Source organism: Pholcus phalangioides, unplaced genomic scaffold (genome assembly GCF_987345545.1).
Source record: "Pholcus phalangioides strain wild (caught in Gottingen) unplaced genomic scaffold, Ppha-v1.0 ptg000009l_1, whole genome shotgun sequence".
Taxonomy (NCBI): domain Eukaryota; kingdom Metazoa; phylum Arthropoda; class Arachnida; order Araneae; family Pholcidae; genus Pholcus; species Pholcus phalangioides.
The window spans coordinates 17,904,126-18,043,437 of record NW_028301602.1 but is presented as its reverse complement, the minus strand read 5'-3'; the positions used below and the strand labels follow the sequence as shown (position 1 = coordinate 18,043,437).

Genomic DNA, 139,312 nt, shown 5'->3' with positions numbered 1-139,312 from the left:
CGGTATTGTTTTCAACTACAGTAAACTTCAATGTGCTGCCCTCTCTACCAACTACATAATCTCTGATTTCACACAACAAACTACTAAACAGGGTGGATAGATGGCAGCAGGGGCTTCATAAGAAAAAATGTTATCTTCTAAAAGAATTATTTTGATGAGAATAATTATATATATATATATATATATATAATATTCTCACCCAGCTGTGCAAATTTTTACACATTTGATATAAAATCCCGCAGTATCTTTTAATCTTACTCATAAAGAAGTCAATCATTAGGAAGTGGGAGTACCAGACGTCCTTCTACGTTGCGGAAAATTTTCGTCCTTTTGTCCTCCTTTTCATGTTTCCGGAATTATTTTTCGGCGAAAATTCTTTTCCCTTCATTCATGTGGGTGTTTTTTTTTCCACACATATTCACTAGGGTTACCATATTCGAAACTAAGAAAAGAGGATGCCTTTAGTGACGTCACTTTCCCCAATTCTCACAACAGATGGCACTACTGTTCCGCCTCATAAAACCGGCCACAACAATTTTTCATGGATAAAACAGAAGAGCAAAAGAAAAACGGAATTTCGACGGCTATTGGTGAATGGGAAAAAACCACAAAAAACACTGATGTTAATGAAGATATATGTTTCAAAGTGGAAGAGCGGATTCTAAGAACAAAAAATAGTTCCTGAAACCTGAAAAAAAAGATACGCAGGAGGACGCATGAAATGACATCAGAAAGGAGTACCCTAGTAAATGCCCAACGAGGTGGAAACCTCGTTACCCTAGTATTTACAAATAGCCGTCGAAATTCCCAGAATTTTTTTATTTTTGCTTAATCCGAGTAGTGGCGCCATTTTCTTGGAAAAGCGACGTTACGAATGGTGCGCGTGTAGACAACACTAACCAGGGACGCAACTAGGGGGAACAGGCGGGTCTCGTGCCCCAGGCGCTGGACCCGAGGGGCGCAAATTTCATTCTGAAACCTCTCCTTCAACATTACAAGGGGTGCGTCAAAATGCCCGCTTGCCCTGGGTGATTAAGCATCTAGTTGCGGCCCTGACACTAATTGCAGCAAAAGCTAGTGTTCCTAGTCTGCTCTAGCTGATGTGTCCTTTCTCAGTTTTCGAATCTCGTAAACCTATTGTGAAGTCTCTAATCCAGTTTGCATTTCCCAAACTGGTGAAATGTGGCCCTGCATTATCTTGTGGGAGCCACGGGTGAAAAGCGTGAATAAATAACACTTTTTGCAACATTTCAGCTGAAAGTTTAACTGCAGACAGAATCAGAGGCGTATTTACGGGGAGGGGGAGATTTGAGGAATTATTTGTCAAGAAAATTAATGTGGAAGAAGGATAACAAAATTTGAAAAGCCCACAGGCGGTAAAATTATAAATCCACTTCTGCCTGTCAGTGAATTACTTAGAGAAAACACAGGAGTCGTGAGTGACCTAGAGACAGGTCAGTGAGCTACAAATGAGTGACCTAGAGAGAAAGGAATCAGAAGGGTTGAATGACCTAATTAAGTGGCCCGTGACACGTACAGGGCCATCTTAAGAGCATCATGGGCCCCCGGGCCAAGTGGTTTTTCTGAGGCCCTACCTGATAAATTCTAGTAAATTTCAATCATATTTTTGTGAGGCCCCAGGTTGGCCCATACGTTAAGACGGCACTGGACACGTATCAAAAACTGCACGCAGACATCGCTTGCATGAGGCCCCTTTGTACTCGATGCCCGGTGGGTCCATGCGTTAAGACGACACTGACGCGGGTCACTTATATCTAAAAATGTTCCACTGGCCGCTTGAGGATTATCCGTCACTTAATTTACCTATATTAATGACTTCACTCTAGGATTGGGGGAATTTTAACTTCATTTTTCGCCTCTATTGCCATCCAAAATATTAAAAATTTTTGAGTGGCCAGTAATAATTCTGCCGGATTTTATATTTGTGTAGAAAATCGGTAGCAATTTCTGCAAAATTTTTTGAAGACGTTATCTTGGACCCTTTCCTTGTTATAGAAGCAGGAATCACGTGGGCTATAGACCAGGGCGGCAAATTTGAGGTACGAGCGGTCCAAAAAAATTAGAATGGGAGAAGGGCAACAAAATTTATGTAGCTCATAGGCAGTACAAGCATAAATCCGCCTCTGACGAGGGCCTCAAGCATGGGCGGAGGCATCAAAAGTGGAGTGGGCAGATCTAATTTATGAGTATGGATTGACATCATCATCGTGCCCCCCCCCCGACTTCCAAGTCCATCTCCACCTATGTAAAACTTCATAAAAACCGGGAAAACCGAAATAAAAACGCTTTCAGGGTTAGCATCGTTAGGTCGTGGGAAATTTCTTTAAGACAAAAACTCACAAGCAGCTGATAGGTGGCGCTGACGTGCACAAATCAAAGAAAAGATACGCAAATAACGAAGAGAATGCCTCCAAATCGTTTATTACAGCAGTACCCCACACCACCTTCGGGGATAACACATTGCAGGCAAGTCACAAATCCACATACACGGTTTATAACGGCGAACTGGTTGTGTATTAGGCAAAGATTAAGAGGCTTTGGTATTAGGGGAGCGCAGGTTATTTTCACCGAAGTCGCTCATACCAGCGCCACCTACCGGCTGTTTTCCCGTTTTAAAATATTCGTGTCAACCATTTTTTAGTTTTTATTCATTTTCAAAGTTCCCAATTTTTTTGCCCACCCTGTACATATAAATTAATTGATAAACAAATCCACGTGTAAAAGAATGTTTCAGCCATCTAAATCCATAAAGCCCCGTAAATGATATAAAATTGAAACATCTTGACTAAAAATTTTCTACATCAGTGAAAAATTTTTTTCTTTATTTTGTGCTTACATACAAACTGCAGTCACATGCAAAACTCAGGAGTGCTGCATCATTTAAGCATCCATGAAAAAACAAAACAAAAAAACAGCACCTCAGAATACAAAACTAACTCGGATCTTAAAACAGAATCATGCTAAAGATATACTTTCAAGGAGAAAAAACCTCATTCTTCCAACATCGACACCAAGAAAAACGCGACTTTTTAAATATACATGTATACCAAATATATCATTCACAACTTTCTCGATTAAAATTCACACTTGCATAAATCAATTTTCTTTAAAAAAAAACTAAATTCATCTGACTGCATACAAAAAACAGGAACTTTTCTACATTTTTTTCTTATGGATATATATGTGAATGTTCCGAATTACAAAGAACAGGGAAAAGAATCGTAGTAAATAGGCCGATACATTCCACAAGCACTCCTGGATGAATTACATCAAATAGGTTAATACTTTATCAAGATCTTACGGTAGAAAAACAAGTTAGGACATTTCTTGAGAGGGAAAATCAAAAAAAGTCAATTTTTGAAGAAAAAAAAAGCAGTGATAGAGTATAGCACGGCATAGTCAGGCTTTTGAAAATTTTCATCTCCGGCCGTTTCTTGTTTGCCAACTTGGATGTGTCTAGCCTATTTCCCCTTTCGAAAAGCATCTTCTATGGCCTCTTGACTTGCCTCTTCGAAATCACAGGCCTGAACATACTTGTACACGCCAACCAGTGCCTTTTTCAATGCATCGTAACTACTTGAATACAACATCTTCTGTTTGATCTTCGAACTTTCTGGGCACCTGTTGATCGAATGAGGAAAAAGGTTAATTTTTATCAAAAAAAAAATGTCTAACATTTCTGTCTGAAAATTACCAACAGTGACACCCCCTCATTAATTTCTTTGGTAAGACTATTTAAATTACTATTTGAAAATAAAAAAATCGGTACTTTCTTGTAAAAATGGCAAAAAAAGTCCGCCTCAGTAATGTCAATACTAATAGTTAAACTTCAAATTTAGAAATTTTTTTGTCAGACAAGCAAAAATTTTGAACAAATTTTGACTTGATAAACGAGCCACATCTCGCGGTGCAAGTAATACATATAACAAAGCCTCCTACATTAGAATGATTCACGGAAAATTCGCCAGGAGTTCATCAGTGAATGATCTAGTGATCGGGCAAGTGGGTGAATATGTGAGCAAGCGAATGACCAATAGTTGGGGGAATGAGGTGGCAAAAAAGTTTGCCGCTTTTTTTAAAATTAAGATTGCTCATTAATTTTAAAAAATTTTAGTTAACCACTAAGGATTCATATTTTCATATCACCTACCTGCTTTTTTTCCCACAGGTTTACAGATGGTCCAGCTAAAATTTGTTTATGAAGTGGAAAAGCCAACAAGTGGTTTAAACCAAACTTTTTTAAAATGGTGAATTTCTGCCATGAATACTTTTCCAGCAAAAGCAGACCAAGAACCGAAATTTGCGTTGGAAAAAAATAATTCCCATAACCTTTCCCAAATAAGTAGCTCTATGCCCCAAAGCAGAATGTTTTGCAATGTTCTGCAACAAGCCCTCAGCTGACTGAAAATGTTCTGCGGTAAAAATTCGCATGTACATAATAGCGTTTTTCTACACTATTCTTAAAATTCTTCCAGATTGTTCTGCAACAGCACTGGTTGTTCTGCGACGTACGTCGCACATTTTGGTACATTCTGCTTTGGAGGCCCTATGAAGAATCTGTCAACAAGCCTATAGCGAAAGGGGGAAATAAAGACTTTATTGGGTTTCTCCTTGAAATGCTAGGGAGATCTTCGACATAACAAGAGTGAACATTGGTTATATCATATACGTTGAAGGGAATTTCAGATTTGAATGACAATTTTCAAAAGAGTGCACTCACAAAAGTGATTTTAGCAGAGTTTGGTGACGCATTATCAGGAGTTCAAATAACATTAGAACCCCATAGACGACAATTGGGGTTTCCAAAAGTGACTCACCAAGTGGCACCAAGGTATGAAAAAAAATCATGTTTTTAGAATCTGATTTTTTTATTAAAATTAACAGACTGCTTATTAATTAAAACAAATGTGAGCATATATTGAACACTGCTTTTTTCTCCTAATCACTCAAATTAATTTCAGCATAGATGAATAAACTAACTGCAATCAAATATACACCAAAAATGTTTATGTAACATGAAAGTTCGAGTCCAAATTAACCTTATGGATTAACATTTCTCCTGTACAGATAAATGCTTTTACTCTAGTGAGAGCCCCCCCCCCCACCCCACTATTAAAGTGAATACAACTCAGTAGCACATTTATGGTGCCAATTTCTCAATTCCCTCTATGTACAACCAAAGGGCCATTCAGCATCAACTAAATAAACAAATTCTATAGACGAGGTTGTTACTTATACAATTAGTGGATGTGTTTCCACCTTGCATGATGTTGCTTAAAATAGTTTACATATTTTTACTCGTTTAAGAGTTTTGGTGAAAAACAAATTCTATTGACAAGATTGCTTCTTGTGCAATTGAAAGATGCATTTATTATTATGATGGGTTCCCAACTAATATGATGGTTAATAATTTACACATTTTCTATTTCAGACTTAATGAGTTTTTGGTAAAACAAACAAGCAAACTGTAAATTTAAATACGAAAACTAAAGTCTTAAGCTTAACAATATTTATGTTGCCCTAGTGTCACATTGTAAATACTTAGTGCAGTGATACAAGTTTAGCTCCCTATATTTTTCTGCAATTTTTTCCGTGCACAAAATAGACCAGCTGTTTCTCTACATTGTATCTAGGGATTAAGTTTCAGTGTATACCCCAGTACCCCAAAGATCTATATTCATTTTGACCACAAACTTTACCACATATCAATAACACGCACACCATACCATGTTACTTTCACTTCAATATCATTAAAGTTACGTAAAGGAAAAACAAAATTAAATTTTGATTTGAATCAGTTTTTTTTAAATCAAGTGATTTAAATGATTTAATTGGTGTACCCAAGTCAAAATACACCAATCTGGTGTCAGAAATGTGTCATATGGTTTTAATATGCAAGAGTACTGAAATTTGTTATATACACTTGTTACGACTGCATGCTTCATTAAAAATAGTTATCCACATTTTCAAAAGAGGAAAATAAGGTTTTCATGAAAGGAACTCTGACTTAAGGATCTGTCAAGTTTCAATATTAACTCTACCAATGGTTGGCATTCGGAAAAAGCAATATATTCATAGAACAATCTCAGAGAATTTGAAACAAAGAATTCAGTGTGGAAAACACCACAGAACATCTCCCGTCAGCCAAGGGCTTGTTACAGAACTATGCAAAACAGTGGGGGCCCAACTAACTGAAATTTAAGTCCATTTTCTAGACCCTGCATAAAATTATGGATCCAGACATGTCAAGATTGACCTGAAGCCTCTCAGTTGTGATGAATATTGAGCTTTGTCATGGGGGAGGGACAACATTATTATAGTCCAATAAAAAAACTCAAATATATATGTATATATATTTAAAAAAATTTCAATTGAGTGCATTTAAATACAGCATCTCATAGGGCCTGGAACCTAGGGGCTTAGGCCCCATGAGGCCCCCCCCCCTCTTCCCAAGCAACTTTATGAGGTTGAAGTTTCTTATTCATGAAGATCCAATGTAATCCCACTTTGCATACACCCTTATGGGTCATATATATAGACCATTCTCTCCCTATCAGAGCACCTATGACAAAACATTCTCTCCGTAACAAGTGCTGCAGGCTCAATACTTGCATTATCAGTGCAAGTAAACAGACCAGTCATTTGGGGGGTCAGGGCACCCTAGTTTTAGAAAATACACTAGAAATGGTATATACATACATGCATTGAGTAAATGTTCTCCTTCCAGGAAAAAGTTGAAATGATGGTCCTGCAAGTAAACCAGAGTCCAGAACCCAACAAAAAGATACTTTTAGCCCAGCACGGGGTAATTTCAATGTGAAAACAATTTTTTCACACGTTTGGCAGGGCTGAGAACTCGAGGCAGAAAAATTCAAAGGATGACAGTTTTAAGTGGAAACAAAAAGCACAAAATTTTAAGTCGCATGAGCAACAAAAATCTTATTTAGGGCTTGCATTTGGGCATTGGGTAGCAAAACACGTGGATCCAATACTGCCTTTACCAGACGTGGAGGACCAATGATGGGCCTTTCCCGAGAGGACTGATTCCACATATATTCCTTATACTTTTCAGATTTTTCGAAGTCTGATACTGCCTTTCCAATGGTTTTACCTAAGCAGTTAGGGGCAATATCATTCTCTACAATTAAAAAAAGAAACAGCCAAACCTACTCCTATCTCAGCAAACCCAAAAAGTTAAATGGTCTATGTCCATTCAGAAGTCTAATATTTTTGAAAGGGAATAGACAGCCCTAACTCAAAAATCACTACAAAATGTACATACTACATAGTATTCCTGGAAAAGCATTTAGTTCTTGGAAAAAAACAAAAAGACTATCAAGAAGGAAATTATCCGCCTTACCTCAAATTATCCAGAAACTCACTTTTCGGGCTCTACTGTATAATCAAATCTGACATACCGTATATACCCGTGTATAAGCTGACCCCCCCGCCCTTCAGGACCACCAAAATCGCAATAAATTGAAAACCCGTGTAGAAGCCGACCCCAAAAAATCCATGCATTTCAGAGAAAAAAAATTCTTATATTTTCATGCAAAATTAATAGTTTACGGAAATTTACAATAGAAAACGATAAACTTTTTAATCTGTTTCTTCCGAGTCTCCAAGCTCATGGTAATCCATCAGATCATCACAGGGGGATGCGACATCTTCGTTTTCATCTTCAGTTCCGCACATCCCATTGCTAATGCAACACTTTTTGAAGGATCGGATGATAATTTCGGTGGAAACAGAATTCCACGCCTCATGTACCCATTGGCACACTAGGCCAATGTCGGGTTTCTTCAAGGCACCACTTTTTGTAGTTTCTTTATCATCGGAACATCCATTCGATCCACAAATTCCTCAAATAGCCTTTGACTTATTCATACTCCCATAAGGCTTTACAATCGACATTAGCCCACCCGGTATCAAAGCCAATGATGTTTTCGATTTCTTTGCCTCATCTTTGACATTATAGGGGTTTGAACATATTCCATGCCAATAATGCCGGTTTCTCGAACACTGCTACAAAAATGACTACATCAAAAACTGACCCGAGTATAAGTCGACCCCCCTACTTGAACGAATTTTTCCACAAAAAAACTCTGCTTATACACGAGTATATATGGTACATCAAATACCTGTCACGTGTATCAAAGATATAACAAAGAGCATGAAGCCACTGCAAGCATAGGCATGCGCAGAATTTTCTTGAGGGGGGGTTGATATTTTCCTCTTATGAGAAGGTGTGTGTGCGCGTGTGTGTGTTACATTTTCCTGCAAACAATCTTGGCACGGGGGGGGGGGGGGATTGGGGGTGTTAAAACCAGGGTTTAAGTTATGGTCAATTTTTCGCAAAATGCAAAAGAAAATCTTAAAATGGAAAAGTAGTAGCCACTTTAACAAAACTGCATACAGGAGGTAAGAAACGAGTAGATATCCAACCATCAATCATTAGCATTATAGCATTTTGCTAAAGCTTTTCCCCTCATTTTTTACATAACTTACACCCTGGTTAGAACCCCAAAAAACCCCCTTGCGTACGCCAATGACTGCAAGTTTTCTGCCATGCACCAAATAAACATCCAGCTCTGTATAGGTATCCTCTGCTTTTATCGAAAACTTGACTATTTATAAAAACACTGAGAAATGGAATTTAGGTGCCAAACCCCCCCCCCCCCCAGATACAATTTGCTCAAAATAATATATGCATTGACTTTTCTGGGACTTGAAAACATGCTTGCAGACACATGCCGATACAATTTGATAATTTTGTGCAATCTTCAGACTTCAATTCAGTCATCATACATAAAACAATTACATGCCAACGGCAACTTTTTAGTACCCATAATGAATTGGCACCTGGGATTTGTCAAGCCGTGAAATAGGCAAATAAAAATAAAAACAAACAGTTGGACACAAAAAGTACATGAGTAGGTGTGACATCTATGTGAAAAATACCACTACAAATGTAAAGAAATATTTTGAAGTTGTAATACCAGAGTAACGAGACTACCATGCAAATTTACTACAAACCAGTCATGTAGAAGTGTTTCAACCTTTTGCAGCCCATGCCCTCTCTCATCTCTCCATCCAAGAGAACCTTTCTACTTATTGAATTTAAACTAAATTTGTAATGTACAAGAAATCCTAGACACAGATCCAGAAGGTGGATGATCATTCATCTCGAGAACCGAATAGAAAATATGGGACGATCCAACAAACCTATAAATTGACCCTCTCTCGACCCATCCTGGATCCTCCCCACCCTCAGCTAGAGTTCAGTGAGTGCCTTTCTGTAGGGGTTTTTATACGTGGTCATCTCAACACCATAAGTATCGCGGCAAGGTTATTCTCTACTGTCTCTATACTTAGCTGGAAATAACAGCTTACATATTTGCATAATTACTTGCATTCAAAAATTACATCATTAGATTTCGTGTGGGTCCCAATATGCAGCCCGAGACATGGGCAAAGATGACCCTGGTTTTATGGACAGCTCTGCTGGATTCTGAAAATAATCAAAATTTATACCATATTTGATCTTGAAAGCACTATGTTTTCACCGTTCTCTATGGCCTGCTTTGCCTCTTATCATAGCTCTCATTTCATCAGAGATCCTCCCATATGGCCCTTAGAATATTCTAGGAGCAGGGGTAACCATATAACCCCAGGTTGAGAACCCATTAACAAATTCCAACATGATCAAAAAAGAGGAATCGCAATACAGTCATCTAAAGGGAGCCGTAGAAGCACACATTGGGGGCAGCTTGCATACTGCAGAACAGACAACAGATAAAACAGTGTTTCCTAACCTTTTCAGCTCATGGCCCCCTATGGATCACATTTTTTTCTCGTGGCCTCCGTCATCCAAGAGGGAGATACTTCCTATTTTTTTTTATTATGAATGAAACTTAAATGAATCAGATCAATCTCTGGAATCCTGGCTAGGCACGAATTCAAATGGTGGATTATCTTTCCCAGGAGTCAAACTATATGGTAAAAAATGGTCTGAGTAAAATACCGGACGATCCAACAAATCTGCACGATAAATCGACCCTCCCAACATATCAACCGTTGCTCTGGCGGCCCTCCATACTTAGCTGGAAATAATACGTATGAAATTACCAGATCCCATATAGTGCAGTCCCCTCCCTCCATTATAGACATGAAGACTCGAGTCATGCCCACATAGACCCAAGGGTTAAGATGTCTCTGGTTCTATAGACGGATCTGATGGATTCTGAAAGTAGTAATGTTTTTCAACTATGTTTCACTTTTAAAGCTTTTCTCGTCACAGCTCTCTATGACTCCCTTCACCACCTATCATGGATCACCTTTCTTCTGATTTTCTCTCGTGGCCCCCCTAGAATATCCCAGGACCGCAAGGGGGCCATATGGCCCCAAGTTGAGAACCACTGAGATAGAACATTGATCTCTTTCAGTTTCATTAGACAATCATTTAAGCTGGACAAAATCACAAAGAAAATCTAAGCACCACAAAAAATATACCCAAAGGAAGGGGATCCAAAATCATGTTTTTTTTTGGCTTTTTCAGAGCTAAGTGACCCTCTTTCATGTTGGTGATCTCAACTTGCAATTTAGTAACTACGAAAAGAAAATTTTAGGCACCAATATCAATTTTTTTAAGCCATGAAGACCTAGGATTTGTCCAGCCCTTAAGGACATGCTCTGCAAACGCTACTTATCAATTTGCTGTGTCTTTATCCACAAGCCCACCCAGGGACTTCACATAAATGAAAACTGGTTGAAATATTGCAGCTGGAATCTCGGAAAACCCACTTGGCCGTCTATATGGTAAAACCTGCAATTTCTCTAACACTCTCCTGTTCCAATTGTTATTGATCATTGTGTCATCTTTCTATCTCCTGATAGTGTAAATTGCTGTTGTTTGAAAAATGAAAGGAATCTCATTCAGCAAACACCTAATCCGAAATTTAAAAACCAAAGCAAAAAGATTAAATTTTCAATTTTTTGCTGAAAATAAAACAATTAAATTGGAAGACCTTACTTACAAAGGTCTCGATGAGTTCAAGAAATTATACTGAAAACAATACAGATAAATTAGAATCGAGAATTCTTACCATGTCATGAGCACCAGCCTATCAACAGACATGGAAGACTTCTCCTGTCCGCCGCTCTCAACGGGAATGTTTGCTGGGAAATCGAACACGCAATATCTACATTCAGTCTTGTATTTCTGCAGTTGTTCCAGGAAGTCGTTGTAAGTAGCATCACGGGGACCGGTCACCTCCACGTCTATGACCTTTTCATCTTTGATGTGGTAGATTATGTATCTGTACTTCTTGTCTTTCTTGACTTCCTCGTACACAGTCTTTGCCGCTGTCGACACAGTCACACCTGAAGACTGCAATTAGGAGACAAACATTAACAGGAAAAATAGAATCCTTCTCAATGATATTTGGTGAAAATTTAAAAAAACAATTATTATTCTCAAATAAACAATCATTCGAATTCGTCACACAATTGAAAGTAGACCACCCACGAAACATATACACACCCGATAAAATACATCGCTAAATTTATACAGAATTGAAATAATTTCAGAGGCAAATATGTTTGTTATGACATTGAGAAATATTCAAGTGATTGTACAGTGTTTACAATTTAACGAATTTTCTCAGCTTAAAACTGAATGCGTATAATAGGTTATTTTAATTTTACCTATAAAGTAGGTTATTTACTTTGCGAAACAAATAACAGTGAAGAATAATGTTTCGTTATAGTCTCCCCCCTTTTACTACGTGTATTTTTTATTGTGACGTAATTCACAATGAAAATAGATAAAATAGATCAAAATCACAAAAGCAGTATAACCTGTCGCCTTGGACACTTTCTTATATTTGGACAATTTCAAATGCAACCAGTCAAAAAAAAAAAATCCTATACAAACCTCGTAAATGAGCCACTTAGGGTATGCTGATTTAAATCACAATGAGTTTTGTTTTTCCCTTTACACAACTTCAATGATATTGAAGTAAAAGTAACCTGGCGTGATAGGCATTTTATTGATACATGGTAAAGTTTGTGATTAAAAGAAATATAGATCTTTAGGGTAAATACAGACTTTAACTTAATGCCTAGATACAAATGCAGAAAGAAAGCAGTTCTATTTCTAGATTTTGTGCATGGAAGAAATTTCAGCAAAATATGGGGAGAAACTTAGATATTACTGCACTATATTCCGTGCATTGCAATGTGGCACTAGGGTTTGCATGATTAAAAAACCGGACTAATTTTCTGTATAAAGCCTTGCTGTAATTGATGATTCAAAGTAATAGACATTGTACCAACATAGATATCATTGGGCTTTCGACTTGTACTTTTTGTATTAAAATTGAGTTCGCTCATTTTTTCACCAAAACTCATTAAATCTTTGAGTAAAAATATGTAAACTATTTTAAGCAACATCCTGCAAGTTGGAAACACATCCACTAATTGTACAAGTAACAATCTCATCTATAGAATTTGTTTTTTAGTAGATGCTGAATGGCCCTTTGGTTATACATCGAGTGAACTGTGATGCCTGCACCATATGTATAATAACGAGTTGCTGACAGGCATTCGCTTTAATAATGGATGGATAGAAGCGCTTTTCTCTACAAGAAAAATGTTGATCCAATGAAATTAATTAATCCATGAACTTAGAGGCTCAACGATCTTTCATGTTACATAAACAGAATTTTTGTTTGTATTTTTTGCTTAGAGTTTGTAGTTTATTCATTAATGCTTAGTTAAATTTGAGCAATTAAGAGAAAAGTTAGGGATATAAAAACATTCATTCTTAATGACTAACAAGATTTGTTTTTGTTAATAAGCACAGTCAGTTAAATTTTAATTTAAAAAAATCTGATTTAAGAATTTTAAAAAGTCATGCTTTTTCTTTTCCCTGGTGCACTCCACTAGGTCACTTTTGGAAATCCCTATTGGAGTTCTAATGTTTTATTAAACTCCTGAAAATACATCACCCAACTCAGCTAAAGCAGTCTTTCGAAAATTACCATTCAAAATCTGAAACTTTCTGTGCATTATAAAGTTACATCCGACATCAACCCAGGCCTGTCAAAGGATGACTTACTGCCTGCTATCCCCAAGGGGGTGGGTTGAAGAGTAAAAAGACTTCCATCACACTCTGGAGCCTCAGACACATGCGTAGGCAACGCCCCTCCAAGTATCTCATTCCCCAGACCATTCCATCAGAGTAACCCAGTGGGTCTCTGCTCACCTCTCGGCTGGACCACGGTCTCCCAGAACTGTTTATTGAATTTTGTACAATATAAGTGATATGATCAACGTTCACTTTTGCTACGTCAAAGATCTACCTGGCATTTCAAGCCAGAAGCTGAAAAACCTCCTATTCCCCCTACTACAGGCTTGTTGATTCTTTCAACATTTGGCTACTACTTATTTGGGAGTGGTTCAGTGGGAATTTTTTTTCCCCCATATAAATTATGGTTCTTGGTCAGCTTTTGCTGAAAAAAAGTAAGAGCACGGTAATGTCAATTCATATACGTATATACATTAGCTCAGTCGAGTCCATTTTTGATGCGGGGGGGGGGGGAGAAAGAATGTCTGCCCCCCCCCCCCCGTCCATGATTTGACAGACGAATTCAGAACAACAATTATTTTTCCTCAAATAAACGCCATGCAAATTTGCCACACACACACAACTGAAAATAGACCAACCAGGTAACAGATGTACACCTTTATGAGTAAACGAAAGCATGACTTCCGCAAGGGTGGGACTCCAGCCAAAGATGATTCTTATAATTTTTTCTGGGGGAAACGTCAAATACCCTAGCCCTTTAGGGCCCTGCTGGAAAGACCAAACTTTGGTCAAAGTTGACCAAAAAGAAAACAATGTATGGTGACTTTGGGCAAAGTAATGGAAACTGAATTACGACATAAAATTAAAAGTGATTTCAACCATCAGTGGAACAAAACCATGCTTTTTAAAAAGGACTTTCCTTAAGCATTAATTTTATATCAAGTAAAATAAAATTAAACTGCTATTACACTAAAAATATATACTTTAATGCTTTCAAATTTCTTCATTGTAAAATATTATTCGAAATTAAATGTATATTTTGTGGTTATTTTCTAAAACCTACTAAAAAAAGTTAATGCTTGTAAGTGTAGTTAGGTCTTTTAATGATGCCGTCAAATATGTCTTTGCAACTGTATAACTTGGACAATTTTGATGGAACCGTAGCGTCCAACTTAGACAAGTTTTACTGTATAGCATATTTAGTTTTTGATTTTTTTTCACCAAGTGGTATTTGAAACGAGGCTGGGACAAATGTCCAGTCATAACCAATGACGTAAACATACGTCAGTGGCAACTGCAGCACCAATCCAAGTAACTGAAAATAAAACATGAGCAACTGGTCAGGCTCTACGACTGGGATTATACAGCAAAACCCCTTTTAACAGACACCCCTCAAATGCGGTCATCATCCCCTCTTTTACAGCGAAAATAATTTTCCTCTCATATAATAAAAGCATGCAGTTTGAACCAGCGATTAATGGTCACTTTTTTTTAGTCTCACCGCTGACCATAAAGGAGGTTTCACTGTATTAAAATTACTTTACAAACAATTTTTACCACAGTAAAGGTTTGAAATCATAATGGGACCATATATGTTCCCATAAATAGTCAAAGGGATTAACAGCCATAGTATTATCCCCTGTTTTGACAATGTTTTTCTTCAGCAAGAAAGACATCCGAAAACACGACTTTCATTCTTGGCAACTTCTGATCATACTTTTAGCAGTTTTTCTTGAAAGAAAATTGACAAAAGGGATTATACTATAGCTGTTCTGAAAAGTACATCAGTCCAAGAGAGATCGTTAAATAAGAAATTTATATAGGTGCCATTTAGGAATTTTCACTATAAAATATTTTGAAACTTAAATTCACCGTTACCGATTGATTCCTCTCGTATTAAAACCCATTTGAGAGGAAAAAAAATAACCAAGCACTGAAGCATCAATTGAAAAGTGGAAGAGCACCCTCCCAAGCTGGTCAGGATATTCCAAAAACCGGGGATTTTCAGGCTCATGATACTGCAGCATGACGAAAGCAAGTAATATATACTGTAACCTATATATATAAACATAACAGACCCTGTAGTATATCAATTATTTATGTAATTATTGTAACAGTAATGGCTCATTAAATAAAATTCAGAGGGGAATGCCAAATTATATTGCATCTTATGATAAATGGGTTTTTCCCCCAACCCTATAATCTAAATAGCATTGAATACAGATTTATGAATGTATTTCTCTTTAGAGTAGGACTGGCCAACAGCTGGTATGTGACCCGTGAAGTGATATTTTACGGTCCACAATGTAAACGTAGTGAAAAAATTAAATTTGTGATAATTATTTTAACTATCTGTTAATCAAGACATCTTGTTGGAACCAACTGCTTACACACTTTTTATTTCTAAAGATGAAATTAATTTAACCAGTTCAATTATAAGCGGCTTATACACCAAAGTTACACCACTGATGCAGCCCGTGACGTTATAGCTGATCATTATGTTGACCCTCTCCGAACAGAAATAAATTGGCCACCCAAGATAACATGGCACAATTCAATAACACTATTAGAATTGTTTGCAAATTTGTACAGTTTTAAGGTTAGTTTTTGGTGGTTTTTTTCAGGTTGCGCAAAATCAGACCAACCCAGAGTCCAAGAGATAGCCTATCCTTACATAAGCGGTAGATATAGATGTCATTACCAGTGTTTAAGCTGGATAAAAAATTCCTTTCGCAAAAAAGCAAAAATTGGGGAAAATACTTCAGCAAAATGCTACAATGCAATGTAATGCTTGATGGTTGGATGTCTTACTCATTTCGTACCTCCTGTAAGCATTTTTGCGAAAGTGGCTACTTCTTTCGCGTTTTTCGCAAAATGCGACCTTAGCTTAAACCCTGGTCATTACATAGGATTTCCACTACACAACATTTTGAAACTTGAATGATCGATTCCTCTGGTAATTAAAAACTCATTTTCATCAGGGAAAAAAAGATAACTGGAACATTAATTCAAAAGTGGAAGAGCACCCCAAATGGTGCTAATCAACGCTTCAAAACTTAATTTGTAACACCAACTTGAAAGTTAAAGAATAATTTCTCAGGAGAGGTGGGGGAGAATAATGAATCAACTCACTCACCGGCCCAGGCATGACTAGACAATCACGACTTAAAACACAATCACCAATTCACCAAACGAAACTGAACCATAATCTCTTCAAACTCGTCAACTAATAACAGTCATATCTCGGAAACCACAACCAAATCGCTCGGGGATATAAAACAAAAATTCAAATTATATTCATCAAACCGAAAAAAAAAAAACTGCTCGCGGACCCGATCGAGACGATCTCGAGCCTTTTAAAAAACTGATCCAAAAATAATAAAAAAAATTAAACGTTAAGAAATGGCTTTCTTATAAAACACTAAGAAATGAGTTCGGAGCCCTTAAAACAACAAGGGAAAGGGCTTCAATTTCACACACAAGAGAAAAAGACCCATTTCTTTCTTCTCCAACCATTGACTCGGAGCCAAAGGATCTCCCAAAAACAGTATTTCCTCCCCTCACCCTCCATTTTCTATAATTAGAGCCACGAGTTTCAAAAATAAAGACCCGAGAAACACACAAACCTCCCCTTCATGAAGTACAAAAAAAAACCTTTATTTATATATTATTACTTTTATTTTCTATTATTCCCTAACTTTAAAACGGTGTTTCGTTGGCATGCAATAACATTAAATAAAAATAATAAACTAAAACATGTTAGGCTTAGGAAAAAACCCAAGAGAATGGTCGCCGGTAGGAAACGCCGTTTAAATTGTCATCTCGGCGATACAATTCTTTAGTTTAGTCATAGATGGAGCTTCTCGTTTTTAATTATGGAAATCAATTAATTAAGGCACTTACCATGATAAATAATTGAGAGTTGTGTTATATATATAATAAAACGTAAAAATATAATTTTTCTTTATAATTTTCAACGGTTTTTCTTGCTTCACCGGCTTCCAATGTCAGACTGTGGTGGGAGGAGGCGGACAGCGAGAGAAGGGAGAAAGAAAAAAAAATGCCCCGAAATGACAACCGATACGCTATTGGTTCTCCCCTTTTCAAGCGGGTCAGGTCCGAATAGCCAATGGCAGGGCCTGATCGAATCGTCTATATTAGGTTTCGAGTTTTCAATTGATTTTACTAATTTCGGGTTGGTGAAATTTAATGATTTTTATTTCTGATTGGATATGATAGGAATTTGAAAAAAAATTGATGACGATATATTGGCTGAAATATGATTTTATTTTATTTTTTTCCTTTTATCGATTGGAGGACATGATTTTCGATACTTGGAATGAGTCATCCATTGTATGTGTGTGTTGAAGGTTTTTTTTTTTTTTTTTTTTTTCTCCCCGAGGGGGCGTTTCTTTTCTTTCTTTCTTTTCAAAAGTTGATTGATTTCTTATCTTTTCTCTGGGCTTTCCGCGATTACTCTTCTAAAAAATACTTTAAATGGCATCCGATATTTATTATCTCATTTGCGACAGTTGTTGCTGACGCGCGATTACCTTGTTTGGAGTGATTCTTGATGTTGATGCAATAGCGTAGGACAGTGTTTCTTAACCTTTTTCAGCTCATGCCCCCCCCCCTATGGATCACATTTTTTTCTTGTGGCCCCCTGTCCTATCCAGGGTCCCCTCTACTTTCATCCAAGAGTGAGGTACTTTATAGTTTTTATTATGAATGAAATTTTAATAAATCAGATCAATCTCGGGAATCCTCGCTAGGCACGGATTCAAATAGTGGACTATCGTGTCTCCCAGGAGTCAAATTATGGTAAAAAAACGGTCTATGCAAAATATGGGATGATCCAACGAACCTGCATGATAAATCGACCCTTTTAACACATCAACCGTTGCTCTGGCGGGCGGCCCTCCATACTTAGCTGGAAGTAACAGCTTACACATTAAAATAATAGTACCAGATCCCATATAGTGCAGTCCTCCTCCCTCCATTATAGACATGAAGTCCCGGGTCATGCCCGCATAGACCCAAGGGTTAAGATGCCCCTGGTTCTATGGACGGATCTGATGGATTCTCAAAGTAGTAAAATTTTTCAACCATGTTTCACTTTTAAAGCTTTTCTCTTCACAGCTCTCTATGACTTCCTTCACCTATTTGTGGATCACCTTTCTTCTGATTTTCTCCCGTGGCCCCCCTAGAATATCCCAGGCCCCAGGTTGAGAACCACTGGCGTAGGAAACAAGTTTTTTTTTTTAAGCACGGGCCCGAACACCCATCCAAAATTGATTCGGAGCTGCGGTTCTCAAATACTTTTAGTCGTAGATCCCCTGAAATCTTGGTGTTAGCCATGGACCCCTTTCCCCGAAATCGCTGTCTGCTATGGACAGTGTGCCGTCTCAACGCATGGACCTACCCAGACAAGGGCGTAGCCAGGGGGGGGGGACTTCGGGGTCTGGTCCCCCCCCCCCCGAAATGTGAGAAAATGACCGAAAAAAGGGAAAAAGATGGCCAAATCCATTGTTCTGTCACTTTGGTCCCCCCCCCGAACGAAATTTCTGGCTACGCCCCTGTACCCAGATATGGCCACACCATCTATAACCAGGGCCGTCTTAAGAGCATCATGGGCCCCCGGGCCAAGTGATTTTTCTGAGGCCTTACCTGGAACATTCTCGAGAAATTAAACTGTTTCTCGATTTTCTGAGGGCAAAGGGCCGTGCCCGAGTGGGCCCCATGCGTTTAAGCGGCACTGTCCATCACACATGCTCTAGATAGATGGTGTTAGCATGGCCCAGAGGCCTCAAGTGCTGATGGGGGCGTCGTGATAATGAGATCACGTTATGACTTTTGAGATTAATAAGCGCGTAATTGGCAAGCAATTATTTCTAGCCACGTAGAAATAATTGCGGGGCCCCAGAAAAATAAATTTGCCCTGGGGCGCCCAAGATGCTGTCAAGACGGTCCTGCCTCCCCCCCCCCCCCCATTTATAGAAGTTAAAACTACAGCCAGGGAGAATGTCTCCGAACAATGGAGAGCGTCACTCGCTTTACGCGATTAATTGGTTCCGTAAATTAGTCGCATAATGTCGTGCAGCCACCAAGATGTACGGGAGTTCATAATAGCGACCTGTGACGGAGAAACGTATCGTTTTGTTCTACACCGACATACTGGAGAAGCGAGGCGAAAAAGAGAAAGAGGCTACTAAACGAAGTGCAGGAATTTTAACAAACATGTTTATTTTCACCTCGATCTACTGATTTTCGCTATCTGCTGATTGGTCTGTTTCTCCCTTTTTTTTTTCTGCGGAGGGATCATCATCTTCACACTCTTACATTTCAGAACCCCCCCCCCCCCACTCCGGCCTCTTCCTCTATTACTTATGTGCGGACATCTCTTCCCCCCCCATCCCTATGCATTTTTTCTTCCAAGTCGCAATTCTTGTGTGTGTGTGTAGCTCATAACCCTCTCGTTCCATTATGATGAAGCTTAGAAGATTAAATCGCGTAAAGTGAGTTGAATTTAAAGGCGCGTATACACTAGCGCGCAGATCATGCAATGAAAGCATTCGCAATTGGTTGTTCAGTAATTTGTTTGCGAACTATTCTTGCGCTGTTTTCACTGGACCCACCTGGAATCGGTTTTTTCAGCGAACACAAAGGAAGTTTGTGTACCCACGAGCGGATTGGAACCGCTGCAGGGGGTCGTGCGTTGCAAGATCTGCGCACTAGTGTATACGCGCCTTAACATGGGGGAAAGATAGGGATTAATTTTGTTCAGAAGCAATTAAAAAAAATTGAACCTACCAGCAAAGGGAACCTTTTTCGTAACGAATAATTATTCAAACTTATATGAATTTAAATCTCGAGAATGTAGGCAACATGCAAATGAATTAAATATTTGCTTTTTCTGTCTCCACTATCTTCTGATTGATTCTTGTGAGTGTAGATGATTTCTCTACAGAAGAGTCTGGTATCATAGACTGTGATAATTTTTTGATGAAACGGTCGAGATTCAGCCGCAATCGCGAAGTGGGTTAACACGAATTTGCGAATGTTAACACATTGTCAGTGTGTTACCAAACGTTGTTCATCAGTAAGATCTGGGGAGTTGTATCTGGGCATTTCTCTTATATTTGTGTCTCAGTCGTGACCCCACGTACTAGAGCAGGGCCCCCTAGGATACTACTAAACCAGACATACAACTTCTAACTAATTGGTACATGTTGGAATGTGTGTGTACGTGTTGAGAATCTAACGTGAAGTTTGTTTCTGCGTAATGTTTGTTGTGTTTAGTGCTGCCATCTGCTATAAATTTTTCTAACCATGCGTGTAGTGCATAGTTTCCCAACCTTTCTTGTCCCATCGCCCCCTTCTTCAGAAATTTTTTTCTCCCACCGCAATCCAACCCATAGGAGTTAGTAGCAGCCCCATGGGCAATAGATATGAAACAAAAACACAGAATAAGAGGTCAAACTCAATGAAAAGATTCTTCGGGCAGTAGGCAGTCGTCTTCACTAGCTAGACATCAAGATAAAAGAGAAAGAGAACGAAGCGGAAAGAGTGAGGCGACAAACTCAAATTTTTCAAACCATTTAAGTATTTAAAAACCCACACAGGGTGCCAGCTCTTACAAGAAGAGTGAAACTTTTTAAAAATCTGCACAAAACGCTATGGCTTCACGCACGCACGCTAAGCAGGTGGCGATGAGAGATGAAGGGGGTATGGGCCGCTATCACAGCGGCGATTGGGACCCCGGCCCACCAAATATGGTCATGGTCAACCCATAGGATCCTATGCTATACCAGCAGCTTCTGCCACCCCCTTGGAACATTCCATCGCCCCCCCCCAGGGGACGTTAACGCCCACGTTGGGAATCACTGGTGTAGTGTAATGATTGAATAATATACCGATGTAGGCCTGTTGCTCTCTTCGGCGAGACTTTTTAACGGGGAGCCTTGTGCGCCCCAGATGCCACTCTCACGGCAGGGCCGTCTTAAGAGCATCATGCCCCCCCCCCGGGCCAAGTGTTTTTTCTGAGGCCCTACCTGGTAAATTCTACAAAATTTTTTACCAGATCTCATTTTTGTGAGGTCCTTTGCTCTTGGGGGCCTGGGTGGGTCCATGCGTTAAGACGGCACTTTCTCACGGGCCTCCTTATGGTGAATTCATAGCGTAAAAAAACAAAAAAATGAGAATCGTCCTGGGCCCTATGAGCCCCACCCTTGTGGGAGCCGTGGTCTCAGCTTACACCATCGAATCCAACGTATTTCGTCGTCAAACGATTTAATTACGTTATAAATGTATCTTGAACTTGCAAGCACATTTTCAGGATCAAACTCCAAGCCGAATTTCGCAGGTTGGAATTCCCAAACATCAACTTTTATAAATTACGAAACTGCGTAAAGCGAGGGATACCTGTGCTGTGGGACTGGCCTGAACCAAAACAACGTTTCATACTACTACTACTAAACCCAGACATGTACCTCGTCCATATTCCTTTGCGGAACCTCTAACGAATTGGTGCATGTGGGAATGTACGTATAGTGAAACCTGATGTGAAGTTTGTTTCTGTGTAATACTTGTTATGTGTAGTGCTGCCATCTTCCACCAGTTTTTTCTAACTATGAGTGAAGTGTGATGATTGAATAATTAATCGTTGTAGGCCTGTTGCTCTCTGTGGCGAGACTTTTTAATGGGGAGATCGGCTCGCATTTGCGACTCGAAGTTGGGAACCACAGGAAACCAACTTCAGCCGACCACCACTGCGGTGACGGTGGGGTTCGAACCCGGATCGTCGCGACGCGAGTCCGTCATTATGATCACTCAACCGCCGCTGCTATCGAGAGTATCGGGGCATGGAAGCCCCAGTAAAATGTTAGTCACCCCCAATTGGGGACCACTAATATACAGCATTCTGGGGCCCCTCACAAGGGTAGGGCTGCTGACAGGACTACAGCTCTAATGCCCGGGACGACTCCCGTAATTAGTTTCGTTTTTTCACGCTGCAAATTAGCTATAGATGGGCCCCCGTCAAAAGTCTGACAGGAGAGTCCACTAGGTACCAGCCTGGTGGGGGGGGGGGGCACCTGCAACTGTGGTGGTCAAGTGGTCATGGTAACGGACTCGCATCGCGAGGAACCGGGTGCTCGAACTCAAAGACACCACAGTCGGTGGTTTTCTGTGGTTCCCAACTTCGAGATGCGAATGTGAGCTGATTAAAAGTCTCGACAGAGAGCAAGAATTGTACAAATATCTAATCATTAGACTTCACTCACAATTCGAAATGTAGAAAAATCAGATACAACACTAGATGCGAAACTCAGTTACCACACTTTGTTCCAGACTCTGGAAAGGAGCTGAGCTGGAAGAGCAGTGACAGACAGTCCTGTCGTTCATTCATTCAGCCTAGGGGGCCATGTACCGCATACCTGCTCAACCCATGGCCGGCGGTATAGATGTGGCCCTCGGAGTCATCTGCATCTCTCGCAGCACATTTACAGATCACTTAAGTAACTTAAGGCACTGTTCCAGATCATATGAGCTGCCCGCAACGAATTTACAGATCACTTTAGTAACCCACAGCCGGGCCGTCTTAAAAGCATCATGGGGGGGGGGGCCCTGAGCCAAGTTGTTTTTCTGAGACCCTACCAGATAAATTCTAAAAATTTTTAACTAGATCTGGTTTTCGTGGCCTTTTTACTCTTGAGGTGCCCGGGTGGGCCCATGCATTGAGACGACACTGCCCACAGCTCCGTTACAGAACACTCTACCAGCTCGCGGCACGTTTAAAATTCACTTAAGTGGCCCGGACACTCCAAAAGGTTGGACCCCCCTCGATACATATAAAGAGCAATGTTTCTCAACCCGGGTCGTATGGCCCCCTTGCGGACCGGGGATGTTCTAAAGGGGCAGCAGAGAGTTATGGAAAGAATTCAGGTAAAGAATTGGTTTTTTTTCTTTTTTTTGAAGCTAAATATATGTTTGGGTAACTACACTCGCATTCAAGCAGAGCTTGAGCTTCACGTCCTCAGGCAGGGCCAACGACAGGCATGAGGCTACGAGGCGACCGCCTAAGGGCGGCATTTTTTATAACAGATTTATTATGACGGCGCTTTCACTCCCGGAAATTTTTACGCATCGAAATAATTTTTGAAGGGGAAGTGCGAGTGGATAATTAAAAAGCGCAACTTTACCAAAAAAAACATATTTTCAGACGGATTTGTTACGATATGTGCTATCATTCATTCGAGGGTGCATATGCGCGATTGGATTGGAGTTTGTTTTTTATTGGTGCAATGACCATCAAGGTCATCAATGACTGACAGCACAAGAACAGTATAATGATCGTGGAAATCGAACGATTTAAATTGAGGATGAAATCGATTATGAATTTTATCGGATTTATTAAAATAACGATGGTGGCGGTCCGGCCCAGTATCAAATCAACACCGTTTTTCCAAATTTTTTTTTAGGATTCTTCGCTAATGTGTGGAAGAAGCCGTAAGCACATTCCCGCCAAAAAAAGTTTTTTTTCATAAAATGTTTTTTAATTGCAAAAAAAAAAATTTTTCTACACAAAAGATGCGCATTTCAATGGGGGTTTTCCATTGCAATTTGAATTTTAAAAATCAATTAACAAATAACGGAATCAAATAGGGGTTTTTGTTCCACACCAAATACTATTTATGAGTGCAAATGTTGCTGCGATCAGTGTATTTTTTTTTTCGGTGTGTACACGTGTTGCTGCGATCAGTGTATTCTTATGTTCAGGGCCGCAACTATATGCTTGATCACCCGGGGCAAGCCAATACCTTCTAAAGCAGAAGGTGTTGGGCAAGCGCGCATTTTGACGCCCCCCCCCCCCTAATGTTCAAGGAGAGGCTTCAGAATGAAATTTGTGCCCCCCTCGGGTCTAGCGCCCAGGACCAGCCTGCACCACCCTAGTTGCGGCCCTACTTATGTTCACAAAATAATTAATAAAAACAAATCAATTTGTTTTTAATCTTATTTCACAGTATCCCTTTTTTTTCAGATGAGCTTGGAAAATACCGGCTGTAATTGAGTTATACATATATGATTTTTTTACAAGGCGGGCAACGTCGCCGGGTATCCGCTAGTCAACTATAATGTCACATGGTCTTCTACGTTTGCCCACTGATGATCAATTTATTTTTATCACCTTTGTCCTCTGGTAAAGCCAAGGCTGGCTCAATACGTTCCATGGGAAAATAGTGTGCCCCCCCCCGCCCGAAGTGTGAGAAAATGACCGGAAAAAGATGGCCAAATCTATTGTTCTATCACTTTGGTCTCCCCCCGAACGAAATTTCTGGCTACGGGCCTGTTGTGGCCGCTCCACCATTAGCAATAATCATCAAATTCTGGTAGAGTACCTTCCAGCTTCCTTCCCGATTTTCCAGTTATTCTGGCTGCAAATTGGTCGGAGAACGCCAACAGTCGTAATTTGAAGTGCTCTGGAAAAACCGGTTGTGTTTTTTTGTCATGGCAAATATTCGACAAAAAATGTTGGACCAGCCTATGCCGCTGCTTCTCCTTTGCATCAGGAAAAGGCAAATATTGGTAGCAAAAATATTTTCGAATGACTTGGGCCAGCCTTGTGTGACACGAGTGTAGTCCTGGTTTTACTTCTTTTAAAAACGAAAATAAGATGCTTTTAACGATCCATCAAGAGCTCTTATTTGTTTCAATTTTACTCCACACCCAAGTTCCTTCAGAAGTAATAGTCACGTTACGCTCGCCAATACGCATCACAGGGCCGTAACTAGACTGGGGCAACCGGGGCACTGCCCCTGAACACCACAAGTTTACATTTGTTTTGCATAATAACCCTTTCAAGCATCGAAATTCAATTTCACTCCTCCCTATTTCATTGAGGAGTGAAAATATTCCTTCAAATTTTAGGTAACTTTTTACTTACAAAAGCAGATAAAAAAATAAAACCACCCCCTAAAAGTTTAGAGTAATTTCACTCTTCGAAATTATATTTTCGGATAACACTTATCACGTACCACCAGGGCCATCAAGCCAGATATACTTTTCGGCAGGGGACTAAACCAACACCCACTAGAAATTCTCTAGTAGGTGTTGACTAAACTAAAAGCGAAGCTGGATTCCTATCTCTCTATATTACTTTTTTTTTTATATTTCCGGGGGAACGGAGCTTCTAAACAATCCTTGTTCTCAGTGCCGTCTTAACGCATGGGCCCCTCAACTTACCTCAAGAGTAGAAGAGCCTGACGACAATGAGACCTAGTTGAAATTTTCTAGAATTTACCAGGTAGGGCCTCAGAAAAACCATTTGGTCCTGGGGCCCATGATGCGCTTAAGAGACGGCCCTGTTCGTTCTTCTATATATAAGTTTTTAATTAAATATATACTGTACATATTTTCTTCAATCTCTCCAACTTAATTTACATTTCATCGCGAAATAAGTGTAGATCGCTTCCTGTTGAATTCATAGGTGGTTCCTCGCGTAATGGTTTCGCCGACCGACCAAACACACAACAGTTATTTTTAGAAAGCGACCCTCCGCCGCTAACTCACAGAATAATTGGACTGTTTTTCCCACTCGGAAGCCAAGAAAGAAGAGAATTTTTTTAGACACACACACTTTCATACCAACTGCCTAATCGCAACTTCAGTATTGTGCCGTTTATTGAAAGTCTTTATGGGACAGTCGCTGATATAAGTTCTTTGCGTTTCCACAAATGATAGTTGACATCAAGAAGGGTCTAAGCAGAGTCGCCCATAAGGGTGTACGACGGGTTTACGGTAATAATGTTTTAATAAAAATTCTGAATTTTCATCAATTCTTGAATTATTTTTCATTTATTCTGAATTTTCATTAGTTTTCAGACAATTTCTTTTATTAGGTTCTAATTTTAATTGGTTTTGGAATTAATGTATTTCCTTCAATTTAAAATTTTCTTCAACTCGAAATTTTCATTAATTTTTTGTGTTAACTTATATATTTAATTTCACCTATATTTTTTTGTATGGACATTTTTCAGTATTCCTGCGTATTTAGTAATGCACGAACTACTTTTGGATGCAGATTCCCCTCTTCCACAGAATATTATTCCGCATGTCTCTCACTCGAGATGGCAAAGCACGAAACATCGAATGAGGCAACACCCTGTATAAGCTTATCTATAGGTTGCTGTTTGAGAGCGCTATTATATACGAAAAAGACCCTACGTTCACCCACCATTCTCACGAGATCCCATGAATTCTTTTGAGGCTATGACGTCGCTAAATCATTGGAGCTGTCGCCAAACTTAAGTTTGTTGCCAATTTGGCAAGATTTACAAAGAAACGCGTTGATGACTACAGGCGAAAATGAGGTAATAAGGGATATATAAATAAGTACTACTCAAAAAATCACCAACGTTATTATGCCTTATTCGTATAAGCAAATACAAGGAATTTTTTAGTATTTCCTGATATTTGCCTTATTCGTTGGTAATTTTTTTGAGTATTATTAGGCAGTCATCTACTCTTCCATAAATAAGTACTATATACAGTAGTATAGTTTAGTTGCGAAAATAGTAATATTTAATTTAAGTACTATTTTCGCAACAATATACTTTAACTAGCTATATTACCCGGCGTTGCCCGGGTTGTCTTGAATGAGGCTTTTTTGATCACGTGATATCTCCCTCTTTTTTTGAGGGACATACAAACTGTGTCCAAATTAACCAATATGGCAACTTCCCGCGCGACTCTGAAATAAACAAATCTAGATTTAAAGAAACGTAGAAGTGAACATTTTTTTCCTTTTTTAAAGGGCGCTAGGTAGTTAGTTCGATTCCTCCCCCCTCCCTTTTTGAACTTCAAGTTATCCATCTGCCTGTTTAAGCTTTCAAAAATGCTTAGTTAATGCTGTGGAATTTCTTCGATGCACTTTATGGGCCCATAATTAATTTTAAAACAACCTATAAACTATATGAAGAAATATAATATTGAAACATTAATTTTCATGCTTGAGAAGGTATAAATGGAAAGTTAAAATCAATGTTATTGCATGAATATCCAACTCAAAAGAACGTCCGGCTAATTACTTCGTATTTAATTTTCTGGGCTTTAGCTGATTGACGGACTGATTTGCTTCGTATATTTCAGCTGACCTGATGTGTGTATAGGTATTTTTTTTTTTATTTCTTTTTCTCTTTTTTTATGTTGAAAGATCAAATGATTGTCGGACTCATGTGTGATATGTGAATGTGTATCTACAGTGTGATAATTACAATGTAAAATATAATACTTAAGTGAAGAAATTATTATAAACCCCAGGGACACTAAATTGCTGTTCGCGAGTTGTTAATGGTTGCTCCCTGGGCCAAGATGTAAAGTTGATTTTTTTTTTTTTGTGGAGAAAATAAATGCTCCCTTCGGGGAACCCCGTATGGCGAACTATGTTTGCCGGGCCGGGGGGTAGTATCTCTAAGCGAACTCAATATTTCAAAAATTGAGAATTCAATACACTTTTTTTTAAATTATTGATGTAGTTGAAAGCCCCACTAAATTTCCGCATTTCTACAGTAAAATCGGCAGTTTTAACACTAATTTCTATGAGGATCACCCTTTTCCTGACCCTCAAAGCGATGCTGGTGATGATTATGACGTCTATTCGAAAAGCCTCATTACTGGGAGAATTGAAAATGTGGCAAACCATTATAAAGGCATAAATATTATACATATATTGACAGCGTTGAAGAAGTGGCAAGCCATTGTAAAGGCACAAACACGTCTGAAACGCATTGCTAGGGAACCACGGTAACGTAATGTAAACGTTCGGAAAACCATTGTTGCCCGACAGTGTTTTGCCCATTTGGGGCACTTGCCCTGCTCTGACGAAATTTTAAAGTAGCCTATCGTTCAAGTCGGGTCCCATTTGGTATATATGCAAAATTTGGTGACGATCGATCTAAAATTGTAGATTTGTATAGAGAACATACATATACACACACACACACACACAGAAAATCAATTTTATATATATAGATTGGAGGCCACCGCGTCTGGTAAGGGCAACTCAGGAGCACGACTTCCATTATTAGATACTGAATTATAAAATTTATTTCTAGCGAGAACTCAGACTTCTGAACAGCTGACCGATCCTTGAGCTGAATGAAGTGATTTTCGTCGGTTTCGTGAGAACTAGGCCATTCTACCAAAGTTGAAAAATGTGCCAAAGAGAAGAGAGTGTGTATATAGAAAAAGTGATAAATCCAAAAAAAATCGTAGCGTACATTTTTAATGCCTTCCGAAGCAGTCAGTTGCTAGATTGCTCACTGTGCAGTTGACATGTCATCCGTACGTGTCTTGAAGGATGTGATTTGACAAAAGTTGGACGGCTGTTAAGAAATTCTTGGACTTTTATTGAATACTAAAATCGAAGATTTGTCTACATCTTCCACACCTTCTGATGATGCTACCCACCAGCGTTGGCGCGAAACGTTAAAACATTGCAAACTAAGGCCTGCCCCGAAACTTGCTTTCGGTTGACGACGGCCGCGAAAACGCTACCAATCATATACCGAATATCCATCAATTGGATTGAGCCTCATCAAAACACGATTTCATTTTTTATCAGGATATTTATTCCAGGAGAATTTTCCAAACCAAACTTTAATTGATTTTCAATAATTGTTTTTTTTTTCACTTATTAATTACAACTAACTTGGTATATATTGTAGCATACAGTGATACCTCGGCTTACAATTTTTTTTCGAGTAACGAAGATTTTTATATATGACATGAATGTCGCTCTCCACTTGTTAATACAAGATATACAGAAGACTGGATGTTGTGAAGATATTTATTATTTGAGATGTTAATTTTTTAAGGAAGGAAAAAACTCGTATCTGCCTCTACCGGGAGTCGAACCCGGGTCCCTCGATTACCGGACGAGTGCTCTGGCCACTAAGCTACAGAGGAGATAGAGATTTTCCTTCGCTAGAGCGTATATATGCCGAACGGAACCGTGCAATGGACGGTGAAACCGATCAGCTAATAGCTCATGGACGACGAAGATTTTTATACTTCGGCTAACGAACATTTTTGTTGATATGGATGCACGTGCTAATGTGAAACAGCCACGTTGTGAGCTGAATTATCGCGCCAATCGTCATCAGAATCGCTGTCAAACGAACCCGATTAACTCACGTCCTCCTCGGAATCTTTTCTAAATGTACTTCGACTTCTCTTTCTGTGAAAGCGTTTAAATCATTTCATGTAAAATTATTCAGCTAATAAGAGAAAAAAAAGAGCTATGTTTTCAGAGCAAGACTGAGCATCAAACCGAACAGTCAGGACATTCCAGACATAGGCGGAGATAGACTTGAAAGTCTAGGGGGCCACGATGATGTCAATTCTTATATACAGTCGACTCCACCTTTGAAGCTGGGGGCATGCCCTCCCGTATCTCCGCCCATGATTCTAGGAGCTTATCTTTTACATTTGCTAATGTATTAGCTAATGTATAATACATTAGCTGAAACATTGCTAACATTGCTGAAACATTTGCTAAATGTATCAGACACAGAAATGAGCTGACCAAATTACAAATGGATGGGAACACCTGCGAACTCGAATACGTTATGTCAATCCCAGCTTTGGTAGACAAAAGCTGGGGTTGGCTATGCGTGTACGTACATTAGTGTAAAATAAAAAGATCAAAATCTCTTATGTTCCGGTAGATTCTCATCCAATTTTGAAGCTGTGCATTGTAGCCTCCAGTGAGTGTGTGTTTTTTTATAGCGTTCCTCAATCTTCTAAAAACTAGTCTTTAAATTTTGGGCAGAACCTAGAACAAATCACACGATTTTTCATAAAAACCTATGGCAAATCACATTCTGGCTTACGCAGGGCCCGATATCTGCATGGGCACCATGGGCTCCATGTTTTAAGGGGACCCCCAAATTTAAAATAGTATAATCAGTAATAGACTTTACACAGCCTACATACTGTTCATATAAGTGTTTCCCTTCGTGGATGCTATCAGTGATTGATAATCTTGGGTATATGAACTCTTAAAAGCTTTATATAGCTTAAAGCTTTATATTCTCTTTCTGAGGACATATTTAATCCGAGAAAACAATTTAAAAAACTTCAATATATATATACAAAGCTGCTGACGAAAAAAACTTGTGTTTACCGCACGGCTGTTAATGGAATACAATAACGATTATACAGGAATTTCGGCAACCCAGGTCATGCCCCTGATAAATGATTGCCGATAAACGCTACATAAACAAAGTCACGTCTTTGCCAGTTGCTTAAATGCAGTGACCAAGACTTTTTTTTACGGCTGTGTTCTATGGGTGTTTTCCCTAACGGCGACGGCAGTCATTGACGTCACAACGTGAAAGCTCGCGTAAAATCTCATTTTCTGCCAAAATCCAGAGCGCGGGAGGAAGGATGAAAAATCCGGACTCTCCCGCCTGAATCAGGAGAGTTGGCAGGTCTGCTAGAGATTTAAAAGACATTTCCTAATGTCCAATCTTTTTGTTCCACACATCGCACGCGGGCCCCCCCCCCCTTCAGAATTTTTTTTTTCTCTTATCGGCCCCAACTCAACCATACCCATAGGATCCTATGTTGTACCTGTAGCTTCTATTGCCCCCTGGATAATTCCATCATCCAGCAAGGGATGATATTACGACTTAGGGAAACACTGTTATAGAGAAAGATCATTCTTATTAAAAACGATAAATTCATCAGTTCATTCAACTCTTTTACAAGAAAAACTGTCATCTTTAGCTTTATTGCAGTGTTTCTCAAAGTGGGTGATGGAAAGGTCCAAGAGACGATAGAAACTATTGGTATATCGTAGGAATCTATGAGTTCGCTTAAGTTGGAGGGCAATGAAACACAAAAATCTCTCTTAAGTGGGGGGGGGGGGCGATGGGAAAAAAAGTTTGGGACACTATGCACGTATATTGAAGCTGAGATAAAATATATATATTGATGACATTACTAATGGATTTTACTCATGACAGTGTGAAAAAAAGTTCATTTTAAGATACTTCATGGAGAGAATTTTACATTAAATTTCTCATTTAAAATACTGTATAAAAAAAATTTTTTTTTTAAATGTGTTTACAAACAACATGTACTGTATATGCTGACGTACTAAACCTCTTTGACCACAGTCGGGATCCCAACCTCGTACCTTTTTTGCATAGGCTCCCCATCAAGTCAAAGTCAGGCCCTAGGCTTACGAATATGACTTTGGAATGAATCATCTTCCTTAGCCGAGGTATCACTGTATTTGATTACAATATTCTGATTGATGTATTTAAAATATAGGTAAATTCATGCATTTAAATTTAGGTAAATTCATGTATTTATATATAGGTAAATTCATGTATTTAAATATAGGTAAATTCATGTATTTAAATATAGCTCTAAATTCATGCACAGAAATTTGTTTCACGTTTTCTATTTCTTTGACATATCTCATGTATTTTGGTCTTCGTCGAATAAATCCATCAGGCAGGGCCGCAACTAGACTTTAATCAGCTGAACAAGTATACATCTCGCAACACCTTCACCCTCCAGGTCTGAAGTCCCTAGCTGTAGCCTTACTACGAGGTTCAATAAATAACTAAATGTAACAAAAACAAAAATTATGTAGAAACATATAACAATACAGGGGGGGGGGGGATCAGACCAAAAATAAACAGAACAACAAAACGCAATGTTACCATTCGTTTATTTACAGGACAGTCACAGCAAAACTTATCGTTTTCGTGACTTAATTACGGTAGACGTAAATGAGCACTTTTTTCCTTTTCATGCAAAAAAAAAAATCCATTTGTTTTTTGTATTCTTGGTCAAATTAAAAATTCAAAAAAAACCTAAAAGTATACAAAAAAAATCTTTTCGATCCTAATCGGGATACATAAACACACAAGACTTGTGTGATGCATTTACAAACACTTGCAAATCTGTCAAAATCACTGTCTAATACGGGATAAAGAAGAAAAATAACTAAAAAAACTGACCAATCAGGGTTAGCAAGGGTATAGTGACGAGGGGCATTAGTATTAGAAAAAAATTGCTAATATTCATTTGAACGAAGTAAGAAATACAGAAGAAAAACAAATCTAGATTAAATTGGAACCACATGCCTAACACATGATCACTTTTTTTGTTTCTTCTCCTTTTTCCCCTAACAACAATCATGTTGACGGAAAATGTGAATGGTAGAAAACTATATGATATAACAAGAGCGAAAAAAAGCGGCTCTTTCTATTTAAAAAAAAAACTTTTAAAACTAACACAAAATATATACATGAATGCTATTAAAAAAACCCTATGAAACTAATTCAAGGAACTTTCAAGGCCGTACAGAAGGGGGGGGGGGGAAATCAAAAAATATCCATTTACACGCACACTTATCCATTTCTTTCTCTATTTCTATTTTAAAACTTACATAAGCTGATAAACTATTAAGAAAGATCAATATAAGTATCTGAAATGTTGAAGGGGAAGATGAAAAACTTCTCTTCAAACAAACGCAAGAGGAAGAGGACATGAAAAATGAGATATACATACTGTGTACATCCAGAACATCGAGTACTTAAAACAGGTATAGAAGATGGGCAAATGACCAAATAGAATTCACATATAATGTTCAATATAGAATTAATCATTTCAATACGAGTAATCAATATTGTTAATCTCTGATACATATTCTGTTTCATCACAAGAAAAACCCCAAGTTATTATTACTGATCATTCGGACTGATTAATGTTAACAAAGGTAGAAAATTTTTAAGAAAAAAAATTCAACATCGCAGTATACTTTATGCATCAGTTATACATGTACGGAACATACATTATAATATAAAGCTGAAATAAGTGCTAATAACAGTGAATCAGGTGATTTTGTTCGATTTGAGGAACTTAAAGTCTTCATAAAAATGGTTGCAACACTAAATGAGCTATACGTACATACTCATGAATATATTACTTTTGCTGGTCTGAATGTGTCTTCTAATGTTTTTTTCATAACTTTTCATATTTTACTCAATATTTTTTATTTGCCACCAGTTTTTTTTAAACACCATATGAAAATTCTCACCTGATTGGCTGTGACTAATTACATTCTTTTTTTTTTTTGTGCACCCGAAAGAAAAAAAAAGTTATACTTTTATAAGATTGATCTCTATACTGAGAACCACACAAGAGGACGCAAGGGGGAGAGGGCAAAGGGAATAATGCCCTCTCCCCACTAAAAAGTGTATAGGTGGCATAGATGAGAAGACAGAGGTGAACTATTCCATTCCTGTTCAATACACACATCCCCTCATTAGAACCTGTACCTGCTTATGCTAGGATAAAGCATCATTAAACAAGATGCTATATTGGGGAACATAAGCAAAAAAATAAGCTGAATGAGTTAATGGACAAGTGTAATACTTTCTTTCCCTTTATTTCTCACTATAGTCTCAATTATCACACACACTTTCATAAATGTATGGCAATGGACCAAAGATGCTTTTTGTACATTCGAATCCAAAGTGACAGCACTTCACATTCTCCTAAATGTTCCAATGATTCTGAATAATTCATCAAAACCTTGATGACTGTACCAACAATCTTATCATGGACTCGAGAAAAAAAGTCTCTCCCTTTTCCGTAGCCATATTTTATAGTAAAGTTTATTAAAAAATCTTTAGATAACTCACACTGTATCCTGATTGGATTCATAAGACAGATTAAATAAATTATTTGAAGTGAAATACGAATATTTTCATCAAAATGATGTCTACAGCAGAAAGTTTCTAAATCTCTTTCGGCCTACTAACTCCATCAGCATCTTCTGGACAATGCGACCTCATTCAGGTGAACTCATAGCTACCTCCCTGTATATTGTACCCATAGCTATTGCTGCTCCTTCTCGATCATTCTAGTGTGCTTCATAAAGGAGTGATATCGACCAATGAGAAACCGTGGTCCCAAATGCAAGCTGCCATCACACATTTCAACACAACAAATTTATACAAATGGAACCAAAATTTAACAAGACTGACAGAACTCACACAACTTTATGAAATTTCAAATATCCATTAACTTCAAAGTTTGACAAAAACTTGAAGGCTCATGTTATACAGACTTGTGAGTTATGAGCAAAAATGACACATTTTTTTTCAACTTTAAAAAAAAAGGCATGAAAATGAAAAGTAATTTTCAAGAACGATTAAACAAATTTTTGTAGTTCAAAATCTGATAACAATTCTTTCCATGAAATATAAATGCCTATATGTCTAGGCAACCTAGATATATAGTTTTGGTTCATGCCACTCTGGCGTCAGTAAGAAAAAGAATCTCTTCTCTGTAAAATATTACAGAATATCTTTCTACTGATATTCAAAAGAAGCATTTAGCATTGATATAATTGCTAAGTGATTTACTTAGTGATTATATCACAACTTTACTAATACTTGGTAGAATGAATCCAGAAAAATGAAAGTATTTGATGGGGAAGGAAAAAACTATTCAAACGTAATCCCATTATTGTTTACAGCAGCGCTGCAAAACAGTGAGAACATGATACTATTAAATATTTGATAATAAATTAGCTCATTTTTGCAAAAATAAAAGGGTTATTTAATTACAAAAAACTTTAATTTCTTATATTTCATTGAAACAAGGATGATATGAAAAAAAAAAACAATAACCTTGCAACATCTGTAGAACCGTTTTTACATAGAAAACCACAATTCAGAGCAGCAAAAGAAATCACTAGATCTCAGATGTCTGTAAGTCAGGTCCATATATACCTCTACAAAATAATAATTACTTAATAACCAAGACAATAACAACAACATTGAGACGATGCTATGCTTTTATCAAATTTTCAATGCTGTTGAGTCATAACAAATTCATGAAATTAAAAAAAGAAAAGAATATCAAACATCAGCGCTAAGTGATTATTTTTCATATGCATGTTAATTCAACGTCTATGTCAAGCATAATAGAGAATTATGAAAAACTGAATGATTACTGCTAAACCTATAAAATATAGTTCAGTATAACATGTTAAAATGTCACGAAGGGATTTAATCAAGTTTGAAAGTCACAATTCATTTGAAATGCATTGAAATTATAACTTATGCAAGATGATGGGAACATTAAGAAATCAAACCATATTTTTTTAAAAGAAAGTAGGCACAAAAGGAAATGTTCACAAAAAAAGCATTAAAAAAAAAAAATTGATCAGAATTAAATTATCATAAAAATCTGTATTTCCGATAACTAATTTTTTAAGCATAGATCACCTGGCACTGCATACTAGTACAAATTTTGTGGAATGGTTAGAGACAAAATGTGAAAAATAAAACAAACAAGAGAGACAATTTACAACTAAGTTGCAGAATAATTTTTTTTTTAAATTTACGAAGGGTCGGATATTATTCTTAAATTCACCTCTCTCTCTCTCTCTCTCTCTATACTCTAGAATTCAATTGTTTTCATAGAAAGTAGGAATCGGGATCAACTGTGCTCATCAATTTTCATCATAAAAAGAATGAAATGAGAGTACACCATGCAAATAAATCAGAGAAATAAAAATACAAGGCATTAATGTGTGTGAAAACTTATGTTTGAACTTTATCCTGAGATATTTTTCTGTAATTTTTAAGAACTGCTAAACCTTTTTTTTTTTTGAAGTCACAAACACTTGAAAATAATCAAAGTTTTTTTAGAAGAAAGAATCTGAACTTCTGAAATTTAGTAAAAATAAATGTTGCTCGCAAAAAAATGTATCTAAAAGTAAATATTGGTAAAACTTTTTTTTTGTAGAAAATTTCAAAAGACTGTTTTTGAAAGAAGAAAAAAAAAAAAGAAAAACTCAAACAAATTACATCTCGTACTTAAGAATGCACACGTTTGTACAACTGCTCTATGTGCAAGTGCAATAATTCCACAGTGAGTGCCAACACTGTACATCATTATTGTGTATGACAATATTGCATGATCCCTTGAGCCCCTTTTCGGCAGCATATTTAACATGGGGGGGACATAATAAAAAAAAGACAGTTTCATTTTCAAACAGCGAGGTCTGATGTTGGAAAAAAAAATGTGGTACTATGGTCTGGAAAAACTTGTAAACATTAAATTTTTTTTTTACATTTGTCAAACTCATTTACAGTATAAAAAATACACAACAAGAAATTTAAACTCTCCTCAAATAATGCTTTGTTGATGATATATATTCCCCCCGTCCGGCTTGATGTATTATATTATTTATTCCCCCTGGCTGGTTCTTACAAAAAAATTAAGATTTGCAAACAAGCTTTAAAAAAAAAACGGTAGGGTACTATCTCCTTGTTAAATATAAATATATAGTCCTTCCAAAGGCTAATAGTAAATTTGCTATGATGGCAAATGCAGCATATACCTAAACTTACCCTGAAAATTTCTCTTATTTTGCCCCTCCCACAAAATTCACAATACTCTGAATTTTGTTAAACAATTATATATATATATGGACCAAACTGTACAATATTAGTACCTCTGGGTAACTGGTTAATAATAATAATAATACAAATACTTCATCGTAATACAATTAATAATCTGACATATTGAATGAGCCAACATGCATTTTGGGGGGGAGGGGAATCGGTTGGTTTTGTTTTTGCTGCCTACAAAGTTTTTTTCCTCTTCTTTTTTTTATGTTGACACAAAAATTTCGCATGGACTAAATTTTCTCCGAAGAACAAGAAAACTGTTCCACTTTTCATCAGAAGAGCAGACAATTTATCCCCAGATTTATTACTTTTGGTCCATCTGTGGGAACGAGGGCAAGTAACATCCACTAGATTTTTTTTCTCGTTATATATATTGTTTTACCATTTTGTTTTCTTAATGCAAGCAAATACATCTTCACATTATATGTATAATATTCATGGAAAAGGCAACGCTAGGGAGAAGACTGTTTCGCCGTGGAATTAGGTTTAGCCTTATGGTTGAGAGCAAGCTGAGACAGTTTTTTCCATAGTTCGTCACGTTCTTTCTCTTTCTTCTTCTCCCTGATAAAAAAAAAACATATATCAAAACTCTGAACAAATTTATGAGAAGATACTCCATAAAGTCAAGTGTTTTGTTGCATATATAAGAAAAACCATATGCATAAAATACATTAAAAAAAAACAATGATCTCTCTCTCTCTCTCTGCTGATTTCACTGACCAAATATAACAACATAGGTGCCAATTCAGACTTGAAAAATGTATAGTTTATCCCATGGTGACACATTTCGCATCAAAGAAAACCTGTCAAACAAATAAAAGGGAAAACCCAGGGAATTTTTTGAAATTGCAATGCATGACCATATATAAATCCTGTTTTTAAGGGACACATTTTTCCCTATCCTGATTTTTTAGCAATGATTACCCATTTTGCTTGCTTTAATCATTATAATTGGTGACAATTACAGATTTTTCTTACTTGAAATCCTGATTCCCCATATTTTTCCTGAGATAACAGGGTCAGCCTAAAATCACAAGGACTGGAAGAGTATTTTCTTTAGGGGTTTTCCGTTCAAACAAAGCTCAATTTGAGAACTTTCAGGGATTTTTCTATGAAGATACAGAAAAATCAGAAGAATTAGATTTCTGACCGGACAATTTTAATTAGGCTGAAAAATCTGAAGCATTGGCACCTATGCAAATGGTATGGAAATCCATACTTCAGAAGGGCGATCAACACCTGTATGACAGAATTCATGCATGCTTGCATTAAATTTTATGGATCTACAGAGGTTAGTAATGCGAAGAAAATTAACATTTTAAATAGCTCTGCACGACGAACACAGTATTATTAATAATGTTGCACAATTTATAAAAAATAAATATATCATATAAACAGCTACATCAGGGTTCCTACAACTTTTAACTGAAAAATTTCCCTGACTTCCACTGACCATGAAATAATCAAAAATTCATAAAACATCAAATTGGTATAGCATCAACTCTCCTAAAAGTTGCACGCTACTCAATAATACGTATTTAAAGAAAAAAGCAGCTTAACTAGATTTATATTTGATTAGGACAACAAATCAAATCTCTTTTATCCAAAACAATGAATGAGTACTCTTGAACATGCAACCGTTTAATTTTCAGATGAAATTTTTTTTGATTACCACATAAGCCAGCATGCTGCAAAATTAGATTTACATATTCTGACCAACTGTTAAATATCTAGACTAAGAATCGCCGCTGTGGCGATCGAGTGGTCACAGTGACGGACTTGCATCACAAGGACCTGGGTTTGAATCCCACCGTCGCAACAGTGGTGGTTGGCCGAAGTTGGTTTTCTATGGTTCCCAACTTCGAAGCATGAATGCAAGCTGATCTTCCCTTTAAAGTCTAGCCACAGAGAGCTACATGCCTACAATGGTGCGTGCAATTATTAAATCGCTGCACTTCACTCATAGTTTGGAAAAGTTGATGGCAGATGACAGCACTAAAACAGGCATTACACAGAAACAAACTTTGTATTAGGTTAACAACACACGTAAGCACATTTTTCAGCACAGGCCAGGTCTTCTTTGACCACCTACTTACATCTCTTCGTTGAGACGGAGTGGTGCGGTATGATCTGGTTAGGAGGAGGACGACACCTCCTTTTATACCAAGAACCGATTGAAGTGACCTGTTTGAGCCTTGTTTGTTTCTCTGCATCTTACAGCCATATCTATTTTATTAATTTTATACAGATAGGTTGAGCTTCACCTGTTCTTTTTTTTCTATGACGATCTTGATTTCATATTCATTCTCATAGCCATACTATAGCTTCAAAATTAGAAACTCTTTAACACAATTTGATGAGTTAAATTGAGATATACATAGAATTGCAAAGTATTTTTTTTATTCCTTGATCAAGTTTGCAAGTTTGAATTGAACAGCCATTTTTCAATATGCAAAAACTGTTGGGAAATATTCTAAAATGGAAAAATTTTTGATAAAAATTTTAGTATTACAATGTCTACTTATTATGGTTGACTACACAGGTACACTGACGATTTATACCAATGTTGTATTAATCTAGACCAATCAGAGTAAATGCTAGTAGTAAATTTTTTCTTCAGCACATTAATTTTATAGCACATTTAATTTGAGTGGTTTAAATTCTTCAGCAATAGCTCAAGTCAGAATCAAGCCCTAATTTTGACTTGAAGGGGAAAAAATTCTCTGGTTTGTCAACAAATATATGTTGCTGAAATTTAAAGCCCCAAATCAGGGCGGATCTTGTCAAATACCCCACTTACCCATGCCAAAATCAGGTTCAGCTTAACACTTTAAGAACTTTTGTTGTTTTAGTTGGCAAATGAACTTCCTCAGTGTCACTTTCCTCACTTGAGCTATTCTTTTTTTGATACACAAGGTTTTTTATGGTCACATTTGAACACATGGCAATGCTGTTACCAAAAGCTCTTTCCTTAAAAAGAGCCGTAAAAATCACCTGTCCCTCTCATTCAAACAATTCCATAGTGATAAGTTAATCAAAATCAGGTACAAGTAAATGAGGGTTTAATAACATAGTCTACGAAAGCTGGACAGGACCAAAGAAAAACGATGACTTAAGTGGTGTGACTATTTATTACGGTGGCGAATACCAAGATTTTACTGCATATCCTTTTTCTTTTCAACCAGTTTTTTTTACAATCTCTTAAATGGACGAAGGTAGTTCAAAAAGTAAGATAACAAGCTTTCTGAGAGAAAAAATTTATTCACGAATTCAAAGAGATACAAACTGTAGTAAGGAACTGGTACATATTACATCTCCTGATAATCACAATGGTTGTCAAAGCATTTGTTCCATCGGCACACACATATCGAAACTGGCATAGAAGAAAACAGTATTAAGGTTGTGGAGCCAGCAAACTAGTCAAGATGGCTTGCTGAACTTTGGCAGCAACAACAAATTGTTGTACAACAATAGGACACTTGTTGAGAGCAGTCCTGGTCATTTCCGGCAAACTGCCTTGCGTAACCGATCTATCGCGGCACAATAACTAACAGTAATCACGGTCGTTCTATGGATGAGGAAATCAACCAGCAGCAACACCCTGGCAGTCCCACAGATTATGGCCATAACTTTATTCGCGTATGGTGCTGCTTTGAACTTCTTATAAAGTGGAGACGAGGGATGCTTCCATGACATTCATGCTTGCTTCATCTCAGGTGTCATGCGATGAACCCATGTTTCATGCCCTGTAACAATACGATGTAGGAATGGAACACCCACAAAATAAAACCACATTAAATGCCGGAGAGACAACCCTATTCATGTGGTTTTATGCTCATTGGTGAGTTACCAAGATACCCAGGAAGAACACGTCTTCTGATAACCCAATTGTTCATGCAAAATATTGTGTACACTGTCAATGGGGATGTTGAGTTCTTGTGCAATCTCGATCAGATGAATGCAATGATCAACTTGAATGAAAGCTTCGGCATAGCACACATTGTCATCTGTGGTGGACGTGCCTGGCCTCCACAATCTTTGCTCATCTTGCACATCTGTTCTGCCTTTATTGAATTCTGTACAACCAAAACCACGAGACATTACACTGACACCGTACACTTCCACCAGTTTCTGAATTTCAGCTGTGAATGTTGAATTTAGTTTAGATGCGAAAACCTTATCACACTTTTTACTCTAAAGGCCGGCCACATTTCCATCAATGCTTCCATCTTCTGAGACTTCAGCATGCTATCTCACAACTAGCTACATCTACCAGTGATCAAAATAATCACTGACAATTTAAGTAGATGATTTCAAATTAATTAAAAATTAACAATTAGTCAGCATGACAGGATGCTCTGATATTGTGGACATTCAGTGAGCCAATTGATGTGATTTTAACCCTTTAAGCGGCAATCAGAAAACATTAAACTCTTCAAAATACCATATATTGTTTTAATGAAGTAGGCATTCGGCATTCTTCCGATTTTCAGCAGGTGCGAACTAAGGGGTATTAGGGAAAACCTTTTTATTGAGAAATCATTTTTAGTATGGTCATCAAAGTATCTAAGCATGAAAATGTTAAAATAAGAGGTATTTATGAAAACGAGATATCTTTTCATTGCCTCTTAAAGGGTTAATGAATCATTATACAAGAATTAATATTTGGCCGATTGCCATCTAATGTAATTTTGATGATTTACTTTTTATGTAAATTTATGTAAATATTTTCATTTTCTGTCAGTGTAGTTGGAGAGAGAGAGAGAGATTTTCATACCTACAGACCAGTAAAAATACAGTGAAACCTTCTTATACCAATACTCGATATAAATGATTAAAAAAAATACCTAACATAATTTTTATAGATTTTTGAAACCACCCCACAGCGATATTTTTTTTACATCTCACTCAAAAACACCTCTACCTTCAATATATTTTTAAATACCTCGCTAATTTTTGTTCTTTCAAGGGTTTTCCAGTGCATGTATTGTGCAATAGCGGGAACCCCCTGAAAGTGCTAATAAAGTCAAAGCGATTGCTATTTTCTGGTAAGAAACAAAAGTGAAGTGCAGTAAATGCCTTTAAAGGGTGAAACACCCAACTAAATTTCATCAATTAAATATACCTTTAGACAGCCAATAAATACTCTCAAGCGTATTTTATGGTGATACCAATTTAGAAGAGATGTCAACAGCAGCATAAATCTGATGGTCGGTGATGATGCTGAATCTCAATATAATGATAATCCCTCTACAACGATACTTTCTTCATCTCCAGAATATTGTTATATTAGTTCACTGTAGTTGAAAATAGGATATATAATTCATAGACCACCTGACAGTTGAGATAAATAAAAACTAATATGAAGATGGTATTTCAGTTATTACATCTAAAATTATGATGCGGATACATGAATCACGACAAATGTTTTGTGGACTGATGGTTTGAAGACATTGGTGTGGCCAGTTCTGGTCATTTGTTCTATCGTTGATTGAAAAATAAATGATGTCACTAATTACAGTGAGAACTATAAAAATGGAAATCCATGCCCATACGAATCAATTCAAAAAGTTGACAGGACATAAATATGGTACTTTTTACAGCAAGAAATGTGAATTATGTGGGAGGAGCTTGTAGGCCTGTACATAATGAATGTGACAATGATGAGCTTGGCATTTCTACGCCAGAACTGAAAATTGAGAACGAAATGAAAAAGAAAGTAATAAAACTGATGAGAAGAAGGAAAAGGTCAGACAGATTATAAACAGATTAAAACCATACAACTTGACAGTCTGCATCAACAGCAATGTTTCAAAGAAATGTCCAAAAAATTTGCCAAACTACGCCTGAGCAGCTTTCCCGTAAAGATAACATAGGAATATGAAAGTAGTTCTAACAAAACTGCAAATACAGTACAGTTAACTTAAAATATTTTACCACCAACGTGCAGTCGCTTAAAAAAAATTTTCTTTTTCCTCATTCAAGGCAAGATGAATCTTTTTTTTTTTTAATTCACCCATTGTTAAGGTTTAGAATAGAGCTGTTCCAGTATGGAATATGATCATTTTCAGAAAATGCACATACCATAGATCCTTTGAGAAAGTCTTTTGACCAAAGAACTGTGAATCTGATCAACTGAAAAAAAACTGCCAAAGAACTCAGTTATCTCTATTTTCTATTATTTCATTTGCCTCCACTATAGGAAGTTTACTACACAATTAGTGCCACACTATAGCAATTACTATGGCCAATGAGAACTTTAAGAATGGAGTATAGAAATGTTTATCAACAAAGGAGAAAGATAGATATCCTGACTTTCCTACAGTCTACAGATTAATGACGACAATGTATGGGTGGGTAATAAATCTGGTGCAAAAAAAAAATTGATAACAAATGAAAATCCTGATAATTCTTAGGTTTTCCCCCATACGTCCAGTATGTAATTGACAACAGTGATAATTTCTGACAACCCAGATTTCTAATTGAATTTTATTATTATATGCGATTCTAAAATACAAGATTCTACTGTATCTACTGTATTATCTACAGTATTTTATGGACAGCTTTTTTCAGCCACTTTGTTGAACATTTTGCCTGTTGTCACCTTTGTATTATAAACTATTTTGACCTTTTTGGGTATTTTATTCCCTCTGTTAATCAAAATTTGCCAAAAACACAATTTCAAAGTAGATTAAAGTTTACTTCCTATTTTTACCACTAGAAACAACTTCTTTTTGTTACTGTTACGAATGAATATGCTAAATGGGTTCAAAAGTGCATATTCCATTAATGGAACATTGATGTTTCAACAGATCAGGATTTGGGCAATATCTGATATATAGCAGGCTACTTCAGTATTTCATTAGAATATTTGTCAGCAATCACCATGTGCAAAGGAGTGAATCCTGGGTAAGACAAGATTCCAGACAAATGAATGTACTAATTGGAGTGCCGTTATTACTGAGTGCATTTTTTTTTTCTTCCACCATTATTGAAAATGAATTCTCTTTAGAACAGCAGACTAGTTAGTCAAAATGAGATGCTTCATCATCTCAGAACATAAAACTATCTCAGATATCTAAGGTGGTCTTATGTTCAGCTGTATGCAAGATTTCTATACATCATGCATAAAAAATACCTCACATTAGAAAAAATTAATGGACAGATTTAGAAACTGTCAGATTCTGAGTTAAATGACGTAAATATATGCTAATTACCTGCTGATGAACTTTGGAACATCATGGATATTGTCGAATATTAATTAGGAACAATTCCAGCTGATGCATATGGAATGGTGGATATACTTTGCAATAATGAAGAATGAGGTGTTATAAACTCCTGAAGCTTATTGTTCAAAAGATGAAGGGCAGATCATGATTATTCAAAGATAATCACCAGTCCGATTGTTCTTTATATGATATATGTTAGCTGGAATGATAATTTTGTAACGTAACAGTTGCATCAAAGAGTTACAATCATGAACCGTTGGCTTCCATGAAAAAGATAAAGGCAAAACTAAAATACCACAGCCTCAAATAGTCAACAAAAAAAATAAAATAAAATGGAGGTGCTGGACAAACTTCTCAAAAGTTATAAACACAATGTAGAAGCAAAAAGTGGTGGTGGAGCTTGTTCAGCATTGCTTTGAGCATGGCAGTTACACCATGTTGGATAATACATACAGAATTACGAGAAACCGGTTGTATCTCACATTTGGAATTTTGAGGAAAAGTGACAAGTCTTCTACAAATGAAGGAGGAGAGGTAGAACATTCACCCAAGTGTCCATGCAGTCACCTGAAAAAAGAAGTCAGATAATCTGATGGACATTAATTATATTGTGTCTTAGATGCAAAGATGGTGTGTGTTGTTGAAAAAACACTAAATGTAAATGTTACCAATGTGGCAAAGGGACCCATAAAAAAATATAATTTGTCCTATCATAGACATTATGAATTTGTAATATAAAAGGGAAAATTACATATTATAAACAATATTTTAGGAATAATCATCATATGATCACATGGATAATATTGGTTTTCATATTCAAATCTTTTTCCCAGCATTACAAACATTCCATTTGTAAACCTTAAAAACAAAGGGAATTTTTTCTTCCTTCAAATTTTTAAATTAATCCATGGACAGGTATGTGCAAAGAACCAGAGTGCCAAATTTTAAGAGGATAAGTAGCTCAGTTCATAGTTTGGCAATGAAATGGTTAGTACAGGATTATAAAACGTTTTGGTAAATCTTAACTCATCTGGTGTTGTTCTGGATTGGAAATTAGAAATTCGGAAATGGGTGCAATATTTTATGTTTTGGGTTTGCTTCTCTTTGCGACGAGATGTTTTTAAATGAGAGCTAGTCGGGCATTAGCATCTCAAAGTTGAAAAATTTAACTTATTGTGCTGATCAACAGAGGGAATCAAACCCACACTTTTGCTAGGTGAAGCAGTCTGGGTCATGACAAAAAGCCATTTCTATGCCTGCATGATCGCATAGTGGCTGATAGAAGATAACATGAATGCAAAACATGATAACACCTGCAATATGTGGTTGACTTCTACTGCGATAAAAGAATATTAATTTCACAAAAAAAAAAAGAAAAAAGAAAGGAAAAGCTTCAAAACTAACTTTTGTCTCTCAGATTTATACGATGCTGTCAGTTCATCAAACAATTTGGAGTTCATCTCCATGAAAGTTTTAAGGACATTGTACACAAGAGCAACAATTGTTTGGTTCCAATGCTCTTTAGAAATACGGTAAAGGGCAGGAAACATGATAGGCATTATGACTTGGTTGTTCTCTTCTATCAAGCTTAGGATGTATTCATTATTCCAGAAATACAGTGCTCTCTCTGCCACCTACATTAAAAAATATATATATATATATTACAGTTAATGAAGTGCAATGGAATTTAAATGTTTGAAAAAAAAAATTCAAAAAATACAAACATTAATAAAACCATTTATTTAACACAATCAACTGATATAGTGACAGACTTACGATTTTTTTAATAACAAATGGGTACTTGCACAAATACATCAAATTTTAGTTGAAAAGTAAACAGCTTACCTGAAAATGCGGACTGGATACACATCTGGAAATTTGTTTAAATAAAGGCTCTTGTATCTTTACAAATTGCGATAGTTCTATCACATCTAAGATTTCTTCGATTTCCCCTAGAAACATGACCTATGAAGAAAGATATATGATGCAATTCATCAATCCCCCATGTATAAAAAAAAAAAAAAAATCACAATTCAAATCAATGTTGAGTGTTTTTACATAAAACAAAGTCATTTCATTTTTTTTTTGAGATATAGTTGCAGTGGTTCCCAAACTTTTTTCTTTGTTGTGCTTTTTTATGTTTCAATATTTTTTCCCTGCATCCCGAATCAGAACATAGATGTAACAGTTATAGTGCAGCTGCATTGAAAAGTAACAATCAGGGATTCGAATTACCAAACAGTTCACGAGTAATATAAGAAATGTAATTGAATTGGATATAATACAGTGAGATTCATTTACTGTTAAAATTGTTTAAAAAAACAAAACATATACAGTAATCTCTCACTATTTTCGCCTGAATTTACTTAGAAAAGATTAACAAACATACCATAGTAACAAATGCTGTTGCACTGTAACAACTTCAAATATGTGTCTCATCTAGACTTGATGGAAGGATTGCAAAATCTCCATAGGTCACAACGTGTTTATTTTTTTGCTTTTTTGTTTTCTGTCTGATTGTGTGTATTTGAAATATATATATATATAAAATTAGTAAATAACTTTGTGGGAAATGTAGAAGTGCCCTCAATAACTTGTGCATTATTTGGGTTGGGAACCACTGATGTACTGATCAAATTATGAATTGGGTAGTATTAATATAGAAAGACTGAGACCTCTTTTTGGCTGCATGTTTTAGGCCAAATTTTCAACAGGCCTTTGATGACCTGAAAAAGAAATTTCATAATTAACATAATGTTTCAGACAATTACTGTCCGATTAAAAAAAAACAAAAAACAAAAAAACGGTGATTCACAAAATCAAACATTTTTTATGTTGAAAATGTGTTATGTTATTAACATTATTTATCAAATTAATTTCATATATTACATTAATATTCAAATGAGCATCTGATTTTAATGTAATGATTAGGGTGACCATACATTCTGTATTTCCCAGGATAGTCCCCACTTTTTTGCAAAAAGGTCCTGGTTTTTAATCTGAGTTTTCTTGACTTCGCCATTTTAATCAAAATCATTGATACAGGTAATTTTAATAACTTTATAACAGGGATGGCCAACCCGCAGCACTGGCACACCATGGTATCAGTAGAGGCATGACAACGCTTTTCAAAAATTAAAGAAATTCTATTCTATTTTACTAGAGATGTAAAATTCTTAAGAATAATCTTTAGGAGAATATTCTCTGGAAGGACTACGATTATAAATAAGTTGAGAATATTCTTATTATTCCTAATGAGAATATTCTGTTATTTATACTATAGTTATATATAATATCCTGGAGAATATTGTCTGGAAGGACTACTTTTTATAAATTATTGGGAATATTCTTATCAAAAATAAGAATTATTCTCAAGTTATTTAAAATATAGTCCTTCTAGAGAATATTCCCCAGTTATTTTTAATAGTAATCTTTCCAGAGAGTATTCTCAAGAGTATTTGTAATAATATGTATTATAATAAATAATCTTTATAAATACCTTGAACAATTTTTATTTTTGATAAGAATATTCCCCAGTTATTTATAATAGTAATCTTTCCAGAGAGTATTTGTAATATAATATGTATTATAATAAATAATCTTTATAAATATCTTGAACAATTTTTATTTTTGATAAGAATATTCTCTAGTAATTTATAATAGTCGTCCCCCAAGAGAATATTCTCTGTCCCTGTCTCTCTTTTTCCCACCAAGAAGACTGGGAATACTGAAGGTTGTAGCCCACAATATACAAATACAACGCCACAACAGACAAAATGCCCAACGAGGTGGCTGATAAAAAGATGCCCATAAAAATATGGATGTCATATTTCAAAAACACATCAACCCAATTAAAAATGCAATTAACACAAATTATAAACAATATATACACATGATAAAATATTATACAATGCCCATAAAGAATACTTATGGTTGTCTTATTCTAAGAATGGATAGTTTCTCGATTTACCCCAACATGTTTATTGTATTTCTTTTTAAACGTGTCAATTGTGTTACAATTTACTACCTCTGGGGGTAAGCTATTCCATTTATTAACAACCCTATTACAGAAAAATTCCCTGCGACACCATAACCTTGCATTGTCCCTCACCAATTGATATTGGTGTCCCCTTGTAAAAGCAGTCGATTGGCGGTGTACTAAAAGTTCATGGTCCATCCTATCCATCCCATTGAAAATTTTGAACACTTCGATCATATCTCCTCGACACCTGCGTTCATCCAATGTAAACATATTCAAAAAATGAAGTCTCTCTTCATAACTCAAGCCCTGTATGCCAATAAGGACACGCATAGCTCTTCTCTGCACCCCTTCAACCAAGTCTATGTCCCTCTGTAGGTATGGTCTCCAAAACCTTACAGCATACTCCAGTCCAGGACGAACTAAGCCTCGAAAAAGCGGAAGAATGACTTTAGAAGAACGCGAAGAGACCTTTTTGAAAATGAGACCAAGCATTCTATTCGCTTTTTTGACCACCGCTGAACAATGTTCAGAAGACTTAAGTCACTCGTCAATGAGAATTCCCAAGTCGGTGACCCTAGTTGCATCCGGGATAGTGACACCATTCAACTCGTAAGAGAACCGTGGGTTGTTCGAACCAAAATGAGCGACCATGCACTTATCTACGCTAAACATCATGCTCCATTCATTGGCCCATGCTGCAATCCTGTTTAAGTTGGTCTGGAGCAACTCCCTGTCGCTTTCATTCCCGATTACCCCCATTAGCTTCACATCATCTGCGAATTTGCTAGTAATCCCATCGATACCCTGATCGAGTTTGTCAATAAAAAGTGAAAAAAGTATGGGGCCAAGGACACTTCCCTGAGGAACTCCACTTGTGACGTCTGTCCAACCAGAGAATTCCCCGTTCACCATAACTCGTTGCGACCTATCTCTTAACCACGATTCTATCCAATTCAGCAAGTTGCCCCCAATCCCAATCTCGTGTAAACGCTTTAAGAGTTCACCCTATTGGACCAGATCGAATGCCTTCTGGAAATCAAGGTAAACAACGTCAACATTTTTGCTATAACCCAAAGCCTTAGTCACGTAATCATAGAAGCAAAGGAGGTTAGTTACACATGACTTTTCCAATCTCTCCGGACGATACCCTCAGCAACACTACTCCTGTATATCTGTGCGACTGTCCCCAACAATTCATTAGCACCTTCCCCGAGAACCCTGGGATAGATATCATCTGGCCCTGGTGCTTTGCTTGCACATACATTTCTTAGAAGATTTAGGACCTCCACGTCTTCTACTTGAATATCGTTGAGGGTTTTATTACCCCATGCAACACCTGTATCGAATATCATTATCTCCATTAAAAACCGACGTGAAAAAGTCATTGAAAGCACTACACATGCCTACATTGCTCTCTACCCTAGAGCCTCCTATCAAGAGGGGGCCAACTGTCCCCTTACATCCATTATTGACGTATCGAAAAAATGATTTTGGGTCAGAGCCAATGTTATCTGCCAACCTAGATTCAACTTCCTTTTTACTATCCCTTATCGCTTTCTTCAACAGTCTTCTTTTATCAGTAAACAATGATAGGTCACCTTGTCCACTTTTATACTCTCTGAATGCTCTTTTCTTTTCAAGATAAAGGTTCCGCACGCTATCCGTGAAACATAGAGGGTGTGATGTACAAACACGCTTTTTTCGAACAAAGGGTATGACGTCGTGCAATATCAGTTTAGAAGCAAGAAAATGAAACCAACATGGCTGAATTGCACAACTTATAGAATTACAAGTGATACAAAATTTATGCGTGTGTATGTTGAAGAAAATTATTTGTATATCTTCTTAGAATGATGATGATTATATAAGGATAGCTGCCTTTGTCATCAACTTTGGTTTAATTTTTTTTTTTGAACTTTTTTTTTTTTTTGAAAATTTATGATTTTAAAATAATTTTCTAAGGTTTTAATCTTAAGCCTTTTAAAACCTTCATAACCGAACTTCTAAAACCTCTTATCATGATCAAGAGAATATTGTGAAAATATTCTCGAACTAAAAGTTGTCATTATGAGGTGATTATGCCAAAATGATTTTGTTTTAAATGTTTCAGGCAATGAAAAAACTGATTTATATTTCAGAATGTAAACAAAATTAGTAAAAAAATTCATTATTTAAAAGAAAAATGAATATTCTCGATTATTAAGAGCATCTTTTAGATCATTTGACTCTAATATTAACAAATGAACAGAACTATAGACATGAAATTGATTTTTGGGCTAACAGCAGTTGTGGTGGTCGAGTGGTCATAGTGACGGACTCACATCGTGGGGATCCGGGTTCGATCCCCACCGTCACCACCGTGGTGGTCGGCTGAAGTTGGTTTTCTGTGGTGCCCAACTTTGAGGCGCAAATGCGAGCCGATCTCCCCGTTAAAAAGTCTCGCCACACAGAGCAACAGTCCTACAAACAGTACAAATTATTCAGTCACTAAACATCTCTCACTTCACTTCTGAGATATAGATGGCAGCACTGAAAAATCATACACAACACTAGATACGCACTCAGACTGTTAAGTACACCCACACTTACACTTTCAGTACAACTCACTAGGTAGTAAATTGCCTATGGCGATAGACACAAGTTGTGCTCGGTTTGAAAAAAATATATATATATTTGGCATGTTGGAGCGAGATTCGAACATAGACAAATATTTCTTATCTAAAAAATAATTAAAATCATATAATGGTATGAATCGTACAAATAGAGGAAAAAACAAACCTGTTCAGTAAGAGTGGCATCCTTTTCCAGGAACTGGACAACACAATAGGCCAACTGTATGAAGATTCAATATAAAACTTAGATTATTGTCCAGATATATGTAGTAACATGAAATGACATGCAATACAACTGTGTTTTGAGTGAAAATATGATGACTCCTCTCCTCCAAAAAAAAGGTAAAAACAATTAAATTATATTACATTTAAATTAATTTTACACGTCACATTTCAAATTCACAAACTGAGTAATTTTCACCTTTAGCAATAGTCTCCAAAACAAAAAGAAATTAGTAAATTGCTTACATTCTCATTATTTCAAAATCTCAAATATTCACAAGGATTCATTCACTTTGAATTGCAGTTGCTATGAAAAATGTTTTTATCTCAAATGTTGTGAACAAAACAGAACAACCACCACCAGGCTCTGTCACTTACACGATTTTAGCTCATTGCCCCAAACAACGAGTTGTGCCGGAGAAAGTTCTGAGTTACAAGAAGAAAATAATAATAATTGGGGTTCCTATCATGGAATCTAAATTACCCCTAGTCATGTATGTGCATTCAAATCGGTTGCAAAAAAAGAAACATTTGTGAGGTTAGACATATAATGAAGAGGAAAACTGAAGAGAAATGAACAGAAAAATAAATTAAATTTAACTGACTTTCAAGTTTCACACAAGGAAAAATCCCCAAAGCATAATAAAATTGTATTTACAAAATAGCACTCATTAATATTTTTTTTCAGAAATAAAATACAGTGAAGTCTACACAGACATGTCAATGACACGCTATACCGTGGCAAATACCCAAAATTTAGATCACGCGTCCTCCAGGACACGTTCTTTCCTAGTTCCAAGAAGAAGAAAAACAAAGAAAGAAAAACCTCCAACTTTTTTTTACTGTCTATTATGATCGCACAACCTTGAGAAAGTGGTTTTACTACTTTGTGTACTATACTGTATTGTATTGATCAGTACACGCAGGTTGTTGAATAAGATGAGGGATATCTAGTTGCTTCCCTGAATGAGGGGCTGTGTACAGAATTTTCAAAGTTCAGAGTTTTTATTCCCCTGCAGATTTTCTCCCCTCCGGTTACATACCAAAAATTACGGTACTTTCATGGCTATTTGCCGGCATTCAAAGACAGCATCTGTATGGCTTAAATTCACCTTGTTCCTAAAAGATTGTGAATGCACATTTTTTTAAAAAATATCAAGGGATTTGAAACACCTGTTTAAATTGTAAAAAACTTTGAGATCATTCAGAAAAAAAAAAAAAAAGAATATGTAAAAACTCTACTTTAAATATCCACAGTTTTGCCACCTAGCTGCTATGTGGTGGTGACCGTTTCGCAGTGCACGCAATCACGGTTGTGTATGCAGATTCGGCTTTTGAAGGGGGCACAAGGATCTAATTCTTCACAGAAAGTTTGGGCCACTAACACTCAAAAAGAATTATATATATATATATATTTTCCAATATTTTAATTTTCTACAAAAATATTTTTAATTTTTGATCTTCTTGGCAGAGGGGGCATGGGGCCCTCCATATCCCCTTCCCAGCTTTTGCCTTTCGTGAAAATCCAGGTTTGGAACCTGTGATTGCGCAGTGGTAATTGGCTAAAAATACATATTTTCTAAGGTTTCTAATTTTGAGTGGGCTATTCCTTTGAAAAAAAACTCTGGTTGCCACAGCGATCACGCAGACCTACAACACAAATATACACACATTAAATTTCAAATTCATGCATTACCAATTTGGAGAATAGATGCAGGGCAGCAACTGGGAGGGGGGAAAGCAGGCAGGTCTAGTGCTCCAGGTTCTGGACTGAAGGGGGCGCTAAATCCACCCTTTATAACTGCTTCTTCAGTTTTATTCATTCCCAGTGTAATGTTCTATTACATTACACGTTTATTATTTTATAATTACAATACACATTAATGTTCTATTACATTACACGGGGTGCCAAAATGCCTGCTTGCCCCCCCCCCCCCCCGTTTGAGAAAGTATCTAGATAGATGGCATCACCTACTGAACACAAAACACTCCAAATGCTGGGCACAAACACACATAAGCACACTGTCAAGTTTCACCAACACAAATCGGACATAGCTCCCCATATTCAGGTGTGAAAATATGTGGCAGTTAAATGGCAATAGATCAGAATGGTGGACCGTCAGGGAGGGAAAATAAAATCATTCTACCAATAAATTGCTTCGCAAGGATTTATATGAATAGGGAATCAGAAGACGAGTGTCTGAGAGAGAGTACTGAGAGAGGAGAGAGAGAGAGAGAGAATCTCGTTTGCTTTCAAATTTAATCAAAAGATATTATTGAAAGAACCAAGATTTTTTTAATGAACTGGAAAATCAATCAGAAGGGAATTTATAGAGTGATTAATTAGTAAATACATAAATGTCTGCCTCTAACTTTCAATTACAGTGGATCCTGCTTATAAAGTTTCCAAAAAAAAAGCTGTCATAAAAAATGTTGTGAGCAAGAAAACACTCTAAACGGGAAATCTTAATGAGAATTACTTAGAGTTGAGACCGTGAAAATAAGTTGCACTAAAACGTTCTAAATGGGAACGTTTTAAGCAGGATTGACCATATATTTGTTTTTGATTCATTACATCTGTTAAATTCTCAGTGTTGATTGGCTTCTTTGCAAGAATTTCTTACTAGTAGACAATGAAAGTAAATGAACCTTTGGATACATGTTTTGGAAATTAATTATTTATTTGACTCACAGAGATACCTCCTCCTCAGAACATGGCCTGCTCTGACTCAACGAAGAGATATAAGCAGGTGATCAAATGCCTGGAGCATGCTGGAAAAAATTCATAGAGATACAAGTGAATTATTAGGGGTGAGGACCATACTTTTTTAAGATAATTTTTTTTTTGAGAGGGACCCACTTTCACTCAAAAAGACCCAGATTTTTCAAATAACCTGGGTCTTGGGACCAGGTGAATTAGAGTACTGCAGCATCTCTGCTCTACATAATGATTTTCATGGGAGCAGACAGAATAATTGTTACAGATAGAATCTAATTTAAATGTTTATATTATAGAGAAAATCTTACGCAGGTCAAAGAATAATATAAATACAAGATTATCATTATAGATGATAACGTTGTATAGAAGTTTTGCTATATTTCTCAATAAATCATCACAAATTTTTGTGTGTGTGAGTGGAATTAAATGTAAGATACTGAAACAAAATTTTACCTGCGCATGATAAAGTCCGAGTGACTTAGGGGTGTGAAGTGGAATGAGAACTTTGACCAGAAACTGTTTGTGTTCAGCTTTCAGTGGAAGAGCAAACCCATTTATAATGCTGTACCAAAAAATAACGAAATTAATGAATATAAAACAATCTTCAAAAGACATATAAACTACATTTAGCTACAACATCTAGCTATTACAACTTGATGTTCACTTGTTGAAAATAAAAACTTGTGATGATTACCTTAGAATAAATTGTTCGTAAATTCTAACAGAGAAATAAATTCTATTTATGTAAAATTAATTTCAATCAATCTCTTGCTTAAAAATCTTTCAATAGGAATATTGATTTCAAAATTATTGATTCTGTGGCAATTAAAATATACTTGTGTATACAATCTGTAGCAGGAATCCAAATTGGCTTCTATACGTATGAAAAAAATAAAATAATACCCGGTTACAGAAATGTTATATATAGCCATTTAAGATATCTCTACACAACTAAGATTATTATAAAAAAGTTGTTTATGACAAATGATGGTTTGCAACATCCAAATAAATTAATAGACTTGAAAAAAAAGAAACAGTATGGTAGAAACTCTCTCATTCCAGATAAAAGTGGGAAGGTGGGGCAGGGGAGTTCAAACCCATTTCAATAGGAAAACTATTAGACATTAGTAAAGTTAGACTAGGGCTTCGAACTTAATCAAGGTTTGGGAAAAAAACAAAAAACAATGTTCCCCTTATTCATTTAAAAATATAACTTTTTATAAATATACCAAAATGAATTCCCAAATTACTTCTTGCACTGTTTCTTTGATCTCTGAACCCCTATACACCTTCTTAGTTTACATGTATTTTTGAATATTCCCATGTGAAAAATTAATTTGGTTGTTCCAAACACTATAATATAAATTACAAACAGGATACCATCAAAACAAAGTTTTGATTCTTCGCAAAAAATTATGAACATGTAAAGCATACTGGTTTTCGCTTTTGCAATAGGTGTAAAAATAACAGTTAAACAATATATATATATTAGATGAGTAACTAGTACTTGCCTGCCAAGAATTTCTAATAACTCCCCGATTCCATTGAAATGTTCTGTTTCATATATGAACCTGAATATAAAACAGGGGGAACTGAATGTAAAAAACTTATGTATATATACACATGTAAGAAAACTTTATACATAATCAACAACGTTTATGAATTAACATAATATAAATCATGATTAGGGCTAGGATTCTTATGACCTAAAAACTGACAGCATGATCCATAAAAAATTCATTTATACACAAAAAACTAAAAATATGCTTTTATAAGTAGGCTGAGCATATTTCCTTGAGAAAAATACAAGAAATTACAAGAAATCGGCAATCAAAAAGGATGCAAAAGGTACACAAATAAAATTTCCATTAGTTGCTAATATCGCTATAAAATCGGCAATCATTGCCAAAAACGATGTAAGTAAAATTGTCAATTATACAGGGCTCCCATTCAAAAAATCAGAGTAGGACGAAGGAAGATACCCCCCCCCCCCAGATAACATAATCATAGCATAATAAAAAATAAAAAAAAATTTTTGAAACATTTTAAAATTAACCCCGCCCCCCTCTCCTTTTATAGCACTATTTCAGTATCCTATAAGGTTGACTCGAGCCAAAGCAAAGTGAAAGAAATGACTTGGTTACAAAAACCATTTTCGGCTGAAACAGTGCACTAGCAACCACAAATAAATCTTTTCTGTCTCTCTTCACAATATATAAATCTTTTTTTTTTTTTTTGGGGGGGGGGGGGAGGGTCTTCCACAGTCCAGTCTGTCAACAAAATGCACATAGCAAATTATTAAGGCACAAGTTTTTTAAGAATGATGCTCTTTCTAGACCACTTCCAAAAGCACAGTGCAAAATGTGTAAATTACAAGGTAGACAAGATGGTTGTACTGCATTGTCCATCCCTTTTTTAAAAGGATTTGTTTAAATTTTAGTGTTCAATGCCAGTGTAACCATTTTGGAGAAATGAAGCACTTTCATTTCTAGCTCTTTGCTGAGCATTGTAAATATTGTTTGTGCTCCTGCATACCCTAAAAATACAGAAGACAATTGAATGTTATTGGGTATCATGAGAGTCACAAAACCTAGAATAGGCCTATGTACCCAATTGCTTTGTTATGCAAACTGTTATACAAAATGTGCACCATAATTTTGAATGATTACTGCTAGTTACTGTCCAAGATCATGAGGTAGTAAACACAAAATTATTATTTTTTCAACCAGGCAGAAGTTTTTAATCATTACTCTACTTGTTGAGCCCTCAAACTAAGCAAATGAAAAATTAATAAACCACCAAATGGTCCACACATACACACCCCCCAAATAAATATAAAACTATATAATTTCTGCTTTCTCAGAATCATTAATTGCAGTCCACTACATTTGCATTATTTAGCATTATGTTGGCGATTCCTTCCTCCATTAAAATAAATTACACAAATTTTGTTGATAGGTTTTGGTTAGGAAAAATAAGACAAAAACTAGAAAGAATAGGACAAAAGTAGGACATGACAGTAGGATGAGTGGGAGCCCTGAATTATTGCTAAAATCACCAATCGTGGGAAATGAAGCTAGGGAACAGACAGCTTGGAGAAAAAAATCCCTCTTTATTGATTGAAATGTGCAAAATAATGCTCTGCGAAATTTGGCCATTTATACCCCAAGATCAAGTTATCACAAGATATATAGAACCATAACCTCATTCCAAAGGGCATAGCAAACATTAAAACTCAAAATGCAGTGAAAAGCCTATATATAATTATAAGCATTTTCCATAGTGTAAATTAGGGTTGGTCCAATTAATCTATTAATTTTTAACCACAGTTAAAAATTTCAATCGAGTTGATTTGATCAATCATTCAAATTTTATTAAAGTTTATAATTTAAGTCTCATTAAAGCAAGTTCTTATTCTGATTTAGGAATGTGAAGGTAATATGTGTAGTTTGTGAATTGTGCTAAAATGAATATGACTATAAATATTCTGACATATTTACAATGTTTAGAGAGTTGTATTCCCCCCACAAAATACATTTTAAATCACTAAAGGTTTGCTTTAGTTTTTTTTTTCTTGCCAATGGTTATTTATAAGAAGCATTAGGCAATTTTTGCTGGTAAATTAATAATATTTTTTGTAGGGAATCAGTAAATTCAGCATCCAATTCTCCATACTTTTCTCGATCAAATATGGTCACCTAATTATAATGAAATAACTTTATATACTATATTTGAACAGCATCTGATTACATTTTTAGTTAGCCAGATCTTGAAAACGTTAAACTCGGTTGTAACAACAAAATTTCACAGAATCTTACCTTCAATGTCGTTATAACCAAGTTTGACTGTATATTGTGGCTCAGAATTAGGGCTGGTCAAATTATATGAGTCAGTTAATTGATCAATTGTTAATTGCAGTTAAAAATTTAAGTTGTTAGTGGACTCGATCAATCTGATTAAAAATTTTCAATTGAAATTATTATTTAAAGTTTGTAATTTAAGTTTCATAATCAAGTTCTTAGTTTAATTTATTTATATGCCCGAGTGGCGTGGTGGTAAAATGCTCGTCTATAACTGTGAAAGTTGCCATCACAGTCCCGGGTTTGAACCCAAGGTAGGGGATATATAAGGCATTTTCCCTAACACTTGAGGCAACCACCGATAGACAGCGCCTTCATTTTCAACCCATCTCATTAATGGCAGTAAATTGCAATATAGTGATATGGTGAGAGTTGGTATTTGGTGAAGTAGTTTGATTTATTTGAGAAAACCGATCGTATGTCTGAAATTATATTCCTAGAGATATTTCAGATAAATGATCATATTTAATAATACTTGAATCAATGTTTTGGTCAAATTTTTTGACATGGGGGCAATACAAGTGGATTCAATGAAAACTAGTGATGATTTCATTTTTAAATTCAGTGAGATAAAAATTTTAGAAGACAAGACAAAAACTTGTTCCCACCGTAAACAGCAGTTTTCACAATTCAAACAGCAGCATCCTCTCCCCCCAGCACCATTTCAGAGCAGTTTTGAAAACAATTGACTAACCTGAAATGACTGAACTAGCCCGCAATATGATCCAGCAGTATCAAAATCACAGACTTTTATAGCCATGGTTGAAAAACATCAGACTTAAGGCCATTAATTAAAGACTTAAGGCCATTACTATTCATCTAATCAAAATATAGAAGGTAAAGACCACTTTCTGTTTTGCCCAATAATTAGATGTAAAACATAAAAATTACCATCGTTTGATTAAAAACTTTTAGGGGAAAAAAATTCTCATAATAAACAGAGTATGCAAATTACCTAAGGAATATGTTATTAATCTGTTTCCTAATGAAAGCTCGCAACCCCAGAAATTTCCCATATATCCTGTGCAGAACAGTTTTTAAAAACTCCCGCTCTCTCGGGTCTTCACTATCAAACAGTTCTAGCAGCTGTAAATGAAAATTAAAAAGAATATACATTATAATGCATATAATATTTAGATACACTAATTGCGCATGATATATAAACAAATGACAAATATTTTAAATGATAGAAAAAGCATCAACTATGATTTCCATCTGGCATCCAGTTTGAAAAACACACAGTACAGTAGACTCTCGATAATCTGACTATGCGTGACTCTGGCCTGTCCAGTAATCCGGTGTTTTCATGTCAGTTCTCTCTCAGGACATTTTACAGAAAATACATATGTGTATTACATGTTGCGTGAATACAAGGACAAGATAGAAACATGAAGACAAATGAAAAAAAAAAAAGCAGCATAGCCGTTATGTGCATGTGTGGCCTCAAGGGACTATTATACTATATGCCCCTATAAAGATCTTATTTATGTGGGGATGTTGGCTCCTTGTAGATGTAGAGAAATGAAAAATATCACCATAAGCCTCTGCATGTGTCTGCTGCTTAGGGGAAAAACAATACAAACAATATGCTGTATCGTAACCCGCCCCCCTATCACGTCTATACAGTTCAGTATTTGCTTTGATTTGATTCTCAGTCTCTTTCACTTGTGACAGTGTCTTGTGTACATTTTTTACTCCGTTGTTTCTCTTGAGTGTGCAATGTCACTGCGGTCAAAATGAAAGCATAAAACATTAACTCTCTGTGGTCTGATGTGTATCCGATTACAGACAGTCTATTGCATTTCAAAAAAGTATATATACACATACGCAGCTACATTTTACAACTTTCAAAATATCACATAAAAGTAAAAAAAAAAAAAAAAGATTAATTTGAATGGTAGTTCTCGGAAAAATTATGCTGGGCTTCCAAAAAACTTAGCTTCTGCCTAAATTTTTTTCCAATTTGTCAAGCCCTGGTAACAGGTAATCACAAGATGCAAATGAGGCGCAATCTTATGCCTCCAATTGACAAACCACACGTTTCTACGAACTAAATTTCTGGTTCCAATCCCCAAAGCAGATGATGTTGAAAACTGTGACGTATAGAGCAGAACAATCAGTGCTGCTATCAGAACAACTTTTAAGAAAATTGTAGAAAACATTATTATGGAAGTTTTAACAGCAGAACATTTCCAGTCAGCTGAGAACTTGTTGCAGAACAATGCAAAGCATTCTACTTTGGGGGTTCCAAACAATATACCATTTTATTAAAAGTCTTTCCCATTCACAAACAAGTAATGCATCATAAAGTGGCCGGCATCACCTCAAAGGCAGAGCTGGAATGGGCCAACAAATATGGAATTGGTTACAGTACAATAGATAGAATGTTAGGAGCAGGACACTAAAACATATTGAAGAATGTTATTTCACCTTGCCCCCCAAAGCAGAATGTTTTGCATTATTCTGTTGCGAGCTTTCAGCTAAGTGGAAATGTTCTGTGGTGAAAATCCCCATATAATATTGGTTCTCTAAACTTTTCTCAAAATTCTTCCAGATTGTTCCGCAGTAGCATCGATTGTTCTACAATGTACATCACATATTTCAGCATTTTCTGCTTTAGGGTACCTTGCAATAGCTCAACATGCCAGCCACGGTTGGCAAGTTTTGACAGTTTACACTTTCAAGTCAAAAATCTCCAATATTGCTTTCCAATATAAAAATTCTCATAAAAAATATTGATTATGTGTAATGTTTAGAGTCCCTATATTATACAAGGAATAAATACTTATATATGTGTATGATATAAATCATCAATCATCTGCTGTAATCGTTTCATAACAGCTAGGTGTTTAAAAAGTTCTTTTATGCTATACATGTAATGTTGATTTCTGTTATTATTAAATTATATTGATCAGGGTATGAAAAAATCATGATTTTTTAAAATTTAAATCAGAACTGCAAATAAAGGAATACCAAATTTCTGTGTTTATGTAACATGAAAGGTCGTTGAGCCCCCAATTATCCTCATGGATTAACAATTTTCTTGTAGAAAGTGCTTTTATTCATGACTATTCAACCTATGACAAAACATTCTTCCAGATACAAGTTTGCAAGCTCGACCATGCACTACACAAATGAACCCAGGTCTAGACCCGATGCGTAGAACCATTTAGAAACATGTTTTTAGCCCGTAGGGCGGTTAAAATGCCCTTTAATTTGGCAGTGCTGATTGTATATAATGCTCAAGAAACTCATAACTTATTCATAGTGCAAGCATACGAATGCTTACTTTTGCACTATGATATGGCATATTTACTAGCATTTATAATGCAATGGTTTTCCATTTGAAGCTGTATCTGAAAGTGTAAAACAATGCTTTGGGTATCAAGTCCTGCCAGCTGTTTCGATTTAAAATACTCTTTAAAACTCTGGATTCATACAACCTGAGCTAAGAAATTTTTAGATGGCAATAAATGAGTTAAATTGGTGGATTGACAGATGCTGCATGAGAATTTTTACTATGGAATAAAATTTTGGCGGATAAGAAAAATTTAAATATCAAATAGATATTCTATACTAAGTAATTATACAATTCAAAATATAAAATATTTTGAATATATACTTACTTTTAATCTACATAAAAGTAAGTTTTGTTATTTAACATATCTATCAAGTTAAAAAAGTATTTGACTATATCGACAATAAGTTTTTGACTGTTTTAATACTAAGTTAGCTTCCGAGGTCAAAAACCTAATCCTGATCTCCTTATACTCTGCACGAGGTTTCCGTCCTCGCTGAGCCCGCCTTAGGACACCTGCGTTACCCTTTGACAGATATACCGCCTCAGTTAAACTCCCCACCTGAATCTGTCCTCAGAGCGGGTCGCACGACGTGGCCCCACTCAGGAATCGGTGCTAGAAGTCTGGTGGCCTAAGCCACCAAGTCAGAAAAGAAACTATGAGAGTGGCGGTATTTTACAGTCGTGGCATACCACTCCCGCCTATGCTACACCTCTTGCCTCTGATTTTCTATCACACATATTTGAAATAAACAGCTCTATATTTAGAATATAAATTGTTCAGGTAAAATGGACCATAAAATCATAAAATATCTGTTCTAGACTCTTTGTTCTAGAAATATATATATATATATATATATATATATATATATATTTTTTTTTTTTGTATCAATTATTGTCATAAATTGGTGTTTAAAAATAAAGCATTGTAATGTGCAAAAAAAAAGTAAATTTCTCATCATGTTATATACCAATGCATTCAAAATATTATAAAAAAAAACATTCAAGTAGGTTGTTTTTAATGGTTTTTGACAGTTTAAACCAGTTTTTCATGCTTGTCAAAAACTGGTTGACGACATAAAAAATCCAACCCTAACGCCAGCATATATATATATATATATATATATCAATTCTAATTATATTCCACCAATCATCTGGCCATGCCATTAATTAGCCAGATGACTGGTTACAGAAATATTAAATGCAGACCATATTACAATAAAACGGCACATATATTATAATTATATGATATGTAATGAACAATTTGAACATGAAAAATGACATACCTGCAATACAAATTTCTGGTCAATAACTTTTTTGCCAATTACTGGCTGGAAATCTGGACTTTCCAAAAACCTCAGGAAAAACTCGTAGACCAGCTGAATTAAAAATATAAATTATTTTTAATTTATTCTCATCATCCACTTACACTCACAATGCTTCACGAATAAATAAAAATGAATTGTTTCTTTTAATGAAACAATAGAAATCACAGCAGTTTGTATGTCTTTAGTAAGTATCCAGGTTTCTAAAGGAAAGCACGCTTCACTTTTATATCTTACCATTAAATGTGATAAATCTGGTGATTATGCATGATAACCGGCAATTTATCACATTCACTGTAGCAGATATTATATACAGCTAATAGATGTAATGCCTGACTGAAACGGAAGTTTTTCAAGTGGGGAAGTTTCACGAATTTAGACAAATTTTATTAAGAAACTTCAAACAGTACTTCAAATTTTAGTAAAATACCTGCAAGTGTGGCCATGAGGCTTCAAGCGTTGGATCGTCTTCTTCTGGGTCGAAATCTGGGTTCTCACTAGGTGGCAGTGTGCGAAATAGATTGCAAGCTATCTGTTAAATAGTAAAAGGAAAAAAACTAGAATTAAAAATTGGTCTTGGCTATAACAAGCGATACAGAATTTCAGGTAAATGTTTATGTTATAGAAGTAAGCCCGGTTTCGCAAAAAAAATTGCAATATATATACAGTAAAACCTCACTACACTGATACTCAATATAATATGATAAATCCCTCTATAATATAATACTTTTTCAAATCTTGTTTGAAGATGTCTATACGTCTTGATATAATGATACAATTCTTCTGCAATGATATTTTTTCTTGGTCCACAGAGTATCATTATATCAAGGTTTCACTGTATTAAACATCCAAAATAATCAGTGCTTGGCACTACATCTTAAAAATTCAACAATCAATATATATAGCTGTATTTTAGTTTTGTAGAAAATTAGCGCGAAGGGGGTATTTTCAACTGCATTTCAAACTTAAGAAAGTTTCAAATTATCAGAATTTAAATAAAACTGTAAATCGGGGAACTTTGAGACAGCAGATTATTTTTGTTTTTGAATATCCAGCTAATTGCCATGCGTTTTATCAGTTCGCTGCTACTGAGAAAACGCATGGCAATGACTGGAAATTGGATGTGGCGCCTCAGTTTCAGAGTTACCCCATTTACAGAATGCATCTCATTCACAAGTGTGCAGCAAACAAAAATTTTAGGAATCTGTTGTATGCAATCAACTCATGAAGTAAGAAGACTCTTTGCATATCAATAACTCAAAATGCAAGGAATTTCAATTCCCATCAATGCTTTTTTCACTTATCATGCCATAAAGTTTCAAAGACAACATAGCTCAACAGTCATCTAACACAGTGTTTCTTTGCCCATGACCCTTTCGGACCATATTTTCTTCTTGTAACATCCCGTCTTATCCAGAATCTCCTACCCTCCCTCATCTAGGAGTGAGGCTCTTTCTACTTATTGAATTGAATTTAGTGAATTTAGTGTTAAATTTAGTAAAGTTAAATTTATAATGAACAAAACTTTTATAAACAAGATTGATCTTTGGAACCCTGGGCCCGACATAGATACAGAGAAGGGGATGATCTTCCTTTTTAAGAGCTGAATTAGAAGGTAAAAATAGATCTCTGTAAAATATCGGGTGATACAATGCATCTCCACGAGGGACAATAAATGGTCCATCATGACATATCATCCTGGGCTCAAGTTCAAAGAGTTTCCTCCTTGTAAGGGAATTGTATAGCATTGCTATGCACGGCCGTCTCAACATCATTTGAAGGAGGAAGGTGATGGAACAAAAGGTATGGGAGATTATGGTATATAGCCTGTAATGAATGGCTGTAAACACATATTAGCTTAATTAATTTCTCACAATCGACTGCACTTTGATTATTAGATGATAATTGCCAGTAATGCATCAAGTACAAGAATGACAGAACTTTTTGACGAGTTGAAAAAAATAAACTTTTTGAAATCATGCAAACATATGACTGAGGAATGTTCTGATCTCTAAAGCAGAATGTTTTGTAATGAGGAAAAAATAGTTGAGAAAACACTGCATTCTTTTTCCTTACTTTCTTAAAATTCTTCCAGAAATTGTTCTGCAGTGCCACTGATTGTTTTGAAGAGTATGTCACCGTTTTTAGAAACAAAATAAAAGAAATTTGGAAACATAATTTTGAAACAAAAATATGGGGTGAGGTTTCACACACAGAAGATTTTAGGCACCAATATCAATCTTTTAGTCACCATTAAACCTGCTGCCTGGGATTTATCAAGCCCCGAGCTCTTTGTTGAGCATTGTAAATATTGTTTATGCCTCTGCACATGCCTTAAAAATACAGAAGACAATTGAATGCTATGGGGTAACACCAGAGTCATACAATATTATTTTTTTCAACCAGGCAAAAGTCTTTAATCGCTACTCTCCGGCTGGGATTACAATGTGAAAGTTTTGTAAAAGTGCTTTTATAAAACTTGAAAATACACATAATAAACTGATCGGTTGCATTGGCACGAATGTAACCAATCAGCTTATTCACTGTTTTTTTCAAGTTTTACACAAGCACTTTTACAAAATTTTTATAGTGTAATCCCGGCCCTACTTGTTGAACCCTCAAACTAAGCAAAAGAAAAATTAATAAACCAAATGGTCCACATACATCCCCCCCAAAGAACCTGAAACATGATACAATTTCTACTTTGGCAGAATCATTAATTGCAATCTACTACATTTGTATTATTCTGCATTATATCAATGATTCCCTCCTCAATTAAAATGAATTAAGACAAATTTTGTTGATAGGACTTGGTAGGAAAAGTAAGACAAAAACTAGGGCAAAATCGAGAAAGTAGAACAAAAGTAAGACATTTTATCGAAAAGTAGGAGGAGTGGGACTCTGTATAATGTAATTCTGAAAATGGGCTTGTAAATCAGCGGCAAGGCATAATTAAAAATGAGACAAATATGGAAGAAACACTCAAATTCATCTCACCAGATCTCACAAATGAGCATCTGTTAGTAACATATCAGCAGCACTTATCAGGATCAAAGGAACGATCCCAAACAAATTTGTGACAGATATTCAGAATTCTTTAGCTTTGCTATACAGAGACGGAAAATGCTGCTTGTCAGCTGAATCCCAATTGTTTTCATTCGAAAAGTTATCAGCTCATCATATCAAGCTCTTCAGGAAAGCAAACATCCACACTCACTAGAATCAATCAGATGCTTATAGCTTAATTCATTAAAAAGTTTGAGCAATTACAAACAACAGCCGCACACAGAGAAAACAAGTCAGTGCAGGTACAAAAATAAAAACTAGAGGGAACGTTAGTAGTCACCCCTGCAGATGTCCAGGTTTTTGCCAGTTGATCAACTTAGAGTTTTCCTATATGCTTATGTATCAAAAGCTTTCAAACTGTTAACTGCACTGTCTCCCAAAGCTTAGAAAATCCACACATGAATGCCCCGAGTTCCCTACATGTAGAGGTGTTTCTCCATGTCCTATTTGAGGAGAGTCATTTATAATCCAGAATGTGCACCACTGCTATGTCCTTTTTGAAAATCTAGTCCTTATTTCTCTTATCCTTTTTTTAAAAAAAATACCTCTATAAAATACTCCACTGCAGATACATTAAATATTGGTTAATTGGAACCAATATTTTACAAAAACAAACCAGTCTTTCGAAAAAGAAATTGGAATGAAAAATACAGATTTTCCTATGCATAATTGAAAAATTATCATTGAAATCTTTTATGTCATGTAGGTCTATATTGCAATAATTGATAACACTTTTGTACATCGAACAAAAGTGTTATCAAATATTGCCGCCTGGCAGTCGAGTGGTTAGGGAGCTAACTTCTCACTGTGCAGGTATGGGATCGAATCCCGGTTCGGGCATGAATGTCTACTAACACTAACAAATTCCCTGGACGGATCATGCTGATCCCTTGGGAATACGTGAGGATCACATTATATTACAAGTGTGCTTCTCATGTTGAAGCAAACAAACTTCAGATAGTGTCAAAATTAATTAGAGCTGCAGGGGAATGACTGGGTGCATATTGTCAATAAATATCAAATAGCATAATTGAAGTTTTTCAATACAGACTCGCACTGTATCAAATAAGTACAAGTACAAGTACAAATACAACACCACAACAGGCAAATTGCCCAACGAGGTGGCTGACTTAAGAACATCATGGATCCCCGAGCCCTTTTTTACCCTACCTACTACTGCTACATCACACATGCACCCCGCCCACAACCCCCCACGGAACCCCCAACGAATCGATACATGCGGGAATGTGCGTGTACGTGTAGTGAAACCTGACGTGAAGTTTTGTTGTTTTTCTGTAATGCTTGTTATGTGTAGTGCTGCCATCTGCCACCAGTTTTTCAAACTATGAGTGAAGTGTTATGATTGAATGAGTTTTCGTTGTAGGACTGTTGCTCTCTGTGGCGAGACTTTTTAACGGGGAGATCGGTTCGCATTTGCGCCTTGAAGTTGGGAACCACAGAAAACCAACTTCAGCCGACCACCACTGTGGGGTTCGAACCCGGATCCTCGCATCACGAGTCCGGCACTATAACCACTCGACCACCACAGCGGCACCACTCGACCACCACAGCGGTGACCAAATTATTTTTTGAAAATTTAAGATTTCATTCCAAATAGTTCTAAGGCCCAAACTGATTTCCAAAATCTCTGGCAAAAGTTTACATTTTAAACTGCTTCTTGGCTCCTACTTTTAGTACCTTAAAAAACCAGGGTTGGCAAGTTTTTGCCATAGTGGAAAAAACTGCCCCTGCAAAAATTGTTTTTGCCATATTTTTGCCAATGGCAAAAATTAAAATACTTCAAAATTTAAACTTTTACTTTCATGAAGCAAGTTCTGAGAATCTTAACTTACTACACAAAGGTGAAATATTTAAAACTATTCTTTTTTAACCTCTGGAATCACTGCTGTTTTCCAATTAGACAAAAGGGTTGCAGATATGAATGAATAAAAAACATTTTTGCCAAGCAAATTGCTTGTAAAGAAGTTCTTAATAAAGCACATCTTTTCTTAATGAAATCGAACATGAATTGATATGAGCTGTATTACAAAAGTTAGAGTGTAGAAAATTTTTCATTTCATTAGTTTTGATAAGGGTCAGTGAAGTTAGTGCCATAAAGTTGCAATCCAAAGTATTAGATAGGTAATATTAAATAGATCACTATTATTAACTAAGCTCACAGTATTTTAATTTTCAACTTTTATGTTGAGATTTTTTGCAGATTTTTTTTTTTTTTTGGCATCTCTTAAATTAAAAGCAAACATTACAATAGCATACTATTTTAACGTTACACGATATAAGGACTATTTCCAAGAATTATAAAAAGAAATGGCCAAATATGAGAAATTTGCAATTTGGCTATATGCAAGGCACTAAAGCTATTAGAGTCAAGATAAACGTAAAAGAGTAACACAATTATAGACCTTGTATTCTGGTTTTTGTAATACAGTAGAACCTCTCTTTTGCAGTCACCGGCGGGACAAAAAAATTTGTCCGTAAAAGAGAGGGTGACCGTTAATCAGGGGTTTGTGAAATGCATAATTTATTACATGAGGGGAAATTATTATTTGGCTGTAAAAGAGGTGTGATTGCACCTGAGGGGTGTCTATTAAGAGAGGGTTTACTGTAATATAATCTTTGCCCTCTACTGCTCAAGCTGATAATCACAACCACAAAAATTTAAATTTGCCACTTCATATAAAACTGTTCAATACAAACTTTGAATATTTGAATATGTTTACACACTAAAAGACATCGGAGAATGAAAAGCAAAACTTCTACAGGTATGATATCTGTTGACTCCTGATTGTATCATTCTTGGGTATATCAAGTCCTACAATATCAGATTTTGAAACATGTTATTAATCATCCCTCGGGTTTGAACCCGGGACCACGACAGAAATCTTCACAATGGTAGATGAGCATCTCACCCCCACGCCACTCGGGTGCAGGTTTATGATACTTTAAGACCAGTCAGCCCAGGCTCTGTCCCTTAGGGGATATAAGCCATTTACTCTAAAAGGTTGGGCAAGGTTTATGATACTAGAGCATAAGGAAAATATGTCATATATGCTGTAGCCTACATAAATATAATAGACCTAGCAATCTATAGAAATTATTTATGTAATTATTATATCAGTGGTATATATATATATATAACCCCTATAATCTAAATTACATTAAATACATAAATTTATTAATGTATTTCTCTTTAGATAGATTATGACAATTTAATGACACCATTAGAAAGCATACAGTTTGCGAGTAAGTATTTTAAAGGTGTAAAGTTTGGTGAGTTTTTGAAGGGTTTTTTCTGTAACCCCTATAATCTAAATAGCATTGAATTAATAGATTAATAGATTTATTAATGCTTGTCTCTTCAGATAGAGTATGGCAATTCAATTCAATAACACTATTAGAAAGCAAAATGTCTGCGGGAAAGCAGTTTTAAGGGGTAATGTTTTGTGGGATGTTTCATGGGTTCATGGTTTCTTTCAAGGGTTTTTTCTAACCACTATAATTTAAATTGGGTTGAATGCATAGATTTATTAATGTATATATATTTATATAGTATATGACAATGCAATAACACCATTAGAAAGCATACTATTTGCGAGTAAGTGCAGTTTTAAGGTGTAATTTCTGGTGGGTTTTTCCAGGTATTTCCACCTGGGGTTTTTAATCGAACCCATCCAGGTTTTTCCAAGTTGGGCAAAATCAGACTAATCCTGCCATCCATACAGATATGTTACGCTCTGCAGTTATGGATGATGGTACTGATCCTAATATCCTGTGGCAGAGGTTATGCCACGAGTCACGACTTAGAATTACATTTTAGTCGCTAGCTATATACTTGTTTGTCTTTATGTTAATGCCACCTAGATACGGTCCATTTAAATACAAATGCCACAACAGACAAAATGTCCAACGAGGTGGCTGAAAGAAAGATGCCATGTCAAATACATACCTAAAAGTGTATTTACTGGGATATGCTACATTCTGCAGCTGCAGGCGGGGGGAAGGGGGGTTACTACATTACTGGCTTACTATCATGAGTAATACCTTGTGGTGAAGGGCATATTAAACACTTGATGAAAGGCATGAACCACAAAAAACGTGGAGAATATAAGAATGTCATTTTTGTTGCAAGCTGTATATATTTATAAGATGTTACCCACAGTTTGGCTCGTGTGGATTTGATTATCTGAAAATTGCTTGGTGACTTTTACTTCCAATACAATTTGAATCCTTCTTGACCCCCCCCCCCCCCCACCAGGGTGTTGTATTTTCAGAAATTATGTTCAAATGTTCGTAATACAGTAATAATTTAAGCCGCCGAATGACAATACATTTAATGTCAAAGATAAAAAAGTTATTAAAAAAGTACTTACCATACGAATGATTTCAGGATACACAGGTTCTGTGAGGACACCTTTACCAGCTGTAATGTAATCTACTAATTCATTCAATGTACCCCTTTTAATTTCTTTCCCTTTCAAATCAGAAACTGGGTCCATAAAGTCAAACACAACACTACACTGCCAAAGTTTACGGATAAACAATTCCTCCTGTTCAGATGATGGTACATCTATGTCAAAAGAATGTAAAAAGAAAATGTGATGTGTAGCATACAGTCATAAAACATAAGTAATCATATAAATTATTATAGCTGGAGTATTTAAAAGGGGGAGGTGGGTTCCTTTGTCCCACAGACTCAAATTTTTGTATTATGTATTTGTTTTTTAAACCCTAGAAATTGCTCAGGGTACACTGTCAAAATCATTACTGATTTGTGAAAGCAACCCCCCCCCCACCTGTATTTACAGAAACAAAAAAAATTTTAATTTTCAACACTATTAAAAATTACGGCATCCCTTGAAGGGATGCTTGGCTTTGCAGCCATCCACAATACCTTTATCGAAAAGTACTAGCAGGTTTGAAAGTGATGCCATATAGCAAAGTGGATACCTTGGATTTTGGACATTTTTTTTTTTAAATTTTTGTAAAAAAATACTAGTTTAAAGTACTCTGAAAATTGCATGCTAAAAAATAAGCAATAAAAGAAAAAGAAAAAAAAAAGGAAGAAAATCTGAATTTTAAAAAGAAATGTGATCGTGTATCATCTACGTGATACATGTGCCGTTTAAAAAAAAAATAAACATTTACAAACATTGCACTGAGCAAATAAAATATTTTGTGAAAGTTACAAATGATTAGCTTACACAGGGTGCATAGCAAATGAGGGGAGTATAGCATTTTACTGGCAAACCGTTGATCCTATAAAAGTATACTTCCAATCAGAAAAAGTTTTTCAAATAACATGTAGTACTCAGATATGTCATTTATGTCTCAAGGGATGAAAACCTTTATTAAATTGAAATAAACAAAGTACCTTTTTTTTACAATCCCCCGATTGCCCAAAAACCAGATTAGAAAGTTGTTGCCCTGTCTTCCTTGATGCTAACAAAAAATTCCGTTTCTAAGTGTAATATTCATCGAGATATTCAAATTCGAAGAACAAAGGCAATTTGATTTAAAAACGGCTCTAAATGTGGAAAAACCGTTCTACTCAGCATTTTCTGAAACTTCCTGATTTTTGAATTCAAATATTTTAGTGAATATCACACTTAGAAACTTAAGAATTTTTTTTGTTGGCATCAGGAGACAGGGCAACAACTTTCCAATGGGTTTTGGGGCACACGGGGACTATAAAAAGTTATTTTTTTAAATTTAATAACTATACAACCTATTGTAACATGAATGATATATCTAAGTACCGCAAGTTGTTTGGAAACTTTTTCCAATTTGAAGTATACCTCTAGGATCAACCTTTCGCCAGTAAAATGCCATACCTTGTTTGCTATGCACCTTATATAATACAGGGTTGATTGAAGACATATTTTTCTCATTTACATTCTTGTTGGTCCTCTGAGACACTCGTGAGTTCACTCAGAAGTGAGATTTCAAGCATTATTCTAGAAATTTGAAAAAATGTCTAAAATATCAAGCGCTCACTGACTTTTGGCTACATAATATACACAACATTTTAAATGCACTCAAATCAGCTGGTAATACTCGCCAAATTCAGTTTTTAAAAGTGAATATTGAATATCTTTTGCGCAACATATGAATGTTTGATTTCTTGTCTAATTATAGTCATCTTGATGATACATAACTTATAAGTGCAAATTTTATTGGTACTAAAGATTCTTTAATCATCAAATTACCCCCACATTTCTCAAAATATGTAGGATGTAAAAAGTGAAATATTTGCTATTACAGTTACTTCAAAAAAGAAGGGTTTTATTTAAAAGCAGTATACATATATAATTAAAATGTGATGACAAGATTCCTATCATAAGGATGGAATGAATGACCAGAGGATTATAATCTGAATCGTGCACATTTGCATTGTTCATTCAAAAGTAGTTTCCATAGCGACTTGATGAATGCCAAATAATTTCAAGATTTTTCCCTATACACCTGAACTGCTGACAAAAATCACTACTTTGCAAATAATCTAGTGTCCTTTTGTGAATACACGCAACATCAACTCAATGAATCCAACATTTGAGCTTGGCAATAATTTTTCTTGGAAGGTTATAAAAAATGTCCAATTCAAACATCAAATATTTTCTGGCCAGAAAAAAAAAAAAAGTAAGTAATATTTTAAGGCAGGGACAATGCTGGTTGCGTACAGAGCAAACACAATGGTCATGTGGTCACTATTGTTTTCTTGCATTTAATGTAGTTTCCTGTGGAGAAAAGATAGTCTCTTCTCAAGAATTTAATCAGACATGTCTGCATAACAAGAAAAGACAAAATAAATTTCATCAACCTTTACTTGAGTCACAACTGTATTTTGGAATGAATACATTGTTAATTTAGAAATTTAAAGGCAAAAATAAAAGGATTTCACATATACTAAGTGTAAGAAAAAACCATTAAGAGGCATCAAATGAACTTGAATAGAAACCAAAAAAAAAAAAACAGCAACATAAGTTTAGCTTGTGGTAGAACCTCCCATATATAGAACCAAAAATACTTTTTTTGCATGTGCCTGTTCAAAGGGAAACTAATCATGTCCTACACTGTCTACAGTACAAAACATGATTAGTTTTCACGAATCTAAATTTCTACTGAACAGACCCAGCATTTGATTATTTTATGCACACAAGGGCTAATTAGACTAGGTCAGTGTTTTCAATTTGTGGTCCACAGACTCCTGAATTATCCACGAGAACATTGTAACCATTCCCATTTACTACCATTGTATGAATTTACTCCAATTTTTTATGATATGCGAATTATTGAAAATAATACATTTTATGGGGGGGGGGGGGCAAAATTGACCTTCACTATGGGGAGGAGGGTGATTTCACGGAGCATTGACTTTCCCTACAGGGGTCCATGATATTAAAAGGGTCAGCTACTATATAGCAGAGGCAATTTACTACCATTTTACTTTTTTCAGGGGTGAGAAGTGACCAAGTCCATTTCGGAGCAGCTTTGGAGCAGCAAATTCAGGATTCTGGGCAGTTTTGGAGCAGCAAAATATAGGATTCGGAGCAGATATTTATAAAAATTGGAGCAGCGAAATTAACAAGAATATTTTTGTTAACCCTCACCCCCCCCCCCCTTTTCAAAATAAAACAACTGCAGTGTCTGTTGTTATCAAACATCTTTCATCAGCTTGTTTTTTGTTTTTGGTGTTTCGGGCTTTTGACACCTTGTTTGAAAAAGCGGCTGTCATAAAATTTTTCGCACCAGTCTATTTAAGATGATTTTTGTTTACTGAGGGCACTATTTGCTGTCTGGAACAGCAGCACTTCAAATGGGCTAAAAAATGTCTCCCATCAATTTTTCAATTTTTTTATACTCTGAGGAATTGTTGTAAAATGAGAGAAATTTCGATAGAATCAACACGATGTTTGGCAATTCAGCACTCATTATTTGGCGAGATTGGCGATCTGACACTCGTTATTTGTCGATTTAACACTCGTTATTCGACAGTTTCTAAATTAGCATTCGTAATTCGGCAGACGTGCGCTTTGTTTTTACTGCCGGAATGAAATTTTTTTCACGAAACATCGGGATTGATGACAACCAACTATAGTAATTTCTGCTGCTTCCAGTGAAAAATACGAAAATACACTATTGGAGCAGGATGGCGCAATTGGCGCAGAGTTCCCACCCGTTTTTTAGAAACTCAACTGTCTCATTTCAGATCGCAAGCGATGTTAACCACCTTGTTTGAGGGGGAAAAAACCCTATACACCAAGTAGGTTGAGAAGCTCGAAAAACTAGGCAAAATTAAATTAATCAAGCAACTATTAGGATTTATAGTTATGTTAAAACGAAATCTTTTTTAATCTCGCAAGTACTTTAATTAAAAAAAATTTTATTTATGTGTATCGAATATAAATATTTTTTTGAAGAAAATGAAAGAAAAATTTCTCATGACTAATGTGAATAAATGATAAGATTAGATCTATATATAAAATATTTATACAATCTTTTAATATTGGTTCTATCTCCATCGAAGAAAAACAATGAAAAATAAATAAATAAACCTCCCCACTCTCAACTTCTAGACAGATCTCCAATTTATCGTCCAATCAATTTATTTTCAAAGACCGATTTTCTAATGACTGAATGGTGCAGTGGAATCTACTTCCATTAGAGGCTTACCCTCCTAGCAGGGAAATCTTCCATTTTTGGAAGTGATTTTTTTTCTTCTCATTTTAACTATAACTAGGCAGGAACGATCTACTTTCCCTAATAACCAACCTCTCACCATTACACTAGAGAATGTTTCAGCTTGATGACTCTTTTCCAGAACGTTCTTCTTTGAATCAATCAAATTTTTGAGTCACCTCATTAGTAGCAGAGTAAGAAGTTCTAGCAGCGCAAGCTCACTCATTATTTGACATCTGAAGCCTCTTCTTTTCATAGACTTGGCAGCTCCTTATTGTAAGGGTAAAAAAACTACCTCCCCTCGTAAATTCATCGCACTAAAACCCCTTTTATTCCGAGCCTCAATTCCTTTACAACTTTCCTCATCATCTTATCCCTTGCGAAATTTGAATGGACAATAAATTTATCTAGTTTTTTTATGTTCGTGTTTATCAGTCAAGCCGGAAATTTTCGCACATGAATCAGAAGAGAATTTAGAAATCCCTTGCTATATTACTGGGGCGCAAAACTTCAGACTCGTACGGAGATGAGCTAAGTTTAACATTTTCGGACGTACACAAATGATACATTTTCTCGCAAATGCGTAACAGCTGCTTTGTTCCCACGTTTCAAAAGTGCTTTTTCCGGAACAAAATTAGTTAACAAATGCAAATTGAAAACTATATCTGGATTATAAACTAATCCTGTGAGCAATCTTTAATGAAAATCAATCGGTTCCTCGTTCTTGAAACCATCGTTTAAATCAAACGTTTAGCGAAAGAAGCAGAAGTAATTTCCAGTAATTTGATGTCCCAAGAAGACTATTGTTTTCATGTTAAAACCTTAAACCAGCTATGAAGCAGAAAACCAACAATACAATGTTATACTGAGGAGAGGAAGAAAATACATCTTTCGCTTTTTATTCGAACTTTGGTAGCAGCATGCATTCACTTCCGGCCTTCATGTGAAAGAGTTGGGGAGGGGGGGGGGAAAGAACGGAAAAACAAAAATATTAACTGTTAACTCATTTAAATAAATGCTAAAAGCACGTCTCCTACTATGAGGAACAAAGACAGCGTTGTTCAAGCGATACAAGAGAGCACTTTTTTTCCCTCCTTTTAGTAAACACTCACAAACGCGAACTGCGTGTAAGTGTATACTAAAAATGATTGTAATTCTCAGATTCTGTGCTACAAGACATTATACACTCGCATTCATGAGCAGAGTTTATCGTGTTTACTTGTAGTGAGAAACGATCCCCCCGGGAAGAAAAAAAAAAATTGAACCCCCCCCCCCCCGAGAAAATCCGTAGTATGCCTATGGAAATAATCATACACAAAAATAGGATTTCCGACAATCAACAAAAAAAATTCTCCAAATGCTTGTTAAAAATTTGCCGAAATACGCTAATTTCCAACACAATGCGGAAAAACAGAGATGCCATTGCGCGCTACAACGCATCAAATTCCCGGAATTTCGGAAAAGGACGCATAGAAAGTTTGTTCACGCGTCCTCCGGGACGCGTTCTTCACTAGTTTTAAGGAAAAAAAAAGAGTAGAGAGAAAACCTCCCCAACTCTTTTCCTCCTTTTTACCGTGTATCATGATCGCGAGACCTTGAAAAAGTGGTTTCACTACTTTATACACTGTACTGATATATTGATATACACGCAGGTTGTTGAAGAATAAGATGAGGGATATCTATAGTTGCTTCCCTTAATGAGGGGCCGCGTAATTGTCAAATTTAGGAGTTTTTATTCCCCTGCGGATTTTCTCCCTTCCGGTCACATACTGGAAATTACGGTACTTTCGCGGCTATCTGCCGGCATTCAAAGACAGCGTCTATACAGCGTAAATTCGCCTTGTTCCTACAATATTGCGAATGCGCATTTTTTTTTTTTTTTTTAAATCGTAAAGGATTGGAACGCCCATTCAAATTGTAAAACTTTTCCGAAATCGTGGAAAAAAAACCGAATCTGTAAAAACTCGACCTTGTGGTAGTCACCATTTCGCATCGCGAAAATCACGGGTGTGTACGCAGAATTGGCTTTTGGAGAGGGGACAAGGATCTAATTCTTCACAGAAAGTTTGGGCCAGTAACACTGGAAAACAATTTTACATTAACAGATTGCATAAAATAAATTTTATTTTTTAACTTTTGATCTTCGGGGAGGGGGGAGAGGCCCATTATATAACCCACCCCCAAATTTTGCTTTTGGTGAAAATCCGAGTTTGGAACCCGCGATTGCGCAATGGTAATCGGCCAAAAAAATGTGATTTTCTATTAGGTTTTTAAATTTTGAGTTGGCTATTCCTTTGAAAAACTTCTGGTTGCCCCAGCGATCACACAGACCTACAACACAAATATGTATACATTAAACTTCAAATGCACGCATTACCAGTTTGGAGGATAGATGCAGGGCCGCAACTGGGAGGGTGGAGGGACAGGCGGGTCTAGTGTCCCGGTCTCTGAACTAGAGGGTGGGGGCACAAATTCACCCTTTATAACTTCTACAGTACGTGGGTATGCCAAAATGTGTGCATGCCCCGTTTGAGAAAGTATCTAGTAGGTGGTAGATGGCACCACCTACTGAACACAAAACACGCCAAATGCTGGCCACACACACATAAGCACACTATTAAGTTTCTCCAATACAAATCTGACATAGCTCCCATACTCAGGTGTGAAAATATGTGGCAGTTAAATGGCGACAGATCAGAATGGTGGACCATCAGGAAGAGAAAATAAAATCATTTTACCAGGAAAACCAAAGTATGAATAGGGAATCAGAAGATAGGTGAGAGAAAGAATCGAACTGCCTTTAAATTTGATCAGAAGATATTGAAAGTGCTAAGATTTTTTTAACGAAATGTAAAATCAATCAGAGGGGAATTTATAAATGGATTTATTAGTAAATATATAAATGTGCCCCTCCACCTGTTAATTAAAGTGGATCCAGCTTATAACGTTTTTCAAAAAACCGTCATAAAAATGTTGTAAATAGGAAAACACTTTAAACGGGAAATCTTAATGAGAATTACTTATTGTTAGGACCACGAAAATAAGTTGTACTAAGTGTAAAAACGTTCTAAATGGGAGTAATGTTATAAGCGGGATCAACTGTACATTTGTTTTAGATTTATTACATGTGCGGAATTCCATACGTTAAATTCTCAGTGCTAATGAGCTTCTTTGCAAGCTTTTCCTACTAGTAGACAATGAAAGTAAATGAGCCTTTGGATAGAACATGTTTTTAGAAATGAATTATACTTGATTCAAAGATACCTTCTTTTACCCAAAACATGACCCACCGCTCAGTCTCAACGAAGAAATATAAGCAGATGATCAAAGACCTTGGGCATGATGGAAGAAAATTCATAGAGATACCAGTGAATTATGGGGGAGGGGGGCATAATTTTTTTTTGAGAGGGACCCACTTTCACTGAAAAAGGACCCAGACTTTTCGAATAACCTGGGTCCCGGGACCCAGGTAAATTATAGTACAGTGGCATCTCCGAAAACATCATTATTTTTTCTATTTCATTTAATATATATAATATCTCTCTTTTAATATTTCTCATCAATTTTTTTATTAAACATTTTCATTTGATCACCCATCACCGGTTCCAAACATAATTTCCCATTATTATTAATTTAAAACACACACACACTGGCAATAGATTTATTTTCTTAAAATTCGTAACTATATGTTACTAAAGTAAAACCGACCAAAGAAATAAAGCACTGAAACGCTGCCATAAACACCAGTGGCCGTATATTGCCCTGAGAAAGAACTCTGGCGTTTCATTCAGGCCCAAGGGTAAGAAAAAAAACTATTGTCCCTCACCAGGGGGGGGGGGGGGAAAGAATAGTTGGCGACATACATGAATAGGTATGCGAGAAGGCGATTTTGAAGGGGAAAAAATCGAAATATTGATTTCCCATTTCTGTATAATGGCAGGGGAAGAAAAAAAATTGAAAAAACACATTCACTTTAATCTTCGTGTAAAACTAAATGTGAAGGAATTCCTCTCAATATCAACAGAACACAAGCAAATAGTCATGGTAAGATGGAACATTGAATCTCTATTCTCATCACCTCTAACAAAAAAAATTACTACGAATCTACTACCGAAGCTTAACTTCCAGTGATGTTAAGCTTCGGTAATACATCACCGATTTCAACAAATCACTAGAATTATTTTTTCACGTTCTACCATCAAGGAAATTCCGACGTTTGCGAGACCCGATATAGTTTTCCTAAAAATATTTATATTCACTATTTCAGACAATTCTGACAAAAACATTCGGTAACAATGACATGACCCACCGCATTTTTAATGAAAAAAAATAAATCAGATTCAAGGGACGAGAGTTAATCACATGTACAGTACTTCGAACTGTGAGCGACACTGAATGTTGAAATAAAATTGTTTAACTTAAAATAATTAGTTCACTTTCGAATGACACATCAGATATGACATCTTTGACTTCCTATTCGATTTGGGATAAAATTGATGATTGAACACCGTCATAATGAAAGTGTTGAAATTTGCGTTTCACACACGAGGAACAAAATGTTAGTCTGTTATAAATATTTTAATCAGGAGAATATCGTGTTTTCAGCACGAAATAATCAATGCGTGCTCCACGTTCGGTGATGGAAATTGAGGGAAGAGCATTTTAATGCGAATTGTATTTACAAATGCGACAACACAAATGACATTAAAAAACTCGAGTTTTTCCCCTAATAAACGAAACGAATGAAAAGTGAGTGAAATCGGAAGATATTTTCTGGAAAAGGGGAAAAAAAACGAGCGAAATCACTCAATCTGATGAACATAGTGATTCAAGCGAATCTATGTTTCGGAAGGTTATCGAGATATGATTTTTTAGAGATGGGTCGAGCCCTAGCCTTGCCAAACCGGAGGAGGGGGGGGGGACCAATTAGGCGAAAGCCAAATTTCCCAGGAGTCAAAAATACTTTTATTTCCGAGAAAAACGAGCAAAACATTTTTTTAAAGTTTTTTTCGGGCCTGCACGACCCTTTCCCACGATCGTGGATATTTTTACATAATTCCGATAATTTTGCGTTGTCCTCAGACTATAATTTAGTTATCACACGTAGAAAATTGTCGGCCTTCTTTCAACGCCGATTTTTTATTTTTTAGACAAAACAACAACCTGGTGACTGGGACTTGTCGAGCCCTGGCCGAACCCACTAAGATATAGCGGAAAAAAGCCTTAGTTTGCAAATTCAAATGCGCATGATTTTCGGAGTATGTGAAAAGTTATGGAACATATTTTCAGAAAATTCAAATGAAAAACCGACTTATGATATAGATGAAACTATATATAGATATTCGCAATCTTACACTTATAGAAAAAACACCGCGTGCGTACTCGTAATACTCTAATTGTATTGTGAGCACCGCCTGACAGTCGAGTGATTAGCGTGCTAGTCTTTGTCTGTACAGGTCTGGGTTCAAATCCTGGTTTCGGGGCATGGATATTTATTTGCTAACACTAGTAAATTCTCTGGAGATCTCTTGGAATGCACGAAGATCAGGTTGAACAGGGGATTCACAGTTGTGTGTATCAATATATAAGTCGGTGATTCAGCATCTACGTCATTTCAGATATCAAAAATATCTTTAACAAAAATAGTAAACCACCTCATCACTGCTTCGACACTGAGAGCGTATTTTGATTTATATAACAGTGAAAGAAAACTAGTACTGTATTTTAATTTCCGAACTGTTGAGTATGGATCCTCCAGCTGAACGAAAGAAGTTATTGAGTGCGAGGCGCTTATAAAACCTTCCACGTGACGCCCATGTCACTAAATAGTACATTGAATTTCCTCAATTTTCAAGCACGAAACAATAAATGTTCTTTCCTGTATCCTCGTGTAACTCAGAGGATGCAAAAATGCTGTATCGACACTAGAATCTGCGTGTGTGTGGTGTCACCACAAAAACAAATAAATGATGAAAGATTAACTAAATTAGTTTTTTCCTTTAAACGAACCCCAGCATTTCATTTAGTACAAAATCCCCTCGCTTTAATTTCGTTGAAGAAAAACGGGAGTCCCAGTTGGATTTAACAACTCATGAAAAAAAATGTTTTTGTAAACCCCCTTATGTATGTTTAAGATGAATTTTTCATTTCATCAGTAGGGAAAAATATATAAATCAGCCATGCAGATTTACACTTTTAATCGCGTGATATTAATTTATTCCTCGAGCTAAATCAATTTTAGCTCAAATTCTGAAAACATGATAAAAATCGCTTTCAGAAAACAACGGAAAATCATTAATTCCCCGAGGTAATGGAGTGAACACGAAAGGAGGCAGACTCCCACGTTTGTTAACTAAATACGCTGTAGCATTCGTTCGCTCATAAATAGAAATGACAAGTGACCACTAAACTGAATCACGAATTTGATAATTCTCTTCCTGACAGCCTGCTGGTTATGTTCGATAAGATGACAGTTGACATTGAAAATCTACAAAAAATAAACATTAATATGGGAAATTTAATTTATATGGAGTGAACGCGCGCGTGGGAGGTGATCCGAGTTCATCGAGAACATGCTTCAATTTGAGGGATCAAGTGAAGCGTGTTTAAAGAGCTCGCTAGTAAAACAGACACCCATATCAGATATGTTTCTCTTATTCATGTAGATTGAACAAAAGAAATCGAATTCTATAAAAGTTTTCCTATGAGCTGCTCTCGAGCATAAAACTCATCTGCACATTGCGAAGCCTTCCTGCTCACCATTGTGGAGGAAATCAGGTCATGTGCTCACAATACAGAAAAAAGTTAATTGTCGTGTCAAAAGTAAATTTCGTGTTCGAATGATTCTCACTCTACCACATGGAATATTTACACCTACAACCTTAAATAACCACCCCGTTTCCCAAGTTTGCGATATTTCACATTTGCTTTTTGAAACAATTTTTCAGAAGTTGATTTGCAAAAAAACATCGATGAAAAAAAAAAAATAAATAAAAAAAGGTACAGAGAACTTACCAAAACTAAAATGAAAAGATCTTCAAACTGAGAAAAACATCAGTCATTCAATTTTTTTTTTTTTTATTTTGCACCAAAAAAAATTTACAGAATATTTCTATTTTATAAAGTCGCCAAAAAATTAAGGCAGCTTCTTAAGAGGCATAAACAACAAATGGAACAGACAGGGGGTTTGGCACTAAAGCAATGAGGTCAGTAAATCGCGAAAAGGTGGGAGAGAGTGGATAGGGGGAATAGAGAACGGAGCAGGTCTGTTTCATCAGAGAAAAACCGTAAATCTCGGAACAGCCAACTCGTGGTAGCAGCTAAGTCCGGGTAACCAAAGGCTTTTCAAACCACGTTACTGAAGAGAAATAACAACCTTCCAGAGGCACAACGTGTATCTATTTTTGGGACACAAAACAAAGTTGCTCCCATTTCTTTCTGACAACATGACTTTTTTCTTCTTCTCTATTCAGATTTTGACAAAACGTCGAGATGAGCGAAGGTCGGAAGCCACAAGCCCCTCTCGTGAGCACATCAAGTCTTTTAAACTCGGTGAAAGACCTCTAGGTGTGAGAAAAGTGGGAGCTCACAAACTTATTTCCATTTTTTTTTCTTTTTCATCTGTGCTTCGTTCTTTTTTTTTTGTGGGACCACCCATGGAGACGTAAAAATATAAGTATCATCTGTCACGGCTTTCTTTTCTTTCTTTCAAACCGAGCACAACTCCGGTCTATCGCCATAGGTAATTCCCTACCGAGTGAGTTGCGCCAGAAGTGTGTGCGTGTACTAACAGTCTCAATGCGACTCTTGTGTTGCGTGTGAATTTTAGTGCTGCCATCTATATGTCAAATTATGAGTGGGGTGAAAAATTGAATATTCGTATAGTTGTAGGTCTGTCACTCTGTTACGTGAATTTAAACTGGGGGGGGGGGGGGTATCAGTTTGCATTCGTGAAGTTGGGAAGTGGGAACCTACTTCAGCCGACCACCACTGTACCGCCTGTGGAAATCGAATCCGGGTCCCCTCGCGTTATGAGTCCATCAGAATGATCAACACCACTAAACACCTTCTATAGCAGAAAGCTTCCGCGCGAAGCTCGTGACGTCACTGAAGTCGATATATTTCACTAATAGTCATTGGATATACTGCAAAAAAAGAAAGATTTCGTATACGCGGCCTTCTATATCCAATACAACAGGTGAAATGGGCGACCTTCAGTGAGTAACGTTCAGACCTTTGCGCGGAGGCTTTCTGCTATAGAAGGTGTATCACAGCACATCGCCATTCATCTGTGGCTGGAACTGAAGAAAATAACCGGAATAAATTTGGTAAAAGAAATTTGTGAAGGAAGGTATCTGCTCGAGGTACCAATGATGACCCTTCTTTAGCTCCGCTATGTAATCACTTTAGAATCATGTTCTGACGTTGTTCTACCACATGGAAGCTTCGCCATAAAGATTAAAATTTATTTTATACGCTAAAATCATTGGAATCTGTCATTCGTTTATAGCTGTGTCTCGCATGCCTAGGGTGGACACTATTGCAAAGGGAAAGCAGTTCATGTTGGCATGCTGCAATCAGGCCCGTCATTTGGGGGGGGGGGGCTTTTCAAAATACATTAAAATGGTATATATACATACATAGAGTACATGTTCTTTGCCCCCCCCCCGGAAAAAGTTGTAATGACGGCCCTGGCTGGAATGGTTACACATGCAAGTACGTACGTCAGAAATTGACATGTCGCATACCGACAAAAATAACCTCACAACTCAAAAAACTTGAAATCGCAGAATAACGAAAATAAACTTCACTTGTTAATTAATACAAAAACTTGTCTACTTGAAACGAAACTTTTACTGCTTAGCGGCCAGTTTTGTAGATACAGGAATGCTAATATTAAATTTTAGAGAAAAAAAATTGTTGTTTTGAATCGCATTAACTCAAATTCTTGAATTTTTACAAGTGTGCGATGTGTTACGGTAAATGTGATAAATCCGATTAGCATCATATCACGATTTACCATTCACCAAAAAAATGTTACATGGGAATTTTCGGTTGATACCTGGCGCTATGTTTAATTGATAACCATACAAAACACGAATGGGTTTCAGATGGACATTATATTTTTTTCTTTGAGCCAAATCCAGAAGGAAAAAAATGCACTCCGGGATGGGAACCCTGAAATGTTTTACTCTCGATATTATGCCGGTGGCGCAATGACGTGAAAAATAATTCAAAATGATTAAAACAAATGAATTGTCATTTTTATGTTACAAAATACTCGATGACTTCGTTCGCATTGAAATTGAAGGAAATAAATTTGTGATAAATTCGTCGTAGAGAAGCTTGAAAACCCGCTTGTAAAAAAAAAATTTAAAAACTGTATCTGGAAACTTTGACCATTCAATCGGAAGTCTCACCTATTTTCCTCGTTATAATGAAAGTTGGATTTTATAAATATTTTTCACGGTCCCCAGTGATTTCGTTATATACGCACTCGACTCCATAATATTCGTTGGGATGCACTTGATAATAATAATAGCATAATAACTTTTTTCAATAATAATTAACGTTCCCTTCTATTTTACACGTGCGTAGATCCCTGTTTTTCCTGTGCGAGCCATGGGAATATACTAAGTACACATCAGAGGTTCTTACTTTTTTTTTTCAACCACTACCTCAAAAATGCAATCAATTTCGCGACCTATGGATCTAATTTCAAATTAAAACTGCTGATTTGATACTCCTTATTGACGATTGCTTTTCGAAATTAGTGAAGCCAGTCCCCCAATAAACCCAGATGGCAACACGTGACAAGCATTCCACAGAAAAAACTTTACGTTAGGTTCACAGCACATACACGCAGATTCCGACATGTACCCATTCGTTAGAGGTGGAATATGAACGAGTTGCAAGTGCGGTTTTTAGAAGTCTAGCGATGTGTGTATTTGTATCCATCTCGAAAGGCAGTGTGACCCAAGTTTGGGTCGTGATGGACAGGTCGAACTCCTCATAGGCAGTAGTGGTGCTTTTTTGGCGATTTTGTATGCGTGGAAACATTTTTACCGTGTGCGCTGCCTCATAAGTGAGTCTAGCTAGACCGACACACTTGCTCAGGTGAATAAAATTCACTCGGTGTTCGCTACGTAAAAAAAAAAAACATTGGTTCGTTTGTTACCGCTGTGCTGAGCCACTCCACCACACCGGTTTGGCGCGGTGATGTGCGTAGTCTGGAACCGGCTTGAAGGGAACATTGCAAATCATCCTCAATGTTAGGATGTTATCTAGGTTGGTATCAATGAGTAAATACAACTACTAAACCTATTCATAGGTTTCAAATCAATCCACAACGTGAAAATATCCACCAGCGCCCAATCAATCAAAAAAAAAATTCAGAAAGTCAGCTACCGATGGCCTACATCCCCTACAGATTTCCAGAGAGGGTGAAAAAATATTGTTGAGAACCCTTTTGGACTGAGAGTAATAAATACGTAGGACATACACGCGAGAATGCGAGAAATAGGAGAGAGCAACCAGGAGAGAAAAGGCACCACCGCCATCATCCCGATTACGTCGACGATGACGCATTCCTGCTGCAGTTACCATAGCAACTAAGTAAACGAGAATAATATAGATTCCTCCCCACTCGATCCTATCACGCCCCCCCCCCCATCTTTTTTTTTCGGGGCCGTTTCTCATCAGGGCAACACGCTGTCGAGAAATCCTGAAAACTGTGGGAAAAAGGTTAAAGCAAGTATAAAAGCTGCCGAAAAATTTCAGGAAAAGCCCCCCGGCAATACAGGTAAAATTTAAGTCAGAAAACAGGTATTCAAATCACAAGTAAAAAACAGCAGATCATTGGCCTCTCTTCCCCTCTCAAGCAGAGCGGAAATGTTCTGAGGCTGGGAATTGATTAAAATTCGTAACTCGTTAATCAAAAAAGTTTAATCGATTAATCAAAAAATTTTAATCGATTAATCAAAAAAATTTAATCGATTAATCAAAAAAATTTAATCGATTTAATCGCATATTTTCAAACTTCATAATAAGTAACTTTTTTCATTAATTGATGTTACAAAAATATTTTTTATTCATCTCTACCACCTATTTGCTAGATGCAAATATTAGAATAGATTAAGACTGTCATTACACTACAAAAGTGTAATAAAAGATTTTTACAAAACTTGGAAAAAAACAACAACCAGTAAGTCTATTGTTTACATTCGCTCGAATGCAATGGATACGCTTATTAGTTGCATTTTTCAAGAACTTTTATAGTGCAATCCCGACCTGAGAAATGTAGTTTAGTGACCGATTCCGAGATCGATCTTCATTCGATCATCCCCCCCCCCAGAAACTTCTAAATAGTAATGGGGGGGGGGGGGCCCTGTTGTTTCCCGAGAATGCGAAAAATGTTGTTCACGGTGGAGACAACAAATTTTGGTCTTGTCTTCTGAAACTTCCGTCACACCAAACTTGAAACTGAAAATATCGCCAGTTTCGTTAAATCAACTTGCATTTCCCTTATATCGAAAAATTTAATCAAAACATGGATTAAAATATTTTTATATGATCACTTACTTGAAATGTTATAACCTAGGAATATAATTTAAGACATCTGATCGGTTTCATCAAATCAATCAAAATAAGAACTTGATTATTAGGTTAAATTATGAACTTTCAATAAAAATCTTGATAGGATTGATCGAATCAATTAATAACTAAAATTTTTAAATGCGATTAAGAACTGACCGATTCACCAGCTCGATTAATCGAACCAATCCTAGTTCTAACGCACGACGTATAGATAAACTTGGTTATAAGGACATAGAAAATTCCCCGAAATTTGTCGTTACAACCGAGTTTGACGTTTTCAAGACCTTGCTAACTAGAAATGTAATAATGAGATTGCTGTGCAAATAGCGTACATGGAGTTATTTCATTGATTAGCGTGACCACATCTGACCTCCTCCTAATCCTATCATGGCCCGCCGCTCTGTATTAATAAATAGATATAAACAGGTGGTCGAAGACAGGAAAATGTGCATGTGTATGTTGTAAACCTAACATGAAGTTTGTTCCCTGCTGCCACCTGATATCAATTTTTCAAACTATGAGTGAAGTGTAATGATTGACATATTCGTACTGTTGCGAGCCTGTTGCTCTCTGTGGCGAGACGTTTTAACGGAACGATCGGCTCGCATTCACGCCTCGAAGTTGGGAACCACAGAAAACCAACTTCATCCGACCACTGCTGTGGCGACGGTGGGGTTACCATACTTGACCGAGCAAAATTCGGGAAATTGATATCACAAATACGGGACATCACCAATCCACAAAAATATTGTCAATTGCCGGCGAAATTACCAAAAAATACTGCTTACCATTAATCATTGGCTAGAAGAAAAAAAAAACCAAGTAAAGCACCTCCAGTGCTTTAAAATGTATTTTTATTTTAAGGAGAGAGGGTATAACAAAGCATTGAAATATGTGAGAAGAATATTTTTCATATTCATTATAAAACAATTTACAAATTACGTAAATTAACATCACATTCCTGAATCACGACGTAAGCTTCGTAGGAAAAACCGCACATTTTATGAAAAATAAGTCGTAAAGGTCAAAATTACAACAAAATACGGGAATGTCCCGTACAAGGGTCATATTAATGAGCATCAATAGATCAACAGACAAACATTGCAATAATGCGATGAGCTCTAAGAATTTCTTATGAAGAAGCAAGCCATAAAAACAAAAGAAGGCGACGAAAAATGTGTCGTTATTAGATTGTTTCATTTTCATTGACGTTAAAGCAAGGTTCATAACCATTATTCTCTGTTGGAATCTGTCCAGACCGCTAATTATCGACGTTATAGCCAAGGCATCGTTACATTCGAGTTTGTTATAACCGAGTTTGACTGTACTTTCATCAAGCGATATTGTAGTAGGATAAAACAAAATTTCAAAACCATGTTGGTTGAATAATTTCATTTCTTAAAATAAAACTCGATTTTTTATTTTGATAACCCGGCAGTCACCATGATTAGCCACATGATCACACGTGCATAAAACCTGTCATTTTGGACGGAAAGGACAGTTATTCTTCCTTCTTTTCTCCTCGATGTTTATAATTATTTCAAAAGATGTCCACACAAAATATCTCGATGTCGCCGTTTAATGGAAAAAGGTTTGACTTGGCGATCCGAAAAAGAATGGAGCTCCAATTCTACTCGATTGAAGCATCAAGAACAATAAAAAAACGCGAAATCTCGCTGCTTGCAATACTGAAAGGAGGAAAATATAAAATGAGAGAGAGAAGGAAGGATTCTCTCTCTCAGCATTGTGAGAAATGAAAGCTGTCAAAAATACCGCACTGCTGACTTTTCGACAGTTTCACGAAGTGTCAGACCTGCTCCAGAGTTTTTTGATAAAAAGCGTAAAAATGAAAAAACTAACTATTTCTAAACTAAGACACAGAAAACTTTCAATTTCTTCCTGGTAGATCTGAGGGAAAGTTTATTGACGTGAATGAATCGGTTTCTTCAAGTCAAGATAGAATCAATTCAACTATATCAGAATTTAACATTTCCTTTCGAAGTAATTTCCGTTTTTTTTTTTTAAATCCTTTCCTAATAAAAATACTTTTCATATCAATGCATATGATATGGCTCAATTCTAAAAGTGTATCGAAAGTATATGGAAATACATTATCAATAGCATTTACGGTGTTTCTTAATATGGAATATTCGTCGCCGCACTTGGTACTTTTTTTTTTAAAAAACTTGGGAGCTTGCGATGCTTGCACTGACGTGGAATCTACGCTAATTTTCGTTAAAAAGACACTTTCCAAGAAATCGACTATGCAGATTATAGTAAAAATTTCACCTTTTGGCATCGGTTTAAAGCATTAGGCTATATAATAACAAGCATTCCCAAACAAACATTCATTTGAACAATAACGTGCAAGAAAACTAGTTACTTGTACACCAAATTGTAAAATTTTATCCCGAAAAAGTGAGACTAAAACGCCGATATGACACACAAGTTAAGCAACAAATGTATTTGACACTGGCGTGTAAGCACAGGCAGTGTTTACATCGAGAAATACGGTAATTTTTTTTTACAACAAAAACTACCGTCATAAACGGGATTTTTGCCAATTAGAATATTCTGATTATATATTCTCAATATAATTACCCATTAGAAATAAGAGCATATATTTTACCTCCAAGGTTTTTTTTTTCAAAGAAAACTAATTGCACTTCTTAGTTTGGAACTTTTTCCGCGGCCCCCTTTTATTTTCTTTCAGTAATGTCTCCTCCGACTACACTGACTTCTCTATTTTCTCGATGACCATTCTACCGCATGAATTCAGCTCAAATACAGGTAACTTCCTATCAGTTTAACAGGGCCGGAAGTGGTATAAAATCAAATTTCGCACTAGTGGAAAACCATGTTTGCCCCCTCCCTTCACAAAAACCCCCAGGTACGACTGAATTAGGGCTACACGTATAGGCCCTATATTATATTTATTCAATATTACTACTACTAAACCAGACATGCGACATTTATTCAATGCTTCGTATCTTCGAAGTCTGTACAGATCCACAGAATTTTTCATAACAGGAGCAAACTCGACTTCGGGAAATAATTTCCCCCCACATTAGTTCAAGAACGGAAAACAAGAGATGGCGGAAAGTGCTCCCACGCACCTGAACAATTCAATCAAGAAATCTAGATTCTTGAAATGGAGCACCTTTTAACCGCGGCTATTGAATGTGGACGGAAATCTGATCAAGTCGTTTTGCAAATTCAACTTACAAAATAACCTTTAGCGGCTGGAACTGACACAAGGCTCCTTATCTGCTAGCCTAATTGCCAGTTCACATCAGAGAAAGGAGAGGTAACAAAATTTTAACCTGCACATTATTCCTCATGAAAGTGCTGCCCTGGGGGGCCCGGGACGATTCTAATTTTTTTTCCAAGCTATAAATTCACTACGAAGGGACCCGTGAAAAGTCATCTGGGGGTGCGTCAAAGGCCTCAGCCTAGGGGCCCTACTCCAAGGTGTGGGGGCCATGGTTCCCTCCGATCTTGAATAATTTCTCATTTAACTCTAGAAAACTTGAATGCTATCACTGCTTATACTTAAATTTACTCCAAACACTGTGCAAAATTAAAAAAAAAAAAAAAAACTGCGCTCTTCTTTCATTTTTTATGTGATTATCGCAAATATCACAAATAAAAACTTTTTTCCCTGTAGTTTAACGCCTTTAGCGTACAGTGACGCCCTCTATATGGAAGAAATATATTCGTGCTCTCGCCCTTCTCTGGAGAGACTATTTGAAACAACCCAGAAAACGATTGTTCTTTTTTCCCCTTTACCTCAGCCATAACTTTTTTCATTTTCTCCCTAGCTACGATTTAACAAGTAAAAGAATAGTATTTCACACATAAGGAAAGGGGGGTTCGAATGAATGGAAAAAACCTGTTTCTCTAACCTTTTTCCCTTTCATTTCCTATATTTTAACAATATCACTTTTTGAGATTCATCGCTGTTAGTTCAACTGCGCATTTTCCAAATTTGTAGCCAAAAGCCGTAAAGGTGTTAAAACCTCCTACTTTTAGCAGTCACCTAGACTGCAGGATTTTAGGTTCACCTATCGGGATGATTACCTTATCTTAACTTATGACTCTCTAAACTGTAAATCTACGCGAACCTGGATGGTACCTTGACCTTTCTGACAGAGCGAAATACCGACATCCAATAAACAAATGTAAGAGCAAACATTGTTTCTCCCCATCCAGGAGACGATTTACATCCGGAGCAGCAATTTTCTGATATGAATGAAAAAAATCGAATAATTTATACTACTCCTACATAATTTCATTAGGTTCCACCCTCCTTGCATTTGTGATGTTTTGAAAGCTGATCCGCTAATATTCTCGAACATGATGATGTCTATATATCAGCGCGTATAATTATACGCATTTGTACTACACAAAAACGTGTGACGGGGTACTTCTCGTCCCCAATGGAATTCAGTGCGTCAGACGACTCCGTAAAACAGTATTTTGTTCGCACCCTACACACACACGGCACGTTCACAATAGTTTTTCTTTCTCGTCACAATTCCCAGCGTTAGTCCCGCGTCCGACAGGGAACTGCCGCGATGTTTTACGACCCATTGTTGTGGTCAGTCGGAGCCGAGCGCCATATATCACATCACCATCATCTACATATTTCTAGAGATTCTCTCCCCCCGTGCTTGCGCTTACAAATACAAGATCCACACGACAGTCAAAAGAAAGGAGAGAGTGTGCCTTTATTTTATTTATGCTTCATTCGTAATTTCGCGTTCTTGGAGTGCGATCGAGCACTGGTGTTTCCTGGCGTGGGAAGTGGGGAGATGTGAAGAGGTATTCACTTTGTACGGGTACACCACTTGCGTCTTTGGAAGACGTTTACGCGAATTTTTAGACATTATCTAAATGTGCCTTCCTTTTTGAGATAAAAAGCTGTTTTGCCATCAAAAAAAAAAAAAAACGTTTGGAGTGCGAAGAACTGCACTGCTCGTATTTTTTTTCTCCTTTCTTTAGAAAAATGACTTATAAGTTCAGATTACGACGTTATCAAGCTAACATCACAAAGTTAGCAACGAGAACTTTTCAACAGACAGACTAATTTTTTCATTGGAATTGTCTCGCAATTACCTGAACGGGAGAGTTTAATAGACGGAATTATTTAATTTAGCCTTTTGCTCAAATAATGGATAAGAACGATGCAGTCATTCTCGAGCAGAAACCTGTAGCAAAGATGGCACCACTCTATTATTTCACCTCCCATCAAAAAATAAAAGTTATTCGCAACGGGAATCAATTTCAAATTAATAAAATTTTGTTTCCGAACGAGTGAAACGGCGGCAACGAAAAACTGGAGAAAGAAAGTGATCGGGAAAAGGGTGACACGCTTTCCCAATGTCATTACAGAAACCACGGTTAACACAACAATGGCCCTCGTCCATCAAGACCATCGTCTAACACTTCATCAACCGTCTTTAAACATATCACTAAGTAGTGTTTTCACGAGAGAAATCACACTCGTAAATACTGTACATCTTATACCATTAACTCTTCCTCGAGCATCTTCATCATGACAATGCATCCTGTCACGCGTGGCAAATGTTCTGGCACAGTCGGAGCCGTCCTTGGCAGGGTTGTCAAATTTACTCCCCGGGTAGATACCCGTTTCCCCCTTCTCCGGGCTGGGTTTTTTAGGCTAAAAAACACGGGGTGTTTTGGGGAAAATGGGTTTTTTAGGGGGGGGGGGAAATTGTTTGTTTTCGAAGAAAATGTGTTGCTTTCAGGTTATAGTGACGGACTCGCGATGCGCGGATCCGGGTTCGAACCCCACAGTGGTGGTCGGCTTAAATTGGTTTTCTGTGGTTCCCAACTTCAAGGCGCAAATGAGTGCTGATCTTCCCGTTAAAAAGTCAAAGTCTCGCCACAGAGAGCAACAGTCCTAGAACGATAAATCATTCAATCATAACACTTCACTCATAGTTAGAAAAACTGGTGGCAGGCAGATGGCAGCACTACACATAACAAGCATTACAGAGAAACAAAAAACTTCACGTCAGGTTTCACTACACGTACACGCACATTCCCGCATGTACCGATTCGTTGGGGGTTCCACGGGGGGGGGGGGGGTGTGGGCGGGGTGCATGTAGTAGGTAGGGCTTCCAAAAAATGGCTCGGGGATCCATGATGTTCTTAAGTCAGCCACCTCGTTGGGCAATTTGCCTGCGCTTCAAATGTTTGAAATTTAAACAAATGAATTACTGTACTAGAAGCCACATTCGTCTCACGAAGGAAGCCTTAGTATTATTTTCAAAGCAGATCCTGCGTCTTAGACGAGCCACTCTGGCCAGTTTTTGGTTGAAAGCAACATCGAAAGTTTGCCTTATTCACTACACATCTGCGATCTACCCCCATATTTTTTTTTTATCATCATTAAAGTAACGACTCCGAGAAAGACGCTTTTCCGATTCCATAGCCGTAATGAAACAAGCGATTCTAAAGCAGTGGTTCTCAACCTGGGGCCATATGGCCCCCTTGCGGTCCTGGGATATTCTAGGGGGGGGGGGCACGGGAGATAATCAGAAGAAAGGTGATCCACGACAGGTGGTGAAGGGAGTCAGAGAACTGTGAAGAGAAAAAAGCTTTAAAAGTGAAACATGGGTGAAAAAATATTACTACTTTCAGAATTCATCAGATTCATCCATAGAAATAGGCGTCATCTTAACCCTTGGGTCAATGTGGGCATGACCCGGGTCTTCATGTCTATAATGGAGGGAGGGGGGACTGCACTATATGGAATCTTATACTATGATTTTCATATGTAAGCTGTTACTTCCAGCTAAGTATTTAGGGCAGCCAGAGCAACGGTTGGTGTGTTAGGAGGGTCGATTTATCGTGCATGTTCGTTGGATCGTACCGTATTTTACACAGACAGTTTTTTAACATATAATTGGACTCCTGGGAGAGATGATAATCCGCCATTTGAGTCCGTGCCTAGCCAGGATTCCAGAGATTGATCCAATTTATAAAAATTTCATTCATAATAAAAATATAGAAAGTATCTCAATCTTGGGGGAGGGTAGGAGGGGCCCTGGATAGGACAGGGGGGCCACGAGAAAAAATGTAATCCATAGGGGGCCATGAGCTGAAAAAGGTTAAGAAACACTGTTTTAAAGCACTGGTTCTCACCTTTTGGAAGCTCGAGGTCCGTTAGGATTTTTTTTTTTTGGAGTGGAAGGCCTGGTCATAAATACGATTAGTAATTGGAAATGAACGGGGAAATATGATATGATGAATCACTCACTGCCCGGCGGTTGAGAAATATTGTTCTAAAGGACACGGGACGGTAAGAAACGCTTATAGCAGGGCTTGACAATTGGGAAAAAAATTTAGGCGACACAAGCATTCTTTTTCCTTCAGGAAAACGATCCAAAATAACTTTTTCTTTGACTTTTATTCGGGACATCGGGCCCTCTTTTCATATCAACAGACAAACTTCTGTGAGAAGGATCATTGTAGGGAAGATCTGGAATAAAAACTATTTCTGAAAAAAAAAATAATCTGTCGTTTTTTACTCAAACAGCCTATGGGGGACTCAATTTTTCAAATTTTTTCTTTCCATAGAATGAAAAAAAATCTCTTCATTGTACATTTAAAGCTCATAAACATACGTTGAGACCTGTTTAGTGATAAACTTGTGTGATATACTATATCACAAACATTTAAAACACGATGTGTTTGATTGAATTTGATTACAAAATAGGAACCTGTCTATCTATCAAAACGAATATCTGATGAAAAAAAAGATTCAAAGGAGCAAAAACATTACTGATTTGGCGATTGCTTCGACGGCCAATTTTTCAAATGATAAGAAGGTAATTTAGGTAATGAGGATGACAACCTTTTCTCTCTACCTTGATTCCGCGAATGAAAGGTGTGGTGAAGGTGGGATGGAAAATAATAAACGCGCAAATGCTATGCGTCACGCTCTGCTTAATGTAATAATCTGCTTGCGTTCAAACTAATACGAGTAGAGAAGAAAAATAATCCGAAAGGAGGGCCTCATCACACACACACATATACTCCCATCGTTGGTAAGCAGAAAAGCACAGTGGAATAAAAAATCAACATGGCTCGTTGCTTCACGAGAACGATTCAAAAGTACAAGACTTTTCTATATGACCAGAGGGCGAATTTCATGTTCTGAAACTCAGAAAACATATAAAAAGTGGATCAAACGAAATGTGTCCTCACACAAGCGGTTTTCAATGTGTACTTTGCATCTTTAGGACGTCGGAAGGAGTTTTTCCCACTTGATACAACTGTTATAGCTACAGGCAGGCATCTTCGACCCGTTGCTCTCTGAAGCAACCAGTTCTCGATACTCGTGTTCGATTTCTTGCTCGCGAGCACTTGGTCAACGTTCTGATTAAACACCTTGTACAAATTGCATTAAGGATTGAAATCATCCTGATTTCATATGTATTCGTGTGTCAAACTTGCCGTAAGGGAGGTGTTCTTTTGATGATGTGTGCAGGTAGTGCTCACGACTGGAAAAAGGTTGAAGACACCTCTAGGGATGCGTTGAAACCTACGCTGTTTTTCCCGAAATTCTGTGATAAACGTAATATCATACACCTACAGTATTTGAACATGATATGTATGATTAAATTTTCCTACAAAATATTACCCTGCAATTCACTAGATGAAAATACCAACAACACACTTTTGAATCGTTCTCGTGAAGCAACGAGCCATGTTGATATGAAAAGCAATCTACACAATTTTAATTATACTCATCAGAAGCGTATTCATATCGATTAAATTCAAATTTAAACCTGGGATAGCAAAGCAGTAAAATGACCCGAAACTGATCACAACGAAAAACAAGCGATTTATAAGATCCATACACAGTTATGTGTATTTACATTTTTTAGATACAAATCATTGATTAAACTTGACAAGGTTCACTTCTATGTGCGAATTGAAAAAATTCTATGGTAGTAGAGGAAAGCTATGACAAAACGATCAAATTTAACGTCATTAATCGATCACGGCTGAAATCTAACAAGTAAAGCAGATTCAATTCTTGAATCAATGTCATTTTTTATAAGTGAATGAGCATCAGAAAGGTAAATTTATATCCCATTTAAGGCAACGAGGGGAAAAAAACCAGCGCTAAATACCGTTCACAGTTCAAAACTGGTGTTTAGGTTATCCGTTAATGAGCACTTTTGCGATGTGTTAAAAAAAAACCCGGAAAGGCATTAGCAAACAGGATAACTTACTTCTATCAATCGATTACTTGGAAGGGAAAAAACCTATCACTTGAGGAAGAAATTACAACGGATAGATGCGTCATGGATGATGGAAAAGAGTCAGAAAGTTGATTAATTTAATGTAATTTGCAAGGATTTCTTGGACAGGAGACGAGAAACTTTTCGAAATTCATAACAGTGCAAGCTGGGGGGGATGTAGAGTGATGGCCATTGATTGGGCGGGGGGGTTAATTAATATACTTCGTTGCGTAAGAAATTCTCATTCACTTCACTTGATCATATGAACGTGAGAAATAGAAATGAAAACTTCATGATATCAGTTTAAACTGCAAAATGTGTACAAAAATGGGAAAATTGAAAAAGGTAGATACGTATTTTTTGTGTTCAACTTCGAGAATAAACATTTTACCCTCAAAGGAGAATATGACGAAAATTGCTACGTACGTCGCAGAAATATCAGTGCTGATATCTAGGTAAGAATTTAAAAAAAAGAACTCGTGTGTAGAAAACATCATTTATGAATTTTTACCGCAGATTATTTTCAGTCAGCTGAGATCTTGTTTCAGAACAATGCTTTGGGACATTTTACAAGTAAACATCGTAACTTATTTTAATTTTCGAACATTTCTAGCAAGATAACCGCATGCATCAAAAACGTGACTATAAATTCACAAATATTAAATGCGAGCGTAACTTCCACTGATTAAAGGTTATTTTTTTCGAAGAGGGATGTCAGAGGGCAATATGCCCTTTAACCGCGTGCCCATACCACACGCACTATGTGGACAGGATGACAAGCGATAGTGGCTCGTGAGGATCCACCTGTTGTCGATACAACACATGTCACTCCTCTCAAATCATATATGCAGCAAATCTTTGGCTACAACCGGTTTGCACACTAGTGAAGGAGGACAAACACAAAAGCCTGGTGTGTCACCTGACCAAAAAGAGACCGAGCACGTGTAGCGCGAACCAAATTTAGTAGAATAATTAAATAACGACACGCGACTGGGAAAATTTTGACATTGCAGCAATGTTAAAATGGAGTATTCAAAACGCGTTGCTACAGAAGACTCACAATTCAAAAATGTTTCCACTTACAGCCCGAAGTACTTCGTAACCTATTACAAAGTAGGCAGGCGCATTCAATATCAGCACGGCCATAAAATATTCGGCGATACCAGGCCGCTAACGAAAACGCATTTTGCGTATTTCACGGAGGAAAAAAAAATTGTCGAAAAACTGTATTCATATGCGCGCGTATCTTATCACATACACACCTCCACAGAACACCTACAGTAAAAACTGAATAGGCAATAAAGTTGAAAACAATAGGGAAGTGAAGCGATGTGATTTAATAATTCGTCAACTAATGTCACCACTGGGCTTGTGCACTGCGTAACTTTTCACATAAGACAAACGAAATGGGCCATATACGCATATACAAAAACAAGAATTTTATTCGAAAGAAAAGACACTCCACGCAATGCGACAATTGATGGTAAACAAAGTTTCACGAGAAAAATTACAACAAATATATACCGATGGAGCATTTAATGCACGAGTCAGACAGTATGGAGAAGGAATAAACATGGCTGTGTGAGAGTCAAGGTTATAGGTATTATTTTCGAGCATAGAATACGTCTGCTGATCTCACAGTGGGTTGTTGGAAAGGATCTGTGCATGTTTTACATTAGAACTACGAGAATGCAATCGACTATAATTTTGAAATCTTCACAAAGAGGTTAGTTAACTGCACTGTTTCACGAATCCACTCACATACGACTTGTTAACTAACTCTTTCATGTTAACATTGATCCCATGCTCGAAGGATCACGACCAGATCTTAATATTATACTTATCGATGTAAAGAAAAAAATGTTCCACCCTAGCTTCATTTCAGAATCAATCTCTTTGCTTATATTTGAAGATCCCAATCTCTCAGCCACCACTCACACTCTCAAAGTAGGTAATATCGACCTTTGGGGTACATTATAACAACTACTAAGTCGTACATGCACCTCATATAAACATTCATCTGGAGAATTTGAGTTGTTACATGCCGGAACTTTTGTATTATGAGTACATGTGTAGCCCTAGCGTATCTATGTTATAAGAATTATGCGTATCCTAGTGGTGCTGCCACCCATCTTCCATATTTAGAAGTGAGCAAATGAGATGCCTGAATTTTTGTGTTTATGTGAGTACTGTGTTGAATGTCTGCTTGCTCTCTACGGAGGGACTTTTTCAAATGAGAGACGGGCTCGCATTCGTGCCTCGAAACTGCAGAAAACGAACTTTAGCTGACCACCGCTCTGCCAACGGGGTTTCGAACCTAAATCCTCACGATGCGAGTCCAGTACGATGCCCACATGACCGTACAGAAGCTACTTTTTTTGGTACTGTATATTCAAACTGCGCTGCCCCTTCCTACTCATCATGTGATTGCATGGGCCTTCGATTTTTATCTCTTAACATGCTTCTTTGATTCTTGCTCCCTCCGAATCAATGATTTTTCCTCTGATATGTTTATTAGTTTTGAAATTGTAGCATAATTTTAAGTCAAAGCTTTTTCTATTTCTTCTGCTCAAAATTTTCTTAGAGCTTCCTACTTATAAAAGACGTTATACCCTCTTTTAAGTAAACCCTTAGCTACAGCAGTACATAGATTTCCGCACGGTAATGTCGAAAAACCGTAAATTCTGGATTATTAAATATGCATCAATTCGAAGGTACAGAATCATCTACGTTAATTACAATCGAAAATACGAAAGAATATCGCGATGATCATAATACGTGCCAACTTGGGCTTCCTTTGTTTGCAGATATATTAAGAAATTCTTTCAGCAACGTTATTTCTGATGAATCGCAATGTTTTTACATTGTTGTCACTTATTCGCACTTGCGAAAAAAGTCTCTTCTCCTTCATTAACATATTTTCATCATTAGAATTTCGTGATGATTTCCTCGAGATTAGAACAAAAATCACCACTGAAGGAAACAGTCGTCCGTCATTGTTTCGAAGAAACGACGGCCACAGAAAATCAAGGTTGTACTGTACCTCTATCCGGTAGCTACTTCAGCCTCCTGGTACGTTCTAGCAACCCCCCCCCCCCCGAGGGGTCGATATCGCCCACTTTAAGAGTGTGAGTGGTTGCTGACGGGGTGAGAACTTCAAGTGATGGTCGAAATGATTGATTGCTCCTGAAATGAAGATAGGTTGGTGGTGGAGAAATTGCTTTCCCCCTCTTTCCATAACTTTAAAATCATATAATCAATGGGTCGCCCTTACTCCTTCGTATTTTATGAGCAAGTTTGCTAGAGAGAGGAAAATGTTGTGTGGGTATATCCAGAACTCTTCATGGTTTTCGAAGCACGTGGTAGTATTATCGCCTACTCGCTAGGAGTGGGTCAATAATACCAAAACAGTTGTCGCCCATGCCTCTGGGCTCTCCGCTGATGTTCTCCTTGTACTGGGTAATCGCATTGACACTAGAATAGCCCCAGATGAACAAGAATCTCAAATGCAAACACATGTCTTGATTTGAATTGATTTTCTTAATTTTTTTAATTTCCCCTTCTGATCCTTTAGTTTAGAGAGATATCAACCATAAAATTCAGGAAAAAAAAAATTTTCCTGAATGTTTTCAGGACTTGACCATGTCTACAGAAACATTAAAATTAATATATATGTATATATATATATATTCTTTGAAAATAGCACTTATATTTAAATTTTTAAACTCACCTATCATGTACGAAAAATATTTTTTCCCTAATTAATAAAACCGAGGTTCCCAATTAGAAACATTGGTCATTAAAAGGTTAATTAAACTTCACAGGACATGAACATAACAAATGCACTCCAGACGATTTAGATTTGAAGAAAAATACATTTTATCAGAAGTTTCATCTCATTTTTGGCAAAATATTAGAGAAAATGGCTCAATCTCACCTGTTCAAAATCGGTACATATTAGATTTTCATAGTGTGTTGTTTTAGGGAGAAAACCATCAAGTATAGGTGAGATTTTGGATTTTAATGGCTCAAAAAAATTGAGAAATTTTGAGCAACAAATTTTTCTATATAAAGAAATTCTTACCGAAAATCTAAAGCATTTCATCACTATTTACTCGACTTTGAAAATCACTTCTCTGTAACAAATTTTCTATGTAAGGAATTTTTCAGCGAAACGAAGCTGACTTTGTTATATGGAGAGACTGGACTACTTTTTCTTTTCTTTCCGGAGTTTCAAAGATACGTGCTGAGAACAATTGTAACATATCGAGAGATAGAGAGGGATCGAGACATTTCTACTGAAAATCATTTTTCAATTTTTTTTATTTTTAGAACTCGGTACGTTCACTTCTCACTAAAGTAAATGAGTTTCTTTTAACGCTTCTCTATTCGAGGTTCCCCATCTGACACGCGTTTGTTTTCGTGCGTCTTCCCATGAACCTTTATTGACCAAAATGTTCAGAGATAGAATTCTTTTACTTTACACTTGATTCATATGCTTTTTGTAGTTCATACATGCAATTTTCACCGAAGGCAAATTTAAATAGGAATATTTATTGTGCTTGCTTTCATTAATAATTATTTCCTTTCGTAAAAACTAAAAGAAATTTCTTCGATAAAAAAAAGTCCAAATTACATTCAACTCGGAGGTACGCAACCATTTTATTGTTTCATAACTCAAGTTATTTGACATTGATCCCCCGCCCCTAATTGGAAATTGGAACACATGCGGCCTACCTTATTCGTCACTGAGGTTTGTTTTCGAATATTTCACGATGTACAGAATAAAAGAACGTGTTTTAACTACGAACTTAAAAAATAAAGAATTCTACCACCATAAAATTATTAATGTCAGTTTAACGTTCTACATTCGCCAAGTTTGAATAGTATATTCTTTGTAAATTTCTCCTATTATATATAAACTACTGCGCTTAAAACTACCGATTTCTACTAATGAGTGAAAATTCTTTAAGAGTATATATATATATATGTGATTATCCATATTAGAAACAAGGGGCAATAAAAACTCTGGAAAACTGTATAAACAATCATACACAGATTTTTTTTATATAAAATTGTGTCTATCATTTGTTCGCCCCGATTCAATTTTTTTGGTTATTAATCATCTCCATTCAGCCACAGAAAACCATGGGCCATATGGCTTATTATTGAGAAACACAAAAGCAAATGACTCAAAGTCAAATTTTGCTTGTTACGCGGGAAAGCAGTGTTTTAATAATCTTGCATATGGTATCGCCAATAAGAATTGTCACTGCTTCAGCACCTGAAAAAAAAGTTTATCTTATAACAGATAACCATCAGAGCTATCCTAGAAGCTATAACTTCATTTCTACTCTTCTTCCAACTTTTTATCAGCAACACTGATGTTGCACCAACTCTCAGAAACAAACACGGGACTACAAAGTGCTGATTAATGTTCCGATTGTAGAGGGAGGAAGAAAAGAAAGAACAACCACCATTGGCAACAGAGGTGGAGAAATTAAGGTCCTCGGGATGGAAACGCCGCCAAATTCATTTGGAATGGTTTTCATGTTGTGGCCGCACCCACTAACGTTAGAAATTATTGTTCGAATAACAAATTTCTTAGCACATATTAACTGATACGAGTTTTTCCCATTTCCTAAGCAACAAAAACGAGAGATGAGAGAAATCGCTTTTTCACAAGAATTTTTTTCTTCATAAAATGGAAGAGAAATAAACTTAAGACAACCACAAATATTTTTTATGGGCATTGTATAATATTTTATCATTGTATATATAGTTTTTAGTTTTTATAATTGCATTTTTAATTTGGGTTGTCGTATGTTGAATATTATTTTGTAAAGGAGTCCGTGGAACACAAAAGGTTAAGAACCCCTGCTTTAAAGGCATATCGAAAAGATTAAAAAATTATCAAGTCAAAAATTTTATCTGGGAGAAAATCGTTTTAATTTCTCCAAAAGAATTTGAAATTTCAATATTGTCAGAAAACACTCGAGAGAAGATAATCCGTTGGACATTGTAACGGAGATGAACTACAAATGAGAATTATAATGAAGTCATCATTATGCAAGGAAAAAAAACGAACTCGGCAGAGAAACGCGATTGCCATCGTACGTGCCCGCAGCACAATGCTGCTGCCACTGGGGCGAAGAATATGACCCAAGCAGGCTCTACGTCCCAAAGGGGGGGGGGGGATTCTTGGCCATCGACCAAAAATAGGAAAAAAAAAATACTGCAAGGATTCCAAGCGAGAAGAGAAATAAATATATAGGGGACATATTTTTTCCCGTTCTAACATCCTTTCACTTCACCATCTTCTGGGCTAAGTACCAAACATTTTTCTTCCAACTGTTCTTAACAGCTGATAAGTTAGAAGAAAAAAAAACAGAAGGGTCTGCTAACGCCCAGGAATACCAATATCATTTCATGAAATTGAACCCAAAAGAGTTACGAAGTTCGCTTCCGTAATTTCCTACGTAATAGAAGTTTCCAATCCGGGAGGGAGTAGGAAGTACAAGAGCCAAAGTAACCAACGAAATTCATGATCAACTGCCAAATGATGAAAAAAGCACGCACCTATAATGGGAAATGACCTTCCAAATGTGTTGAGGATATTATTCATTTTGCCTGAAATTTATAAACCTCTACTACAAGGAAAATGAAAAAAAGTGACTCTTAAACAAAATATATAAAAAAAAAATGAAAACCTTCGTTACCTCTGAAATTTGAATCAGATTTACAGCAGAAGTAGCCAATTTTAATTCTGACATGCGACTTCCCCCCCCCCCCTCACTGGAACTAATTTTATCCAAAAGTTACGCTGAGTATCGTATCGTGGCAAAAGATGGTGTTTCCAATTCTCAGCATTCAAGAATTATAATATTGAAACTATCAACAATTAAGATACTTTCAAGTTTTATTGTAATGATGAAATTTAGAGAACAGTAAAAACCCTCTATATTTTATAAGGACTGATTATCACTGATTATTATGCCCCCTCCACAAGAGTGGGGGGCTGACAGGGCTCCAGATGGGGGGGGGCCCGAGACGATTCTTATCATAATTCATTTTTTATACTATAACTTTATTTTTGGGGGGGGGGGTCATCAAAGATCCTTGCCTAAGGCAGGTCTTGACAAATCAAACAAATATTTAGGCATCTGCCGAAAATTATAGGAGCTAAGTGTGGTTTTTGCTCAAGAAAACTGGTCTAAAATAATGTTTTTTCGACTTCTCTGGAACTTATCATGTTAAGAGACACACTGTAATGGAATCAGAAAATTTAGTTTCATCCTCAGACTCCAATTTAGCAATCAGTGTCGATTTTCTAGTCGTCATGCGACTTGGTGCCTGAAATTTGTCTGTGGCTATACTGATTATGGCAAAATGGTTTTAGGGAAAATACTTTTATTAATTCTAAATAAGATTAACGTAGATCCAGAAAGCAGTGTCAAGTGATCTAATCTCGACTGGGAGGAAAAACATTTGAAATGAAAACTGATATTATACAAGAATGTGTTACAACTACCACTACTCAACCATACCATGCACCTCATACGCAGGATTTCTAACAAATCGGTACATGCCAGAATGTATGTTCTGAGTGTATGTGGGGCCCCTGATGTATTTATATTGACATAGTTGTGCTTGTTTGGTGTTCTACCTGGTGCAGCCATCCATCTTCCTTATCTCGAAGTGAAGATTATGAATGCTTGCAATTTCTTGTTATATTTGCATTACAATTACCATGCTGAAGATCTGAATGCTGTCTGCAGAGAGACTTTATCCAATGTTATAATTGTAAAACAAACTGTCTGGGTGAAATCTAGAATGTGTAAATATGGATGAATGAAACATGTTCCTACTATTGCTAATGACTGATTTCATAGACTTCTTCAATGGATCTTCCAGAGCCAACAAAACTTATTTTATCCAATATTTCACTGCCTTTGAAAGAATTACCTATTCTTGCACTCACAAAAGCTGAATATGCCATAGAATGGAACAGCTACAAAACTATGATCATTCAAATGCTATTCGAAGTTTTTCCTTCTCATTCTTACACACAAACACCAAGTTATCCAGCAAAATTATAAGTTTTATGTCTACTCTCGAACATAAAAATTAAGACACATGCGTACAAATATAGGGTTCCCGCTGATCTTTGTTATAATTTGCTTGAAAAAACACAAAAGCTTCATGAGGACATTATTATTCTTTTTTCTGAAATTAATGGCTGTTTTTCTCACTATATGGCCTCAGCAAAGAAAAAATATTCACCGTAATATTACATTCATAAAGGGTGTGACTGCATCCCAAAGCAGAATGTATACCAAAATCAGTGAAATATGCTGCAGAACAATCTTGGAATGAATTTTTTGAAAAAGAGGAAAAGAACTCTTCTGTGTAGAAATTACTATTATGGGAATTTTTACTGCAGAATATTTTCAATCCACTAAAGGCTACCTGCTGTGCAATGCAAGGCATTCGGCTTTGAGGCAACTGTATTTCATGAGAGTTGTCAATTCAAAAATTAATTCTTTCTGATTTCATTAGCATGGATCATACATATGACTGCATGCCTATGTGAAAAAGTTTGTATTATTCAAATGGGTATTTATTATTCAAACTAACTTCCTAGTGCCTAGCGAGAGTATTTTACCACATTTTCAGTTGTCTGTACGAGTGCATTTTTTCTTTGGGGGGGGGGGAGAAATCAAAATAAAATTTCAAATGGAATTTTTTTGTGTTCAAAGTTTATATTTTTCTGGTTTTTAAAACAAGTTGATATACGTACTGTTAATGCATTCGAAAATTTGAGCCCCTGGTTTTCTCGCAAATGTAATTCTTTCAGGAATAATTGTATTTGCTATTTGCATGGTGGTGTTAGCAGTCTCTAGTATATCTTCCTCTTAATATATAGTACTTCTTTCACGTCACTTTTTTGATAGAATAATAGACTATAATCCCATTTCTAAAATTAATTCAGTAAAAAAAGAGCCAATGATAAAAATAAAATAAAGACAGAATTTTGCTAACAGCCACAGTCCACAGTGTCATTTAGCTAATGTGTTTTCATTTCCGTTATGACCAGGGTTGGGGTTTTGGGTGTCTAAAACTGTCCAGATTTGAAAACTTGAAAATTTTCAAGTTTCAAAATGTTATGTAGAAACCTCCATGATACTAACATAAAAAAAAATACTAGCAGAAAAAACTAAATCAAAAATATTTCAAAAAGGTGTCATTTGGTTTTTTTCTAATTGTTTCACCAAATTCATGGTTTTAGGCTGGAAATCTGATAGTAAATTAATATCACTCATATAACTGTTCAAATAAACACTGTTTTCAATTTTTTAGTTTGTTGTAAACGTTATTTCTATTTCACATCTTATTTTTCATGTATGATTATGAAGCAGGTACTGTATTTAGGACAGTGCTTGTCAAAAACCCTGCTGAATCTGTTCAAACATTTATCTTTAAAAAATACAATTATATTGATGGTACCAAATATGCATAGTCACAGTTATAACCATTGCATTATTGTGAGACTAAACAATCATTTTTTATTAGATACCAATATAATGATGTGAATGAACATCAATGGTGGAGTGTTCATTTAATGCAAATTGTTCTACTTTGACTTTTCAAACTTTTTTCTTTAAATTTTCAAGAGAGTGAACTTTCTATTTTACATTCTCAATTTTCAAAAACTAATTATAAATAAAGGAAAATATCCGAAGAAAATGAGGCCAATATGTAGCACCTACACGACTAACACATTTTCACAAACACTAATTACGCCTACATGATAAGACCCAAAATTTTTGTTAAATTTAAATTATTGCTCTTATGAGGCTAGAAGCTATAATATTTCACCGAATAAATTCAAGCTATATTTACAATCCTATCACATGGGGGGAACAGCAATAAGAAAAACACTGGAAGAACGCTTATCAAAAGACTGTCTTTAACACATTGTTTTTTTTATTTTCGTGTCCCCCAAGTTATGCATCAATTCAAAGAATACTTTCAAATTTTGCTATCTTAGAAATCATCTTGGAACAGATAAGGTAGCTAAATTAGTTATGTGCCCCAAAGCAGAATGTGCCAAAATCTGCGACATACGTCGCAGAACAATTTGGAAGAATTTTAAGAAAAAGTGTAAAAAAACACTATTACATGTATGGGGATTTTTACCGCAGAACTTCCAGTGATCCAGCCCACCCAGACTGATATTTGTCAGATTAGCGCAAGAGTCTACTATACAACTCAGTTCATGACAACACTTTGTGTTGAGCAATATCATCAGGAATAGTGAGTAGCAGGTTCAATCAGAAATTAACTACCACAATGTTGATGAGAAAAATAAAGTCATAATAAATAAGTAGGCCAAAAGCATTTTATTAGCCCTAATAGCAGCAATAGGACATGTTCGGCAGAAATGACTTTTATCTTGCATTCTGAAAACCCTTATTTCGCCAATGCTGAGCCCAATTAGCTCTGTACAGAGAGCAGAGAGCTCTTTGATTGCAAGCATGTTTTCCATTCCCCCCCCCCAACCTGTCAGTAGGAGGAGTCTTGCCTGAGTAGTGTGGTGGTAACATGTTCATCTACTATCATGAAGGTTATCATCAGGTCCCAGGTTTGAATTGAGAAAATATAGATAAGCTATTTTCCCTAACGAGCATGAGGCGACTACTAATAGATGGCACCTTCATTTCAAACCCAACTCATTAACAGCAGTAAATTGCATTACAGCAATATGGCCAGAGTCTGTGCGCGATGAAATAGTGGCTAATTATTCAATAGGTGGAGTCAGTTTTTGTTAAAAGTTTGATAATGGAGAGTTTTTTTTCGAACAGCAGGCAAACCTACAACACGATACTAACAAAACATGAAAATTCAAGCATTTACCATCTTCATTTCAGAATATGGGAGACAGGTAGCAGCACTAGCAAGTGCATGAAAACAAATATGTTAGGCCTAGGGCCACACACTCAAAATATAGTCCTGCATGAATTTAAGCACCAAAACCTCCCCCCTCAATAAATTTTATAAGGGGGGCTGAGCTCTCCAATAATTAATGAATACCCAATATAACGAACGCTCAACTCCCCGTCCTGCATACAGGCTTGAGTCCCATATGTACACAGCAACTGAAAAATTTCAGCCCACCCCCCTTCCCTGTATTTCTTCATTTTGACACGTCTGCCTCCATACCGATTTATTAGAAGTTATAGAAATAGAATGTGTACAAGGTGCATATAGGGGATTAAGTGGTAGCATAAATTCCCATAATACATTTTCTACAGAATAATTATTTTCTTAAAATTCTTCCTAAGATTGTTCTGTGATGAGCACTGCAGTTTTCACTATACTCTGTCTTGGGATGTACGACTACTGAACTTGAGTCAGAGAAAAACGCAACTGTTCCAAAAATTATGTCAATGTGTATCATCTAACAATACAGATAGGTCACCGAGTTTAAAAAAAGGGAAGAAAAAAAACATTTTAGTTAAAAAAAAAAAAAAAAATATATATATATATATATATATAAATATATATATATATATAATATATACAGAAGAGGAGATGACTTTGCCTAATAATACTCAAAAAATCTTAAAAGAATAAGGCAAATACCAGGGAACACTAAAAGAAGTGGCAGGAATGACTTGCCACGACATTTGACTTGCACAGACATATAGTTTTTTTCATTCCACTGAGCAACCTAGATTGAAGTTTTGGCACTCAATCCAAGTGGGAAACTCGATCAGCGTGATGCTTTTATCCTCTGAAGATGACATCCATAGCGTGTCGAAATGCATTAGGAATTTTTTAGTATTTCCTGGTATTTGCCTCATTTGCTGATGATTTTTTGAGTATATATATATATATGCTTGGCTCCCAAGAAATTTTAGCTGGCACTTAAAAATATTTTTCAATTTATCAAGCACCACGTTAACACGTCGAAATTGACTAGAGCCCCACACAGTTTGAAACAAGCCTCCAGATGCAATGGATAAAATTTCACAACATTCTTGTCTCATTTTGTTGGTTCGTTTAACCCTAGAATGGTACCTATATGTCTAAGAGACGTAGTTCGTACAGGTATCATTAAGCAGGGTATGAAAAAAAATCATGATTTAAAAAATAAAAATAAAAAAAATTTAAAAATCAAATTTTTTTTAAGAGTGACTGCTTATTAATTAAAAAAAATCTTGCTAATCATTAAGGATGCATATTTTCATATCACTTTCCTGCTTCTTTCACCTAATCTCAAATTTAATTCTGCATTAATGAATAAACTAACAAACGAACTGCAATCAAGAAATATGAATACCAAAAATCTGTGCTTATATAACATGAAAGGTTGTTGAACCCAAATTAACTTCATGGATCAACATTTTTCTTGTAGAGAAAAATGACTTTATTCATGTGAGGGCTCCCCCCGACAAAAGTGAATGCCTGGTGGTAACTCAGTATCACACATACGGTGCAGATTTCTCGATTCTACTGACAAGATTGTTTCTTGAGCAAAAAACTGATGGATGTATTTATTATGATGTGTTTCCAACTAGCATAATGGTTGCTTAATAATTTATACATTTTTATTCTTTCACAGATTCAACAAGTAGGTGAAAAAACAAGCAAACTCGAAATTTTAATACAAAAAGTAAAGAAATTTAAAGCTATAAAAAACAATTTCCTTTTTTTTAATCGAGGAAACCCTAGTGTCACATTGTAATGCATTGAAAATACTTGTTGCAGTTATATCTAAGTTTCTCTATATTTTTCTGCAATTTTTTTCCATGCACAATATCTAGAAATAGAATGGCTTTCTTTCTGCACTGTATCTAGGGATTAAGCTTAAGTCTATATTTACACTAAAGATCTTCTATATTTCTTTTAATCGCGAAATTTACCATGTATCAATAACACACCTACCATACCAGGTTACTTCTTCAATATCATTAAAGTTACGTAAAGGAAAAAAAGAATTCAAATTTTGTGATTTAAATCAATGATTTTTTTTTAATCAAGTGATTTAAAACGGCGTACCCTGCCATTAAGCATATTTTTTTTAGGTACCATTCTCTAGGGTTAAATTTTGGTGCAGAAGTGTTTAACTGCAACTGCACTTGATCTCATGGTGCTTTTGTTTAGTGGGTAAAATCATTCATGAATCATTTCACTGATTTTAATGCACTGAATAAATTAGTTGAACCAGAATTCAACGCCATCATCTCTTTCGCAGTATGTCCAATTTTGCAATCTTTTTTGATGAGAATGAATTGATTGACCCTGAATTCATTATTGATCCATGGCTGGTTTTGAAACAAAGGCTTGATAAATCCCAGAGTAAGGTCTTCGGCATCTAAATGTTTTTATGTATAACTGAATCAAGACTGGGAATTTTAGAAATTATGTGTGTCTGCCAGCATAGAAAGTGGGGGGTCTCCACCTCCTTTGACAAGTCTAGGGATACACCATTTCAGACCATTTGTATCAGAGATAAAAAGCTTGGCTCCTTTGAAATTTGGCTCTCTTGCCAAATTTTTATCATCATCATTTATCAAGCCCCAAATTAACAAAGTCAATACAAAAAAGTCAAAATTAGTCAATTTTTATACACTCAGGCTGAAACAAGCCTCCAGATATAATTGTCATTTTGTTGGTCTCATGATAGGGTCGGCCTGTACTTACTTTTATGATGCTTTTCTAGTGGGTACAATTTCAAATTGAACACGCTGTATAAGCCTACGTAAGCTCCAGTTTAATGCCATGGTGAATTCGTAATATATATATGGCAAACAGCAGTTTGGCAAATAGTTTCTTAATGCCAGAAGCTGATTTGGCACTATTTGCTATGGTTACAGGCAGGATGACAAAAAAGAAAAAAGATTTTATTTAATTTATCAGATAACACATAATAATAGTATGCATAGTTTATGCATAGCTCTCTGTGGTCCATCTTATTTTGTTTCCATCACGTTTTTACCCATTCCAGATAGTCAATACTATCAACACAACTGGCTTCAATAATAAAAAAATTTTAATAACACACAATGCAGAAAATTCTTGGGGAGGGGGGTTATTATGTTAAATGGGTTTTTTGTAAAATCGAAATGGCATTGAATGCATAGATTTGTGAATGTATTTCTCTTTAGATATGACAATAAAATAACACCATTAGAAAACATAATGCTTGCGAGTGAGCGTTTAAGGTGTAGTTTTTTCAACGGGTTAGGCAAAATCAGACCCACCTCTAGCTTCTGCAGAACAATGTGGAAGAATTTTAAGGGAAAATACATAAAACGCTATTTGTGGGGGAATTTTTACCGCAGAACATTTCCAGTCAGCCTAGGGCTCGTTGCAGAACAATGCAAAACATTCTGCTTTGGAGATCTCAACATGTACCAATTCATCAGAAGTTCCACAGAGGAATGTGAACAAGGTGCTTGTGTGGTTCAGTAATAGTGGTAGAACTTCCCATCGGAGCTGCTGCTATAGTGTAGCAGCTGTAATCTAATTTACCTGGGTTTGGGGTCCTCTTTGAGTGAAAGTGGGCCCCTCTTGAAAAAAATTAATGTCTCCCCCATCATTCAATGGTATCCCTGTGAATCAAATAAGTCATTTCTAAAAACCATGTTCAATGCAAAGGTTCATTGGAAAAAATTTTGAATTTACCAGCTTATAACTATAGTCCATTTCAAGTTAACTTTGCAGTGAAGAGGAAGCTACGAGGGAACCTCATCACTCGTTGCTATGGCAACAAAAGCCTTTTAACCAATGTATCGATGCGCGGCCTCGGTAAGGTATGGACGATTTCTAGGGTATCGCACCAAAATGTCGTTGTGGTTGCTATTGATTTTTGGATAATGGTAAAAAATATTTTTTTGTCATTTAAAAATTTCAAATGGAGAAACATCGGTTCAAAACGATATTTTTTCACTATTTTTTCAAAATCATTAAAAAAATTGAACTATTCTGTATAAATGATCATCATAAAACTACGATTTATGGGAACTTTATTTTGCGGCGAAGGAATACACTCTCTACCTTTCTCTCCACTGCAAAGTTAACCTGAAACGGACTATAGGTTCTTTTGCTTTCATTGTCTACTAGCAGAGAACGGATCTCACGGGTACGTGAACCAAATTTTAATGCATTGTTTTCCGAAATTTCGGGTATTAGCGCTAATGTATATGCCTCTGGTATATGCATATGTCATTTAAAGAATTTTATCTTAAAAGAAAAAAATTGTTATTCCTGGATGATTGAGAACGCTACTATGCTGACAGGAGCACGCCTAGGGCTAAAAAGTTTTGGTAAAAAATATAGGATGTCAGAGAAAGATCTTTATTATTTTAAAAATTGATAATAAAAATACAAAAACGTCAAATGAAATGCAGTTTGTGATAAAAGAATGATAATAACAAAAACTGTTAGATGCATTCAATTGCCTGAGGTAGACAGTGCTAGTTGCTCTGCAGTTATAATAAGAAACGAAACTGGCAACTGTGAAAGAGAAAGCAGAATGTGTATGGAAACGAGATCACTAAAAACCTTGCGAAGAAAGTTTCACCTGAAGTGCCATATAAATTCACCAAGTATGCCTTTAATTTATGCATGGACGCAGAAGTTTAAAGACAGGAAACGTTGAGCATGTGAATTTCTCAATTTCTCATCAAGTGTCAATTACAGCGTCGTATAAAAGACCATTACCAACCAGGACCGTCTCATTCACATTCGACTGAAATGTGTCTCTGATTCGCTCAACACGTTCTTCTGATGTCGATGGTGGGCCATAATTTTCCACACGCTCAACATTTCCCGTGTCTTTAAACTTCTGCGTATATGCATAAATTGAAGGCATACTTGGTGGTTTATTTGTTAATTAGACGAAACTTTCTTCGCCCGATTTTCTGTGATTTTGTTTTCACTGACCACAATATACACTGCACGTTCTCCTGCGTGGTTGTAATTTTCATTTCTTATTGCAGCTGCCAAGCAACTATCGCCATCTACCTCAGGCGATTGATACTAAAAAACAGTTTGATTTCTTCATTCTCTTGATGCAAAGTGCATTTCATTTCAACTTTTCGTATTTTTGTTATTAATGTTTAGAATAATGATCTTTCTCAGACATCCTGTATATATATAACTTGTGATTTTTTTTCTAATCAAAATCCCCACTCATCGTTCAAACTGCTCAGTCATTCTAGTGTTAATAAACTCTACCACCGGTATTTTTACAAAATACTGCCCATCTTATCGAATGATGGTGGAACAAATCTCTAGAGGGTGATTCTAAATTCATGGGACAAACTTTGAGAGGAGATATGACACCAAAACAAGCATTTTTGATCACAGAATGTGTAGCTGAATCGCAATACCAAAGGCAGTAGAGGATGTTTTTAGAGAATGCTTAACAGCACTTCGCCAAAAAACAAATATAATATTTACAACAGATTTGCTGTGAACCATTCGAGGGTGCATATGTAACTGCAGAGTGGATTGGAGTTTGTGTTTTATTGGTGCTAGGACCATCAAGGTAACACTACACAGAATAATGATCAAGCAATATAACAGGGGTGGCAATGCATGGCCCTCTGAGCTGTTTGTCATGGCACGCTGACAAGTTTTAGAAAATGGTTGAAAACAACATTGAAAGACGATTAATTCTAATATTAATAAAACAAACTGAGAACTAATGAAACTGATAATGTCTGAAGTGATAAAAAAAAAAAAAACTTCTATAAATCAATGAGAGAAATAATTTTGTAATTTGTGATAGAAATTATTTCACGATTGGTGAATGGTTTAATGAATAATTATTAAAAGAAAATAATTTCAGAATTACTGAGATAAATTAAAGAATCGGAAGAGCTGCAGTATAATCCAGATCACCAAGGCCGACATAATGACACTTGGTTTCCGTATATCTTTCTAGATTAGATCTTTCTATCTTTCCTCTCTAGCTTCTAGAATCATTGATTCCAGGTGGTGCTAGTAGCATAGGCTTTTCAAACGTCGTTCTCCTTTGAGTAATATTTGAAATAGCCCTCATTTTGTTGTCGAACGTGTCACTAGAATTATTTTTACATAAGATTGTATTGTTTCTATACATTCTTATATTTTGTTCCTTCTGCCTCTTTTTTTGTCATGTCTTATGTGTTTAGCATGATCAAGAAATATCAGGACGTTATTTGTAATGACCTTGATTTATAATTTTCCTTTTATGGGCATCTTTTTATCAGCCACCTCGTTCGACATTTTGCCTGTTGTGGCGTTGTATTTAAGTCGCAAATTTGGTGCGTAAAATGCAGCAGCAACATGATATTATTGATCATTATTTGTTGTAATATCGGTTTATTATTTGAAAGAGAGTCCGGGTTTTATTTTTTATATACGGAGAATATTTATTTATACTGTTATTTATAATATTATTGTTGGTTTCCATTTCTATGTTGGTGTTTTTTTCCTCTGCATCAGTTATGGCCTTGGTGACTTTTCGTCTGGCTGTCAAATGTGGTTGGAGCCAAAAAAAAGTTGCCAACAAGGATCTGGATAATATTACAGATGTTCCAGATAATCATTTAAAGTGATTTATAATATTAAAATTATTCATATCAAATTTATCAATTAGATGATTTGAATTTATAATTTGTAATTATGAATTCTATCAGAATTTATAATTATTAAAAAATTCAATTATTTTTGGCAGAATACAACTCAGGACATAATTGGGCACTTCTGTTAAGGTATCACTGTAAATAACGCGAGTAAACCCTTGTGAATCTAGATTCTTCTTATATACCACGGGTTCTCAAACTGCATGCATCAGACAGACTTTTCCAAGGAGATTCTTTGTTGAATTGCTCTGGAGAACCGCTGATAAGCATTGATTAGGTTAAGAGAGTGCGGCAGGTGGGAAAAGTTTGAAAACCCATTATACGCAATTATAAATACCTCAGTATGAGTTGGAGGCCCGCTGGCCACTTGCACAATTTCTATCTAGACCACGGTATCTGAAAGACACCCGTGTTGAAGACTCCTGCAGTAAAATGACGTGTGGTCATTATACTTGCGACACCTGGGTTACACCATGAGAAGGACTACCAGATTACAATGCCCTGCACCCTCAAATGGTTGATACCACACATCCCAGCAAATCAGTCGGAAAAATCTGACATTTGTCTTTGGTGAAGCATCGTCATACTCCCTTTATCGCCTTTGCTCAAAGCCATAGTGAAAGTAGGGGGGTCAGGTTTTGCACCCTAAAAACATGAAAAAAAATGACTGAGAAAAGATATATATAGCAAACTTCATTATTCGACCACTTTGATCCATCTCACCCCTTAAATGGAAGTGGTCTCCCCTCCACACGAAATTTCTGACTACAGGCTTGTCTCTGCTACTGCTGAAAATTTCCGCCACATAATAGGAGGGTGCTACATCACAGTTCAACCGCATATTTCAAGAGCGCAAAAAAAAACCTCCATACCACACTTCAAGTAGCCACTGTTAATGAACACGTGCAAAAGCCAATTCAACAACAAGACCCACGTTAAAATTAAGAGAACATTCCATAAAATGACAGGTGGGTGCTGCCACCAGGTCCAAAAAAAAAATGTGAATAGGCCACTCACCTTTAAGCAGTGGTAGTGCCTGTAACTCGACGTCGTTCGTGGACCTGTACCTCGAAGAACCTTGAGATTTCTTGGGCTTCCTCTTCAGGGATCCTTTCTTGAAAGGGTCTATCTTATCCACAAAAGCGGTCGCTGTCAGATTTGCACCCGGATGAGACGATGTCATGCTTCCTCTAGTATTATATAACCTTTTTTTTTCTTCAATTATTCGTTAATTACCGCCTCCCTTTTATTTTTTCTGTTGAAGATGTTGCCGCCTATCTAGTAACACCAAACTCGGAGGCTTACAAAATATCACCCCGCGAACAGATTGGGCTGCTGTATACGAGACGATAGGCGATGATGATGCCACTTTGATATCCAGGATCAATATGTATGTATTTAATAAAAAAATCCTCCCTCATATAATAATACAACGCGAACAATAAATATATTCCTTGATGGAAGACATTCTCATTGTGGAAGAGACCTCGTAGACTTTCACACAGTCCATAATATTTGGGATTACACCTAGGAATAGAGCAGCAGCAGCATCTTAACACACACACACCCAGATAACGGAAGACGTACAACTAGTGATTGGCAGAGAGAGTGACGACGAAATGTGTTAGGAAGTTCCCTCGCAACTATAATGGTCATCAACGGTCGGAATGTCCATCCACGGCATCAATTCCAATTCATAATCCGTAGCTAATCTTCGAAAAAAAGCATCCAGTATATCGGGCACCTGGATCATAAGCCTAATACATGAGCGAGTTTTAACATCTCCACCAGAGGAAGAGAGGGGTAAGGGGGAGGTGGGAGTCCTTTACACACGATGATAAACACTGAAGCCTTTCAGACGTAATCCAACTTCATAACATATATTAACGGCTAAATATTATTACAGATGTTAACCGATTAATGGGTTATTAAAATAAACACAGGAGGAAGGGGGGAAATTTTTTTTTTCTTTTTTTTTTTATCGTTCGGTTGACTCGACCGATCGCAGCACAAACGCCGACATTTCCAGGCAGAGCCACTGAACCAATGAACGACGAGGTGGGTTGTGTCGCCAATCACCCTAAACAAAAAACCTCCACGAAACTACTACTACGAATTCGATTAAACTGTTGGGCATCGACTTCCAAAGTGTCCATTAGAGGGGCAACAAAATTTTACACTAATGAGTAAAGTGACCATACGTCCCGTATTTCCCGGGACAGTCCCGGTATTTCCTGTTTTTTTGGCAAAAGTGCCCCGGTTTTTCCCGTATTTTACACGAAGCCTACTTGAATTTTTATTCTTTATTGAAGTCAAAGATTGACATTATTTTTCAACTTATAAATTATTTTATGATAATTACAACTATATATGGGAATATTAATCTCTCCCATTTGCCTTGGTGAACGTTTTTTTTTTCGTGGAATACATTTTGATCCACTGCAATTTTCAGTAATGCATCATTTCCCGCCATTGTGATTTTTCCGTAATGTCAGCAATATTTGGCAACTTTGTTTGATTTTGGCATCGTGTTTGCCGATGTCCCGTATTTGGAATCCCAATGTCCCGTATTTCTCTCGAGGAAATATGGTCAGCTTACTAATAAGTACGGATAGAATTTTTATATTCTAAAAAATGATGTATAAAAGAGGCATTTATTTTCTTAAAAAACAGTAAATATGCCCTATAAAACGGAAAATACGTCCTCAAACAACATTAAGTTTAGCAAAATACTATTATAATGAGAAGAGTGTTGATGCAGTCTAAAATATTTTGAACAATTATTTATTGTATGAACAGAAATTCTTCATTTTACTAACAAACCTCTTCGAGCCCAAATTTCCCTCAAAAATTTCCTTTCTGAGCAAGTTTTTACCCTCCAATTCAGACTTAATGTGCTGCCATCTATAGGTGGAAATACCTAGCTAAGTAGTGTATTTGGCTTTAGAAAAGCGCAAAAATAAATAAATGAATGAATAATAAAAACTATCAAAATTTCCCACAAATGTTAAAGCATCCCCCCCCCCATTTACCAATTTTAGCCAATTTCGTTAGGAGTTGTCATCACCGATTCAGATGATTAATCTATTTCAGCCGCAAACCAGATCTGGAGTCGTTGAAGAGATAGTTTTTTAATGCTCTAAAACTTCAATGTCATTTCTGATCGATAAAAGAAATCATGAAATTCAGGTTTTTTCAACCGATCAGCAACGAAGTTCCATTTTTAGTGCATAAAAAATCCTAGCCTGAAGAGCTCTCGTCCGAGGCAGGAAACTGCAAAAACTAGTCTGAGGTGGGATTGGAATAGCGAGGAAAAAATTTACTTTTATCGAAAATCATGAAATATGCAAAATATGCCTTAAAATTTTGAAAATATGCTCTATCACGTAAAAATTGCGAAATATGCAAAAAAAAAGGCATTTAAAAGACATAGAAATCCCAGCCCCACTAATAAAATTTCGAACTGCTTAAAAATTTTCCAAGTTTTTCTGGTATTTCTGATATTGAAATTTTCGCCTGCTTGTTGGCACTAAAAGAATGATTCTTAACTCATTTCTAATTCCGGGGAAGGGGCGAAAGCATGATGATGATGATGATGATTCCAGTTCATTTTGCGCATATATGTTAGATCAGTCGGGCAGCATTTGACGCTACTACTACTACTATTTTGCCGCACACTAACTCATGGGCGATTATATTTCACCTTTGAGTCGACAGATCTAATGCATATATGTATAGATGAATCGACATCATCATCATCATCTTGCCCCCCCCCCCAGCAATAATGACCGTCGCCCCCCCAGACTTCCAAGTCTATCTCCGCCTATGCACTAACTCCGGTTATATATCGCCATACGGCACTTTCTAACCAGTGAGGTTGGATTGGAAATGAAGGCGTCATCTATCGGTGGTCACCCCAGACTCGGAAGGTAAACAATTTGTTTCTGATTTTCTTACCCGGATTCGAACCCGTAAACCTTGACGGTAGCCTTCATGATGAAAGACAAGCGCCCTAGTGGAGCAGCGGTAATCGCCACTAGGGAGCGCCGCATTTCATGCTGCCCCCCCCCCTTCCCGTATCACCACCCATGCCTTAAGCTCAGTGTTATTTTTTTATTTTTGCACTTGCATCACAGTCAACCGTATTAAACCCTGAGGATGTCTGGTAGCACTAGTTGTATACAACAAAATCGACAATACAAAGCATCGACCCAGACTGCAGTCCATGGCCCCCACATCCTGGAGCAGGACCTCTAGGCAAGGATGTTTTGCGGGCTCCCCTTCGGTCAGATTTTTCACTTGCTCTTCTGTAGTTAATTTATAGCATGAAAAAGCAAAAAATGATGAGAATTGCCCCGAGCCCTGTTAGCCCCATCTTTGTCGGGGCCATGCTGGAGTCCTGTCAGCCCGTTCTTTTGGGGGGGGGGGGGAAGCATGCTTCAAAATGCTTTCTTGCAGAGGTTAAAACTTTAAAAAAATTCTCGCGATGTCATGTAACCCTGAGTTACCAACCACCCTTCTTTTTTAAAGTACCTGTTTCTCCTTTCTGATATCATTTTAAGCGTTCTCCTAAGTTTCGGAAAACTAGCTCTTTTGTTCTCATTTTCAGATCTCCAGATTATTTTTCTTTTTTTCCGAGGGGAATTTTTTTTTTCTCCACTTCGAAACCTGTATCTATTCATTGCTATGAGTGTGTTTTTATTAGTCAGATTGTGTAATTTGTGGTTTTTTTTATAAATCGATTTATTATTCAAAATATACTTTGAATATATCGATATACATTTGTTGTGAAAATTGAGAAATATGACGTTACTAAGGGTGTGCGCAGGTATCCCCCTTCAGGGCCACGCTTGGGGGAGCAGGCGGGTCTCGTGCCCTGGGTGGAGATACCCCAAGTTGTCACCTGGCGTCAAAAAAACGTTTTTGAAGTCATAAAATGTCTCAAACATGACGTGATAAAATGGTCATTATGTCCATTTTGGAAAAGTCAAAAAAATAACCGTTTGCAAATAGTTCGATTTTTAGAAGATAGATGATGCTATTCGAAGAGACGGAAGGGAAAATTGCATGCCGTTGTGGCTTTGCTCGGACTCAGACCATACGAAGATTGTCCCAATGTATCTCACGCCATGCCTCTATACCGATGCGTAGCAGTACACCTACCCATCGGGTGTTACTTTATGAAGACTTCACAAGTATTAATTAGTTATATTACAATTTCCGTTAAGTAATCTGCTGAGTAGCCGATGGCAGTTATTTTTTTGTTTTGTGCAATGTACACGTCAAAGAATTCGTTGCATCTTTTTCAATTGTTGACAGATTTCACAGATCCTCTGATCTTCCGTAACAAACATGATGTGGATGCAGTTATAATTTATGTAACGAGTTGATATACTGTATAAATTTATATGAGAACAATTACTCATTGAAAAATTTTACATTTCCATCCAAACGAAATCGCAATTAAAAGTACTTCTTTTATTTAGTGACAACCAGTAATGAATAGACATAGGGTAATTTTGAAGCACCCTCTCTCTGAAGGTTCATTAACAAACATTTTGGATAATTTTGATATTTTCATCCGGAACAGAATTTTTCAGTTCGAAAGAAATTCGTGATTTTTATGGCGCAAAATCATTTACGCCATTTCATGACCTGCACTGAAGGTCAAGAAATGACCTGATAAGGTCATAAAGTGTCACATTATTTCCTGACCTGTATTGTTCCTGGTCAATAAATGACTTTCACATGACGGGATTTTTTTTTTGACTGACGTCATTCAGAGAAAATGACCAAATTTTCACGCCTAAACTTACGATTTAAAAAAAAATCTGATGAGATCTAAGTGAAGAGTTTCGTTTTGATTTTTCATGCTATAAATTAAATACAGAAGGGCCCGTGAAAAGTGTGATCGAAGGTGGGGGCCGCAAAAGATTCCAGGCTAGAGGTCCTGCTCCAGAGGATTTGGGGGCCATTGGCCCCACATCCTCAGGACTGCGGCATATTTGACGTCAGGCGACTACTTGGGACGGAGAAGGCGGGGGAGGCAATGCGTCAAAAGTGAAGTTGACTGATCTAATGTCACTAAGCTATAAGTAAACTTATAAGCTTTACTTATATAGCTCAGTGTCTAATGTATATATACATGTATGAATTGACATCATCGTGCCCCCCCCAGACTTCAAAGTCTATCTCCGCCCATGCCCGGACGCGAGGGGCAGTGCCGTTTTAACGCATGGATCTACTCGGTCACGGCCCGGGGGCCTCAAGAGAAGAGGGGTCTCACAAAAATGAGATTTGGTTGAAATTTTCTTTAATTTTACCTGGTAGGGCCTCAGAAAAACCACTTGGCCCGGGGGCCCATGGTACGCTTAAGACGGCCCTGCCGAGGAGACGCAAGTTTCATTCTGAAACCTCTCCTTCGACATTACAAGGGGGCGTCAAAATACGCGCTTGCCTCATGTGACCAAGCATCTAGTTGCGCCCCCCCCCCCCCATGAGTTTTGAATCTGGTTACCCACTCTATAACCGTAGAAAAGTATTAAAAGAAAAGCGTTTGCGGTTGACAATTTCTGAGATAGATGGCAGCACGTAGTTCGATAGCTGTCACAAAATAAAGTAAACGAAGCTGGAGTTCACTAAAAAAAAAAGAAAACGTTGGACATGAAAAATACGTGAGATGAATAATTTCAGTAATAATTACTATGAAATATATCTATAAGAATATATTAATATAATTACCTTCATCCACGATTTCACAAGGTAATTACAATTTCAAATTCCTGGTTGTAAAAACGGGAAAGCGTGAATTACGGTTAGTATGGTCATTAGTGTTACGCTTTTCTCGTAACTTTATGTTTTTTTCCAAGTGAGCAGTAACTTGTGTTTTCATGATAACAAATTCATATTTTTCACTCAAATAAATTAGCGCCTGGTCAATAACAATGCCTTGATGATGACGTTAACAATCGAGTCCCGAAGTGAATGGACAATCGCCGAGTCTAGTAAATGCAATGTCGGGATCAGCTCCAGTGACGATTGTTGGTTTTGCGTTAAGACATCCGTAGCATGTTCACCAATCGATTTCGTATTGCAGTGTTAAATTAACAGCCATGTCTCGCTCAACAACTGGTGGTGAGACTCCACGTGAGATCAGTGAGGTGAACGCTGTGAGGTATTCGCTTCCCTGTGCCGTGGACCCAATCTCGGATAGGAAAGCTCTATTGGATGCTATAGTGGCCAATCTCCAAGCCGATCGGATAGTTGCAGCTTTCTTAGATGCCAGTCATTTCACGGTGTATGTGAATTCGTTGGAGGATGTCTCGGCTCTGCTCCGGTTGAAGAATATCAGGTTCCAAGACATGAGTTTACTCGCCTCGCACCCAGTAAACGCCTTCACTCTGTACAATGTACCTCCATCGTTCACCAGGGAGGACTTGCAGAAGGTTCTTGTACTCTATGGCCGTGTTGTGCATGTTGACGCTCTGCCGTTCTGTTCGGGTGTACCTCAATATGATCACATCCTTGGTAGCGAGCGGAGAGTTTTCTTGAAGGTTCTACCTGCCATGATGAATGTTGATCTACCGGAAAAGCTAACCAACCACCTTCGTGATTATGGCATTGAGAGAATCATTGTATACAAACACTGCGTGATTTGCAAAAATGATGGACACAATTATGATTCCTGCAGCAAAATTGACGACTTTCATAGTCGGGCCATGTTACCCGAGAGCAGTGGGATCAATATCGCTTTTGAAGTCGCTAAAGGTGAAACAAACGCATCTGCCGGTAAGGATTCCTTGGAACAGCGGGACAAACTTCTTGATCACAATTATATATCTAGGCAAGAAGATAATAATAAAAGTGATAATGATTCAGTCATTTCTTTGAGTGATGCTTTCGAGTATGTGAGCAATGTTGTAACATTGAGTGTGAGACCGAAAAATGAAGTTGAAGATACTTCAGCAGACGAAGGGACAAAAGAAGAAACTCCCTTGGAAAACAGTGGCAGCGAGAGTAGCAGTAGCAACAATAGTAGTAGTTCGTCTAGTAGCAGTGATTCGCACATGTCCGATTCCAGTTGCGAAGGGGCGAGTCAAGTAAATACTAGAACTGCTGCGAATGCTAGAACTGTAAAGCGATCTTTGAGATCTTCATCGATAAACTCTATTAAGAAAAAGAACAAAAAGTACAAGTTCTCCAGTGACTCTGAGCTCCCAAGTCCAGAATCCTAGCCAGTGTACTGAGCAATACTGCGTATAAGTTTCGAGTTTTCATCCCTCATCACAAGAATGCATGCGGTTGTAACGAAGTCCTTTCGATTACTATTTCCCCCCCTTCTAATTGGAAGTAGCGAAACAACAAGTTTTTACGAAATACATCTCAAACAATATTCTTCTTTGCAATAACTTTAATTATAGAATTAAGAAGTATCATTTTCTAGGCCATTTGTTTTGGTGCAATTGTAAAGAGTGATTGCTATATCTTTTAGCATTGGGAAATAAGAAACTTTTTCAAATCACTTTTTTTTTTTTGATAAAATTGTGAATGGAATTTTATGTCGGTTTGTCTGTGATTTTATTTTTTGCAAAAGTTTTGTGTGTATCATTTATTTTATATACCTACAGTGAGTAATATCTAGGGCCGGACTTGAGCAGGTGAGAAAGGTACAGTCAAAAAATTTCAGTTGGCCACGAAACTGGATAAAACTTTGTCATATTTTGACTTCTTAACAAAGCAGTAGCTAAAAATTCTGACCAAGACAGTTAGCCCTCAATTGGCGTGGGGGGGGGGGGGTCATTATGACCCTACGCATTGCTCAACATGCCACTCCCTTGAGAAAGAAATGCATCCGGTTATAAGTACCTTTCAAGCTACTTTACATGTGTTTGACAAATTTCTGAGGTTCTATTTTTTCTTTCCATTATTTCATTTGTCAAAGTTTTCGTGGGGGTCACATGAGGATAGTATTGTTAGTGAACTGTATGCAAGTTCTATGTAATCATTATTTCATTGTGGTGTTTGCAAGTATTGTGTTTCCGACTCGGAATAAGACTAATTTCGGTGCGTGTGAAAATATACTAAATGTTATTTTAATTTGCAAATTTTATTTTTCGAGTATATTTTAATTATATCTGTTCATTTTTTATTCATGAAAATTGCGTTTAAAAAATTTAATAAATAATTAAAAAAGAAATTCAATAGCCCTCCATTTTTTTCAAATGCGTGTGAAAAGAATTTTTGGGAAAATAAAGAAATTTGGAAAAATTAGTGAACTAATTGACGGATGAATGAAGGCATGTAAAAACCCATTGCCTTTATGAAAATTAAATTTTGTTTTTTAAACAGCGATATTGATCTGTGCCTGTTTGTTTAGATCTTAGAATTGAGGCAATATGGTTGCAGCAGGGCCGTCATTTCAACTTCTTCCAGGGGGCAAAGAACATGTACTCAATTTATTAATAATTTATATGTTTTGTGTATATATACACCATTTTAAGTGTATTTTCAAAGGCCGGGGGGACAAATTGATGATTTAAGATTGCACTGTAAGTTTGTGTCTTGGCTCCACAGAATTTTTTCAATCATGTATTTTCAATATATAAATCGAAGATGACTGCCGAAAAATTATATAAACCTCATAACAATGATAAATTATATTTTTTTAAGGCTTGATCGGAAATTTCTATAGTCTAATATTAAACTCCCACCTCTCGATATAATAACTCCTCACTACAGTAATATATCTTCTTGGCAGAGTACTGTTATACAGGACAGTCTATAGGCCCCCCGCTTAGCAAAAAGTGTCTGCCTACTTATTCATATTTTTACTCCTAAAAATTACAGTACCAAATTTTTTTACAAGGTCCCCGGGGCTATGTATTATGGTTTCACTGTATTCATTATCCCCAAGTAAATGCTCACAAATTCAGAATTAATGTGCTGCCATCTATCAATAAAAAAATTTAACACAGTATTGGAAAATCATTGGACAAAATGAAAAAACTAAGTAATTCATTTGTTTGATAAAATCTCAAAATTTCCCACAAAAACAAGAAAATACGCAGAAAACAAGTCAAGCAGAATTGGATAGCAGGAAAAAATGAACTTTTTATAGAAAATGATCAAATATGCTCTATCACATAAAATAACGAAATATGTGGACAGAAATCTGAGCCCTACCGATTGCGTGCTACCGCAAAGGATGAAAAGGCCTGTGAAGAACCTATGATCTGTAACCTCTACCTGGCAGAATGACCAGTCTAACTTCAGTGCTGACTAGAAGATAGCAACAACAGTGAAGCCTTGAATGATATTGGATTGGACAACAATGATTACAATCGATAGTAACTAATACAGATGGAAAAGTTACGAGTGTGTGACTACATAGTGCACCATGGCTAAGATCTAATTATAAATGGGAGATTTTTAAATTATCATTTTATCAAATTAATGATTTTCTCTGGTGGTCATACAAAGATCTAATATAAAACTGCCTCTTATGGACGATTTTTCTACAGATTCACATTTATAATCGCCAACTGGCAGTCGAGTGGTTAGAGAACTAGCCTCTATCTGTGCAAGACTGGGTTTGAATCCCGATTTGGGCATGGAGATCTACTAACACTAACAAATTCCTTGGAGAGATCATATAGATCTTTTGGGAATACATATGAGGATCACGTTATTAAAAAGAAAGATCCTAAAAAGATGCTGCATATAGGACAATTAACTTACGGTTGTCAGTTGGCAAAATATATTGTTGTACACTACAGCCAGAGTTGGCGAGGCAAGATATGGTAAAAACATTTGTTGTAGCACCAATGTGTGATGTTTGTCCTCTACTGTTTTTAAAAGAGAAATAAAGAATTCCTGATGCATCCACCCCGTAGGGGAAGCCTTGAAATCTCCAAAGAATGTAAGGCAGGAGTGCATCTGGTCCATACCTGTATGTATAATGTAAAGGGTTAACTAATGAGCAACCCCTTACGTTATACATACTGAGCTAAGACACTGATAACAATTGAAATTAAAAATGGTGATTAAAAAATTTAGGATAGTACTTTCTTTTTAAAAACACTCCAGTCGCAAGTGAAAAATGTTGAATGAGCGAAAGCAAACTATTAGTAACGGAAAAACAAATCACTAATTTCACAGCAATCTCTTGCAAGGGAGCCACAGTGATAGGACACCATAGAAAACATGCCCAGCCCAGGGATTCTCAAACTGTGTTTAGCCAATCTCTGTCGCTCATTGTTTTTCCTCTCGCGCTTCGTTTTTGTTATAAATGTGTTGTGCACAGATAGGAAAAGCTTGAAAACCCTTGACTTAGCCAATGATATGGTATAGCTTAACCTGGAAACCCATATAGATCCCCTTGTAGTCCTTTGCAGAGAAAAATTCTGATGCGAATAAAAAGTACCCAAATACTTGCATGAAAGCCGCCTACATCAAATTCAAGCCACTTAATGCGCATTGTTTTATTACATTCAGCAAGAAAATTGTTGATATTAATGTGCAGGCACGACGGAAATCTTTTTAGATCCAAGAGTGATTAACTCGAGTTTTATGAAGAAAATTTTGATTTCTAAATCAATGCTAGGGGTGTTAGGACCCATGCTACAAAAAATACTGTAGGAAGCACCCATAGCTCCGACAGCACTGTTTATGCATGATTTCTTAACACTAGAACCGCGGCACTTTCGGTATACCTAGAACTGCGGACTGGGTCAAATTGACCCACACTGTGAAAAAACGGTGTTTCATAGCGAAAACAGGAATTTATTTTCGATTCCTGGGGAAGTAATTCAGTAAAAATAAGATTTAGCATACATTATTTACTCTATTCAGTCCAAAAACATTTTCCAGTTGTCCCATAATATGACAAAGATGTAAAATAAGCACGTCAAATTAAGTATGAGAAAGTCTATAATATGGTATTGATTTCTTACTGATAAGTGGAATTTATGATGAGTAGTTGAGCAAATTTTTTTCTTCATTATTCTTGCACATTCATCGCATGTTGAAGTTGCAGAGTCCATGCAAAAATTAACAGTTTTGTTTCCACATTTTTATGTTACCTGACATCAGACTCGTTTATTTGTATTTATTACTCTTATTATTAGAGCCCGGATTATATGCAAATGCATATGTGCATATGCATTTGCATATTTTGGCCTTTTTTAGCATTAATGTATATAAATGCATAAAATCAAAGAATTTCCAGTACAAGTGCATATTTTTGAAGGTTTACTTAAGCTCACTTTTTTTTAAATTATTTTCCAAATAAATATTTTTCATAACATTGATTTTTTTTCCCCGTATGTGAAATTTAGTGAATTAATACATATTTATAAAGGGTGTGGGTCATAATCCCGACAAGTCACAATCCCGACGGACGAAATCCTGACAAGTCAAAATTCCGACACGGTCAGAATCCCGACAGGGTCGAAATCCCGACATGGTCGAATTTAAAAATTCAATTTCCATGTATAAGCCGCATTTCGCGATTTCTGTTGGGATTTGAATTTCTCTCGGCGAGGGGCGTTGGGACGCCGATATAAAGTATTTTACGACTACTAACTGTTTTATTGTAAGACTATTTCTAGATATGTGTCAAAATGTTAATTTTGTTTTTAGACATAGTGTCGAAATTCTTTTATTACTGCTATTTTCGTTATTGAGCAGCTACAACAAACTGAAAACTAAAAAAATGCCTGAATAAAAAATATGTAGTTATTTGCATATGCTGTATACATATATATGAGGGGATATTTTTTGGTAAAAATGAAATACATATGCACTAATAGAAAACATATATTTTAAAAACACATTCGCTTTTTTTTGCATGGTGTATTTTTTAATGCATATTTTCCCTTTTTTTATACATATTTCGGAATTTTTGACTTTTTCAAGATTTCTAATGCATATTCTGGGGTGTTTAATGCATATTTTGGAATTTTCAGTGCACATTTTAAATTTTAAGTGCTTATTTTTGCATTTATAAGTGCATATTTTTGCATTTTTAAGTGCATATTTTTACATTTTTAAGTGCATATTTTTACATTTTTAAGTGCATATTTTTACATTTTTAAGTGCATATTTGCATATTTTTAGAGCATATTTTGCCACTTTTTTAGTGCATATAATCCGGGCTCTACTTATTATTATTGTTTTGATCGCTCACGAACAGTTACATGTTCAAGAGCGCACGAACGTTTCCTTTTGCGCAAGGGCAACACGTATGATGAACGCAGCTCTTCAGTAAGATTTTAGAGGAACTGCTTTCGAAAAATAGTTCTGGCCTTCTGTACTGCTCTAAACAAAATACAGGAATTTTTTTACAGTGAGATCCAGGATGTTGTAGAAAACGTCTGTGTGATGCTACCTTCACCGAATATTTATGGGGCATTTGATCGCTACAACAACGATCGTTACACTTTTGAATTGTAGTGTGAAACAGTTTGTGTGTGAGAGCTTTTTGGGGCTACTACTGCCAATATCGACTGCCAGATGAAGCGTGTTGAGTAATGAAAAACTTATATTCTTCTTTCCTTGATAAATTGTCATTGTGGCATCATTGTTCCATACAACTGTTGTTTCACTATCTTTATTGCGTCAGATAATATTGCTCTTCGATTTCGTCTCTACTAAGCTCGTATTTTTTTACTTTTAGCATTTGAGCCAGCTTCAGTGTAGTGAAAAAGTGTCGGTTGAGGCATTTCTGCCCTTGCTCTCAAATGGCTTGATCAGTTGCATAACTATGTGCTCTGAAAGAGAGAGATTCGTTGGACGCTGATACTTCCCAAGATTTGGAAAATCATTCAAACGTATTTGGTGCAAGCCTGAATTTTATTATTTTTGTGACATTGTTTCCCTACAGAAATTTCAACTACACGTTAAACTTCTACACTCCCAAAATCTTTATTGAATCCAGACCCGTCATTTGGGGTGGGGGGTGGGGGGGTGCTTTTGAAAATACACAAAAAATGGTGTATATATATATATATATATATATATGTATATATGTATATATATATATATATATATATATATATATAAATAACATATATATATACATGCATTGAGTACATGTGCTTTGCCACCCCCCCCCCGGAAAAGTTGAAATGACGGCCCTGATTGAGTCCCGTCAGAATTCCGGGAATTCAAGTTTACAAAAGAAAGAAAATATTTAGCTCTACTTGCCGTTCCTCCATTGAAAAAAAAATAAGCTGCTCTGACAATGAATTGGCTTTGACCTTGAAAGACCTTTATTCTTCACTATTTTCATTTAGAAAGGGTAACCACTTCAGAGAAAATTCTACACCCCTTTTTTCCTATAGAATAGGAAGTTGGGTCAAAATGACCCAAACTGCGGTTCTAGGTATAAGTGTTTATAACTCCGAAACATGTAATGTGAAGATAATAAAATTTTCGTGAATTAATATTCATATCATATCATGAAAAGTCACAAAATTTGTTTAACATCTGCTTATAAGTTTATGAGATAAATGAAAACGAAGTTTGATTTGGGTCAAATTGACCCACTCCGCGGTTCTAGTGTTAAATGACAACATTCATTCAAAAGCAATTTTTTTTTTTTAAATTAGAAAAATAAAATGAAAAAATACATGTTTGTTTAAGCTTCACAAGACAATTAAAAAAAAAAAATCAAGGAAATAAACGGTACACAAAATCAAAGTTTTAGTCACATGAATCTAATTACAGGTGAACAAACTTGTGAGACTCGCACATTGAAAAAAAGGGGGGAAACACATGTTACTTTTATGAATTACGCTTTCTGGGTAGCGAGGGGATTGCGAAGAACCAGGATGACGGAATCGCCCCTTAAAAACATCTTTGATATATATCTGTCCTTATTAACAGGTTTGACGTTCTTCTTGCCCTTTCCACGCCAGGGTGTCTCTGTCCACATCTCTTTGACATTTTCAAGCACCATGTTGCAATGCCTATATAATGCAGAATATTTTTCAAAGTAAATTTTCAACAAAAATCAAGAGTCAAAGGAGTTTTTGCATATGAAATTAAAAAAAAAATTTTGCGACAGTTTTGTCTTATTATTTCTTAGAAAAAATACTAGCTCGAATGTCTATTTCATTTGATGCCATTTAATTAATAAAAAATTTACAAGAAAAACTAAGACAAGCAAATCGTAGCTCAGTGAAATCTAAACTTTGCTGTTTCAATTAACACTAGATGACGGATAGCAGTCAGTTTGACCACAATAAGAAAAAAATCAACATAAATTATTATTTTTTACTGAAACTTCTCAAAACGGTATCTATTCAGTCTTTTCAACTTATTTTTGCAATAAACCCTCGTTTATGTACAAATTCATTGGAAGGTCGCACAAAACGGCTTGTTATCACCATACAAGACTAATTCCCTGTTTTGTTACTTTGGAAAGAGGTTTGATTATGATTTTTTTGAGCTCTTGTAATTGTGGCTTCATTTTCAGTTGGCAGTGTTTGAGGTGTAATACGCGAGAAATTTGCGAACCATGAATAGCTGACAAATCCTGAGAAATATAAAATACATATGTAAGACAGCTCTTTGATGCTGATCGCATTGCGTACTGAATGAGTTTCTTTTGTAGAAAACATCAACAACACTCATCAGTAGAGTAGTAAAATTTCACGATTTCGGGTAGAAATTTCCTTTTCTTGCGATTTCAATTTTATGTGCGCATGATACTCAAGACCTAGATTTTCTCTGCTTACCAACTATAGAATATTGTATTTTTTCGCTCAGTCAAAGCATTTGTGGTAAAATATTGGCTCCCTACATCATCCGGAAGAACTTCTACGCTGGGATATATGGTGGCACCCCTTCCTTTACAGTGTTAAGAAACTGAGAATTGTCTTGATCTCTGGGCTCGAGCCCTGTCCATGGTTAAAATCATGAAAAATGAAGATTCTTTTCATTGTGCAATAATGTGCCGAAGAATACAATGCAATAAAAGCGCAAAGATCCATAGAAAGGCTAAATGAATTGAATAACGTATAATGGCGGCTTCTTCAAAAGTGAACCTTTGAATAATACAAAATACGAACTGGAGAAAAACAAACACCTGTTCCCTCAATGTTAACGTTCACATAAGAAGTCACCACTACCTTCGTTCTATGTATAACTTCATTTTACTATTAAACTAAGAAAACTAGAACACTTTAGGAGTTCAAGAGTCATAACAAAAGAAAAGTCACGAAATTTCAACAACTTGCGATAAATGTTTGGAATGTAAATTGGCATACCTTGCCAATATATATATATAATAAAACCTAGATTATTCAGACTAATGATGGGGAAGGGATAACGCAGATAACCAAAAAACACGGTTGAACTGCCGGGAGTGAAAACAAATAATTTAAAGTGACAAAATATTGCACAAAAAAGTATTTATGCTATTTAAGTGCTTATAATGACTATATCAGAGATGCCACTGTACCCTAATTTACCTGGGTCCCAGGTTATTCGAAAATTCTGGGTCCTTCGTGAGTGAAAGTGGATCCCTCTCAAAAAACCCCAGGTCTTTGATCACCTGCTTATATCTCTTCGTTGAGACAGAGTAGTGGGCCATGTTCTGGGTAGGAGAAGGAGGTATCTGTGAATCAAATGATTCATTTCCAAAAGCATGTTTTATCCGAAGGTTCATTCACTTTCATTGTATCATCACATGAATTTAAAATTTCTGTTGATCCGCAAAATACCTCGTTAACTGACATTCTACTGTAATATCTAGGCTCGAAGAGGTATCTTCCACAATGCCCTGGTCCTCATTGCACCCAAAATTGTCCCCTCAAAAACACTTGTCCATTCCCAAAGCTGCATCCAGAGGTCGCGAATGAACTGCGTTCCAATATGCGCATCTCCTTGCCAGGTATGTGTGAGAGCATGTTGTGATGTCATCATGCTCGAGTTCGGTCCTCTCTTGAATGTTTCATGTGACTCGATTTGCACCTTCCCTAAGATGCACTTTTATATCACTGATTGATTGCACTTCATGGAATGAGCAAAACAGGGCCACAAAAACTATTTGAAAGGCAGGCAGGTCTTGTGTTGTAGGTGCCATGGCACATGATGGGCACAGAATTATTCAAAACTATGCGGAGAGATCATTATAAAAAAATGCTTGCCATGGGCAAGTTTTTTCCCCCTCCCCCCCATTTCTAGTTGCAGCCCCAAGATTCTGAAATTGAATCTTATCAAATCATGTTAACTCTGTCTGCAAATGTTTTGAAGAACGCTCCCATAATTATTATTTATTACTTGAGTATTACAATATGCTAAAAAGTATTAATATAAAATACCTGTCAAAAGCTTTAACTCTTCCAAGAAGCTTCTTATTATTTCGACAATTGATGAGAACTTGAGTGTTGTTCTTGACAGATTGAGTCAGCACAGACAATGGACCAGTGTTAAATTCTTCTTCTTCCCTTTTCGCAAGCTCTTCAGGAGTCATCTCGCTTTTGGGCTTCTGCAGTAGTCTAAATAAAATGGAATTTTTTTTTTTAAGTAACAGAAGTAAAAAGGGTTTGGAGCAATTTATTGTTATTTTAGAAGAAATAGCCAATTGCTTGAAAATCAATACATTGTATATTCACATATAATGAGGCTTGACAAAAAAATGATATTGGTGCTGATGGCAACACAAATTTTTCAGGATTTAATTCAGAGGGAAATGTCACTTGGCTCCTAAGAAAGGTGGCTGGCATCAAATTTTTTTATTTATCAAGCCTTGGTGTATAATTAGGCTGGTGAACACAAATGAAAAACACATCTCAAAAATGAATCAACATGTGAATAACGGCTGTTCATCAGAAGGATTGTTTGCATGCCTGGTTTTTTTTTTGGGGGGGGGGGGAGAGTTGGCAAAAAAATAATAATATTGGTCACATACATTGCTAAAATTTTGAGTGGAGCCGCAATACCGGGAGTATTCCTCAATTAACATTATAAATTGTGTTGCAATATGCAGTATGATACTGACATTAGGGCTTGACAAATGCCTGGTCACCACAGCAACTAGAAAATATTGACACCACATGTCTTCTATATGTAATTGCAAAAATGGAGTCTATAAATGACACAACATCCTAGACCAGATATGAGATTGGAAATACTAAAAACAACAGGGGACTCCCTTTTAAATAATAAAACAATCCCTCCTGATACATAAATAAATATTCTCTCGAATACAAACCTGGATAGAGCAAAAAAAATCTCTGGGTTCAGTCAAAAACTCTCTTTGGGTTGAATACAAGCATGATTGCGGCACTAAAACAATATCGGCTGGTATGCAAAAAAATGGAAATATGAATTGAGTGAATCCGAAAGAAATAGGCTACATCCTAAAGGAGATGTTCTAACAAGAAAACTGAATGTAACATACTACTTTACAGCTCACCAACTCCAGTCATATATCACCGCTGTGGTGGTCGAGTGGTCATAGTGATGGACTCGCATCGCGAGAATCCGGGTTCGAACCCCACCATCACCACAGTAGGGTGGTCGGCTGAAGTTGGTTTCCTGTGGTTCCCAACTTCGAGGCACAAATGTGAGCCAATTTCCCCATTAAAATGTCTCACCACAGAGAGCAACAGGCCTACAATGATAAATCATTCAATCATTACACTTCACTCATAGTTAGAAAAACTGGTGGCAGATGGCAGCACTACACATATCAAGCATTACACAGAAACAAACTTCACGCCAGGTTTCACTACACATACATTCTAACATGTACCAATTTGTTAGAGGTTCCGCAGAGGAATATGGACGAGGTGCATGTCTGGTTTAGTAGTAGTAGTCATATATCACCATACGACAATTTCTAACCAGAGGAGTTGGGTGGGAAATGAAGGCAAACAAAAAAACGAAGAAATAAAAAATATGTTCCAAAATGCTAACATTTAGCTAACATAGCTCATTTGATTCAAGCACAGTGCAACATCTATACAAAAGCTTTTACTGGCGACCCCTGGTGGCAATGTCATCTTCAGACAATATCCAATAGTGCGAAACGACAACCCAAAGTAAATAATAATAGCTGACAGAAAAAAGCCAATGGAAGAAAATGGCAGATCATCGCCAATCAGAAAGAAAAATGCCAACAGGCTATAAAAAAATGAAAGAAAATCGTCAAATGAAAAAAGGGATTATACCATAACTGTTCCATTTTCTTGTTTCGTGATAGTGTATTTTAACATAGGAAGGGAACATAAACAGGGGTGGGAAGTGACTAAGTCCATTTCGGAGCAGCAAATTCAGGATTTGGAGCAATTTTGGAGCAGCAAAATATGGGATTCGGAGCAGATATTTATAAATTGGAGCAGTGAAATTAGCAAGAATATTTTCATTAACCCTCAACCCTTTTCAAAATAAAACTGCACTGTCTTTTGTTATCAAATATCTTTTCGTCAGCTTGATTTTTGTTTTTGGTGTTTTAGGCTTTTGACACCTTGTTTGAAAGAGCGGCTATCATAAACTTTTTTGCACCCGTCTATTTAAGATGATTTTTGCTTACTGAGGGCACTATTTGCTGCCTGGAACAGCAGCACTTCAAATGAGCTAAAAAAATTTTATAAGTTTTTAATTTTTTTATACTTGGAAAGAAATTGTTGCAAAATGGGAGAGAATTTCGGAAGAATCAACTCGATGTTTGGCGATTCAGCACTCATTATTTGGCGATTTAACGCTCGTTATTCGGCAACATTGGCGATATTCGGCAAAGTTTCTAAACTAACGTTCGTAATTCGACGGACATGCACTTTTTACTTCCGGAATGAAATTTTTTTTCACGAAACATCGGGATTTAGCACAATGACAATCGACTACAGTAATTTCTGCTGCTTCCAGTGACGACTTTTTTTTTTAAACGGAAACACTCGAATTTGCACTTTAAAGCTGAAAGGCATTGCAAACCATCTTCAGTTCCACGATCACAGACAATATCGGGGTTCCGCGATGGAAAGCCCGATCAGGGGCTGATAGTTTAAGTATAGTGGAATAAAACACGTTCTTCTCGTAAAGAAACGTTTTGCGGCTAGCAGGAACAAAAATTTTTTGGCGTCCTTTCCGAAATTCCGGGCATACTGAAGCAAAATTCGCTATGGCGCAGAAAAGTGCAAAAATACGCTATTGGAGCAGGATGCCGCAAGATATTAGTTATGGCGCAGTGCGGCGCAATTTCCGTAGAGTTCCCACCCCTGCATAAAGTTGGAAAAAACATTGTTCAGGACCGTTTATCTTGAGAATATCATGCTCTGCTTCTGAGAAATTCAGCCTGTGTCTATCCCCCCACCTACAATTTTTCAAGCCCTGACTCTTACATAACATGAAAATTCAAGCATTCACCATCTTCACTTCATAACATGGGATACAGATGGCAGCACCCATTAGAACATGAAACAATCACAACTCTAAGCACATGACTCTAAGCTGCACTTATGCTCAAAACACGCATTATGTCATGTACCGATTCACTAGAAATTCTGCATAGGAATACATGCAAGGTGAATAGCAATTCAGTAGTAATATTTCTGAGTACCATTAGCACAGCTGTATTTAAGTTTAAGCATGAGCATGAACATACACAGTTGTACAGGGCAGTGAAAATAGACTTTTGCAGAAATTTAAAAAAAGTTTTTGCGATTGGATTGGGCAAGTAAAAGCCACTAACAATTTGACCGCACAGGGATGTAAAAGACCCTACATATGGCACTCATCGTGAGGATTATACAAGGTCAGGGCCGAAACTAGAGGGGCAACTGTCCCCAGAGACAAAATTTAAGGATGGTAGTTCTAGGTGGGAACAAAGAACACTGTTGCAAAATCATTAAATTTTAAAGTTGTGGAGGCGGCAAAATAATGCTTTCCCTGGGCAGCAAAAATTCTAGTTACATCCTTGTCAAACGGCCTGGATTTGAAATTTCCAAATGGTAGGCCAACCTTGGGTCACGGGGGAGTAGGGAACTCTGTGCCTTTTATCAGGCTTACCTGGGCTAATTCCCGATATACGGTATACCGTTTTGCCGCCAAAATTTTCACATGTGCCACACGATATGCCCCCACAATAATTCTTCCAGGTCCTAAAACATAGATGGCGCCACTGCGCCTGATTTTCTTGTCCAGCTTATTGTTACTATTTCATTTTGCTTATCCGTTTTACTCAAAGTTTACTCTGTTTACTTTGCTTTTTCTGTGCAGTTTTTTATGCTATTTCCTGGCCTTTTTCGGTGTTATAGTTGATTGTATAGATCAGTGTTTTCCAAAGTGGGTGATGGAATGGTCCAAGGGGGCAACAGAACCTACTGATTTAACGTAGGATCATATGGGTTCACTTGATTTGGAGGGCGATGAGAGGAAAAAATTTCTGATGAAGGGGGCGATGGAACAAAAAGTTTGGGAGACTATGGTGTAGATGAATCTGTAATTTTTGTAATTTAACTAAATATCTGCATCGGCTACAGTGTTTGTGGTGGTCCGAAATCAAGATATTTTCGGGTCTGGGGGGGGGGCAGTCCTCCTATCAACGCGAGGAGTGAAGTGATGTACAAACGTGGGTGGCAAAGCTGTTTGTGTGTCCCAGTCACGTATCATGTGAAGTATGGCCTATAAGAACTTATTGATTTTCATTGATCAAAAGACTAATATAATATATATATATTTTTTTTTTATTTCCACATGGTTTTTAGTAATTTTTGGTATTGGGGCAGTAGCCCTAGCGCCAAAGCAGGCTTCGCGATAAAAAAAGTCACCAAATCGCAGTACACCGTATATAGGGGTGTAATTTATCCTTCCCTGTGCCAAATATATTTTCCCGTTACTTCTTGAGTTTTCTATGCTGGCGATTTTTTTTTTCAGCGACCATAGCGTCTGTTTGGTCTTGGCAACTTTTGTCAGGGCTGTCTGACGCGTTTGGCGTAGAAAAAAATGGACAATGTCTGGACTAAACAGCACCTGTTCCCAATACCATGTTATAATAAGATGTATTGCATTGAAAAATTTTGAATAACAACATAACTGAGATAGATGGCTTTTTTTTTCCCTCAGTCCGAGATATCACGGAAACAGTTATTTTTCCAGATATTATGCTGAGGTGAACTCGGAAAGAAAAGTCATCACGTCTCCACCGGGACACGAACCCAGGCCCTCTTGCACACCGGGCACAAGCATGCTACCATCTACACCACTGGAGACATGACCCAGGCCCTCTTGCACACTGGGCACAAGCATGCTACCATCTACACCACTGGAGACATGACCCTGCCTTCCTTATTTCACGCCAGGTGGCGTGACGCGCTGAAGTAGAGATATTAATAGCCTCCTCCAATGGAATTAGGACTTTATGAAACGAAGGGAATTTAGTTATGGGGAATTTTATACGAATACCACAGCCATTAAAATCGTTCAATATCATTCGAAATACTTCAAAACTCGAACGTGGAGAACATTATAGTATCATAACAGCGTAAAAAATGGCACAAAGTAAACAAATGCGAAAATATTCGGAAAGCAAATTTCTCAATCTTCACGAGGGCAAATGAATTTAAATTTGAATTTTTATCATAGACATCATAAAACTCTACTTACGACGACATGTTGGACGAAACTTTCTTATAAAAACGTCTTCAAAAAGGATAAATAAAGATACAGAAATTTCCCGGCGTAGTGACAATGTGATGATGAAAAAGTCTCTTACTTATTATACAGTCTTTGAACCAGTCGGGTCTTTCTCCAGCTTTTTTAAAATAATGTTTTCCTAGTTTGATTGTTTTTTTTTTAATCTCAAATTAAATTTTCTGAATATAAAATCAGATGATTTTCAAATGAAAACGAATAACAAAATTAAAAAGTCTAAGTTGGTTGTAACTTTTTTTTTCGATTTTTATTTCATGGCGACGAAATGTTTTAAGGATCTCTGCACCCACGTCCTCGTGTTTTGAACTGAGCATGTGCTGAACGTTTGTTTACATCGGAAGTTCGCCATCTATGGACGTTAATTTTATGATTGGGAGTATCAGACTGAAGCGACATTAATTGAAGCTTGAATTGTTGTACAAGTAAAGTTTTTTTTTTTATCATCTATTTTAGTGTACCACTTTTTTTTTATTGCTTATAAATTAGACTAAATAGTGAAAAGTAAAACATCTGGCTTTGATATCAATCCTTATTTTCGTTAATGTATTAGATAATCATTGATAAAATTGTTGTATGTACTTGAAAATGATGGATAAGATTCTGTAGCTGGGTTGCGCCAAATTTGGCGATTTCAAATTTCGCCAAGGTTTTTTTTCCTTGGCGACATAGAATTCTTTTGCTCTGTAAACATATTACATATTAGAAATTCGGCAATTCCTTTTTGGCAAGCTAGAACATTGAGAGGAGAAATTCTGGAACCATTGAACAAGGTATTGGCTACATTACATTTGGCTTTTGTTTTCCCATTCCGCCCAACCCAACACCAATTGCTGGTGCAATTGACGGACAGAGCTTCAGCCTATGCTCACTAAATTTCAATGATGACAAACATGATAATAAGATCTAAGACACTCGTGATAACGTTGGCGCTGGTAACAATAAGAAATGAAAATGGCAGTGGCAAAATAGGAAATTATAGCACGTTGATTTGAAAAACATTATTGTTGTTAATTAAAAATTTTGAAAAAGCCAACATGCTAAGGTAATCAGAGACAAAAATAATCACCTAATTTGGTGGCAACCCCGTTTGTGGAATCTAAGCCAAAATGTATGATGAAGTGTTTTAATGCAGCTAAAACAAGTATTGTTGCACCCCTCCCTGGATTTATAACATTTGTGACACCTCTCCAACCTCTGATGTCGCTCACCATATTTGAATAAAGCATGAGATTTGTACCTAACATGGTGTTTAGTTCAAACCCCTCCCCCCCCCCACACACACACTTTAAATTTGAATGAGGCTACCATAAAAATAGGGATATTAGATGCTTTTTGATGAATGTTTGTATGTTGCTTCATTGCTTAACGCTTATTTGATAATTCATGTTGAATAAAAAACTTACGCAGGTTAAGAAAATGTGGTTGAAGACAGTAGCGTCCATCATTTTGTTCTTTGTGTTGATATCATCATTGATCCAGCAAGTATCTGTCGAGAAGGAAAAAGTGAAGAAACTGCAAATTGGTATCAAGAAGCGTGTTGAGAATTGCACGGTGAAAAGCAAGAAAGGAGATGTACTGCACATGCATTATAAGGTATGTTATCAAAGGCACTTGAACTTATATGACATGAATGTCGCTCTCAGAGATGAGTTTTTTCCTTCCTTAAAAAATTAACATCTGAAATAATAAATATCTTCACAACATCCAGTCTTCTGTATATCTTGTACTTGAACTTATGTTTTCAGCTTTAAATGTGTGCATGGAAAAGTCCTTTTTACCTCATATAACTTGCAAATAGAAAGAGATTACATTATAACTTTGTTATGAAGTGTTTTGCAAGACCAGCAGAGAATTAGTTTTACTCTATTAATGAGCAATGCATCCCGTTGAAAAATTTTGCACACTTCGATCATATCTCCCCGACCCTTCATCCAATGTAAACATATTCAAAAAATGACATGCATAGCTCTTCTCTGCACCTCTTCAATCAAGTCTTAACTCCATAGGTTTAGTCTCCAAAACCTTACAGCATACTCCAGTCCAGGACGAACTAAGCCTCGGAAAAGCAGAGTGACTTTAGGAGAATGCGAAGAGACCTTTTTGAAAATGAAACCGAGCATTCTATTTGCTTTTTTAACCACCACTGAACAATGTTTAGACAACCTAAGCTGCTCATCAATGAGAATTCCCAAATCGGTGACCCTAGTTGCATCCAAGCTGGTGAGGCGATTCACCTCGTAAAAGAACCGTGGGTTGTTCAAACCGAAATGAGCGACCATGCACTTGTCAACACTAAATGTTATGCTCCATTCATTTGCTCATGCTCCAATCCTGTTTAAGTTGGTCTGGAGCAACTCCCCATTACATTCACGTCATCTATTTGCTAGCAATCCCATCTATACCCTGATTGAGTTTTTGATAAAAAGTGACAAAAAGTATGGTGCCAAGGACACTTCCTTTGAGGAACTCCATTCGTGATGCCTGTAATTTGTGTATATGCGCCCCCCTCCCCGCCATTGACGCTGCTTCCAGTAACTCTGTCCATGCATTGATGACATATTTAAGGCCTGTTTACACGTGTCAAGTGATTTAGTTAGGTCGTCAAATATCTGTCCCAATGGAAGTAATCAAGTATTAAATGCTCATTGGATAATACAATTCTGTGTCCACTGGCCCATATGTGCATAATGTCTATTAAACCAAAAACGTAAACCTGATCCTATCCTACTTGTCTACTTGATTAAATGGTATATAAATAACCTGCATACATTTGGAAAGTGCTTCAAGACCCAACTATTAAAGCACTGGATGCTTGTAAATGACCCTTCCGTGTTTTGAAATTGTAATTAAATTTGATTTTCACGATGAGCAGAAATTTCATAACATTTCGTCTTGATGAGAAATATTTCATGCAAGATGAGTAATACATACAGGGTGGACACTCTTGACCGCCCAATAATTACACACCTGATTCCTTATGAAAAACTAATACAGAAAAGAGTTTTTTTGTTTTAGGATTAGATGAGTATTTAAGGAGCACGAATGTTTTGAATTTTTGTAACGGTCAGTTATGTGCCAATCACTCAATGAAGGTAAATGTTTATCTCTGCAAGTATACCTCTACTTTGCTGATGTTTGATGACGAAACCTCTTTGACCACACTTGGGGGGGGGGGGCAATATTTTTTTTCGCCCCATGAAGCAAAAGTCAGACCCTGATCCCGTCATATTTTCTCTGGTACAAAAATGCACTCAGAAGTTCCAGTTTTTACCTGGTCACATCCTCTTGGTGTTGAAACATTTTTTTTTAGTCTTCCAAATATTTCTCCAGTAGAGCATTTGTAGTTGGCTATGTTGTTTAAACGAAGGGAGAAGTCAGTAATTAAAAATATTATTTATAGATTAATATTGATTATCTCAGTGATACTAACTAATTGCATTCTATTTGTTTTAGGGTACATTGGAAGATAATACAGAATTTGATAGTAGCTACAAGAGAGGTGATCCATTAACTTTCACTCTCGGATCTGGTCAAGTTATTCGGGGATGGGACCAAGGCCTTCTTGGGTGAGTAGCATCACACTCACCCTTCTTTCATTTACCACTGAAAAATCTTAAATAGTTTGCTCTGGACAAATTTTGTGTATATGTATGAGTGATTTTTATAAAATCTATCCAATGATGAACGTTAAAAAAATGCACATTTGGCATGCTTGATTAAGAAGTTTGGTTTGACCAGCAACTTGCCGTAAGAGGTCGTATCTGTAGAGGCATTCTGAATAAGTCATCCATTGCGAGATAAGTCAGTGAGATTTAGTGTAAGGGCTAGGTGACAAATCTTTCACAGCAAATCGGGGTTAGTTTGAGAAATCTAAGAAGCGGGCATGACATTAATAGTTGGATATGTATGGAGAAAAGACATCTTCTCTCAGATCAAATAAATCTACTTTTAATTGATATAATTTTCTAAGTTTCACAATTGAATATATATATATATATATATTTGATTGAGTGATTTATTGTTTTACTTAATCTTGATTGATTCATTCTCGATGTAAGAATGTAAGCTATTTATTTCTTCATTAGAATGTGCGAAGGCGAAAGAAGGAAGCTTGTTATACCTCCCGATTTGGGCTATGGTTCATCTGGTGCTCCACCAACCATTCCAGGTGAAATATATGAAAATACTGGCTTTTAACAGAATTGATCATGTTGGACATTTTTTGCATAAATTCTAATTTTCTTCTGTGATGATAGAGCCAAATTCTGATTTACATTTATTTTGCAGAATTCTGTGTAAAATCACAGTTTTACATGTGTAAGGCCCGAAAATAGAAGAGTTTTCAACCAAAAAATTTATGGTGCCAATTGGGTTTGGGGACAACATCAGGGGGCGTTATAACAGGGTTCGACTATACTTTTCAATTAGCTTCAGAATGTGTTAATTAAAGTTAATTTTTTCTAAAATAGTGTGTTTTTTGGAATATATTAAAGTACCATAATTTCCT

At 36.5% G+C, this 139,312-nt stretch overlaps 4 protein-coding genes across 5 annotated transcripts in view; 1 reads left to right on the top strand and 3 right to left on the bottom strand.

Moving 5' to 3' along the window:
- Nucleotides 1–2,826: 2,826 nt before the first annotated feature.
- LOC149082168 (cofilin/actin-depolymerizing factor homolog) lies at nucleotides 2,827–17,376 on the bottom strand. Its single transcript, XM_089235687.1, has 3 exons — nucleotides 17,015–17,376; nucleotides 11,127–11,410; nucleotides 2,827–3,642 (listed from the first exon to the last, which is right to left on the bottom strand). The coding sequence occupies exons 1-3, from the start codon at nucleotides 17,015–17,017 to the stop codon at nucleotides 3,483–3,485; spliced, it is 447 nt and encodes a 148-aa protein (XP_089091813.1). The 5' UTR covers nucleotides 17,018–17,376; the 3' UTR covers nucleotides 2,827–3,482.
- A 19,051-nt stretch (nucleotides 17,377–36,427) lies between these two features.
- wdb (serine/threonine-protein phosphatase regulatory subunit widerborst) lies at nucleotides 36,428–114,216 on the bottom strand. 2 transcript variants are annotated; one of them, XM_089235685.1, is made up of 12 exons: nucleotides 113,164–114,216; nucleotides 69,323–69,519; nucleotides 62,296–62,397; nucleotides 61,827–61,919; nucleotides 58,198–58,328; nucleotides 54,894–54,953; nucleotides 53,836–53,944; nucleotides 50,608–50,661; nucleotides 46,523–46,573; nucleotides 45,693–45,812; nucleotides 45,252–45,481; nucleotides 36,428–37,179 (listed from the first exon to the last, which is right to left on the bottom strand). In XM_089235685.1, exons 1-12 carry the CDS (start codon nucleotides 113,327–113,329, stop codon nucleotides 37,071–37,073), a joined length of 1,422 nt encoding a protein of 473 aa, XP_089091811.1. In that variant the 5' UTR covers nucleotides 113,330–114,216; the 3' UTR covers nucleotides 36,428–37,070. The 2 variants fall into 2 exon arrangements, with proteins under 2 accessions (XP_089091811.1, XP_089091812.1); XM_089235686.1 differs by lacking the exon at nucleotides 36,428–37,179 and adding an exon at nucleotides 44,318–44,414 and having other exon boundaries at nucleotides 113,164–114,194.
- A 12,609-nt stretch (nucleotides 114,217–126,825) lies between these two features.
- SmD2 (small ribonucleoprotein particle protein SmD2) lies at nucleotides 126,826–134,888 on the bottom strand. Its single transcript, XM_089235684.1, has 3 exons — nucleotides 134,758–134,888; nucleotides 129,474–129,650; nucleotides 126,826–127,115 (listed from the first exon to the last, which is right to left on the bottom strand). Exons 1-3 carry the CDS (start codon nucleotides 134,763–134,765, stop codon nucleotides 126,938–126,940), a joined length of 363 nt encoding a protein of 120 aa, XP_089091810.1. The 5' UTR covers nucleotides 134,766–134,888; the 3' UTR covers nucleotides 126,826–126,937.
- A 231-nt stretch (nucleotides 134,889–135,119) lies between these two features.
- Nucleotides 135,120–139,312, top strand: part of LOC149082165 (peptidyl-prolyl cis-trans isomerase FKBP2-like) — a 12,677-nt gene continuing 8,484 nt past the window's right edge. The window contains exons 1-4 of the mRNA XM_089235682.1: nucleotides 135,120–135,227; nucleotides 136,213–136,398; nucleotides 138,259–138,371; nucleotides 138,891–138,973. Coding sequence (XP_089091808.1) covers nucleotides 136,222–136,398; nucleotides 138,259–138,371; nucleotides 138,891–138,973 — 373 coding nt within the window. The 5' untranslated portion in view covers nucleotides 135,120–135,227; nucleotides 136,213–136,221. The remainder of the gene's footprint in view (nucleotides 135,228–136,212; nucleotides 136,399–138,258; nucleotides 138,372–138,890; nucleotides 138,974–139,312) is intronic.

What these genes read in the sequence shown, in the direction of transcription:
- SmD2 (XM_089235684.1), bottom strand. An exon ending in AGAGTTAAAGCTTTTGACAG is followed by an intron (nt 127,116 to 129,473) that starts GTATTTTATATT and finishes TGCATTATATAG; the next exon opens with GCATTGCAACATGGTGCTTG.
- LOC149082168 (XM_089235687.1), bottom strand. An exon ending in AGGCTGGTGCTCATGACATG is followed by an intron (nt 3,643 to 11,126) that starts GTAAGAATTCTC and finishes TTCGATCAACAG; the next exon opens with GTGCCCAGAAAGTTCGAAGA.
- wdb (XM_089235685.1), bottom strand. Translation starts at nt 113,329, where the DNA reads ATGACATCGTCTCATCCGGGTGCAAATCTGACAGCGACCGCTTTTGTG. An exon ending in TATCCAGTCCGCATTTTCAG is followed by an intron (nt 45,482 to 45,692) that starts GTAAGCTGTTTA and finishes TTTTTAATGTAG; the next exon opens with GTGGCAGAGAGAGCACTGTA. An exon ending in TATAAATCTGAGAGACAAAA is followed by an intron (nt 37,180 to 45,251) that starts GTTAGTTTTGAA and finishes TTTTTTTATCAG; the next exon opens with GGAGAAGAAGAAAGAGAAAG.